This window comes from Lissotriton vulgaris, unplaced genomic scaffold, assembly GCF_964263255.1.
Source record: "Lissotriton vulgaris unplaced genomic scaffold, aLisVul1.2 SCAFFOLD_1316, whole genome shotgun sequence".
Taxonomy (NCBI): Eukaryota; Metazoa; Chordata; class Amphibia; order Caudata; family Salamandridae; genus Lissotriton; species Lissotriton vulgaris.
In genome coordinates, this window is record NW_028253720.1 from 467,638 (window position 1) to 611,816 (window position 144,179).

General features: G+C 48.3%; 1 protein-coding gene across 1 annotated transcript; it reads left to right on the forward strand.

Moving 5' to 3' along the window:
- Positions 1-28,150: 28,150 nt before the first annotated feature.
- Positions 28,151-121,669, forward strand: LOC147660796 (uncharacterized). The gene is made up of 2 exons (XM_086951462.1): positions 28,151-28,512; positions 117,784-121,669. The coding sequence occupies exon 2, from the start codon at positions 118,522-118,524 to the stop codon at positions 119,698-119,700; it is 1,179 nt and encodes a 392-aa protein (XP_086807588.1). The 5' UTR covers positions 28,151-28,512; positions 117,784-118,521; the 3' UTR covers positions 119,701-121,669.
- The last annotated feature ends 22,510 nt before the right edge of the window (positions 121,670-144,179 follow it).

A 144,179-nucleotide genomic window follows, 5' to 3' on the forward strand; every position in this document is an offset into this window, starting at 1 on the left:
ACACAGGGCCTACCAAGGGCTGAAGCATGTATTATGCCACCCCTGGATGGCCATCTAAATCTGACACAACTGGCTGCGCGACAGCTGGGGCAACGTGGTGTACTCGCCCGTTGCTTTAGGTATAGTATCCCTATATCTAACCCTGAAATGGACACCCGAGTTCCTATCAGTCACTCCTATGGCAGGCCTTAACAATCCTGAAGGCAGAGTGCATGGAATCGTGTGAATTGGGCTCTGACCCAATGGCTGTTCCATGATAACGCATACCATATCGCTAACTTCGGTATCGCGTTATCAAGACATGTCGAGTAAAGTGTCATACGAATCGGGATGCTGACCCCTCACCAATGCTGGCGAAGAGGTTAGCATTCCGCCCTTCTAGAGGGACACGACATGTACGTAACTGTGAACCCCGGTTAAAGTTAACTGAAGCCTCAGCTCCACAAAATGGATGCTGCCACCACAGACACGAGTCTGACCCCCTGCTGCTGGGAGTCCTTCCAGCGAGGAGAGCTTGGACAAAGGGTTTCCTGTCCGGGGCGGTGCTCGCACCATCCCAGACAGGGTTTTGTGTATCCTGGGTAGGCAGGACTTTACAAGAAGGTGACTGCGGAGTGACACCCCGGTGCTCACTACGCATCTGCCGGCTAGAACCAGTTCCAGGGGCGCGCAGCCCCTGACCTGGGGAAAGTCCGGCAGGGGAGAGGGGTGTAACTACCCCCTTCCTGGTCCCACCCCTAGGGCAGGACCTAGTCATGTACCCACCCCTTTCTTTAGGATAAAGGCCGGAGCGAGACCCTTCCAAATTAGATCATCTTTGAATCAAGAATACTTTCTACGAAAGGACTTCGAGACTCTTCTTAAGATTTCTCCCTTGTGGCTAAGGAGTAGTCACCCTGCGTCCGCAGGCACCATCTAAGAACTCTGCGGTTTGCTGCAAGTCCTTCCTCAGGAATCCGACTGCCCAGCTCGACGAGAACCGGCTTCCCTGGCACCTCTGACCTCTACCCACATCGTCAGCTCAGCTGAGATCCGTGGGTGCGACGAGACCTCGAGGGACCGGCCATCATCAAAACCTGCACGATTTCTTAACCAGCACGACCACCGAAGGAATCCTCTGGTGAGTGCTCTGGGGTCCGAGAAGCCCCGACCCTGAGCAGCTCCAGCACCGAAGTGCAGCCTCCCAGCATCTCCACGATCTGCGTGGGGCCCTTCTGCTCTTTGCTGTTCAGCACGTTGTCTGGTCACTAGCCGCTGGCTTGTGCCCTTCTTGACGACACCCGACAACCAACGCTGCTGGTCTGATTGCTCCAGACTGGCCTTTGCTCCCTTCTGCGAGAGGAGCACCCCGGACCCTCCTGGTCCACCCAAGACGCCATTTTAGGCCCACCACGTGGCCCTGAAATTTGCCAAGGCTTGTTGCCCCAATCCCGGGCCCAGCGACGCCGACAGCATCAATCTTCGTGGGACAGCTCGCACCTCCATCCTGGTCGCCGACAACGCCTCCTGGTCCGTGAGACTGCAGAGCCTAGCGTCGCCCACTCACCTAGTCGAGGTGACGATCATCCGGTGCCTTCCTGGTACCCTCTGACTACTGGCTAGTAGTACGAACTTGGTCCCCTCTGCTTTCAGGTGTCATCCATCTCTGATCCAGGCTTGGATCTCTACGAACTATCTACACTGGTCGCCGGCCAGCAACTCCTTCCTTCCGGCTCCTGGCTCGTCAGCGAAGACTCCCGACACCTGTAAAGACTTGTGCAGCCGCAGCCCTTGGGGCTAGGTAACTCGGCATTTCGGTGCCCGCATAGCCTCCCTACTTAAGGGTCCCGAGCCCCTATCGCTTCCGACTTGCCTTATCGGGTCCGCCCGAGACCACTAAACTTTCCGTGCCCTCGGGCACTTGTATTGATTGTGCACTTGAAGTATTTTCCTAAGGGTTTTGTTGTGTGCTTAGTACCCTGTCCTCATAAAGAGAACAGGGCTGTTGTGATTCTAATGAATACACTGTTTATTTTCATAACACTTGTGTGGTGTCCTTTCACTGGGTGTTCAAGGGGTATGTGATGGTATAACAGCTGGCTTAACACGCCCTCTAGAGTTTAGCCCGAAGACTGCTCGTATCCACGCTACTAGGATAGCTGGTCTAAGGTTGACTTACAACCAATCACCATAAGGGTTGTTTGGACCGATGCATAGTGATCACTAGAATAGTGAGCACTGCATATCGGGCCAACTTCTCACATTGGTGAGCAGCGGGTGGGATTTGAGCTTGCTGTTGTTCTACCACGCGTATCCTAAGAATATCTTGTGAAAGATCGCATAAGTACTTCAGGTACATATAACTTAGCTTAGAATACTCTGAGTTCTACTGAACCAGCTGTTGTAGCTCCTCAACGCTTAGCACACCTTGGCTATAACTCTTAGCAAGGGATCAGTAGGTAAACATATAGTGTAGGTAGGTGCATCACTTACACCACACTAGAAGCAGCATGTCAGACAAAGGAGGAAACTCTGAGTCTCCCCTTGTGTCAGTCGACCCTCCACAGGTCACGTCCAGATATGCTGCACTTAGCTTCCAAGAGATGCGACAACTCTGTACGTCTCGGAAGCTAAAACAGGGTTCAAACCCTACAACTCCGTTTCTGATCGGTCTCTTGGAGACTTATGATGCTAGGAGGGCCGGTAACACCGACCCTTCTCATCCGGAAGGGAGTATGCCCCCCCCTCGAGGGAACCGCAGGTGACCCTAACCTTATCCATCTCTCCGCAGAAGGTGAAGAGGAGGATGAGGAGCTAGAGACATCTGAGGACGAGGCAGACAAAGTTCCAGTCGTAGTTAGCCAGCTAACTCAGGACAACTTAAGCCGGCACGAGAGTGGTACTAGGAGACCCCTGGGGCCCCTCTCAGGCCAGCTTAACATTGGGAGTGGACGAGTTAGGTCTCTGTCGAGAGGCTCTAACAGATCCGCTCGAACCAATGGCTCTCGAGGCTCTGCTCGAAGAGGGATGACATCCCCTCAGAGGAGAGTGTACGAAGCTAAGGAGCGGGAAGTCAATTTGCGGATCGAAAGGGAAGAACTTGCCCTAGCCAAAGAAAGACTCGCCTTCGCTAGAGAGCAAGAATTGAGTGGGACAATTCCCACTGGTGGCAGCATTACCCCACGGGAAAACAGGAGTTTAGACACTAGGCACCTGAGTAAGATAGTGCCCCCCTTTAAGCAAGGGGACGACATCCACAAATGGATTACTGCTTTGGAGCGGGCCTGCACTGTACAGTGCATCCCCCAGAGTCAGTGGGCAGCTATCTTGTGGCTCTCCTTTGAAGGTAAAGATAGAGATAAGCTCCTCACTACTAGAGTCGAGGATGCTAACAATTACAAGGTCCTGAAGAACACACTGATTGATGGGTTCGGCCTAACCACTGAGCAGTACAGGTTGCTGTTCAGCGATACCCAGAAAACTCAGTCTCAGGACTGGTCTGACTTTGTTGATTGTGCCACTAAGGCTTTTGAAGGCTGGCTACTGGGAAGTAACATTACTGATTTTAAAGGATTATACAATCTAATTATGAGAGAGCAAATCTTAAGTAATTGTCAGAACCAGTTATTACACCAACACCTGGTAGACTCTGATCTGACCTCTCCACAAGAATTGGGTAGGAGGGCAGACAAATGGGTCAGAACCAGGGTCAAGCCTAAGAACCAGGGTGGTGACCAAAAGAAGGAATCAACCAAGCCTCAAGAGAAGGGTGGGAATAAATCTTCTGATCAAACCACAGGGCCCCAAAATTCCTCTGAAAAGGGTGGGTCCCCAACTTCTCCCAAAACCCAAAAGAAACCTTATTGTCACACCTGAAAACAGGTGGGCCATTACAAAACTGACAGCAGTTGTCCCAAGGCCAACAACAATAAGGAGAACATACCCCCAAATAAAGCTTCCCAGCCTCCTGTTACTACTAGTAGTAATCCCCCAGGTGGTGGGAGTGCCCCCAAGAATCTAGGTGCATTTTCTTTGGGAGTGCCTGGGGACGCTGGCCTAACCAGGTCCCCTGACTTAGATACTCTTGTCTGTGAGACTGGCATGGGGTTTGCCAACTTCACAGCCTGTCCCAACACTTTGGGCAGGTACAGACTTGAGCCCCTCATCAATGGTTCAAAAGTTGACGCCTACAGAGACACAGGAGCTAGCATCACCATGGTGGCTGAGAGCCTAGTCCCCTCAAGGCAACTTATGCCTGGTGCCACATACCAGGTAGTGAACATTGATGGAGTGCAGAGAGACCATCCCATAGCAGTGGTAAATCTCAGCTGGGGAGGTGTCACTGGTCACAAGAGAGTGGCAGTGTCACCAAACTTGCCTGTAGATTGCCTACTGGGGAATGATTTGGAGACCTCAGCCTGGGCTGAGGTAGAGCAAGAAACCCATTTTTAAATGGTAAACCTCCATGGTAAGGGTAGTGGGGCAGTGATAGCCACAGCCCCAGTCCAAGATGTCCTCCCTGAACAGGTCAGGAGGGCTGTGCCAGTCACAGCCCTATCCCAGAAAGATGCCTTTCCTGAACAGGTTGGCAAGGCTGTGATGGTCACAGCCCAAACCCAAACTGAGTCCCTTCCTGAAAAGGTTGGTGGAGTTGTGATGGCCACAGCTCAAACTCAGACAGATAACAGTGTTGTGAAGCCTGAAACTATGGATCACTCCACTCAGACAGAGAGCATTGAGGAGGAAGAAAAGTCTTCCCCCTCCCAGACACTAGGTGAGAGCCAGCCTCCTCAGGGAACTGACTCTACACCTGGTGAAGGAACTGCCCCAGAGGTAGTCAGGCCTAGCCTGGCAGAGCCCCTGATGACAGTGGAACCTTCCCAGGTGGGACCCCGTCTGGAGCAGGTAACCTGCCCCTCTCTACCCTGCCTCAGTCAGCCCAGGGCTGTAGAGATCAGGGAGGCCAGTGGTGGACCCCAAGGGGCCCCCTGTCCAAAAGAATTTCCCTATCAGCAGATTAGGATCACTGAAGCTAGTAGTCCTAGCCAAGTGAAAATAAAACAGACTCCTGAGGGATCCCCCTTAAACTTAGTTAGGGAACTCCCACAGATGGACACTGTTGGGCACAGCCAAACCTGGGGCCTAAAAACCCCAAACCTGACCTGTCCCTCCAGTAAGCCAAACAGAGGGACTCAGCCTCCAGCTTTAGGTAGCCAGAGGTTGACCCTGAGAGCTCATAGCAACTCAGTACTGGAAAGAAAGGCACATATGGTGGATAGTGATTGGAGGAAGTTGAGCCCAACAGTAGTGGAGTCTCACTTCAGTACTCCATTCCCACACCAGCCGGTTACTTTACCAAAGCACACCACAGGTAGTGATTCCTATGGTGGAGACCCTCAGATACCCTTAGGGTGAGGGGTTGCTTAGTGGACCATGATACAGGGGGTAACCATGCCAGTGCATGTACCAGCTCATATAGCCACTCAGGCAATATAGGCTTACCTGGACAAGGATAGCCTTATCTCCTTACGTTGGGGGGGGGTTGTGTAGGAAGGTAGATACCTGACTATGGTTACCCCTGACTTTTTGCCTGGTGTTTTGCTGGTTTTCCGACTTAGTTGACCTGGGGCCCTGCCAATCAGGACCCCAGGCCTACTGCTCTCTCTCTAAAATGGATTCGATGTACCTTAGGTACATTTCCAATTGGGACTGGGCCACCTTGTCAGACCCTGTAACTCAGGGCATCGGTGTACCCAGGGCCTACCAAGGGCTGAAGCATGTATTATGCCACCCCTGGATGGCCATCTAAATCTGACACAACTGGCTGCGCGACAGCTGGGGCAACGTGGCGTACTCGCCCGTTGCTTTAGGTATAGTATCCCTATATCTAACCCTGAAATGGACACCCGAGTTCCTATCAGTCACTCCTATGGCAGGCCTTAACAATCCTGAAGGCAGACTGCATGGAATCGTGTGAATTAGGCTCTGGCATGAGCCGAGCCCGGTTGCAGCTTGCGGAACCAAGACCCAATGGCTGTTCCATGATAACGCATACCATATCGCTAACTTCGGTATCGCGTTATCAAGACATGTCGAGTAAGGTGTCATACGAATCGGGATGCTGACCCCTCACCAATGCTGGCGACGAGGTTAGCATTCCGCCCTTCTAGAGGGACACGACATGTACGTAACTGTGAACCCCGGTTAAAGTTAACTGAAGCCTCAGCTCCACAAAATGGATGCTGCCACCACAGACACAAGTCTGACCCCCTGCTGCTGGGAGTCCTTCCAGCGAGGGGAGCTTGGACAAAGGGTTTCCTGTCCGGGGCGGTGCTCGCACCATCCCAGACAGGGTTTTGTGTATCCTGGGTAGGCAGGGCTTTACAAGAAGGTGATTGCGGAGTGGCACCCCGGTGCTCACTACGCATCTGCTGGCTAGAACTAGTTCCAGGGGTGCACAGCCCCTGACCTGGGGAAAGTCCGGCAGGGGAGAGGGGTGTAACTACCCCCTTCCTGGTCCCACCCCTAGGGCAGGACCTAGTCATGTACCCACCCCTTTCTTTAGGATAAAGGCCGGAGCGAGACCCTTCCAAATTAGATCATCTTTGAATCAAGAATACTTTCTACGAAAGGACTTCGAGACTCTTTTTAAGATTTCTCCCTTGTGGCTAAGGAGTAGTCACCCTGCGTCCGCAGGCACCATCTAAGAACTCTGCGGTTTGCTGCAAGTCCTTCCTCAGGAATCCAACTGCCCAGCTCGACGAGAACCGGCTTCCCTGGCACCTCTGACCTCTACCCACATCGTCAGCTCAGCTGAGATCCGTGGTTGCGACGAGACCTCGAGGGACCGGCCATCATCAAAACCTGCACGATTTCTTAACCAGCACGACCACCGAAGGAATCCTCTGGTGAGTGCTCTGGGGTCCGAGAAGCCCCGACCCTGAGCAGCTCCAGCACCGAAGTGCAGCCTCCCAGCATCTCCACGATCTGCGTGGGGCCCTTCTGCTCTTTGCTGTTCAGCACGTTGCCTGGTCACTAGCCGCTGGCTTGTGCCCTTCTTGACGACACCCGACAACCAACGCTGCTGGTCTGGTTGCTCCAGACTGGACTTTGCTCCCTTCTGCGAGAGGAGCACCCCGGACCCTCCTGGTCCACCCAAGACGCCATTTTAGGCCCACCACGTGGACCTGAAATTTGCCAAGGCTTGTTGCCCCAATCCTGGGCCCAGCGACGCCGACAGCATCAATCTTCGTGGGACAGCTCGCACCTCCATCCTGGTCGCCGACAACGCCTCCTGGTCCATGAGACTGCAGAGCCTAGCGTCGCCCACTCACCTAGTCGAGGTGACGATCATCCGGTGCCTTCCTGGTACCCTCTGACTACTGGCTAGTAGTACGAACTTGGTGCCCTCTGCTTTCAGGTGTCATCCATCTCTGATCCAGGCTTGGATCTCTACGAACTATCTCCACTGGTCGCCGGCCAGCAACTCCTTCCTTCGGCTCCTGGCTCGTCAGCGAAGACTCCCGACGCCTGTAAAGACTTGTGCAGCCGCAGCCCTTGGGGCTAGGTAACTCGGCATTTCGGTGCCCGCATAGCCTCCTTACTTAAGGGTCCCGAGCCCCTATCGCTTCCGACTTGCCTTATCGGGTCCGCCCGAGACCACTAAACTTTCCGTGCCCTCGGGCACTTGTATTGATTGTGCACTTGAAGTATTTTCCTAAGAGTTTTGTTGTGTGCTTAGTACCCTGTCCTCATAAAGAGTACAGGGCTATTGTGATTCTAATAAATACACTGTTTATTTTCATAACACTTGTGTGGTGTCCTTTCACTGGGTGTTCAAGGGGTATGTGATGGTATAACAGCTGGCTTAACACGCCCTCTAGAGTTTAGCCCGAAGACTGCTCGTATCCACGCTACTAGGATAGCTGGTCTAAGGTTGACTTACAACCAATCACCATAAGGGTCGTTTGGACCGATGCATAGTGATCACTAGAATAGTGAGCACTGCATATCGGGCCAACTTCTCACAATGGCTACCTCATAGGCTTTGAACCATTGCTGGATATCATCGTTCCGGTAATACTCTCTGACGACATCCTTGGGGATGTGGACTTTAGGGTCTGTAGTGGCAGGAGTGTTCGGGCGCTCGGGAACCCCGAGATCTTTGTTCTGTTTCCGAAGCTCTATTTCTTTTAGGTTGCGCTCATGTTCGTAGGCTAGCTTTTTCTCTTCTAACTCTCTCTGTCTTTGTTTCTCTTCTCGCTCCTCTCGGAGCCGTAGGTGTTCTAACGTTATTTTTTGTTCTGCCAATTTAAGTTCTCCATCTAAACGAAGTCGAGCCAGTTCCAATTCATGGAGCCTGCTTTTTTCCCGTTCTCGGATCTCCTCCGGGGAGAGACCCGATCTTCTTTCTTCCGTCGGAGTGGTGCTCGTTTCCGGTGCCTTGAGGTACCCGTCTCTGCCCAAGATTCCAGGGCCTTTTTGAAGTCTTCTTTCGTGCTCAGTCCTGTGGTAGCAATGCCTAGTTCTATGCAGAATTGTTTTAGTTCTCTGTGGTTGTACTCTTCTAGTTTCTCCATCTGGAATTTTTCTGTGGTTCCGCTCTCTTTTGTTGTCATTGTGGTTGAGTCGTGGGGTGAGTTACTCTCTGTACGATTACGCGTTGGTTCGGATCGCGCCGCTGGCCACCAATGTTAGACGGAGACCCAGAGGGTCGGCCGAGTACAGGGGGAGAGGCCTCCGGTGAAGGCCGTCTCCGGCGATCGTACAGACAAGTAACTTCCCCCCCACAAATGGACACCACACAAGGATGAGATCTGCACACTTTATATAGGGTTCTTGAGGCAAGGTTATCAACGATACAGTGGGGGCAGGACACGAGTATCCTCCAAATTCTAGTCTCTGTAGGGTAAGGGGTAGCGGGACAGTCTTGGTACCGGTCCGGTACAGGGGCGGCCAGAAGGAGCTCACAATCCTCAAGCTCAGGGGTCCGCAAGGTCAGGCCGCGGCAGCGCCAGCAGGCTAGGATGATAGTTCTCGGCAAGAAGGGCCGCGGCAGCGCCAGCAGGCTACGATGATAGTTCTCGGCAAGGAGAGCCGCGGCAGCACCAGCAGGCCAGGATGAAGGCTTTACGACGAGGAGGGCTGCGGCAGCGCCAGCAGGCTAAGACGATGGTTCACGTTGCAGAGGGGCAGCGGCAGCGCCAGCAGGCCAAGGCGAAGGTGCACGTTGCAGAGGGCCACGGCAGCAGGCTTCAGAGATGGTTCACAAGGCAGGGCTGCGGCAGCGCCAGCAGTCCGTCAAGGATGAGTTCTTCAAGGTGTCTCTCGATTCCAGGATACAACTGCCTTCCTGCTCTGGAGCTGCCCCAGTTATAGGTCTGGTCTCCTTTGATGTCCGGACCCTCGCGCTTGGAGGTCGGGAGGTCCGGGATGAGGGAGTCCAGACACCCAGCAGGGGGGTGGAGCCAGCGCCCGGGGAGGCCGGGGGCGATCGACACCTGGTGGGGGAGAGCCATCGACACTCCTTTCTCCCATTGACCTGCCAAGTGGTCTCCTCACCTCCTGGGTGGATGGTGGTGCCTCGATGTCGGGGCCTGGCCAGGCCCAGGGTTGGGGTCGAGCCGAGGCCACGCGGCCTCGTGATGCAGTGTCCAAAGATGGCGGCTGGGCCGGGGCAATGGTGCTGACGGAGGCCCGGGCCAGCCGATACTGGGGTGTTCGGAAGCAGGCGTCCCGTTGGGGATGGGTTGCGGGTTGCCTCGGTGGGTTGCCGGGATGGTTCTTTCTGAAAATACAGGGAGAGCCGGCATCCGGGCTCTATCATGCGGGGAGGGAGCGGGCCTTTCATGAGGCCTGTCCAACACTCGGACTCAAACAGGTAGTCCGACTCCCACTCACTCCGCCAGACACATGCTCAACAGCATCTTCTCTGCCAGCAACTACGTCACCTTCAACCACACCACCAAACTCCACTGGACCGAACACCGCTGCATTTACTTCACCTTTGAGAAACCCACCATGCACCACCGCACACAACGGACTCCCCGCTACAGCTGGAGCAAAGCCACCAAAGACCAGCTAATCACCACCCTTGCCCAAAACCCACCAACTGACACAGCCGACACCGACACTGCGGCCCACAACCTCAGGCAATTGATCGACGACTGTGCCAACACTCTCACCCCAATCAAGAAACCCTCAAACAGACGCATCAACAGAAAATCCATCTGGTTCACCGCTGACCTCCAGGCATCCGAGCAGACCTGTCGAAGGCTCGAGATGAAGTGGCACCACAAACAGACACCACCGGTCAGCAATGCAGCCTTAAGAGCGCCATCCGCAGACATCACCAACTCATCCGAACTGTCAAAACGACTTCCTTCAAGGAACGCTTTACAACAACACACACAACAGCAAAGAGCTCTTCAACATCATGAAGGAACTCTCCAACCCCAGCTCCAACTCCAATGACATCCTGCCATCACAAGACCTCTGCGACTCCCTAGCCACTTTCTTCCACTGTAAGATCACAGACATCCATGACAGCTTCAACAACTAGGCCCCCCCAACAGCCACGACACCTCAGACTCACCACCCCAGCCACACCAACCCCCTGCTCTCCTGTACCCATGTCAACGACGACAATACCATCAAAATCATGAGCACCATCCACTCCGGCATACCATCAGACCCCTGCCGGCACCACATGTTTAACAAAGCAAGCTCCACCATCGCACCCCATTGCCGCAAGATCATAAACAATTCCTTCAAGGCCGCCACTTTCCCAGAGAGCTGGAAGTATGCCGAGATCAACGCCCTACTCAAGAAACCCAAGGCAAAACCCAAGGATGTCAAATACTTCCGGCCCATCTCCCTACTCCCGTACTGGTGAAAGTCATTGTGAAGATTGTCAACAGGCAATTGACCCTCTTCCTCGAGGAGAACAACATCCTGGATCCATCCCAATCCGGATTCCAAAGCAACCACAGCACCAAAACTGTCCTCTTACATGACATCAGGAACCTGCTAGACAATGGAGAAACCACAGCCCTATCCCTCCTCGAACTTTTGGCCGACTTTGACACCGTCTGCCACCACACGCTACGCACACACCTCCACAACTCAGGTATCCGCGACTAAGCCATGGACTGGACCACCTCCTTCCTCACTGGCAGAACACAGAGTGTCCGCCTCCCTCCCTTACGATCTAAAGCCACCAAGATCATCTGCGGCGTTCCCCAAGGATCATCCCTCAGCCCGACACTCTTCAACGCCTACATGGCACCGCTCACCCACATAGCCCGATCGCATGACCTCAACATCATCTCATATGCCAACGACAGCCAGCTGATCCTCTCCCTCACCACGGCCCCCACCACTGCCAAAACCAACCTCCACGAAGGAATGAAGGCCGTCGCCGAATGGATGAAGAACAGCGGCCTGAAACTGTACTCGGACAAGACGGCTGCACCCCGTCCACCTGGGACGACACCTGAATGCCGGTCACACTGGGAGCTGCACCGATGTCCACGGACCACGCACGCAATCTGGGGTCCATTCTGGACTCATTGCTGTTAATGACCACGCAAGTCAACACCGTATCCTCCTACTGCTTCAACACCCTCCGCCTGCTCCGCAAGATCTACTGATGGATTCCGACAGATACAAGAAAGACAGTCACCCAGGCCCTCGTCACCAGCAGGCTGGACCACGCCAAAGCCCTCTACGCAGGAACCTCTGCAAAACTCCAGAAATGACTACAACACATACAGAATGCCTCTGCACGCCTCAGCCTCGACATCCCCCCACAGCCACATCACATCCCACCTTAGAGACCTGCACTGGCACCCTGTCAAGAGGATTTCCTTCAAGCTCCTCACCCATGCGTACAAGGCACTCCACAACACCGGGCCAGCATACCTCAACAGACGACTCAGCTTCTACACCCCAAACCGCCAGCTTCACTCCGCTGACCTCTGTCTCGCCACCGTCCCTGTGTGGGTTAAATACCCCCTCCATCCTCAGACCCCATCCACTGAGTGAGAGACCCCTGTGTGTGTGAAATACCCCCTCCATCCTCAGACCCCATCCACTGAGTGAGAGACCCCTGTGTGGGTGAAATACCCCCTCCATTCTCAGACCCCATCCACTGAGTGAGAGACCCCTGTGTGGGTGAAATATCCTCTCCATCCTCAGACCCCGTTCACTGAGCGAGAGATACCTGTGTGGGTGAAATACCCCCTCCATCCTCAGACCCCATCCACTGAGTGAGAGACCCCTGTGTGGGTGAAATACCCGCTCCGTCCTCAGACCCCATCCACTGAGTGAGAGACCCATGTGTGGGTGAAATACCCCCTCCATCCTCAGACCCTTCCACTGAGTGAGAGACCCCTGTGTGAGTGAAACACACCCTTCATCAAACCCAATCCACTGAGTGAGAGAGCCCTCTGTGGGTGAAATAACCCCTCAATCCTCAGACCCCCTCCACTGAGTAAGAGACCCCTGTGTGGGTGAAACACACCCTCCATCAGACCCCATCCACTGAGGGGGAGACCCATGTGTGGGTGAAATACTCCCTCCATCAGACCCCATCCACTGAAGGAGAGACCCATGTGTGGGTGAAATACCCCCTCCATCCTCAGACCCATCCACTGAGTGAGAGACCCCTGTGTGGGTGAAACACACCCTCCATCAGACCCCATCCACTGAAGGGGAGCCCCATCTGTGGGTGAAATACTCCCTCCATCAGACCCCATCCACTGAGGGAGAGACCCATGTGTGGGTGAAATACCCCCTCCATCCTCAGACCCATCCACTGAGAGAGAGATCCCTGTGTGGGTGAAATACCCCCTCCATCCTCAGACCCCATCCACTGAGTGAGAGACCCCTGTGTGGGTGAAACACACCCTCCATCAGACCCCATCCACTGAGGGAGAGACCACAGTGTGGGTGAAATACTCCCTCCTTCAGACCTCATCCACTGAGTGAGAGACCCCTGTGTGGGTGAAATACCCCCTCCATCCTCAGACCCCATCCACTGAGTGAGAGACCCCTGTGTGGGTGAAATACCCCCTCCATTCTCAGACCCCATCCACTGAGTGAGAGACCCCTGTGTGGGTGAAATATCCTCTCCATCCTCAGACCCCGTTCACTGAGCGAGAGATACCTGTGTGGGTGAAATACCCCCTCCATCCTCAGACCCCATCCACTGAGTGAGAGACCCCTGTGTGGGTGAAATACCCGCTCCGTCCTCAGACCCCATCCACTGAGTGAGAGACCCTTGTGTGGGTGAAATACCCCCTCCGTCCTCAGACCCCATCCACTGAGGGAGAGACCCATGTGTGGGTGAAATACCCCCTCCATCCTCAGACCCTTCCACTGAGTGAGAGACCCCTGTGTGAGTGAAACACACCCTTCATCAGACCCAATCCACTGAGTGAGAGAGCCCTCTGTGGGTGAAATAACCCCTCAATCCTCAGACCCCCTCCACTGAGTGAGAGACCCCTGTGTGGGTGAAACACACCCTCCATCAGACCCCATCCACTGAGGGGGAGACCCATGTGTGGGTGAAATACTCCCTCCATCAGACCCCATCCACTGAGGGAGAGACCCATGTGTGGGTGAAATACCCCCTCCATCCTCAGACCCATCCACTGAGTGAGAGACCCCTGTGTGGGTGAAACACACCCTCCATCAGACCCCATCCACTGAGGGGGAGACCCATCTGTGGGTGAAATACTCCCTCCATCAGACCCCATTCACTGAGGGAGAGACCCATGTGTGGGTGAAATACCCCCTCCATCCTCAGACCCATCCACTGAGAGAGAGATCCCTGTGTGGGTGAAATACCCCCTCCATCCTCAGACCCTATCCACTGAGTGAGAGACCCCTGTGTGGGTGAAACACACCCTCCATCAGACCCCATCCACCGAGGGAGAGACCACAGTGTGGGTGAAATACTCCCTCCTTCAGACCTCATCCACTGAGTCAGAGACCCCTGTGTGGGTCACACCTGATGATTCTGTCTCATGACTTTATTGTGACTACAACTTGTTTCTTTCCTTGTTTTATGAGTGAGCCCCTGAAGGGGGAGGTGGACAGGAAAACAGCAGAGAAATGCAAACCCTGATGTGGTGCAAAGCAGCGGGAGAGTGTTGATTGTCGGAGGTAGTCATTGCGGCGAGGTCCGGCCCTTACAATTGCTGCTCCTCGAGAGGATCAGTTTACTTCAAAGTGTACTTTACATTTTATTAACCCCTTGCATGCTGGTGACGAACCCCAGCCGTCACGCTCCACGGTGCTCGTGTGCTGATGACGGCTGGGGTTCGTCACGGCCCCGCCCTGTTCTTTTGTTTACCGCACAGCGGCGGAAACGGGCCAGCAGCGAAGGGGTTATTAGCGCTAGCGTGCTGCCAGTGCTGCCGTTCCTAATACTTTCAGTGCCAGATTGTGACCTGAGTTGTTTGTTCTAAATAGTAAAAGGTTGTGCTGCTTATTCACAGCGAAACCCTCTTCTACGCAGTCATGGCTATGTTTTTGCTTCCTGGAGTGGCATCGTTCAATAAGAATGGAAAATATCTTCAATTTGTAGCATTCATTAAAAAGTTAAAATGTCTTTAAATGCAAATTGTCCTTGATTTATGTGTGGTACGACGTTCCTGTCGTGCGCTGTTTCATCATGTAACTAGCGTGTGTTTCAGAGGTAGCTATTCAGCTAAGTTGTGCCAATGTAGCTTTGTTTTTAGACTAAATTAATCTATTTAGTAAACAGGTTCTCTTGGTTTCTTCTAGCGAACTTAATTCAGCATAGCTCACGTGCTCAGTATCTCTGTAGTAGCTTGCCGTGACAGAAACTTCTGAAAACAAATGTGTGCAGGGCCCTTCTGTTCACCTGGGCAGTGTGCGGGCTCTGCATTCACATCATAATGTTATGCAATTATTTCATAAACTGTTGCAGAGGCCTGCTTGGGAATTGTTTAGCAGTGATACGAGTGTATTTAATACCGAACCTCTCTTGTTTTGGACCTACTCCGGTTCTTAGCTACATGACTGCGTTTTTGTCAAAACAATTGCATTTTATTTTCCATGGGCTGTTTCTTTAGTACATTGTGGCTTCTCGAGGTCACCTAAAAGCGAGCATGTGAGTTCTGTACTTTGTTTTCATGTTACACCTGACCTAGCGCTGTCATCCGTACTGGAGTGTGCACGTGCCCTGCTCTCCACATGCTGCCTAAGCAGAATATTGCTTGTAAGACCTGAACTCTTCTGTTTTTATAAATGACAAAACAAAAACCTTTTTTGAAAAGCAGTATGAAGACGGAAAAGGGAGAAATGGTCCCTATTACTTTAAATGAAATGCTGAAAATGTCACACATAGCAATCTGAAACCTTGGCAGCTATGGTTTGGGGATTCACGGCCCTGTCAAATATAAATATTCACCCCCAGGACCAGGAACATTAGAAACGCTGCTCAGCCTCATTGCACCAGCTGTGTCTACATTTCACACATTACATTAAATACAAGTCGTCATTTAAATTCACTCCTGAATGTCATGTCTGTTCCTTTGCAGAAGTTTAAAAAATGAACACATTGCTGGTATTTCACTGAGGGAGGGAGCAGAGCTGGCATGAGGGGCTGAATCTGAGGCTCCTCAAGAGCACACCATGCAAGGGTGAGGTCTGTCCTTGGACTGTGAGTGTCTAAACACCCATGTCTGTGTCTTTACAGGCACCAATGCTTGTTTCCCATAACACCCATGTCTATGTCCTTACAGGCGCCAATGCTTGTTTCCCATAACACCCACCTCTTTTTCTTTATAAGAGCCAATGCTTGTTTCCCATACGAGACCCTCTCATGGACTGCAAGTCTCTTAACATGTCTTTGTCTTTACAGGAGCCAATGCTTATTTCCCATAACACCCATGTCTGTGTCTTTACAGGAGCCAATGCTTGTTTCCCATAACACCCATGTCTGTGTGTTTACAGGCGCCAATGCTTGTTTCCTATAACACCTATGTCTGTGTCTTTGCAAGTGCCACTGCTTGTTTCCCATAACACCCATGTCTGTGTGTTTACAGGAGCCAATGCTTGTTTCCCATAACACCCACGTCTGTGTCTTTTCAGGCGCCAATGCTTGTTTCCCATAACACCCACGTCTGTGTGTTTGCAGGCGCCAATGCTTGTTTCCCATAACACCCACGTCTGTGTGTTTGCAGGCGCCAATGCTTGTTTCCCATAACACCCACGTCTGTGTCTTTGCAGGAGCCAGTGCTTGTTTCCCATAACACCCATGTCTGTGTGTTTACAGGCGCCAATGCTTGTTTCCCATAACACCTATGTCTATGTCTTTGCAAGTGCCACTGCTTGTTTCCCATAACACCCATGTCTGTGTCTTTACAGGAGCCAATGCTTGTTTCCCATAACACCCATGTCTATGTCTTTACAGGCGCCAATGCTTGTTTCCCATAACACCCACCTCTTTGTCTTTATAAGAGCCAATGCTTGTTTCCCATACGAGACCCTCTCATGGACTGCAAGTCTCTTAACATGTCTGTGTCTTTACAGGAGCCAATGCTTATTTCCCATAACACCCATGTCTGTGTCTTTACAGGAGCCAATGCTTATTTCCCATAACACCCATGCCTGTGTCTTTACAGGAGCCAATGCTTGTTTCGCATAACACCCATGTCTGTGTGTTTACAGGCCCCAATGCTTGTTTCCCATAACACCTATGTCTGTGTCTTTACAGGAGCCAATGCTTGTTTCCCATAACACCAATGTCTGTGTCTTTACAGGAGCCAATGCTTGTTTCCCATAACACCCATGTCTATGTCTTCACAGGAGCCAGTGCTTGTTTCCATAACACCCATGTCTGTGTCTTTACAGGTGCCAATGCTTGTTTCCCATAACACCCATGTCTGGGTCTTTACTAATGCTTGTATCCCATAACGCCCATGTCTGTGACTTTACATGAGCCAATGCTTGTTTCCCATAACACCCACGTCTGTGTCTTTACAGGAGCCAATGCTTGTTTCCCATAACACCCACGTCTGTGTCTTTACAGGAGCCAATGCTTGTTTCCCATAACACCCACGTCTGTGTATTTACAGGAGCCAATGCTTGTTTCCCATAACACCCACGTCTGTGTCTTTACAGGAGCCAATGCTTGTTTCCCATAACACCCACGTCTGTGTCTTTACAGAAGCCAATGCTTGTTTCCCATAACACCCATGTCTGTGTCTTTACAGGAGCCAATGCTTGTTCCCCATAACACCCACGTCCGTGTCTTTACAGGAGCCACTGTGTGTTTCCCATAACACCCATGTCTGTGTCTTTACAGGCACCAATGCTTGTTTCCCATAACACCCATGTCTGGGTCTTTACAGGCGCCAATGCTTGTTTCCCATAACACCCATGTCTGTGTCATTACAGGAGCCAATGCTTGTTTCCCATAACACCCATGTCTGTGTCTTTACATGAGCCAATGCTTGTTTCCCATAACACCCAATGCTTGTTTCCCATAACACCCACGTCTATGTCTTTACAGGAGCCAATGCTTGTTTCCCATAACACCCACGTCTGTGTCTTTACAGGAGCCAATGCTTGTTTCCCATAACACCCACGTCTGTGTCTTTACAGGAGCCAATGCTTGTTTCCCATAACACCCACGTCTGTGTCTTTACAGAAGCCAATGCTTGTTTCCCATAACACCCACGTCTGTGTCTTTACAGGAGCCAATGCTTGTTCCCCATAACACCCACGTCCGTGTCTTTACAGGAGCCACTGTGTGTTTCCCATAACACCCATGTCTGTGTCTTTACAGGCACCAATGCTTGTTTCCCATAACACCCATGTCTGGGTCTTTACAGGCGCCAATGCTTGTTTGCCATAACACCCGTGTCTGTGTCATTACAGGAGCCAATGCTTGTTTCCCATAACACCCATGTCTGTGTCTTTACAGGAGCCAATGCTTGTTTCCCATAACACCCATGTCTGTGTCTTTACAGGAGCCACTGCTTGTTTCCCATAACACCCATGTCTGTGTCTTTACAGGAGCCAATGCTTATTTCCCATAACACCCATGGCTGTGTCTTTGCAGGAGCCAATGCTTGTTTCCCATAACACCCATATCTGGGTCTTTACAGGAGCCAATGCTTGTTTCCCATAACACCCATGTCTATGTCTTCACAGGAGCCAATGCTTGTTTCCCATAACACCCATTTCTGTGTCTTTACAGGAGCCAATGCTTGTTTCCCATAACACCCATTTCTGTGTCTTTACAGGAGCCAATGCTTGTTTTGGATAACACCCATGTCAGTGTCATTACAGGCGCCAATGCTTGTTTCCCATAACATCCATGTCTGGGTCTTTACATGCGCCAATGCTTGTTTCCCATAACACCCATGTCTGTGTCATTACAGGAGCCAATGCTTGTTTCCCTTAACACCCATTTCTGTGTCTTTACAGGAGCCAATGCTTCTTTCCCATAACACCCATGTCTGTGTCTTTACAGGAGCCAATGCTTGTTTACCATAACACCCATGTCTGTGTCTTTGCAGGTGCCACTGCTTGTTTCCCATAACACCCACGTCTGTGTCTTTGCAAGTGCCACTGCTTGTTTCCCATAACACCCATGTCTGTGTCTTTACAGGCGCTAATGCTTGTTTCCCATAACACCCATGTCCGTGTCTTTTGCAGGCGGCAATGCTTGTTTCCCATAACACCCATGGCTGTGTCATTACAGGAGCTAATGCTTGTTTCCCATAACACCCATATCTGTGTCTTTACAGGAGCCAATGCTTGTTTCCCATAACACCCACGTCTGTGTTTTTACAGGAGCCAATGCTTGTTTCCCATACCACCCATGTCCGTGTCTTTTGCAGGCGGCAATGCTTGTTTCCCATAACACCCATGGCTGTGTCATTACAGGAGCTAATGCTTGTTTCCCATAACACCCATATCTGTGTCTTTACAGGAGCCAATGCTTGATTCCCATAACACCCACGTCTGTGTCTTTACAGGCGCCAATGCTTGATTCCCATAACACCCACGTCTGTGTGTTTGCAGGCGCTAATGCTTGATTCCCATAACACCCATGTCTGTGTCTTTACAGGAGCCAATGCTTGTTTACCATAACACCCATGTCTGTGTCTTTGCAGGTGCCACTGCTTGTTTCCCATAACACCCACGTCTGTGTCTTTGCAAGTGCCACTGCTTGTTTCCCATAACACCCATGTCTGTGTCTTTACAGGCGCTAATGCTTGTTTCCCATAACACCCATGTCCGTGTCTTTTGCAGGCGGCAATGCTTGTTTCCCATAACACCCATGGCTGTGTCATTACAGGAGCTAATGCTTGTTTCCCATAACACCCATATCTGTGTCTTTACAGGAGCCAATGCTTGTTTCCCATAACACCCACGTCTGTGTTTTTACAGGAGCCAATGCTTGTTTCCCATACCACCCATGTCCGTGTCTTTTGCAGGCGGCAATGCTTGTTTCCCATAACACCCATGGCTGTGTCATTACAGGAGCTAATGCTTGTTTCCCATAACACCCATATCTGTGTCTTTACAGGAGCCAATGCTTGATTCCCATAACACCCACGTCTGTGTCTTTACAGGCGCCAATGCTTGATTCCCATAACACCCACGTCTGTGTGTTTGCAGGCGCTAATGCTTGATTCCCATAACACCCACGTCTGTGTGTTTGCAGGCGCCAATGCTTGTTTCCCATAACACCCACGTGTGGGTCTTTTCAGGCGCCAAAGCTTGTTTCCCATAACACCCATGTCTGTGTCTTTACAGGTGCCAATGCTTGTTTCCCATAACACCCATGTCTGTGTCTTTACAGGTGCCAATGCTTGTTTCTCATAGCACCCATGTCTGTGTCTTTACAGGCGCCAATGCTTGTTTCCCATAACACCCATGTCTGTGTCTTTTGCAGGCGGCAATGCTTATTTCCCATAACACCCATGTCTGTGTCATTACAGGAGCCAATGCTTGTTTCCCATAACACCCATGTCTGTGTCTTTACAGGCGCAAATGATTGTTTCCCATAACACCCATGTCCGTGTCTTTTGCAGGCGGCAATGCTTGTTTCCTATAACACCCATGTCTGTCATTACAGAAGCCAATGCTTGTTTCCCATAATACCCATGTCTGTGTCTTTACAGGAGCCAATGCTTGTTTCACATAACACCCACGTCTGTGTGTTTACAGGAGCCAATGCTTGTTTCCCTTAACACCCATGTCTGTGTGTTTACAGGAGCCAATGCTTGTTTATCATAACACCCATGTCTGTGTCTTTACAGGAGCCAATGCTTGTTTCCCATAACACCCACGTCTGTGTCTTTTCAGGCGCCAATGCTTGTTTCCCATAACACCCACGTCTGTGTGTTTGCAGGCGTCAATGCTTGTTTCCCATAACACCCACGTCTGTGTCTTTGCTTGTTTCCCATAACACTCACATCTGTGCCTTTACAGGAGCCAATGCTTGTTTCCCATAACACCCACGTCTGTGTCTTTACAGAAGCCAATGCTTGTTTCCCATAACACCCATGTCTGTGTCTTTACAGGAGCCAATGCTTGTTCCCCTAACACCCACGTCCGTGTCTTTACAGGAGCCACTATGTGTTTCCCATAACACCCATGTCTGTGTCTTTACAGGCACCAATGCTTGTTTCCCATAACACCCATGTCTGGGTCTTTACAGGTGCCAATGCTTGTTTCCCATAACACCCATGTGTGTGTGTTTACAGGAGCCAATGCTTGTTTCCCATAACACCCATGTCTGTGTCTTTACAGGCACCAATGCTTGTTTCCCATAACACCCATGTCTATGTCCTTACAGGCGCCAATGCTTGTTTCCCATAACACCCACCTCTTTTTCTTTATAAGAGCCAATGCTTGTTTCCCATACGAGACCCTCTCATGGACTGCAAGTCTCTTAACATGTCTTTGTCTTTACAGGAGCCAATGCTTGTTTCCCATAACACCCATGTGTGTGTGTTTACAGGAGCCAATGCTTGTTTCCCATAACACCCACGTCTGTGTGTTTGCAGGCGTCAATGCTTGTTTCCCATAACACCCACGTCTGTGTCTTTGCAGGAGTCAGTGCTTGTTTCCCATAACACTCACGTCTGTGCCTTTACAGGAGCCAATGCTTGTTTCCCATAACACCCACGTCTGTGTCTTTACAGAAGCCAATGCTTGTTTCCCATAACACCCATGTCTGTGTCTTTACAGGAGCCAATGCTTGTTCCCCTAACACCCACGTCCGTGTCTTTACAGGAGCCACTATGTGTTTCCCATAACACCCATATCTGTGTCTTTACAGGCACCAATGCTTGTTTCCCATAACACCCATGTCTGGGTCTTTACAGGTGCCAATGCTTGTTTCCCATAACACCCATGTGTGTGTGTTTACAGGAGCCAATGCTTGTTTCCCATAACACCCATGTCTGTGTCTTTACAGGCACCAATGCTTGTTTCCCATAACACCCATGTCTATGTCCTTACAGGCGCCAATGCTTGTTTCCCATAACACCCACCTCTTTTTCTTTATAAGAGCCAATGCTTGTTTCCCATACGAGACCCTCTCATGGACTGCAAGTCTCTTAACATGTCTTTGTCTTTACAGGAGCCAATGCTTGTTTCCCATAACACCCATGTGTGTGTGTTTACAGGAGCCAATGCTTGTTTCCCATAACACCCATGTCTGTGTGTTTACAGGCGCCAATGCTTGTTTCCCATAACACCCATGTCTGTGTCTTTACAGGAGCCAATGCTTGTTTCCCATAACACCCATGTCTGTGTCTTTACAGGAGCCACTGCTTGTTTCCCATAACACCCATGTCTGTGTCTTTACAGGAGCCAATGCTTGTTTCCCATAACACCCATGTCTGGGTCTTTACATGCGCCAATGCTTGTTTCCCATAACACCCATGTCTGTGTCATTACAGGAGCCAATGCTTGTTTCCCATAACACCCATGTCTGTGTCTTTACAGGAGCCACTGCTTGTTTCCCATAACACCCATGTCTGTGTCTTTACAGGAGCCAATGCTTATTTCCCATAACACCCATGGCTGTGTCTTTGCAGGAGCCAATGCTTGTTTCCCATAACACCCATATCTGGGTCTTTACAGGAGCCAATGCTTGTTTCCCATAACACCCATGTCTATGTCTTCACAGGAGCCAATGCTTGTTTCCCATAACACCCATTTCTGTGTCTTTACAGGAGCCAATGCTTGTTTCCCATAACACCCATTTCTGTGTCTTTACAGGAGCCAATGCTTGTTTTGGATAACACCCATGTCAGTGTCATTACAGGCGCCAATGCTTGTTTCCCATAACATCCATGTCTGGGTCTTTACATGCGCCAATGCTTGTTTCCCATAACACCCATGTCTGTGTCATTACAGGAGCCAATGCTTGTTTCCCTTAACACCCATTTCTGTGTCTTTACAGGAGCCAATGCTTCTTTCCCATAACACCCATGTCTGTGTCTTTACAGGAGCCAATGCTTGTTTACCATAACACCCATGTCTGTGTCTTTGCAGGTGCCACTGCTTGTTTCCCATAACACCCACGTCTGTGTCTTTGCAAGTGCCACTGCTTGTTTCCCATAACACCCATGTCTGTGTCTTTACAGGCGCTAATGCTTGTTTCCCATAACACCCATGTCCGTGTCTTTTGCAGGCGGCAATGCTTGTTTCCCATAACACCCATGGCTGTGTCATTACAGGAGCTAATGCTTGTTTCCCATAACACCCATATCTGTGTCTTTACAGGAGCCAATGCTTGTTTCCCATAACACCCACGTCTGTGTTTTTACAGGAGCCAATGCTTGTTTCCCATACCACCCATGTCCGTGTCTTTTGCAGGCGGCAATGCTTGTTTCCCATAACACCCATGGCTGTGTCATTACAGGAGCTAATGCTTGTTTCCCATAACACCCATATCTGTGTCTTTACAGGAGCCAATGCTTGATTCCCATAACACCCACGTCTGTGTCTTTACAGGCGCCAATGCTTGATTCCCATAACACCCACGTCTGTGTGTTTGCAGGCGCTAATGCTTGATTCCCATAACACCCATGTCTGTGTCTTTACAGGAGCCAATGCTTGTTTACCATAACACCCATGTCTGTGTCTTTGCAGGTGCCACTGCTTGTTTCCCATAACACCCACGTCTGTGTCTTTGCAAGTGCCACTGCTTGTTTCCCATAACACCCATGTCTGTGTCTTTACAGGCGCTAATGCTTGTTTCCCATAACACCCATGTCCGTGTCTTTTGCAGGCGGCAATGCTTGTTTCCCATAACACCCATGGCTGTGTCATTACAGGAGCTAATGCTTGTTTCCCATAATACCCATATCTGTGTCTTTACAGGAGCCAATGCTTGTTTCCCATAACACCCACGTCTGTGTTTTTACAGGAGCCAATGCTTGTTTCCCATACCACCCATGTCCGTGTCTTTTGCAGGCGGCAATGCTTGTTTCCCATAACACCCATGGCTGTGTCATTACAGGAGCTAATGCTTGTTTCCCATAACACCCATATCTGTGTCTTTACAGGAGCCAATGCTTGATTCCCATAACACCCACGTCTGTGTCTTTACAGGCGCCAATGCTTGATTCCCATAACACCCACGTCTGTGTGTTTGCAGGCGCTAATGCTTGATTCCCATAACACCCACGTCTGTGTGTTTGCAGGCGCCAATGCTTGTTTCCCATAACACCCACGTGTGGGTCTTTTCAGGCGCCAAAGCTTGTTTCCCATAACACCCATGTCTGTGTCTTTACAGGTGCCAATGCTTGTTTCCCATAACACCCATGTCTGTGTCTTTACAGGTGCCAATGCTTGTTTCTCATAGCACCCATGTCTGTGTCTTTACAGGCGCCAATGCTTGTTTCCCATAACACCCATGTCTGTGTCTTTTGCAGGCGGCAATGCTTATTTCCCATAACACCCATGTCTGTGTCATTACAGGAGCCAATGCTTGTTTCCCATAACACCCATGTCTGTGTCTTTACAGGCGCAAATGATTGTTTCCCATAACACCCATGTCCGTGTCTTTTGCAGGCGGCAATGCTTGTTTCCTATAACACCCATGTCTGTCATTACAGAAGCCAATGCTTGTTTCCCATAATACCCATGTCTGTGTCTTTACAGGAGCCAATGCTTGTTTCACATAACACCCACGTCTGTGTGTTTACAGGAGCCAATGCTTGTTTCCCTTAACACCCATGTCTGTGTGTTTACAGGAGCCAATGCTTGTTTATCATAACACCCATGTCTGTGTCTTTACAGGAGCCAATGCTTGTTTCCCATAACACCCACGTCTGTGTCTTTTCAGGCGCCAATGCTTGTTTCCCATAACACCCACGTCTGTGTGTTTGCAGGCGTCAATGCTTGTTTCCCATAACACCCACGTCTGTGTCTTTGCTTGTTTCCCATAACACTCACATCTGTGCCTTTACAGGAGCCAATGCTTGTTTCCCATAACACCCACGTCTGTGTCTTTACAGAAGCCAATGCTTGTTTCCCATAACACCCATGTCTGTGTCTTTACAGGAGCCAATGCTTGTTCCCCTAACACCCACGTCCGTGTCTTTACAGGAGCCACTATGTGTTTCCCATAACACCCATGTCTGTGTCTTTACAGGCACCAATGCTTGTTTCCCATAACACCCATGTCTGGGTCTTTACAGGTGCCAATGCTTGTTTCCCATAACACCCATGTGTGTGTGTTTACAGGAGCCAATGCTTGTTTCCCATAACACCCATGTCTGTGTCTTTACAGGCACCAATGCTTGTTTCCCATAACACCCATGTCTATGTCCTTACAGGCGCCAATGCTTGTTTCCCATAACACCCACCTCTTTTTCTTTATAAGAGCCAATGCTTGTTTCCCATACGAGACCCTCTCATGGACTGCAAGTCTCTTAACATGTCTTTGTCTTTACAGGAGCCAATGCTTGTTTCCCATAACACCCATGTGTGTGTGTTTACAGGAGCCAATGCTTGTTTCCCATAACACCCACGTCTGTGTGTTTGCAGGCGTCAATGCTTGTTTCCCATAACACCCACGTCTGTGTCTTTGCAGGAGTCAGTGCTTGTTTCCCATAACACTCACGTCTGTGCCTTTACAGGAGCCAATGCTTGTTTCCCATAACACCCACGTCTGTGTCTTTACAGAAGCCAATGCTTGTTTCCCATAACACCCATGTCTGTGTCTTTACAGGAGCCAATGCTTGTTCCCCTAACACCCACGTCCGTGTCTTTACAGGAGCCACTATGTGTTTCCCATAACACCCATATCTGTGTCTTTACAGGCACCAATGCTTGTTTCCCATAACACCCATGTCTGGGTCTTTACAGGTGCCAATGCTTGTTTCCCATAACACCCATGTGTGTGTGTTTACAGGAGCCAATGCTTGTTTCCCATAACACCCATGTCTGTGTCTTTACAGGCACCAATGCTTGTTTCCCATAACACCCATGTCTATGTCCTTACAGGCGCCAATGCTTGTTTCCCATAACACCCACCTCTTTTTCTTTATAAGAGCCAATGCTTGTTTCCCATACGAGACCCTCTCATGGACTGCAAGTCTCTTAACATGTCTTTGTCTTTACAGGAGCCAATGCTTGTTTCCCATAACACCCATGTGTGTGTGTTTACAGGAGCCAATGCTTGTTTCCCATAACACCCATGTCTGTGTGTTTACAGGCGCCAATGCTTGTTTCCCATAACACCCATGTCTGTGTCTTTACAGGAGCCAATGCTTGTTTCCCATAACACCCATGTCTGTGTCTTTACAGGAGCCACTGCTTGTTTCCCATAACACCCATGTCTGTGTCTTTACAGGAGCCAATGCTTGTTTCCCATAACACCCATGTCTGGGTCTTTACATGCGCCAATGCTTGTTTCCCATAACACCCATGTCTGTGTCATTACAGGAGCCAATGCTTGTTTCCCATAACACCCATGTCTGTGTCTTTGCCGGTGCCACTGCTTGTTTCCATTAACACCCACGTCTGTGTCTTTGCAAGTGCCACTGCTTGTTTCCCATAACACCCATGTCTGTGTCTTTACAGGAGCCAATGCTTGTTTCCCATAACACCCATTTCTGTGTCTTTACAGGAGCCACTGCTTGTTTCCCATAACACCCATGTCCGTGTCTTTACAGGCGCCAATGCTTGTTTCCCATAACACCCATGTCTGGGTCTTTACATGCGCCAATGCTTGTTTCCCATAACACCCATGTCTGTGTCATTACAGGAGCCAATGCTTGTTTCCCATAACACCCATGTCTGTGTCTTTGCAGGTGCCACTGCTTGTTTCCCATAACACCCACGTCTGTGTCTTTGCAAGTGCCACTGCTTGTTTCCCATAACACCCATGTCTGTGTCTTTACAGGCGCTAATGCTTGTTTCCCATAACACCCATGTCCGTGTCTTTTGCAGGCGGCAATGCTTGTTTCCCATAACACCCATGGCTGTGTCATTACAGGAGCTAATGCTTGTTTCCCATAACAACCATATCTGTGTCTTTACAGGAGCCAATGCTTGTTTCCCATAACACCCATGTCTGTGTTTTTACAGGAGCCAATGCTTGTTTCCCATAACACCCATGTCTGTGTCTTTACAGGAACCAATGCTTGTTTCCCATAACACCCACGTCTGTGTCTTTACAGGCGCCAATGCTTGATTCCCATAACACCCACGTCTGTGTCTTTACAGGCGGCAATGCTTGATTCCCATAACACCCACGTCTGTGTGTTTGCAGGCGCTAATGCTTGTTTCTCATAACACCCACATCTGTGTCTTTGCAGGAGCCAATGCTTGTTTCCCATAACACCCACGTGTGGGTCTTTTCAGGCGCCAAAGCTTGTTTCCCATAACACCCATGTCTGTGTCTTTACAGGTGCCAATGCTTGTTTCCCATAACACCCATGTCTGTGTCTTTACAGGTGCCAATGCTTGTTTCTCATAGCACCCATGTCTGTGTCTTTACAGGCGCCAATGCTTGTTTCCCATAACACCCATGTCTGTGTCTTTTGCAGGCGGCAATGCTTATTTCCCATAACACTCATGTCTGTGTCATTACAGGAGCCAATGCTTGTTTCCCATAACACCCATGTCTGTGTCTTTACAGGCACCAATGCTTGTTTCCCATAGCACCCATGTCTGTGTCTTTACAGGCGCAAATGATTGTTTCCCATAACACCCATGTCCGTGTCTTTTGCAGGCGGCAATGCTTGTTTCCCATAACACCCATGTCTGTCATTACAGAAGCCAATGCTTGTTTCCCATAATACCCATGTCTGTGTCTTTACAGGAGCCAATGCTTGTTTCACATAACACCCATGTCTGTGTGTTTACAGGAGCCAATGCTTGTTTCCCTTAACACCCATGTCTGTGTGTTTACAGGAGCCAATGCTTGTTTATCATAACACCCATGTCTGTGTCTTTACAGGAGCCAATGCTTGTTTCCCATAACACCCACGTCTGTGTCTTTTCAGGCGCCAATGCTTGTTTCCCATAACACCCACGTCTGTGTGTTTGCAGGCGCCAATGCTTGTTTCCCATAACACCCACGTCTGTGTATTTGCAGGAGCCAGTGCTTGTTTCACATAACACCCACGTGTGGATCTTTTCAGGCGCCAATGCTTGTTTCCCATAACACCCATGTCTGTGTGTTTACAGGAGCCAATGCTTGTTTCCCATAACACCCACGTCTGTGTGTTTACAGGAGGCAGTGCTTGTTTCCCATAACACCCATGTCTGTGTCTTTACAGGTGCCAATGCTTGTTTCCCATAACACCCATGTCTGGGTCTTTACAGGCACCAATGCTTGTTTCCCATAACACCCATGTCTGTGTCTTTGCAGGCACCAATGCTTGTTTCCCATAACACCCTTGTCTGTGTGTTTACAGGAGCCAATGCTTGTTTCCCATAACACCCACGTCTGTGTGTTTACAGGAGCCAGTGCTTGTTTCCCATAACACCCACGTCTGTGTCTTTACAGGCGCCAATGCTTGTTTCCCATAACACCCATGTCTGGGTCTTTACAGGCACCAATGCTTGTTTCCCATAACACCCATGTCTGTGTCTTTACAGGTGCCAAAGCTTGTTTCCCATAACACCCATGTCTGTGTTTTTACAGGCACCATTGCTTGTTTCCCTGCTGGACTTGGAGGCGGCGGTTCCGTCAGCGGCCACCAGAGGGCGCTCCTCGTCTGTTGATGAATCCACTGAGCTGCCCATGGGATGAAAACGAGAAGGGTTTCCTCTTCTGGGTCAGCGGCGGCAGAGGCAGCACCAGCAGCAGTGCAGACACCACTTCCTGTCTCTCCATTTGTGTGTCCAGCCTGCTGCAGAGGAGGAAGGAGCCCTTTCTGTCTGTGCAGCGACCTTCATCTTCAGACCCTCGCAGACCCCCCCTCAGACCCCATCTCTGCCCCCCCCCCCTCTACCCCCACAGGAGGAGGAGAGCGCCTGGACACGTCTGCACAGGTCTCTGCTCAGGTAGGAGACTGTCAGCACCTTCTGCTGTGTTTGTAGAAGTAGACTGAATAATCCTGGATCTGGGCGCTTCATCTTACAGCACCGTGAGAAATCTACACACTGCGCTGGATCTTACTGCACCATGAGGAATCTACACACTGCCCGGCATCTTACTGCACCATGAGAAATCTATACACTGCGCTGCATCTTACTGCACCATGAGGAATCTACACACTGCGCTGCATCTTACTGCACCATGAGGAATTTACACACTGCACTGCATCTTACAGCACTGAGGAATCTACACACTGCGCTGCATCTTACTGCACCATGAGGAATCTACACACTGCACTGCATCTTACTGCACCGTGAGGAATCTACACACTGCGCTGCATCTTACTGCACCATGAGGAATCTACACACTGCGCTGCATCTTACTGCACCATGAGGAATTTACACACTGCACTGCATCTTACAGCACTGAGGAATCTACACTCTGCGCTGCATCTTACTGCACCATGAGGAATCTACACACTGCACTGTATCTTACTGCACTGTGAGGAATCTACACATTGCGCTGCATCTTACTGCACCGTGAGGAATCTACACACTGCGCTGCATCTTACTGCACTACGAGTAATCTACACACTGCACTGCATCTTACTGCACCATGAGTAATCTACACACTGCACTGCATTTTACTGCACCATGAGTAATCTACACACTGCACTGCATTTTACTGCACCATGAGTAATCTACACACTGCACTGCATCTTACTGCACCATGAGGAATCTAGACACTGCGCTGCATCTTACTTCACCATGACTAACCTACACACTGTGCTGCATCCTACTGCACCGTGAGTAATCTACACACTGCGCTGCATCTTACTGCACCATGAGTTGTTGTGGGCGTTGTTGTCTAGTCGATCCTTAAATGCTGACTTCTTGGTGGTGCGGATCAGCTAGTGGTGTTTGCGGGTGGCGTTCTTGAGGGCGGTCATGTTGTCTGTGGTTGGGTTTCTTCGCCAGACTTTCTCGAGGGTGCGGCAGTTCTTTTTGGAGTTCTTGAGGTCTTCATTGAACCAGGAGGCTTTTTTGCTTCCTGGCTTGTTGGGATTGTTTTTCAGGGGTGCTGGGTCATCAGCACAGTGGGTGATCCACTGTGCGAGATTGATGGCTGCTTCATTTGGGTCTGTTGATCTGGCGGGAGCGTTTTGATTCAGTGAAGTGGTGAGCTGGTCGGCAGTAATTTTGTTCCAGTTTCTGAGGGGGACCTGTTGCGGGAAATGGTGAGTTGCGTTCTTTCTGAAGCTGAAGTGGACGCAGATGTGGTCTGTCCAGTGGAGTCCTGTGGAGTGGCTGAAGGAGATGTGCTTGCTGGAGGAGAAGATTGGGTCGAGCGTGTGTCCGGCGTAGTGGGTGGGGGTGTTCACCAGTTGTTTGAGTCCGAGATTGGCGAGGTTGTCCAGCAGGGTGGTGGTGTTGTTGTCGTTGTAATTCTCCAGGTGGAAGTTGAGGTCCCCTATGAGAATGTAGTCAACGGAGGGGAGGGCGTGTGGGCTGACAAAGTCAGTGATGTCTTCGCTGAATTGTGTGCGGGGTCCTGGGTGTCTGTAAATGAGGGTGCCTCTCAGTGTGGTCTTGGGGTCGGTGTGTATCTGGAAGTGAAGGTGTTCGGTGGCTGTGAGGGTGTCGTCGGAATTGGTCGAGATGCGGATGGTGTTCTTGTGGACGATTGCGATGCCTCCTCCTGTTTGGTTGATGCGGTCCCTACGGATGATCTTGTATCCGTCTGGGATGGCTATGGCGATGTCGGGCGCTGACGAGCCGTTCATCCAGGTTTCCGTGAGAAAGGCGACGTCCGGAGTTATGGTGTCGAGTAGGTTCCATAGTTCAATGGGGTGTCTGTGGACCGAACGGCTGTTGAGCAGGATGCACTTCAGGTGGTTGTTGTTGGAGCTCTGTTTGGCGTGTGCGGTTGTAGTGTGGGTCCTGATGCAGCAGAACTTGCAGGCTTGGCAGGTGAAGGGTCCATGGGTGCGTCCTGGGGTGGCTCGGTAGCAATCAGAGAGTCGGCCGGTGTTGATTGCAGTGAGGGTTGCGGCGTCGTATGTTTTGCAGGAGGGATGGCCTCTGCGGGAGCCAGGGGGTCTAGCGGTGGGCGCGGTCCAGGCACGGACGGGCGCAGACGGGCTTACCTTTGGCGCGCATAGGGCACGCCCGCTGCCCGTTTGCCACTCTATCGTAAGTGGAGAGTGGAGGGGGGCGGAGCGAGGCAGGAGCAGCTGGGAGGCGGGAGCGGGGTGGCGAGGTCTGGGGATGCTGGAGGGAACGGGGGTTGGGCCGCGGGGGAGCAGCGGCAGGGAGCGGGGAGGGTTAAGAAGCCCAACAAATGGCACCAAAACAATGCAGGCGAGATCGGGGGCACAATCTGGCATAAATACAGGTTAATAAACAATATCGATACGATACCAGGTACAATTGCAGGCGAGAACGGGGGCACAAGTAAGGCACACCAAGGAGCGAGTGGAGCGAGTGGAGCGAGTGGAGCGACCGGTTCTGACCAGATCAGGACGGTCACAGCTCTTCACCTCGCGGGACTTCCCTTATGTTTACCAGTGGGAGGGAGGAGCAGCTGGGAGGCGGGAGCGGGGTGGCGAGGTCCGGGGATGCTGGAGGGAACGAGGGTGGGGCCGCGGGGGAGCAGCGGCAGGGAGCGGGGAGGGTTAAGAAGCTCAACAAATGGCACCAAAACAATGCAGGCGAGATCGGGGGCACAATCTGGCACAAATACAGGTTAATAAACAATATCGATACGATACCAGGCACAATTGCAGGCGAGATCGGGGGCGCAAGTAAGGCACACCAAGGAGCGAGTGGAGCGACCGGTTCTGAACAGGTCAGGACGGTCACAGCTCTTCACCTCGCTGGACTTCCCTTATGTTTACCAGTGGGAGGAAGGAGCAGCTGGGAGGCAGGAACGGGGTGGCGAGGTCCGGGGATGCTGGAGGGAACGGGGGTGGGGCCGCGAGGGAGCAGCGGCAGGGAGCGGGGAGGGTTAAGAAGCACAACAAATGGCACCAAAACAATGCAGGCGAGATCGGGGGCACAATTTGGCACAAATACAGGTTAATAAACAATATCGATACGATACCAGGCACAATTGCAGGCGAGATCGGGGGCACAAGTAAGGCACACCAATGAGCGAGTGGAGCGACCGGTTCTGACCAGGTCAGGACGGTCACTACGCTGCATCTTACTGCACTGTGAGGAATCTACACACTGCACTGCACCTTACTGCACCATGAGGAATCTACACACTGCACTGCATCTTAATGCACCATGAGGAATCTACACACTGCACTGCATCTTACTGCACCATGAGGAATCTACACACTGCACTGCATCTTACTGCTCTATGAGAAACCTGTCACACTGCACTGCATCTTACTGCACCATGAGAAACCTGTCACACTGCACTGCATCTTACTGCACTATGAGAAACCTGTCACACTGCACTGCATCTTACTGCACCATGAGGAATCTACACACTGCGCTGCATCTTACTGCACCATGAGGAATCTACACACTGCGCTGCATCTTACTGCACTGTGAGGAATCTACACACTGCGCTGAATCTTACTGCACTGTGAGGAATCTACACACTGCATTGCACCTTACTGCATCATGAGGAATCTACACACTGCGCTGCATCTTACTGGACCATGAGGAATCTACACACTGCACTGCATCTCACTGCACCATGAGGAATCTACACACCGCACTGCATCTTACTGCACCATGAGGAATCTACACACTGCACTGCATCTTACTGCACCATGGGGAATCTACACACTGCGCTGCATCTTACTGCACTATGAGAAACCTGTCACACTGCACTGCATCTTACTGCACCATGAGGAATCTACACACTGCACTGCATCTTACTGCACCATGAGGAATCTACACACTGCGCTGCATCTTACTGCACCATGAGGAATCCACACACTGCGCAGCATCTTACTGCACCATGAGGAATCTACACACAGCACTTCATCTTACTGCACTGTGAGGAATCTTTGCACACTCTTTGCTCGGCTGTCCCTGTTAATTTGTTGACACGCACAACCCTATCCCTATGTCTGAAGCATGTCCCGCAGTCAGTTGAGTGTCAGTGCTACCCTGCTACCCCGTGCCACTTCACTCCCTTTGCCAATGTTTCCATCTCTCAGACTTGGCAGGAGCTTCAGTCACTGCAATAGTTTCCTGTGGCATAGGTTGGCTTGTGGCATTATCTGCTGCAGAGATTGTGTGTGTGTGGGCACAGACCTTGGGTCTGGCAGGGTGCAGGCTTGTCAAGCAGTGGAATGTACGTGCCTGTGTTTTTAATGTACCTCTGCAGGAGGAGGTGTGTCTGCAGGGTTGGTGTGTGTACCTGAATCTAGGGTAGGGTTGTCTTTGTAGGCTTTGTATGTAACTTTATGAGGCGTGTCTGCAGTGTGTCTCTTTGCAGGGTATCTGTCTTGGCAGATGTTGGTGGGGCTGTCAGTCACTCTTCTTGGCCTCTCTTCTCTATACACATATCTTTAGGATCACTGGCTGAAAATACGGTCTGCTCAGTGCAGAATAGTCGGGTACTACTGGGCACACAGCAGACGTCTGAGCAACATCACATGTGAAGTTCTACTTCTTCTCCATAGTTTGAAGAATTAGCCGGGTCTGAGTGAGACTTCAGCTCCACCTCCAAATGGGTGAGTGACCGAAGCACCCAGGATCACGTGTGTGACAATGCTACAGAGGGTTGCTGCACTCTCCCATCACGCGTCGATGAGGAGTGTACTATGATACAGGAGTCATCCAGGTGGCTACTTCATCATGTAGGTGGTGCACTTGTTACTTGTGTTGTGGGTTTTGTCCAAGAGGGACAGTAAGCATTGTGTGTTGTCATTGTTGGAGAGGATGTTGATGTAGTGGGCACAGATGACTTTGGCCAGTGGGTTAAATAAACCTTGAGGTGCTCCGCAGATGAGATTTTCGGTTTCCAAAGAGTTTGGCGTCAGGTTGACTGTCAGGTTGATCTGTCGCTGGCAGGTCCTTAAATCCCGATCTTGTGAAGGTGCCCTGCGGCATCAGGATGAACTGTGGGCACCCTCGGATGGAGTACCAGCCCTCTCCCTCTTGCCTCCCTCATGGATTGGACTTTGGTGGCCCCCTGTGCCCTCCTCTGACGACTCTGGAGGGTGGCAACGGCATGCCTCCTGCGTGACTGTGGTGGTGGTGGTGTTGGTGATCGTCCCAATGGGGACTGGGTATGAGGGGATGGCGGCGTTTCCTGGCGCTGTGGTGATGCCTGTGGTTGTGGATTTGGTGGCTGTGATTGCGCCGAGCTTGTGGTCCCTGCAGGCATGCTTTTCTCCTCATGTTGCCTCTCCTCTGGCCTGGCTGTCTTTGCTCTGTACCCTCTGCAGCACTGCGAGATGTCTCGCCTCTAATGACACAAATGTAGATATACTCACTGCTTTGTCTGCATTTGAATTACTTTAAACATCATGCCTACAGATCAAAGTGGTTGTCCTGACATAGCCAATTACTTTAAAAAGCTATTGTGTTTGCTAGCCTGACTGTTCTCTACATAGGTTCACTCTGACTACTTCCCCCATAATGCATAGCAGGTAATGAGTAAGACGTGGAGTGGGAGCCCCTATGCCACTATGGGGATTGGGGTTGGGGAGGGGGTAGCACAGCATGCTGGGCATGCTTCTTACCTTGTTTCCTTGCTGCTCTGGCAGAGCTGTCTGCGTCTCCCACGCCACTCACACTCTCCGGCTGGATGGTGGACTCCACCATCAGTTCCAGTGGTGTTGGTGCTGGTGCTCGGTTCTTTCCTCCACCTGTTTTGGCAGCCTGCCTCTGCCTCTCTGCCATCCTTGCTTTTGCTGTCTTCCTGAGGTCGTACCACCTCTTCCTGACGTCCACAATGGTACGCTGGGTCACACCTATGGCATTTATTTTGTCCCGAATGCCACTCTAGATTTGCCTCTTCTGTGATTCGAATGGGCTGGGTATGCTCAGATGTGAGTCCCAGGCTCTCCACACCACTGGAGTCAAGCTATCCAGGCTGATGAAGGCTGATAGCCAGAAACCTGTCCTTGGATGCTTGATTCCGGTCTGGGAAAGACATGGCTTGGTAGTTCGGACTGGACTGTTCCCATGAGGCACAGGGTCAGAGCTGATTTGCATATAGCCAGTGTCTAACCCAGGGTGGTGTGGAGTGCAAAAAAACGATGGATTTAGGCCCAGGTCTTTGTACTGGGGTGAATGTATGACATTGTTCTACATTCTGTCCATCAACTGTGTTTTTTGCAATTTTCACCCTGAGTGGGCTGGGTATGCTCAGACGTGAGTCCCAGGCTCTCCACACCACTGGAGTCAAGCTATCTAGGCTGAGGAAGGCTGATAGCCAGCAACCGGTCCTTGGTTGCTTGATTCCGGTATGGGAAAGACATGGCTTGGTAGTTCGGACTGGACTGTTCCCATGAGGCACAGGGTCAGAGGTGATTTGCATATAGCCAGTGTCTAACCCAGGGTGGTGTGGAGTGCAAAAAAACAATGGATTTAGGCCCATAATCCTTGTACTGGGGTGAATGTATGACATTGTTCTACATTCTGTCCATCAACTGTGTTTTTTGCAATCTTCTGTGATTCGGGCACCTGGTGGGACTGCGGTCCAAAAAGCCTGTGATGGTCCTGGCTGACATTCTTAGTTTTCTTGTTTGTAGCTGTGATGCTCTGTGGCTTCTGGCTCCTCAGCTCACCTGACTGCCTGCCTCACAGTGAGCTCCAGGTCCTGTGCAGCTGCCTGGGTGTGGCCACTTCCTGTTTGGGAGGTGATTGGGGGTGCCGCTCGCCAGTCGATTTCTACTTGCCAGAAACCAAACAACCCTTGAATTGGTAATTTCAGCCTGGGAGCCCATGAGCTCGGCTGTTTGTCCACTTGGGAGACGCTGAGGGGAGAACCTGTGTGCCGACGCCGGGAGCGGGACTGCGAGGACCAGAGGTGCTTGCGCCTAGAGACCGCGTGCACCTGGTGCTTCTTCCCGCCCCCTCCTTCCTGAGTGCTTATCATGACTCGCGGCCCCCGCTCCGCGGGAGCCGCTCGCCAGTCGATATCTACTTGCCAGAAACCAAACAACCCTTGAATTGGTAATTTCAGCCTGGGAGCTCATGAGCTCGGCTGTTTGTCCACTTGGGAGACCCTGAGGGGAGAACCTGTGTGCCGACGCCGGGAGCGGGACTGCGAGGACCAGAGGTGCTTGCGCCTGGAGACCGCTCGCACCTGGTGCCTCTTCCCGCCCCCTCCTTCCCGAGTGCTTATCACGACTCGCGGCCCCCGCTCCGCGGGAGCCGCTCGCCAGTCGATTTCTACTTGCCAGAAACCAAACAACCCTTGAATTGGTAATTTCAGCCTGGGAGCCCGTGAGCTCTGCTGTTTGTCCACTTGGGAGACCCTGAGGGGAGAACCTGTGTGCCGACGCCGGGAGCGGGACTGCGAGGACCAGAGGTGCTTGCGCCTGGAGACTGCACGCACCTGGTGCCTCTTCCCGCCCCCTCCTTCCCGAGTGCTTATCACGACTCGCGGCCCCCGCTCCGCGGGAGCCGCTCGCAGTCGATTTCTACTTGCCAGAAACCAAACAACCCTTGAATTGGTAATTTCAGCCTGGGAGCCCGTGAGCTCGGCTGTTTGTCCACTTGGGAGACGCTGAGGGGAGAACCTGTGTGCCGACGCCGGGAGTGGGACTGCGAGGACCAGAGGTGCTTGCGCCTGGAGACCGCGCGCACCTGGTGCCTCTTCCCGCCCCCTCCTTCCCGAGTGCTTCTTACGACTCGCGGCCTCCGCTCCGCGGGAGCCGCTCGCCAGTCGATTTCTACTTGCCAGAAACCAAACAACCCTTGAATTGGTAATTTCAGCCTGGGAGCCCGTGAGCTCGGCTGTTTGTCTACTTGGGAGACGCTGAGGGGAGAACCTGTGTGCCGACGCCGGGAGTGGGACTGCGAGGACCAGAGGTGCTTGCGCCTGGAGACCGCGCGCACCTGGGCCTCTTCCCGCCCCCTCCTCCTATTTAGGTCAGCCTCCTGACGCGAACGCGGGACGCGCGCGGACGGAGGTGCGGGCGAAGACCGGGCAAAGAGCGGGCCCTCTGAGGCCATCAGAGACCGAGTGAGGCCGGGCAGGGCCGCCTCCCTTTGCCTTGTGATTAGTGCTCCTTCTGGATTCCCTCATGGCTGAGACTTTGGCGCACCCTTCTGCTGATAAGGTAGCGAGTACTATTAATGGTCCCCTTGATAACTATTTTATTAAACATGTAACTGATATTGATAGGGAAAAAAGTCTAGCAGAGCGTAGGGCAGAGCGTCGCCGTTCTGTTGAAAGCGTGAAGAACAAAGCCTCTGCCGACCTTCTCCTGGAGACTTCCATTCTTACTATCAGTTGTACCCCAACTACTGACAACCCTCCTATTCTGGAAAGCTTTCCACTCCTGCTGAGAGACTATACGCCAACACCTTTGAGTCAGGTATTCGAGTCAGTAAATCCCAGCAATCCTCCTATTCCCTTATCCCCTGATGCAGTGTTATCTACCAGAACTTCAGTTCAGGCCAAACATGTTCAAACTAAATCAAGGAAACATGTGGAGGTAACCATCCATCGTCCACCACCTGCTAAGAGAAGACGGAAGGGGTGGATATGATAAAACCAAAGATCAACCACGCGGACTTTGGAAAAACTTCCAAACGAACCATCAGGTCGGACCCGGCTCCAGTGGCAATTGATGTCGACCCTCCCAAACCGGATACTCCAAATTCTTGGGCACAAGTCCAACTACCAATTATTGCAAATGGCACAAATGACATTCCTCCCGATCCCTCTATAATCCCTGACCTAAAATCTGCCTCCCTGGACAGTATGGAACATCTTATTAGGTCGTTTATTCTACCGATTATAGAGAGGCTGAGGAGGGTTGAGCAAAAGCTCGAGGTGCTTGAAGCCCGGACCATAGGGGGACCGTCAGGAGGTGCTCCTATACCATCACGTGGGGTAACCTCTTGTGAGCCGAGTACTTCTAAAGGTGCCCCCCAAGTTATACAAACTAAGAACCCTATACATCATAAAGCACCCACTACCAACGAGGTTCCTACTCCAGCTCCAAAGGTATCCAGCTTAACTCAGGCTGGTCTCACTAAAGACCCGTTGGAAATCTCCACCAGAACACAAGGGCTCCCTTTAGATCTACAAGACCGCCCCAGAGAGCCCAACAAACAGAATTGCCTCCGGAAGCGGCCCCATACGTGATTGTCTTGACGGGAGTGCCCACCCTACCCAACAACAAGTGGGAGGGGTGCTTCCAGCTCAAAAACAAAATCATGCACTGGCTAGCCCAGCACCGACCCCTTACACACAACATCAATGGGGAGATTGTGTACGTAAGACGACTTTCATGGTTGGGTAGCAGGGTTAAGGACATCGATGGGGATCTTGTTGGTATTAACTTTAGGGACCCCCGTGCAGTTAATTACATTCTAAACTGGTCTCAGGGTGGGGGTAGTAATTCTGTCACTCCTCGCCCCCTGACTTATTTCTATCCAAGATCTCCGATGTTCCCTCACACATACACAGGTGGACAGCTACCTATTCACAGTGTACCCCAACTGCCCTATAACCACGCCTATCTGCCTCAAATTCCACATCTTTACCATGTTGCTGACCCATTGGAGTGGAAAACAATACCGGCTCGCCCAAGGAGTGACCCCAATAGCAGAATGGACTATTTGAGACCATTTACACCCCTAGAGATTACTAACAGGTTTGATGTCTTTTCGGGATTGGACACCTGTGATTGAAGTTTACAGCATGATCAGTACACAGGTGCCCAAATAAAACTACTGTCTACTGATGTGCAAGGTGGGAGAATCAATCCCAAGAATCCACCCTATGATTTGTCACCCACTACTGTGCCTCCTCCTTCTATTCACCCCCCGGTTTTAATTGGGTGTACCCCAAGTCTGTCTATTCTCTCATGGAACGTAGCAGGACTACAAAATAAACTAGATACCCAGGATTGGGTGTCCTTCATTGACACCCAAGAGGTTTGCATGTTCCAGGAGACATGGGCTTGAGAGGATAAATGGAGTCTGGGATACGCGAGCTTTACCATTCCAGCTAAATGGGAGGGGAGAGGACGACCATCTGGGGGGCTCTGCATTTGGGTGGCATCGCATCTGGGCTGCAAGGCTAGAGCCCTCAACACCAATTCATTGGATGTCCAGTGTGTATTACTAGAATGGCCAAACCACTCAAAACTTGCACTCATTAATGTCTATTCTAGACCGGTAGGAGCTACAAAACCATCTCCCACATTTGAGGAACTTTCTGCATTACTCCCACACCTCCCAAAGGGTGTTATCATCGTGGTAGGGGGCGACTTCAACTGCGAGTTTGAGCCGCTTACTCTGACAATGGAGGGAGCCCTCGGGGAAGAGGATGATCAGTGGGGCATTCCCCAACTGGTGGGCCCCCCAGCCAAATCATGGTCGCCCCTAGCGACACAAATTTTGGCATTTACCCTTAGCAATTCCTTGAGGGCCTGTAATGGTAGATGTGGGAAGGACATTCCCTCCAAACCGACCTTTAATAGGGTTGGTCACGAGTCACATCTGGATTACGTCTTGGTCCAGACCATGGACTGGAGCCGGGTCTTGACCTTTGACGTGGTACCTAGAAGTGAGAGTGACCATAATGCTTTGATCCTATCCCTGGCTCTACCATCTGAACTCAAGATTGACCAGTCGGATCAATCGATATTAAAGGATAACTTAATCCTAACAAATGATAGGCGCATAGTCAGATGGTCTAAACTCTTAGATAATCCTGACCATATCCCGGAGCTCTACGAGAGAATACTCCCCACATTAGAATCCGTGGAGACAATTATAAATCATTCCCACTCCGAAGATCTTTTCAGGAAGCTGGGTAAACTCCACAAGGATTTGGTGGGAACCCTTGCGGATCTCTTGAACCCAGTGGTGAGGAAAGGGCCTAACAGGGCACAAAGGCAGTCTTGGTACAATCCAGCTTGTAGGGAGGCAAAGGGCAAACTGATTGAGGCGCTGAAGCACCCAAGGGACCCAGGGATAATTAGGTCAAGGAGGGCCGGCCTAAAGCAAGCCACACAAATTGGGAAAGCATTGGGAAAGCATGTTGTCCTCTCTTAAGACAAAAGACACCCGTAAATTTTGGCAAACTGTGAAAACAGGCTCATCAGTGCCGACCCAAGCAGTTGAGGCCAACGTTGCGGCCGTGGTCTGGGAGGACCACTTTAGTTGCCTCTACGAAGAGGCGGCCTTGGGTGCGCCGGAGCACCATTTTTGCGTACCGATGGAACATTCTTTGCTGTTGGGTTCCCCAAATGTCCGTCACTCAAGTGTGGAAGAAGCTGACCCCTTGCAGTTCTCCTTGGGTGAGATTATTGCGGTAATAGCAAAACAGCCATCCGGGAAAGCCCCGGGATTAGATAAAATTCCGGGTGACTTATTTAAACATCAACCCACGATCTGGGCTCCATATTTGCTAATTATTTTTAATGCAATTCTTGCAGGTATGGCGGTCCCTAGTACTTGGCTGGGAGCAGAGATTGTCCCAATCTTCAAGAAGGGCTCTCCTCTGCTCCCAGCCAACTATAGGCCAATCACCCTGATTGATGTCTCGCAAAAGCTTTTTGCGAGGCTGATTCTTGACCGCCTTCAGGACTGGATGACTGATCATTCAGTGTTGAGTACATTCCAGGCGGGTTTTAGGAGCAAGGTCTCGACCACGGATCAACTTTTTAGGCTGGCCCTTATTTTTTGGAAGACGGTGAGGCTGGAGTGGGGCACGCTATATGCCGTCTTTGTCGACCTTAGAGCGGCATTCGATCTTGTTCCACGGAGCAAACTGTGGACGGTATTGGCCAAACTTGGGCTCCCCCAACCTCTTTTAGATATTATTATCCGTCTACATACTGAAAATTTTGCACAGGTAAGGTGTGGGAGATTGGGACGTCTCTCTAACAGATTCCCCGTTGACAGAGGGGTAAGGCAGGGCTGCGTCCTAGCGCCGACTCTGTTTTGCCTCTTTGTCAATGGGGTAATCAAGTTTTTTAAATACCATTAACAACACAGATGCACCGCGGCTGGGTGGCACTAGGATGCCCGCGATTATGTTCGCGGACGACACCTTACTGCTCTCAAAATCCCCTATGGGGATTCAACGAGTTTTGGCAGGGTTTGAGGTATTTTGTCAAGAACATGGACTTGAAATAAATGCCTCAAAAACTAAGTATATGATCTTTAACCCACCCAAAAAGACACGCCCTAATCCACTTATAGGTGCTAACCAACTAGAAAGAGTCTACACTTTTGAGTATTTGGGTGTGACTATCAATGATAAATTTGATTGGGGTGATCATCAGGCCAAGTCACATCTTAGATTGGCTCAATGATCCGGGGGTATCATTAGGCTGGCAAATTCCAACTTATGAACCATCAGGCCGATAGCCCCTCCGCTGGAGATCTATAGACTCCAGGCTAGAGGAGCGATTCTCCATGGTAGTGAAATGTGGGGGTATGCTTGCAAAAAAGATCTAGTCACCCTAGAAAATAAATTTCTTAGGCAGCTATTAAAACTACCGACAAGCACTCCACTCCTGCCGCTTAGGTTGGATCTGGGCCTAAAACCCCTGGACCAAGTGGTGGGTGTGAAACCTTTAACATTCTGGAGAAGACTATGGACAACCCCGGAGCTAGCCAACTATAGGCAGGAACTCCAGGGAATTCTTGCACTACCGGATGCAGAAAATATCCCATGGTTCAAATACATTAAAACTGAATTTGACCGGTTGGGCCTTTCGTCCCTGTGGAATGATCCTTTAGTCGCCTGCCAGAGCATGCCCCGCAAACATCTTGTGGCTACATTCTATGCATGCAATTTGGCATCCCATATCCAGGGTACACGCCCAGACTCACTGGCAGATAAATTTCTTGCGGTAAAGGGCTCTTACAAGTTCGAGCCAGTTCTGGATGATATCTTCCCAAATCTGGCCCGGAAGCTCTTCCTCCAATGGCGTTATAGTACTCTGCCGTTAAGAGCATTTACGAGTAAATGGAAACAATCGAACCCAGAGAATTGCCCGGGCTGCAATTGTAGGCTGGAAGACGAACTCCATCTAGTCTTCTTTTGTCCCGCTTACTCTGCTGCTAGGAGATTCTGGGTAGTCCCCCTATGTAAGAACCTAGGGTTTCGTAGATGCTCCGAGGCTTTTCGAATCCTTAAAACCGATTTGTCTAAGGTAACTGTGTTTGTAATGGCGAAGTTTTTAGAGGCAGCCTGGCATAAGAGACTACGCCTAATCGCTAGGACACCCTGATTCCTTGCCTGCTTGTGTCCCATTTATCCTGTAAATCATGCAATTGTATGCAAGAGTTCTTTTACCATGTTGTCAACATCTTTTAGCTTAATTTTGGATTGACTGATGGTATATTGTTAACATTTATTATGATCCTAATGTTGTACTGCTTCTTTTATGTAATGGATTTTGTATTTTATGGGTTCTCAGGGGGTTGGAGGTATGATGGTTTTTTGTATCAGTTTTATTGTATCTTTTATGGAAGAATTGCCGAAATAAAGATTATTGAAACGAAACGATTGTGTGACACAGGATTGGCTGATTCATCGAATTACGAATTTTTAAATTACCGAATCGGTATTAACCGATTCGGTAATTAATTCTGTAATTCCGATTCGGTATTGGAATTTCGGTATTTTTGTTTTTTACCGATTCGTTCCGATTCGGTATTTATTACCGAATTTTAACGAATCGGTAATGTTTACCGATTTTTTATCTACATCGCATATACTGATTTCTTAATACCGATTCGGTAAAATTTGGTATTAAGGATTCGGTATTCTTGATTTACCTACATATGGCCCTTTGTCGGGTCCTATTGATGCTTAATCTTTTCGTTTTTGGTAAGGATGATTTTTTTTTAGATGTCTATAACTTGAAACACAGTAGCAGGGACGTACGCTTCCTTTAGGCTGTGCGCGTGTTCATTATCGCATGCGAGAGCGCCTTCTAATACGTGACGTCAGTATGCCTGTTGAGCAAGTCTGGTTTTAGGGTTATGCAGTGTGTTCAGCAATTTTAAGGAAAATGGCTAAATGACTCTGGTGATTAATGTTCCTGCAGGAGAGAGATGGAACTCTGTATAGTGGCAGTTTTGAGTTTTTATAAAGTAGTGTAGAGGGTTAATACGCCTGCTGCAAAGGACGTGTACCATGCAAATCACAGAGCTGAATTTATGTGGATGGCTCAAGTGGTTACTGCTTTTGTCACAGAGATCTTTTTGTTACTTGCAATTCATAGCTCACAATCCTAATATAGCACAGTGACCTATGAATTATCAAAGAGCTGCATGAAACTGCACGGTATAGGTTAGAATGTTCTGCTTTTTTCCCGGGCTTTCATTATCCTAATGTTGCTAAAACGGTTTGCCTAGGCAGAAATAGAGTCTTATTAGTAATGCTAACCCCAACCATTTGAGCCTATGCCAACCACTTGAGCCAATCCCAACCACTGGAGCCAGAGCAATCCCAACCACTGGAGCCAATCCCGCCAATCCCAACCACTTGAGCCAATACCAACCACTGGAGCCAATCCCAACCACTGGAGGTAATCCCAACCACTGGGGCCAATTCCAACCACTGGAGCCAATCCCAACCACTGGAGCCAATCCCGCCAATCCCAACCACTGGAGCCAATCCCAACCACTGGAGCCAATCTCAACCTTTGGAGCCAATCCCAACCACTGGAGCCAATCCCAACCACTGGAGCCAATCCCAACCACTGGGGCCAATCCAAACCACTGGGGCCAATCCCAACCACTGGGGCCAATCCCAACCACTGGAGCCAATCCCAACCACTGGAGCCAATCTCGCCAATCCCAACCACTGGAGCCAATCCCAACCTTTGGAGCCAATCCCAACCACTGTAGCCAATCCCAACCACTGGAGCCAATCCCAACCACTGGAGCCAATCCCATCCACTGGGGTATGGTTTAAATCCTGAGTTTGTGCTTCTCCAGACTAAACACTCTTTTTATAGACTGATATACACACATTTGATTCATTATCTCTATATAATGTTCATGTGCCACATACAGTGCTCTGACACCATACTCTGGTATGAGTAGTGCTTTACAACAAATTCATGGTGTGTGAGAGAGGGGCGCTTGAGAGATGAAGTACACTGTTGGAGGGTGGCAGTGAGTGAATCTATCGCTAAAAAAGATTGACAGGTGCGCCAGCACAGGTGCTATGAAAGCAGTGTGTTGCTCATCATTTACATTAATAAGTCAGTTGGCCTTTTTTTTTCTTCTAACAAAATGTACTTAAACACTTTGACTTTGCATAGGGTTTAATAGTGCCCCCTTAGTTGATAAGTGAATTCTTTGAATATATGATTTTTTTATTTAAAATTGAATAACTGTTTTTATCTTAATGTAAAATTATCACTGTACTTGGCGTCGATACAGATCGGGCCCTGCGCTTCGGTCAGCAGCCGCAGCTAGAGCTGGAAATGCACAGCTTCAATATGTGTTAGGGCTGTGTGTCTCTGTCTGGAAGGGGTCGGGAGGTGTGATCAGTCAATGTTGAAACATTTTGTGTTTCGCCTGGAAACTGAATCATGTTTCCCAAAGCAGTCGCCCAGAGAAACATGTGTTTAGTCCATGTCCGTCAAGAACTCCAGATTCCTGCCCTAGGCCGGCTTTTAGCTGGTATCACTGAAGAGCGAATAAAATGTTAATGTTAATTGGTATTTATAGAGCGCTAAATCACCGTCAGGTCTCTTAGCGCTCGGGGGGAGGGCGTAGCTGCATAGAAGACAGTCGTGTCGGGCGTGGAATAGGGTTAGGCTGTGCTTAGGGCTTCCCTAAACAAGATTGTTTTTAGCTGTTTTCTGAACTGGGGTAGGTTGGGTTCCTTTCGGAGTTGCTCAGTTAGCTGGTTCCAGAGCTGGGGGACAAGGACAGGGAAAGCTCTGCCCCCTTTTGAAGTGAGCTAAAGACAGCTGTTCAGTATTTAAGGCCACAGGGCAATAGTTGAGTAGGTCTGATAAGGCAGGCCAAGCTTGGAGCACCCCTAATATGTCTAATCCACTTCAGAGGCTCCAGTTCCAGCCTCTCTCCTGAGGGTGCCCTCAGCTCAGCCCCTCCTCAATCCGTTACCCCTTTCACCTACTGTCAGCAGCATCTCGCTGCGGCACTGCCTTCCCTCCACTCCTCGTAGTCAGTCATACTCAAGGGCATCGTAGAGGGGGTAAGAGGACGATGCATATGTGTGGTCTTGGGAAGAGTTTCAGCATCTGGTTGCAGCGCCAGACCTGCAGAGGGTAGGTTGGGGAGTAGTGAGCCGGATTAAGGAGAATTTTGGGCTCGGGTTGTTAAGCAAGCCTTTCATCCTCCTGAGGTCGATGTACGCTTTTGTTAGTGTCATGAGAATGAATAGCCAGGCATACCCATGTAAAATAGAGTTCCAAGAATCAGTCTGCTCTCACTAGCGGGCTGGTGTCGGCACTGGAGGTAGAGTTAGGAAGGCTGAGGCTCAGTCAGGGGCATGTCATCCCCAGGGGACGGGGTATGAAGGACTTCTAGATTGGCTTGCAGGGATTGCAGAAAATAAGCCTGTCAGTTCTGTGGAGAACTCAGAGTGAATGGGGGGGTCAGCAGTGGCCTCTGGAGGGCCTAGTGAAGGACCATTAGCACAGTTAGATGGAGTTACAGCTCTGTGAAGAGGGGACATTCAGCACATGGGTCCTGAAGGCTGATTTGCACTCCTACACACTGCCTTTCATGTAGTCCATCTCATGAAATGCAGAGCATTCTTATACCTGTAGTGAGGCTTACTCCGGTAGAGGTACCTTCAGAGGCCTGGCGTATCCTGAGGGTGCTCGCAGACGCAGTGTGGCCAACTGGAGACAGCTTGCAACCAAGGCCCCATATACCTACAATGGGTGTAAGCAGGCATCCTGGGGTCAGGAGGTGCTAGAGTCTGAGCCATGCCACATAAGGGCGGCTACTCAGACTGGGGAGGTCATCAGAAACGTTCACTCACTGGGTTTGTGTAGGAGCTTGTCATGAGGTAGAAAAGAACAGAGGACAAGGAGACAGGGTGGAAGTTGATAGATGAGGTGAAAAGGCAACAGAAATCAAGAAAAACAGAAGTTTGGAAGGCAATAGAGCTGGATAGAAAGAGGTTGAGAGGAGGACTAGTCACTAATGGCGGCATAACGCCTTCAATCTCGAAACACTGCAGCGAGTATGGAACGAACAATCACTCCTACTCAGTAGGCTTAGTGATTTAGTGTGTCATTGATATTTAATCTGTCACGTGGGGGAAACATCCTTTACAACGAAACTTTTACAACGCAGTGCTATTACAACGCAGGTTTTACAACGAAAACCATTACAACGCATTGCGCTGGGGGGCGCTCTAGGATAGGGAATAGATTTAATTTACTATCCAACACCTTCCCTAGTATCCACGGGGACTGGAGTTTGAATAGTAAATTAAACTATTCACTATCCAGCGCCCCAAAGCACTGTGCGTTGTCACAGCATGCGTTGTAAAAACTGAGTTGTAACAGCATGCATGGTAAAAGCATGCGTTGTAGTGTCATACATCCGTCACGTGGTCTTGGCTTATCACATGACACCGCCCTTGAACGCCGTTTCTCTACTTATAGCAGCATCTCTGATTGTTACCCTTCTTGTCACGTTATTATACGGACGTTGCTCTTAACTTGAGGTAATACGCCCATCTGTACGAGGAGTTTATCATTCATTTGCGCTGGTTTTTGCGCTGTATATTGACGCTCTGTTCTTTTTTAGTTCCATGATACTTATCATTTACCATGGGGATGCTGTGAAGACTAATCCTTTAACTACAGGACTGTCCATTGATTTTGTGACCCAGACTTTTGGGCACTTAACGATTTCTTTAGGTATGCACATAGAGTTACCTTTATCTGTTTATGATGCACTACTCTATAGGACTACGCATTAGTTTATATTCAATTTTGTTTCTTTATTTTAGCTAAATTCCCACCAGATTTTTTCATGGTGTTGTTTTCTACATAACGTATTCGGTTCGTGTTGGTGAGTATGCATTGGTTTTGATGTGTATTTGGCTTTTAACTATTTCTGTTGCTACCATCCTACTGATAGTTTGTATTCATTGGATGTTCGTAAGGGTGAGAATATCATGCCTCACCGCAATGCCCTATATATTTACCGTAGCAGTTGGATCTTTGTTGTTTTTTTGCTAATCTTGTGTTTAGATTATTTTCTTCGTGACAGTTAGCGTACTCATGCCCATATGATATTGGGTGTTGACCTTTTAGCTTATTTCATTGTTTTCCATTTAGTAGCAGTCCCTTTTTATCTGATTGTTTTGTTACTTTACTTTTAGAACTTTTATGGAGTCCTTTTTATTACTGGAACACCTACTCTTCTAAACATTGCTTTACGCCCGGTGACTCCTGCTTGTTCTGTGACAACATCTACGATAATTTGCCACCTTGAAACATACGTGCTTTTCAGATTTTTATTGGTGAGCCTTACACATTTTTTTGTTGCACTTATTTAGATTCGTTATTATGTTTCCTTTATATTCTAGCGCATTAGTCCCACTAAATCATCTAGGTTTACTCAATTTCGCAGACTTCTTGAGCTCATAACTATTGGCTCTTTACGTCAATCCGAACTTTTGTGTATCCATCTTGAGTTCCAATTATTGCTTAGTTGACAGAGATTATTATCATTCTTGCAACCGTCTCCATTTGCCCTGTTTATATTGTATGTATTCCGCCACTGTGTTACCACTTGCACAGTCTTCTCTGATATTCTATTTTGCCCTAATCATATACTTCGTCTCGGATTATTTTATCTTCCAGGAACAGGACGCTCATCATTTTTCCCATTTATCATCTCACTACATTCCTGATTTTTTTCCTTTTCAGGTTGGTTCTGCAATATATGCTCTCTTGCTCCTCACTTTGACTTGTGATCTGCTACACTATGCATGAAAATCTTGCTTTTCACTGTGGAGGTGTGATCTTGTCTTTTGCACAACCTGGTTCTCACCGACTTCCATACCCTTTTCTCCTATCTTAAATCTTTGTATTTGACACTAGTGTTCTATATTGTCGTCTTTAGGGGTGTACCGTGGTGCTTCTTTCCTGCTTTCTTCACTCCTTTAGTAGAGTGACTCATTTGAATTACTACGCCTGCTTGTTTATAATGTTCCACAGTCTGGCATTGCCATCATTGTGTAACTATTATATCTTCATTATGTACTGACTTATGTTATTTTATGTTTACAGCCTTGAGGAAGTTTTGGTACTTACTAGTACCAACGAAACACGTGTCGGCTGTTCCCATTGTGATGAAAAAAGACTTTTCTGAATAAACGGAACAACGGTTTCCAAACATAAGAACATTGATTTGATTTTCCTGTCTCAAGCAAGGGATATTGTTTAATTCAAATGTGCTGTACGACGTGTGTTTAGAGATATTGTGATTAATACATCACTGCTGTTACTTAATTTAGGATGGTGCACGCTTGACCAAATTTTGTTGTATATGTATGTGTTAAATCTTTTGACTTAACATATGGTCACCCCCGGTAAGGAGTGACGTGGGTCCCGTTGCACTCCGCCTATACAGTCTAAGTACTGTTGTATTGGTGTCCTACAATTACTAGTTTCTTTTCTATTCTTGTGATCGTGCGATCAGTCCCCCTTGGGGAACACCACTACCGATTTCTTTTTTCATGTATGAAGGTATGACCCCCGAGAAACCTTGCAGCAGTGCAAAGAAGCTGAGAGACTGGTTGACTAACCCTACTGAGCGAGTGGGTGCCACTAGGGCCAAAACCCCCTTTGAGTTCCAATTCCCCAAACTGATCGGGACACGAGGCACCATCTCAACACTAAACAGGCTCCTAATGACACAGGAGACTCTGCAGGCTTGGAGGCATGATGGGGACTTGGAGAAGGGCATAGGGATTAAAATAGAGTCTCAGCGATGGGCTAACTGCAGAAGGATACACACATATCCTCCACCTCATAGTTGGGAAGGGAGATACACTACAAAGTTTTGTACAGTTGGCACTACACTCCCCATTAAGTACATTGTATGTATCTCAACGCCTCCCCACGGTGCTGGAAGGCATGCAGGGCCCTGGGAAACCCATTACACATATGGTGGGAGTGTTTGAAGATACTCCCCTTCTGGGGAGAAGAGGCCAAGCTCTTTCAGAGGGTATGCACTTTCCCAACTCTACAAACGCCAGAGGTGATGCTCCTGGGACTAAACCCCATCCTTCAGCACATATTACCAGGGGCGAATGGTGTCTGTTCCTCCAGTGTCTGGGAGCCATAAAGTTGAGGATAGCACAATACTGGATATCTACTGAAAGCCCAGCTCTCACCCAGCGGTGTCAGACTGGGGGCACTTCTGACCATGGAAAGGCTGGTGAGCCACATGCAGGGGCCCACCTGTCTTTGAGGACAATGGAGAGCGCTGGTCTTGCTGCTAGAGGAGGGGGGTTGCTCACTCTACCCTCCCCCCATGATAGAAGACCTCAGGCCTCTTTCAGGGACTGGGGACGGTGAGACACCGAGGTGAAAACACACTAAAGGAGAGACGAGAAGGGGCTCACAGCTAAAGGCAGGGACCAGGCCACCAAACAACACATTCCTTGCTACTAGTGGACATTGGATGTATGTTTTGAAGGAAATACATGAGTTCAGCGTGTGCTCTGTCCAAAACATCTTATGTTTGGTTTAATAAACAATAATTTGATCCATGTATAATAATAACCCAGGTCACATAGATGGTGCACCTGACTGGCCTCTTGGTTTGTTAATGCTATTGTCTCAGGGTGGGGAAGGCACGAATGTTTTCTAAGTCCATGTTTGAGAACTATCACTTTTAATACATGCTTTTCAATGCAGTGATACAGTCTTATAAACTAAAGTGAAGTTTTGGGCTCTGGAGCAAGAACAGAACTCTAAAGAAGTGTCTTTATCTCAGGTCCCCTCATTTGACAGACTTCTACCCTCAGTAGGCCCTTCTCTGGCAATGCCCTGAATATTAGGTACCCACTTCCAGTTCATGTGTGACCTACACCCTCACTGAAGGTGGTGAAATTAGGGCTCATAGAGGCCTCTAAACAAAGTTCTTCATTTGATCTTTTTCTAAGGCTGCCCCTTGGATGTGCTGGGCTCTTTTCCCTTCTTCCTCCCTTCCGCATTGTCTCTTCTCGCTTATTTCTTTTCTGCCCCCTGATTATGTTCCTAATACACACCTCCCATGACACATCTTGTAGCATGCTCTGAGATTAGATTTTCCGAAGTCTCCACTTTATTTAATACCCAGAGGTGAGCTTTATCATTACTTTCCTTGCTTTGGCTATAGAGAAGTCAGTTAAATGCAGAAACAATAAGACTACAATTCCCAGAACCCACTGGAATGCTTGACTGCTGAAGACTAAACCAGGCTCTCTATATCACATTTAAGTCTCCCAGGCTTGCTGCCAGCAATCTTTTCTGATAATGCACTTTGAAAATAAAATGGGGAACAATCAATAAAGTAAAGAGCTTCTGTGGCTGAAACCATCAGAGTGAAACAAAAGGAAACTCGACTCTGGACAGTACATGACCATAGGAGACAGGAGCTGGGAAAAGAAGCAAAAATAAACTTGGCAAGGGTGGCGTGATGACTGCAAGCCACAGACAACTGGAGTGAGATAATACTGGGTCTTTAATAAAACAGCCTTTCCAGTACAGTGTAGACCCAGGCCTGACATAAGTTTTGGTGTTCTTATCTTAGCTTATCTGATCAGTGTTTTGTAGAGCGCTCGTACACCGATTGGTTTCATGGCGCTGAGAGAACTAGGGGTTGCCTGTCTGGAACAGATTATTGAAAGGCTTGTGTGAATAACCAGGTTTTGAGGGTCTTTCTGAAATTGAGCAGCTTGGTGCTGAGTCTAATTTCCAGGGGCATGGAGTTCCACAGTTGTGGGGCTAGAGTTGCGAACCTGCAACATCCCCGGCGTTTCAGTTTGTAGGTGGGTACCGTCAGAAGATGGAGTTTGGCTGAGCAAGGGTTCCGAGTGTGGGTATAGCGGGAGATAAGATTGTTAATGAATTTTGGTCTGCGTCCATTTAGGGACTTGAACACTAGGCAGCCAATTTGAATGGTGCAGTGTTGGAGGACAGGAAGCCAGTGCTGATTTTTGAGGAGGGGGAGGCGTGTTGCCATCTCAGCTGTTTGTGTATTAGTCGCACCGCTTGGTTCTGTACCAGCTGCAGTCACTTGGTGAGGCCGAGTGGGAGTCCCAGGTAAGTAGCATTCACATAGTCCAGCCAAGACTGGAGAAGGCAGGCGGATACCACTGTGCCTACCTGTGTTTTTAGGGATAAGTTATGTTATGTTATGTTAGTATGTGTTTGTAGAGCGCACGTTCACCCTGGGGTTTCTTGGCGCTGTGTACCGCTGGGCAACCCGTCCTGGCTTTCCCTGTGAGATGGTCCCTATTGGGCATCTCCAAGGGGATGTATGACGTTACAACGCATACTTTTACCACGCATACCTTTACAACGCGGTATTTACAAGGAATACCGTTACAACGCATAGCGCTTAGAGGTGCTGGATAGTGGTAAGTATAATTTTCTATTCCAACTCCAGTCCCCGTGGACACTAGGGAAGGTGTTGGATAGAAAATTAAACTTATTCCCTATCCTAGAGCGCCCCCCAGCGCAATGCGTTGTAATGGTATGCGTGGTAATGCCTGCGTTGTAATGGTAGTGCGTTGTAAAAATTTCGTTGTAAACGTTACATACCCTCCAAGGTGAAGCCAGGCATCCCCGGCAGCGAAGGGGCCGTTGTGGAGATTAAGCAAGCTATTGCCCAGAGTTGCAGCGTGGGACCCATGGTTAGAGAGGCACCGAGGCGAGATTTATCGAGCCCGCCGACATTGCTCCCGTACCCTGCCGCGTCGGGAATTGAACCCTGGTCCCGGGCCGACCTCTGCTTCTGGGTCTGCTGCCTCTAACCGGTGAGCCACACTTCTCCTAAGTTGTTACCTATGATAATCCCTAAGCTTTTAATTGAGGTGGAGGGTGCAGGGGGCGGTCCCATGTTGCTCGGCCAGTATTGTGGGCCCCAATGATTATGGCCTCCGCCTGTCAAGATAAGTTCTGTTTTGCTGGGGATGAGTTTTAGATGATTGAGGTTCATCCATTGCTGGATGAACGTCATAGTGGATTGAAAGTCAGTTATAGATTCGGGGGAGTTATCGATTGAGAACATAAGTTGGAGGTCATCTGCATAATTAAAGGTGGTCACCTTCCTGTCTTTTAGAGATCTTATCAGAGGGCGTAGATAGAGGCTGAAAAGATGTGGCGAGAGCGAGGAGCCCTGTGGGACCCCACAAGAAGTTTTTAACTTGGGAGCAGTGAATTGGCCGAGTGCGGTTTTGTAGGAAGGAGTTTATCCAACTAAGTGCCGGGCCCTGGAACCCTGCCTCGCTGACACTGTCCATTAGTATGTTATGGTCGACCATCTCAAATGCGGCCGAGAGATCAAGCTGTACCAGGGCCTGGTGGTCACCTCTGTCCGCGCTTTTCTCGCAGGGATTCAAGTATTGCTATAGTTACTGTTTCAGTGGAGTGGGCTGGCCGAAAACTAGCTTGGCTAGGGTCAAGAAATTCCGTCTGTTCCAAGAAATTGGACAGGCACATAGCCACATGGGCTTCAAGCAACTTCGCCATGTAGTAGAGCAAAGAAATAGGGCGGTAGTTTGCCAGCATCTGGGGGTCAGCGCTGGGATTCCTCAGAAGGGGAACCACTATAGCCTCTTTGAAGGCATTGGGTACACAGCCCTGAGACAAGGAATGGTTTACTAGGGCAAGGGCTGGGTTTGGGAAGGCCAGAAAGACCTCTTTCAAGCCGTGGGGGGGGGGGGGGGGCAGTGGTCCAAGGGAGAGCCCAATTTTACTTTGGCTAGCAGTTTGTTTAGTATCTCCATGTCGATTAGCGGGAGTCCAGAGAGTTGGTGTTCCTAGGTGTCAGTGGGGTGAAATTTTGCGAGGGTCTGGGGGGAATGCTGGCTTTGATGGCAGTGATCTTGTCGATGAAGAATTTATTCAAGGAGTCGCATAGGGCCGGACATGGCTTGGGTGTACGTAGGACTCTCTCAGGGTTGGACAGTTCATCAACTATTGTGAATAATTCTTTGGTTTGATTGTTAGCAGCGGATATGGCCTTTTTGTAATTGTTCAAGGATCGGGTGTAGGTGGTTTTACTTTCTTGGGAGTAGTACTGCCTCCACTTCCTTTCCATTTGGCGGACGGAGTGTTTTTGGGAGTTTAAGTCGGGGGAGAACCATCTCTGAGCCTCATGCCGCCGAGTGAGAGTGATACGTTTGAGTGGGGCGTGTAAGTTGCTGGCCTCTAGTAGCCAAGCCGAGAAGGATTTTTCGTGCAGGTTGACATCGGTTTTGGGGTGGGGGTTGTGTTAATAAGGGTGCTGGTGAAGTCCTTGTTGTCAATAGAGCACCATTTCCTTGCCATCTTTCCCCCTTGAGCGTATGCTTTAAGGAGAATTTTACCAAGTAGTGATCAGACCAAACACACGGCATGGTAGAAGGGACTGAAGTCACTGGAGAAGTGTGGCTCAATGGTTAGAGCGGCAGACCCTGATGCAGAGGTCTGGCCCGGGACCAGGGTTCAATTCCCCGCCTCGGCGGGTCGTGGGCTCAAAATTCCACGGACCTGATAATTCTCGCCTCGGTGCCTATTCCAATCACCGGTCCCACTCTGCAACTCTGGGCAATAGCTTGCTTAATCTCCACAACGGCCCCCACAATGCTAACGATGCCTGAACTCCACCTTGGGGGTGCCCAGGAGTGGACACCTCACAGGGAAAGCCAGGATGGGTTCCACAGCGGTATTCATACAAGCGCCTTGAGACCCTTGCGGGTGAGTAGTGCGCTATACAAGTATCAGTTTACATTACTAAGTTGGTGATCCAGAGTTGATCTCGAGTAGGGTCTTTCGAGTGGGTGGCTGAGGAGATTTGTTGTGTGAAGTTCATGTTTGTTAATAGTTCTGTCAGCTCGGTAGAGTGTGGTGCTCCTTGAGGGTCGTTTGCCTAGTAATTGAAGTCCCCTTTTGGAGGATTCTGGTGTGGTTGGTCCCTAAAGTTGTGATTTGTCGGCTAACAGGTGGGGGGGCCTGTACAGTAATATACATGTGAGCGGGGATGAGTTGGATTCAAGTTTTAACACTGCGTTGTCAGATTTTTGTGAATAATGGCGGCTACTCCGCCACCTGTTTTGCCATGCTGGCGGTTAGTTTGTAGGATATAGTAATCGCATGGTAGCTAGGATGTCGGGTGAAGATTCTGAAGTGAGCTACGTTTCTGTAAGTAGGAGAATATCTGGTCGAAGGGTAAACATTTCCAAATGGTTCTTGACTAGTGACAAACAACAGAAAAGCTTCAAGGGTATGAGGCAAAAATAACTGCACCTATCTAAGATTTTTTTGGTCTTTAAGTGCTTGTAGGATGTGGGTGCCAAGAAACCGAAACCACACACCCCTAGGCTTCCAAGGGCATTGCCCAAAACTTAACAAAACAGCACAATGGTTCAGCACTCCCCACTTTAAACAATAATAATCAAGTAAGAATGTAAAGGATCCGTTCAGTGTGACTTAAACATTTCTTTTATTCTTTTTTCTTCATACAAAAACGTAGCCAACGCGTTTCGTCCAGAGGACTTCTTCAGGGCAAGAGGTAATGAGATTATGGAGGTAATCAGTTCGATGAGAAGTAAATGTATTTCCAAATAATCTTTCGTGTATCAAAGAGTCCCAAAGTCAGACAAGACAGCCACCTTTCTATTATTTTGTAGGCCAGTCTCTAAGGATTTTCTTCCTATTATCTATTAAGACAGAAGAATGTCTTTGAATGTTATCAAGTTTCACGTCCAACCTCAGTGGCTCATACAATCGCCTTGTTTGGCGTATCGTTCACTTCTATCACGTCGCCGGTTTCAAAGGTAGATGAGTCTACCTTGACTAGTGATCAAGTATGGAGGTACAGTATTGATATGTCTTTTTGCCCGGGTGTATTGGCCTGGGTACGTTTCTTGGGGGGTGGTTGATGGGCGACCTGACCTCAGGGAACAAGTCTCGTGTCTGAGCTATGTTGATGTGACGCAGGCGAGTCAGTGTTTTAGCATCGGGCTTAAAGGAGGCCGAGTGGAGCATTCTGATCTCCGGTGAGGTGTATTTAAAGTGTTTGGGCATGAAGAGCATGGTCGAGCACGGACGGGCACAGATGGGCTTGCCTTTGGCGTGCCACCGGTGCTCCCGCGCCGTGGTTGGCATTTATGTCGGTTGTTTTGGCCAAGCCCCTCCTAGCGGTCACGTAATCAGGACCCTGGGATGAGGCCGGAAGTTGCTGGAGCGCTCTAGCAGTCAGAGGGATCTATGGGTGAGTGAACTTTCCTACCGAAGTTATACAAAGGCAAACAGATTCAATTCCCCAATTAACAGGCAGCAACAGAGTGAAATTACTGGTAAATTCGTTTTTTAAAAAGGTGGTGAACAACAATTTTAAAAGCAGTTTAAACAGGTTAAAAAAATGCTCTGTGTCCGGGTGGTGGCCTCTAATCTAGAGTTCAGGTTACCGCGCCACAAATGTGACAGATATCCCATCCGCCTTATTACAAGTTCATTATATCCTGAGGCAGTTGCAATATTTGTCACGTTTGTGAAGGAGTAAACTGTCCGGCCAACCCTACATCAGCCCTCAGGTCTGCAATCATATATAGGAGAGACCAGCATTACAGGAAGGGTGCCTAGAGGGCAGGTGTAGTACCAGAGGCGCTGTAAAAGGAGTCTGAGTTTAAAAGAGTGGAGTAATAGCTAATGAACCCTGGATCTGTTGTGGGAACTCCCAGAGAAAGAGAGTGTTTCTTAGGATTCTTTTGTCTCCAAAGCTCATACTGTCTGACACATGGGCCCTGGCCTGTATCTTCTCCTCGAGGTAGGCAGCCTCAAGGTGTTGTGTTTTCTGAGGCCTTGTCCCCTCAAGAAAAGGGTAAAGTGGTAACACTCATGCAAGTACCCTTGTGAGGCAGTAGGGGTAGGATACAATATACATGAATACCCCCCCCGTGCAGATAGAACCGCCCCTGGGAGGAACACTCACCTCTTCTGTTTGTTCCTCATAAGCACTTACCTGGATTCCTCCTCTGTCTGTACCTCAGAAGCACCTACCTGTGCTCCTCCTCTATTTGTACCTCATAAGCACCTACCTGCGCACCTCCTCTGTTTATACCTCATAAGCACCTACCTGTACACCTCCTCTGTTTGTACCTCATAAGCACCTACCTGCGCAACTCCTCTGTTGATACCTCATAAGCACCTACCTGTGCACCTCCTCTGTTTGTACCTCATAAGCACCTACCTGTGCACCTCCTCTGTTTATACCTCATAAGCACCTACCTGTGCCCCTCCTCTGTTTGTACCTCATAAGCACCTACCTGTGCACCTCCTCTGTTTGTACCTCATAAGCACCTACCTGTGCACCTCCTCTGTTTATACCTCATAAGCACCTACCTGTGCACCTCCTCTGTTTGTACTTCATAAGCACCTACCTGTGCACCTACTCTGTTTGTACCTCATAAGCACCTACCTGTGCACCTCCTCTGTTTATACCTCATAAGCACCCACCTGTGCACCTCCTCTGTTTATACCTCATAAGCTCGAACCTGTGCACCTCCTCTGTTTATGCCTCATAAGCACCTACCTGTGCACCTGCTCTGTTTGCACCTCATAAGCACCTACCTGAGCTCCTCCTCTGTTTATACCTCATAAGCTCCAACCTGTGCACCTCCTCTGTTTATACCTCATAAGCATCTACCTGTGCACCTCCTCTGTTTATGCCTCATAAGCACCTACCTGTGCACCTCCTCTGTTTATGCCTCATAAGCACCTACCTGTGCACCTCCTCTGTTTGCACCTCATAAGCACCTACCTGAGCTCCTCCTCTGTTTATACCTCATAAGAGCCTACCTTAACATCTCCGGTTTGTACCTCATAAGAGCCTACCTTAACACCTCCTCTGTTTGTACCTCAAAAGCACCTACCTGTGCAACTCCTCTGTTTGCCCCTCCTCTGTTTATACCTCATAAGCACCTACCTGTGCTCCTCCTCTGTTTATACCTCATAAGCACCTACCTGTGCCCCTCCTCTGTTTGTACCTCATAAGCACCTACCTCTGCACCTCCTCTGTTTTTACCTCATGAGCACCTACCTGTGCACCTCCTCTGTTTATACCTCATAAGCACCTACCTGTGCCCCTCCTCTGCTTGTACCTCATAAGAGCCTACCTGTGCACCTCCTGTTTGTACCTCATAAGCACCTACCTGTGCCACTCCTCTGTACCTCATAAGCACCTACCTCTGCACCTCCTCTGTTTGTACCTAATAAGCACCTACCTGTTCACCTCCTCTGTTTATACCTCATAAGCACCTACCTGTGTGTCTCCCCTGTTTATACCTCATAAGCACCTACCTGTGCACCGCCTCTGTTTATACCTCATAAGTACCTACCTGTGCTCCTCCTCTGTTTGTACCTCATAAGCACCTACCTATGTACCTCCTCTGTTTGTACCTCATAAGCACCAACCTGTGCACCTCCTCTGTTTGTACCTCATAAGCACCTACCTGTGCTCCTCCTCTGTTTATACCTCATAAGCACCTACCTGTGCTCCTCCTCGCTTTATACCTCAGAAGCACCTACCTGTGCTCCTCCTCTGTTTGTACCTCATATGCACCTGCCTGTGCACCTCCTGTCTTTACCTCATAAGCACCTACCTGTGCTCCTCCTCTGTTTATATCTCATAAACACCTGCCTGTGCACCTCCTGTCTTTACCTCATAAGCACCTACCTGTGCTCCTCCTCTGTTTGTACCTCATAAGCACCTACCTGTGCTCCTCCTCTGTTTATACCTCATAAGCACCTACCTGTGCACCTCCTCTGTTTATACCTCATAAGCACCTACCTGTGCACCTCCTCTGTTTATACCTCACGAGCACCTACCTCTGCACCTCCTCTGTTTGTACCTCATAAGCACCTACCTGTGCACCTCCTCTGTTTATACCTCACGAGCACCTACCTCTGCACCTCCTCTGTTTGTACCTCATAAGCACCCACCTGTAAACCTCCTCTGTTTATACCTCATAAGCACCTATCTGAGCACCTCCTCTGTTTATACCTCACGAGCACCTACCTCTGCACCTCCTCTGTTTGTACCTCATAAGCACCTACCTGTGCGCCTCCTCTGTTTATACCTCACGAGTACCTACCTGTGCATCTCCTCTGTTTGTACCTCATAAGCACCTACCTGTGCACCTCCTCTGTTTGTACCTCATAAGCTCCTACCTGTGCTCCTCCTCTGTTTATACCTCATAAGCACTTACCTGTGGACCTCCTCTGTTTATACCTCATAAGCACCTACCTGTGCATCTCTTCTGTTTATACTTCGTAAGCTCCTACCTGTGCACCTCCTCTGTTTGTACCTCATCAGCTCCTACCTGTGCACCTCCTCTGTTTATACCTCATAAGCACCTACCTGTGCACCTCCTCTGTTTATACCTCATAAGCACCTACCTGTGCTCCTCCTCTGTTTGTACCTCATAAGCACTTACCTGTGGACCTCCTCTGTTTATACCTCATAAGCACCTAACTGTGCTCCTCCTCTGTTTATACCTCATAAGCACCTACCTGTGCACCTCCTCCTTTTATACCTCATAAGCACCTACCTGTGCTCCTCCTCTGTTTATAACCTCGTAAGCTCCTACCTGTGCTCCTCCTCTGTTTATACCTCATAAGCTCCTACCTGTGCTCCTCCTCTGTTTATACCTCATAAGCTCCTACCTGTGCTCCTCCTCTGTTTATACCTCATAAGCACCTACCTGTGCACCTCTTCTGTTTATACTTCCTAAGCTCCTACCTGTGCACCTCCTCTGTTTGTACCTCACAAGCACCTACCTGTGCACCTCCTCTATTTGTACCTCATAAGCACCTACCTGTGCTCCTCCTCTGTTTAAACCTCATAAGCACCTACCTGTGCTCCTCCTCTGTCTATACCTCATAAGCTCCTACCTGTGCTCCTCCTCTGTTTATACCTCATAAGCACCTACCTGTGCACCTCTTCTGTTTATACTTCGTAAGCTCCTACCTGTGCACCTCCTCTGTTTTACCTCATAAGCTCCTACCTGTGCACCTCCTCTGTTTATACCTCATAAGCACCTACCTGTGCACCTCCTCTGTTTATACCTCATAAGCACCTACCTGTGCTCCTCCTCTGTTTGTACCTCATAAGCACGTACCTGTGCACCTCCTCTGTTTATACCTCATAAGCACATACCTGTGCTCCTCCTCTGTTTATACCTCATAAGCACCTACCTGTGCTCCTCCTCTGTTTATACCTCATAAGCTCCTACCTGTGCTCCTCCTCTGTTTATACCTCATAAGCACCTACCTGTGCACCTCTTCTGTTTATACTTCGTAAGCTCCTACCTGTGCACCTCCTCTGTTTGTACCTCATAAGCTCCTACCTGTGCACCTCCTCTGTTTATACCTCATAAGCACCTACCTGTGCACCTCTTCTGTTTATACTTCGTAAGCTCCTACCTGTGCACCTCCTCTGTTTGTACATCATAAGCTCCTACCTGTGCACCTCCTCTGTTTGTACCTCAGAAGCACCTACCGGTGCTCCTCCTCTGTTTATACCTCATAAGCTCCTACCTGTGCTCCTCCTCTGTTTATACCTCATAAGCACCTACCTGTGCACCTCTTCTGTTTATACTTCGTAAGCTCCTACCTGTGCACCTCCTCTGTTTGTACCTCATAAGCTCCTACCTGTGCACCTCCTCTGTTTGTACCTCATAAGCACCTACCTGTGCTCCTCCTCTGTTTATACCTCATAAGCTCCTACCTGTGCTCCTCCTCTGTTTATACCTCATAAGCTCCTACCTGTGCTCCTCCTCTGTTTATACCTCATAAGCACCTACCTGTACACCTCTTCTGTTTATACTTCGTAAGCTCCTACCTGTGCACCTCCTCTGTTTGTACCTCATAAGCACCTACCTGTGCTCCTCCTCTGTACCTCATAAGCACCTACCTGTGCACCTCCTCTTTTTGTACCTCATAAGCACCTACCTGTGCTCCTCCTCTGTTTGTACCTCATAAGCACCTACCTGTGCACCTCTTCTGTTTATACTTCGTAAGCTCCTACCTGTGCTCCTCCTCTGTTTATACCTCATAAGCACCTACCTGTGCACCTCCTCTGTTTGTACCTCATAAGCACCTACCTGTGCTCCTCCTCTGTTTATACCTCATAAGCTCCTACCTGTGCTCCTCCTCTGTTCATACCTCATAAGCTCCTACCTGTGCTCCTCCTCTGTTTATACCTCATAAGTACCTACCTGTGCATCTCTTCTGTTTATACTTCGTAAGCTCCTACCTGTGCACCTCCTCTGTTTGTATCTCATAAGCTCCTACCTGTGTACCTCCTCTGTTTATACCTCATAAGCACCTACCTGTGCACCTCCTCTGTTTATACCTCATACGCACCTACCTGTGCTCCTCCTCTGTTTGTACCTCATAAGCACTTACCTGTGCACCTCCTCTGTTTATACCTCATAAGCACCTACCCGTGCTCCTTTTCTGTTTATACCTCATAAGCACCTACCTGTGCACCTCCTCTTTTTATACCTCATAAGCACCTACCTGTGCTCCTCCTCTGTTTATACCTCATAAGCTCCTACCTGTGCTCGTCCTCTGCTTATACCTCATAAGCTCCTACCTGTGCTCCTCCTCTGTTTATACCTCATAAGCACCTACCTGTGCTCCTCCTCTGTTTATACCTCATAAGCTCCTACCTGTGCTCCTCCTCTGTTTATACCTCATAAGCTCCTACCCGTGCTCCTCCTCTGTTTATACCTCATAAGCTCCTACCTGTGCTCCTCCTCTGTTTATACCTCATAAGCACCTACCTGTGCTCCTCCTCTGATTATACCTCATAAGCTCCTACCTGTGCTCCTCCTTTGTTTATATCTCATAAGCTCCTACCTGTGCTCCTCCTTTGTTTATATCTCATAAGCTCCTACCTGTGCTCCTCCTCTGTTTATACCTCATAAGCACCTACCTGTGCTCCTCCTCTGTTTGTACCTCATAAGCACGTACCTGTGCACCTCCTCTGTTTATACCTCATAAGCACATACCTGTGCTCCTCCTCTGTTTATACCTCATAAGCACCTACCTGTGCTCCTCCTCTGTTTATACCTCATAAGCTCCTACCTGTGCTCCTCCTCTGTTTATACCTCATAAGCACCTACCTGTGCACCTCTTCTGTTTATACTTCGTAAGCTCCTACCTGTGCACCTCCTCTGTTTGTACCTCATAAGCTCCTACCTGTGCACCTCCTCTGTTTATACCTCATAAGCACCTACCTGTGCACCTCTTCTGTTTATACTTCGTAAGCTCCTACCTGTGCACCTCCTCTGTTTGTTCATCATAAGCTCCTACCTGTGCACCTCCTCTGTTTGTACCTCAGAAGCACCTACCGGTGCTCCTCCTCTGTTTATACCTCATAAGCTCCTACCTGTGCTCCTCCTCTGTTTATACCTCATAAGCACCTACCTGTGCACCTCTTCTGTTTATACATCGTAAGCTCCTACCTGTGCACCTCCTCTGTTTGTACCTCATAAGCTCCTACCTGTGCACCTCCTCTGTTTGTACCTCATAAGCACCTACCTGTGCTCCTCCTCTGTTTATACCTCATAAGCTCCTACCTGTGCTCCTCCTCTGTTTATACCTCATAAGCTCCTACCTGTGCTCCTCCTCTGTTTATACCTCATAAGCACCTACCTGTACACCTCTTCTGTTTATACTTCGTAAGCTCCTACCTGTGCACCTCCTCTGTTTGTACCTCATAAGCACCTACCTGTGCTCCTCCTCTGTACCTCATAAGCACCTACCTGTGCACCTCCTCTTTTTGTACCTCATAAGCACCTACCTGTGCTCCTCCTCTGTTTGTACCTCATAAGCACCTACCTGTGCACCTCTTCTGTTTATACTTCGTAAGCTCCTACCTGTGCTCCTCCTCTGTTTATACCTCATAAGCACCTACCTGTGCACCTCCTCTGTTTGTACCTCATAAGCACCTACCTGTGCTCCTCCTCTGTTTATACCTCATAAGCTCCTACCTGTGCTCCTCCTCTGTTCATACCTCATAAGCTCCTACCTGTGCTCCTCCTCTGTTTATACCTCATAAGCACCTACCTGTGCATCTCTTCTGTTTATACTTCGTAAGCTCCTACCTGTGCACCTCCTCTGTTTGTATCTCATAAGCTCCTACCTGTGTACCTCCTCTGTTTATACCTCATAAGCACCTACCTGTGCACCTCCTCTGTTTATACCTCATACGCACCTACCTGTGCTCCTCCTCTGTTTGTACCTCATAAGCACTTACCTGTGCACCTCCTCTGTTTATACCTCATAAGCACCTACCCGTGCTCCTTTTCTGTTTATACCTCATAAGCACCTACCTGTGCACCTCCTCTTTTTATACCTCATAAGCACCTACCTGTGCTCCTCCTCTGTTTATACCTCATAAGCTCCTACCTGTGCTCGTCCTCTGCTTATACCTCATAAGCTCCTACCTGTGCTCCTCCTCTGTTTATACCTCATAAGCACCTACCTGTGCTCCTCCTCTGTTTATACCTCATAAGCTCCTACCTGTGCTCCTCCTCTGTTTATACCTCATAAGCTCCTACCCGTGCTCCTCCTCTGTTTATACCTCATAAGCTCCTACCTGTGCTCCTCCTCTGTTTATACCTCATAAGCACCTACCTGTGCTCCTCCTCTGATTATACCTCATAAGCTCCTACCTGTGCTCCTCCTTTGTTTATATCTCATAAGCTCCTACCTGTGCTCCTCCTTTGTTTATATCTCATAAGCTCCTACCTGTGCTCCTCCTCTGTTTATACCTCATAAGCACCTACCTGTGCTCCTCCTCTGTTTGTACCTCATAAGCACGTACCTGTGCACCTCCTCTGTTTATACCTCATAAGCACATACCTGTGCTCCTCCTCTGTTTATACCTCATAAGCACCTACCTGTGCTCCTCCTCTGTTTATACCTCATAAGCTCCTACCTGTGCTCCTCCTCTGTTTATACCTCATAAGCACCTACCTGTGCACCTCTTCTGTTTATACTTCGTAAGCTCCTACCTGTGCACCTCCTCTGTTTGTACCTCATAAGCTCCTACCTGTGCACCTCCTCTGTTTATACCTCATAAGCACCTACCTGTGCACCTCTTCTGTTTATACTTCGTAAGCTCCTACCTGTGCACCTCCTCTGTTTGTTCATCATAAGCTCCTACCTGTGCACCTCCTCTGTTTGTACCTCAGAAGCACCTACCGGTGCTCCTCCTCTGTTTATACCTCATAAGCTCCTACCTGTGTTCCTCCTCTGTTTATACCTCATAAGCACCTACCTGTGCACCTCTTCTGTTTATACTTCGTAAGCTCCTACCTGTGCACCTCCTCTGTTTGTACCTCATAAGCTCCTACCTGTGCACCTCCTCTGTTTGTACCTCATAAGCACCTACCTGTGCTCCTCCTCTGTTTATACCTCATAAGCTCCTACCTGTGCTCCTCCTCTGTTTATACCTCATAAGCTCCTACCTGTGCTCCTCCTCTGTTTATACCTCATAAGCACCTACCTGTACACCTCTTCTGTTTATACTTCGTAAGCTCCTACCTGTGCACCTCCTCTGTTTGTACATCATAAGCACCTACCTGTGCTCCTCCTCTGTACCTCATAAGCACCTACCTGTGCACCTCCTCTTTTTGTACCTCATAAGCACCTACCTGTGCTCCTCCTCTGTTTGTACCTCATAAGCACCTACCTGTGCACCTCTTCTGTTTATACTTCGTAAGCTCCTACCTGTGCTCCTCCTCTGTTTATACCTCATAAGCACCTACCTGTGCACCTCCTCTGTTTGTACCTCATAAGCACCTACCTGTGCTCCTCCTCTGTTTATACCTCATAAGCTCCTACCTGTGCTCCTCCTCTGTTCATACCTCATAAGCTCCTACCTGTGCTCCTCCTCTGTTTATACCTCATAAGCACCTACCTGTGCATCTCTTCTGTTTATACTTCGTAAGCTCCTACCTGTGCACCTCCTCTGTTTGTATCTCATAAGCTCCTACCTGTGTACCTCCTCTGTTTATACCTCATAAGCACCTACCTGTGCACCTCCTCTGTTTATACCTCATACGCACCTACCTGTGCTCCTCCTCTGTTTGTACCTCATAAGCACTTACCTGTGCACCTCCTCTGTTTATACCTCATAAGCACCTACCCGTGCTCCTTTTCTGTTTATACCTCATAAGCACCTACCTGTGCACCTCCTCTTTTTATACCTCATAAGCACCTACCTGTGCTCCTCCTCTGTTTATACCTCATAAGCTCCTACCTGTGCTCGTCCTCTGCTTATACCTCATAAGCTCCTACCTGTGCTCCTCCTCTGTTTATACCTCATAAGCACCTACCTGTGCTCCTCCTCTGTTTATACCTCATAAGCTCCTACCTGTGCTCCTCCTCTGTTTATACCTCATAAGCTCCTACCCGTGCTCCTCCTCTGTTTATACCTCATAAGCTCCTACCTGTGCTCCTCCTCTGTTTATACCTCATAAGCACCTACCTGTGCTCCTCCTCTGATTATACCTCATAAGCTCCTACCTGTGCTCCTCCTTTGTTTATATCTCATAAGCTCCTACCTGTGCTCCTCCTTTGTTTATATCTCATAAGCTCCTACCTGTGCTCCTCCTCTGTTTATACCTAATAAACACCTACCTGTACACCTCTTCTGTTTATACTTCGTAAGCTCCTACCTGTGCACCTCCTCTGTTTGTACCTCATAAGCACCTACCTGTGCTCCTCCTCTGTACCTCATAAGCACCTACCTGTGCACCTCCTCTGTTTGTACCTCATAAGCACCTACCTGTGCTCCTCCTCTGTTTGTACCTCATAAGCACCTACCTGTGCTCCCCCTCTGTTTGTACCTCATAAGCACCTACCTGTGCTCCTCCTCTGTTTATACGTCATAAGCTCCTACCTGTGCTCCTCCTCTGTTTATACCTCATAAGCACCTACCTGTGCACCTCTTCTGTTTATACTTCGTAAGCTCCTACCTGTGCACCTCCTCTGTTTGTACCTCATAAGCACCTACCTGTGCACCTCCTCTGTTTGTACCTCATAAGCACCTACCTGTGCTCCTCCTCTGTTTATACCTCATAAGCTCCTACCTGTGCTCCTCCTCTGTTTATACCTCATAAGCTCCTACCTGTGCTCCTCCTCTGTTTATACCTCATATGCTCCTACCTGTGCTCCTCCTCTGTTTATACCTCATATGCACCTACCTGTGCTCCTCCTCTGTTTATACTTTGTAAGCTCCTACCTGTGCACCTCCTCTGTTTGTACCTCATAAGCACCTACCTGTGCACCTCCTCTGTTTGTACCTCATAAGCACCTACCTGTGCTCCTCCTCTGTTTATACCGCATAAGCTCCTACCTGTGCTCCTCCTCTGTTTATACCTCATAAGCTCCTACCTGTGCACCTCTTCTGTTTATACTTCGTAAGCTCCTATCTGTGCATCTCCTGTTTGTACCTCATAAGCTCCTACCTGTGCACCTCCTCTGTTTATACCTCATAAGCACCTACCTGTGCACCTCCTCTGTTTATACCTCATAAGCACCTACCTGTGCACCTCCTCTGTTTATACCTCATAAGCACCTACCTGTGCTCCTCCTCTGTTTGTACCTCATAAGCACTTACCTGTGCACCTCCTCTGTTTATACCTCAGAAGCACCTACCTGTGCCCCTCCTCTATTTGTACCTCATAAGCACCTACCTGCGCACCTCCTCTGTTTATACCTCATAAGCACCTACCTGTACACCTCCTCTGTTTGTACCTCATAAGCACCTACCTGCGCAACTCCTCTGTTGATACCTCATAAGCACCTACCTGTGCACCTCCTCTGTTTGTACCTCATAAGCACCTACCTGTGCACCTCCTCTGTTTATACCTCATAAGCACCTACCTGTGCCCCTCCTCTGTTTGTACCTCATAAGCACCTACCTGTGCACCTCCTCTGTTTGTACCTCATAAGCACCTACCTGTGCACCTCCTCTGTTTATACCTCATAAGCACCTACCTGTGCACCTCCTCTGTTTGTACTTCATAAGCACCTACCTGTGCACCTACTCTGTTTGTACCTCATAAGCACCTACCTGTGCACCTCCTCTGTTTATACCTCATAAGCACCCACCTGTGCACCTCCTCTGTTTATACCTCATAACCTCGAACCTGTGCACCTCCTCTGTTTATGCCTCATAAGCACCTACCTGTGCACCTGCTCTGTTTTCACCTCATAAGCACCTACCTGAGCTCCTCCTCTGTTTATACCTCATAAGCTCCAACCTGTGCACCTCCTCTGTTTATACCTCATAAGCATCTACCTGTGCACCTCCTCTGTTTATGCCTCATAAGCACCTACCTGTGCACCTCCTCTGTTTATGCCTCATAAGCACCTACCTGTGCACCTCCTCTGTTTGCACCTCATAAGCACCTACCTGAGCTCCTCCTCTGTTTATACCTCATAAGAGCCTACCTTAACACCTCCGGTTTGTACCTCATAAGAGCCTACCTTAACACCTCCTCTGTTTGTACCTCAAAAGCACCTACCTGTGCAACTCCTCTGTTTGCCCCTCCTCTGTTTATACCTCATAAGCACCTACCTGTGCTCCTCCTCTGTTTATACCTCATAAGCACCTACCTGTGCCCCTCCTCTGTTTGTACCTCATAAGCACCTACCTCTGCACCTCCTCTTTTTTTACCTCATGAGCACCTACCTGTGCACCTCCTCTGTTTATACCTCATAAGCACCTACCTGTGCCCCTCCTCTGCTTGTACCTCATAAGAGCCTACCTCTGCACCTCCTGTTTGTACCTCATAAGCACCTACCTGTGCCACTCCTCTGTACCTCATAAGCACCTACCTCTGCACGTCCTCTGTTTGTACCTAATAAGCACCTACCTGTTCACCTCCTCTGTTTATACCTCATAAGCACCTACCTGTGTGTCTCCCCTGTTTATACCTCATAAGCACCTACCTGTGCACCGCGTCTCTTTATACCTCATAAGTACCTACCTGTGCTCCTCCTCTGTTTGTACCTCATAAGCACCTACCTATGTACCTCCTCTGTTTGTACCTCATAAGCACCAACCTGTGCACCTCCTCTGTTTGTACCTCATAAGCACCTACCTGTGCTCCTCCTCTGTTTATACCTCATAAGCACCTACCTGTGCTCCTCCTCGCTTTATACCTCAGAAGCACATACCTGTGCTCCTCCTCTGTTTGTACCTCATATGCACCTACCTGTGCCACTCCTCTGTACCTCATAAGCACCTACCTCTGCACGTCCTCTGTTTGTACCTAATAAGCACCTACCTGTTCACCTCCTCTGTTTATACCTCATAAGCACCTACCTGTGTGTCTCCCCTGTTTATACCTCATAAGCACCTACCTGTGCTCCTCCTCTGTTTATATCTCATAAACACCTGCCTGTGCACCTCCTGTCTTTACCTCATGAGCACCTACCTGTGCTCCTCCTCTGTTTGTACCTCATAAGCACCTACCTGTGCTCCTCCTCTGTTTATACCTCATAAGCACCTACCTGTGCACCTCCTCTGTTTATACCTCATAAGCACCTACCTGTGCACCTCCTCTGTTTATACCTCACGAGCACCTACCTCTGCACCTCCTCTGTTTGTACCTCATAAGCACCTACCTGTGCACCTCCTCTGTTTATACCTCACGAGCACCTACCTCTGACCTCCTCTGTTTGTACCTCATAAGCACCCACCTGTAAACCTCCTCTGTTTATACCTCATAAGCACCTATCTGTGCACCTCCTCTGTTTATACCTCACGAGCACCTACCTCTGCACCTCCTCTGTTTGTACCTCATAAGCACCTACCTGTGCGCCTCCTCTGTTTATACCTCACGAGTACCTACCTGTGCATCTCCTCTGTTTGTACCTCATAAGCACCTACCTGTGCACCTCCTCTGTTTGTACCTCATAAGCACCTACCTGTGGTCCTCCTCTGTTTATACCTCATAAGCTCCTACCTGTGCTCCTCCTCTGTTTATACCTCATAAGCACTTACCTGTGGACCTCCTCTGTTTATACCTCATAAGCACCTACCTGTGCATCTCTTCTGTTTATACTTCGTAAGCTCCTACCTGTGCACCTCCTCTGTTTGTACCTCATCAGCTCCTACCTGTGCACCTCCTCTGTTTATACCTCATAAGCACCTACCTGTGCACCTCCTCTGTTTATACCTCATAAGCACCTACCTGTGCTCCTCCTCGGTTTGTACCTCATAAGCACTTACCTGTGGACCTCCTCTGTTTATACCTCATAAGCACCTAACTGTGCTCCTCCTCTGTTTATACCTCATAAGCACCTACCTGTGCACCTCCTCCTTTTATACCTCATAAGCACCTACCTGTGCTCCTCCTCTGTTTATAACCTCGTAAGCTCCTACCCGTGCTCCTCCTCTGTTTATACCTCATAAGCTCCTACCTGTGCTCCTCCTCTGTTTATACCTCATAAGCTCCTACCTGTGCTCCTCCTCTGTTTATACCTCATAAGCACCTACCTGTGCACCTCTTCTGTTTATACTTCCTAAGCTCCTACCTGTGCACCTCCTCTGTTTGTACCTCACAAGCACCTACCTGTGCACCTCCTCTATTTGTACCTCATAAGCACCTACCTGTGCTCCTCCTCTGTTTAAACCTCATAAGCACCTACCTGTGCTCCTCCTCTGTCTATACCTCATAAGCTCCTACCTGTGCTCCTCCTCTGTTTATACCTCATAAGCACCTACCTGTGCACCTCCTCTGTTTTACCTCATAAGCTCCTACCTGTGCACCTCCTCTGTTTATACCTCATAAGCACCTACCTGTGCACCTCCTCTGTTTATACCTCATAAGCACCTACCTGTGCTCCTCCTCTGTTTGTACCTCATAAGCACGTACCTGTTCACCTCCTCTGTTTATACCTCATAAGCACATACCTGTGCTCCTCCTCTGTTTATACCTCATAAGCACCTACCTGTGCTCCTCCTCTGTTTATACCTCATAAGCTCCTTCCTGTGCTCCTCCTCTGTTTATACCTCATAAGCACCTACCTGTGCACCTCTTCTGTTTATACTTCGTAAGCTCCTACCTGTGCACCTCCTCTGTTTGTACCTCATAAGCTCCTACCTGTGCACCTCCTCTGTTTATACCTCATAAGCACCTACCTGTGCACCTCTTCTGTTTATACTTCGTAAGCTCCTACCTGTGCACCTCCTCTGTTTGTACATCATAAGCTCCTACCTGTGCACCTCCTCTGTTTGTACCTCAGAAGCACCTACCGGTGCTCCTCCTCTGTTTATACCTCATAAGCTCCTACCTGTGCGCCTCCTCTGTTTATACCTCATAAGCACCTACCTGTGCACCTCTTCTGTTTATACTTCGTAAGCTCCTACCTGTGCACCTCCTCTGTTTGTACCTCATAAGCTCCTACCTGTGCACCTCCTCTGTTTGTACCTCATAAGCACCTACCTGTGCTCCTTCTCTGTTTATACCTCATAAGCTCCTACCTGTGCTCCTCCTCTGTTTATACCTCATAAGCTCCTACCTGTGCTCCTCCTCTGTTTATACCTCATAAGCACCTACCTGTACACCTCTTCTGTTTATACTTCGTAAGCTCCTACCTGTGCACCTCCTCTGTTTGTACCTCATAAGCACCTACCTGTGCTCCTCCTCTGTACCTCATAAGCACCTACCTGTGCACCTCCTCTTTTTGTACCTCATAAGCGCCTACCTGTGCTCCTCCTCTGTTTGTACCTCATAAGCACCTACCTGTGCACCTCTTCTGTTTATACTTCGTAAGCTCCTACCTGTGCTCCTCCTCTGTTTATACCTCATAAGCACCTACCTGTGCACCTCCTCTGTTTGTACCTCATAAGCACCTACCTGTGCTCCTCCTCTGTTTATACCTCATAAGCTCCTACCTGTGCTCCTCCTCTGTTCATACCTCATAAGCTCCTACCTGTGCTCCTCCTCTGTTTATACCTCATAAGCACCTACCTGTGCATCTCTTCTGTTTATACTTCGTAAGCTCCTACCTGTGCACCTCCTCTGTTTGTATCTCATAAGCTCCAACCTGTGTACCTCCTCTGTTTATACCTCATAAGCACCTACCTGTGCACCTCCTCTGTTTATACCTCATACGCACCTACCTGTGCTCCTCCTCTGTTTGTACCTCATAAGCACTTACCTGTGCACCTCCTCTGTTTATACCTCATAAGCACCTACCTGTGCTCCTCTTCTGTTTATACCTCATAAGCACCTACCTGTGCACCTCCTCTTTTTATACCTCATACGCACCTACCTGTGCTCCTCCTCTGTTTATACCTCATAATCTCCTACCTGTGCTCCTCCTCTGTTTATACCTCATAAGCTCCTACCTGTGCTCCTCCTCTGTTTATACCTCATAAGCACCTACCTGTGCTCCTCCTCTGTTTATACCTCATAAGCTCCTACCTGTGCTCCTCCTCTGTTTATACCTCATAAGCTCCTACCTGTGCTCCTCCTCTGTTTATACCTCATAAGCTCCTACCTGTGCTCCTCCTCTGTTTATACCTCATAAGCACCTACCTGTGCTCCTCCTCTGATTATACCTCATAAGCTCCTACCTGTGCTCCTCCTTTGTTTATATCTCATAAGCTCCTACCTGTGCTCCTCCTCTGTTTATACCTAATAAACACCTACCTGTACACCTCTTCTGTTTATACTTCGTAAGCTCCTACCTGTGCACCTCCTCTGTTTGTACCTCATAAGCACCTACCTGTGCTCCTCCTCTGTACCTCATAAGCACCTACCTGTGCACCTCCTCTGTTTGTACCTCATAAGCATCTACCTGTGCTCCTCCTCTGTTGTACCTCATAAGCACCTACCTGTGCTCCCCCTCTGTTTGTACCTCATAAGCACCTACCTGTGCTCCTCCTCTGTTTATACGTCATAAGCTCCTACCTGTGCTCCTCCTCTGTTTATACCTCATAAGCACCTACCTGTGCACCTCTTCTGTTTATACTTCGTAAGCTCCTACCTGTGCACCTCCTCTGTTTGTACCTCATAAGCACCTACCTGTGCACCTCCTCTGTTTGTACCTCATAAGCACCTACCTGTGCTCCTCCTCTGTTTATACCTCATAAGCTCCTACCTGTGCTCCTCCTCTGTTTATACCTCATATGGTCCTACCTGTGCTCCTCCTCTGTTTATACCTCATATGCACCTACCTGTGCTCCTCCTCTGTTTATACTTTGTAAGCTCCTACCTGTGCACCTCCTCTGTTTGTACCTCATAAGCACCTACCTGTGCACCTCCTCTGTTTGTACCTCATAAGCACCTACCTGTGCTCCTCCTCTGTTTATACCGCATAAGCTCCTACCTGTGGTCCTCCTCTGTTTATACCTCATAAGCTCCTACCTGTGCACCTCTTCTGTTTATACTTCGTAAGCTCCTATCTGTGCATCTCCTGTTTGTACCTCATAAGCTCCTACCTGTGCACCTCCTCTGTTTATACCTCATAAGCACCTACCTGTGCACCTCCTCTGTTTATACCTCATAAGCACCTACCTGTGCACCTCCTCTGTTTATACCTCATAAGCACCTACCTGTGCTCCTCCTCTGTTTGTACCTCATAAGCACTTACCTGTGCACCTCCTCTGTTTATACCTCATAAGCACCTACCTGTGCACCTCCTCTGTTTATACCTCATAAGCACCTACCTGTGCACCTCCTCTGTTTATACCTCATAAGCACCTACCTGTGCTCCTCCTCTGTTTATACCTCATAAGCACCTACCTGTGCACCTCCTCTTTTTATACCTTATAAGCACCTACCTGTGCACATCCTGTTTGTACCTCATAATGAGGTAATAGAAATTTTCCGGTAGCCAAAGTGTCCCCCAACTCGCACCCTATCCATGCACCCATGTTCCTTGTATGTCGTGTAACTTCTGTTCTGTTCATGCTAGAGAGACGCAAATACATTTGCGTCCATCCTTAATATGTCAGCTATCCAGTCATGCATAAATATCCTGTTGATTAGGTTTCTAGACCTACGGTGCCAACGTCTTTACATGGTGCACTTTCACGTTTTCATCCACGTTTTCTGGCCCAGTCGAGTTAGGCCCTTAAACGAGGCCCCGAGTCTCATCTCTCCTGTCTCTGAAAGCTGTGTGCATCCCTGACCCTTGCCTTACTTCCTGCCTCAGACGAGCGGTGCCCGGCTCGGCCTGGTTCGCTTGCCAAGATGATGTTTTACCTACAAGTTATCTGTCCAGCTTCCTCGAAAACACATTCCAGTCTAGTGAAATAGGTAAACATATTCCCGGCTGCAGAGCAAAGGGCCCTGCCTTCCTGTCTCCATGCAAGTAATTTACTGCTCCCGTTACCAAGGTAGGCCCATGGCCCCCGCACTCTACATGAAGATCCCTTTGCACGCACTCGCATTCAGTGTTGAACGGCCCTTGCCCGAGAGACCTTTTACTCCAGACACTACATCCTCCAAACATACGATATCAGATATGCTATAGGTACAGGTCGTTTTGACACTCCAGACACCAGTCTCCTCTACTCGTGCAAAAGTCAAAGCCCCAGTTCTCCTCGGTTACACGTTATGCTCAACTGCGCGCGCATATAGGTTAGAAGTTTCTGCCGACTCTGCAAACTTTCACTAAGCATCCACCCACTTGTGACGTTTCATATTACGTTTCTCTGACATGTCCAGTGCACACCCATGTGTACGCCTTCTTACACGCCTCCTGTTACGCACATGTGTTCTTATCTCTCTCTTTTCACCTGTTACGCCTACTGTATTGGCTCCTATTGTACCGATTTACTATATATAATGTGTACTGTTAATAAAAAGTTAGAAGAATGTCCCTTCCTGAACCTGCGTGGTGATGGAACCTGATATCCCTTGCTTCGAAGCATAATATTAAAGCCTGTATGACTCAGATACCACGGACTCTGCCTCTCATTTTAATGAGCTGTCTTGTATTGATAATTATTCGGTAAAAATGAATAGGTAAAATTTATTTACCACATAATTTGGCACCCGAAAAGGGACCCCCCCTTCCCCACTCGCTGGTGAAGTCACGCGGCCTTTGCCCCTTCTACAGCCCGACGGAAACCGTGCACGTTTGCGGGTTTTCCTGCTATCTTCCCTCGGGCCCACGAGGGAGACGGAGACTGCGGTCCGGCGTCCAGACGAGGCGGTGAGGAATGCGGAGGATCCCGACCAGAGCCCCAGCCGAGAGAGCAAGGTCCGAGGTGTCCAGAGGCCCACCTGTTCCGAAGCGCATGCGTAGGAGAATCGTCACCTGACGCAGTCCAGTCCAGTCCGGTTTCCGAGGCCTTCAGTTTCTTGCTTCCCGGTGAGTACCGTTATTGGGAACGCATCTAGACGGGTTCATTAATTTGTTCCCGGTCAAGACAGGTCTGGGTACACAGGCCTGGTCCGTACGTGTTCACTTAGGTGGATACGGTCCGACGTGTCTCTTTATGGGACCGGTCTGTACTGTTTTAGCAGTGCATCTAGTAATCCAGTGATTCAGTATTCTAGTGTTGCAACTCGAGTTTCAGTCTCGCTTTTATGTGTTCTCTGTGTATCAGGTAACATGTTCTGTAATGTGTTTTAATGTTGTGGTATGAATGATTGTTTTGCTATCCATTACCGTCATTACTCTGTTTTGTTGTGTCCACGTTTAAAGTAATCCGACCATGCCGCTGTTCACAAAATTACGTCAGATAGGTACTAGGAAAGGGATATTAGAAGAAGCAGTTCCCGTCCCGCCTAGGGACACTCCTGGACATTTTATGTATAATAAACATGGCTTAGATGCCATACTGTACCTAGAATTATGGGCAGACTACACCAAGGGTCTGGAAGAACAGTTTAGATGGCCTGTCTCAGGGACATGGGATGCAGAATGCATCATGAGAGTAGAAGAAGCGTTGTGGAAAAAGAAAGCCAGACAATCCCAGAAAGATGCCATAGAACTATGGCGTAAAGAAGCGCATAGACGAAATGAAAAGGAAATCAGAAAAGCAGAAAGAAGTAGAGAAGAATCCGAAAAAGCTAGAGAGAAAGAGTTACTAGAAGAAGGAGAACGAGTCAGAATAGAACAAGACAGACAGAGAAATGCACTTATTACAGGACTGTATCCAGTTCTTGCCGAGGGCCTGCCCAAAGCGACCCCGGAAGTACCATGTAACTTGCCACCACCATTGGTCCCGACTAAACTTCGTCACAAACAGACCGCAGCAGACATTTTCCTTTCTTCCTATTTAGATGATGTAGCTCCAACATATACTGTACCCGTACCACCCGTTAATAATGCACAGCAGCCTGGTCAGGCTGTTCAAGCCACGACCCCTCCACGCCACGCCTCGCTTCCCGCACCTGTTGTCACTTCCCCTTCTGCTGCTGCGGCTGCTACCGGCACCCCTACTATTGGTCCTACCAATCCTTTTTCGACAGATGCAACTCAGAGTCCAACTCCATCACATGTACCTATCCCACCCGCCATGACGTCAGGTTATGCCCACGCTTCTGCTTCAGGAGGTGCCTTAGGAGGCCACCCTCACACTCCGCCACAACTACAACGAATGACATTCAGAGAATTAGCAACACAGCGTACACCGAAAGCGATGCCACATGAAAAGCTTAAACAGTATATTACCGATTGTAGATATGATCCAGTACCCGGCAAGCAAGGAGACATGTTGTTAGCCTCGTTACGTTTACGACGTGTTACAGACTATTTGTTGACATTACCAGAAATGCCAGACCATCTAGACAAAATATATCATTTTATTAGAACTGGGGAGAGACCAGAATGTATTCGTGAGGCCATGGCATATCAGAAAGCTGAGACACAAGGGTTAATATTAAGATTCTTAATAAATGGTTTGATAAGGGAACAAGACCGGCCAGGTGTTGTTCAAGAAGAGATGGATGTACTGACGAAATGGAGTCAAAATATTGCAGATTGTAAACATGATAAACAAACTTGTATAGATGCCATGTCCAGAAAGATCCGTAAAGAAATAGTAGCAATACATAACAGACAGAAGGCTGAACAGGAAGCCGGGTCAGATAAAAATGAATCCTCGGAGGAGGAAGAAATAGAGACTCCAGAGGATGCAGACAGGATAGCGTACGTAGGTAGAGTGAAACTCCCTAAACAGTATTCTTTGAATAGACCTTTTGACAGACCCATTCGTCTAGAAAACAAGAAACGTTTCCTTTCCCCGATACCAGAGCAATGTTCTCTTGAACATTTATTCCAAGCCACTGATAAAGTACTAAAAGATAGAATAGGTTACAACGAACTTAGTACAATGCGTGAACAAGAACTAGCACGGTCTGCAGTACAGTGGGCTGATAATAGCAGCGTATATAAAGATGATTCACTAGCGCAAACATTTTTGAGTCTTACTCCAACTGAACAACGTTTAACTGGTATATACATGATCCAGCATATCATTATGCTATATGAGAGTCAGCATTCTGATCCAGGTCCCCTATACAATATATTGGATGAATTACTCCTGAATAGATGGAGAGGCCTAGGTACCGATTTGATTAATGTGATTCTCGAACAACGTCATAAATACAGAACATTCTTGACTCCACATTTTGTTCCTGTTCCACCTCCAGTAAACCATCCTTTTCACATAGACAGACAGAATCCCTTACGAGAAGTTCATCCCGTACAGACGACTCCAGGGGGTGCGCTTCAACGCGTATTTGTATACACAACCTTAAGTAAAATGGAATTATTGGAAATGAAGAAAATAGTGCCCTGTCATGATAAAGATCCAGCAGGGTTTCACCGTGAATTAAAAGACATGTTACTCATGGGAGATTACACATATCCCGATATTATGAAGATGTTGAAAGTACTGTTGCCGGCAGGTATTTACGAGAAACTCAAAGAAAAAGAATGGGAGGTGGGAGATAAAAAGATTAATTGGGCTGAATTAGAAAACGAAGAAAGAACACGTACCCCAGGTTTAGGTCTTAGGGATAAAACCAAAGAATTACCAGGATTATTAGTACAGGTTTTGCCGAGGTTATTGACCACCAAAAAGGAAGACTGGGATGCAATCTCAGCCTGCAAACAGAAACAAGATGAAGACACTAGTGATTTTTATACCAGATTCGAGAAATGTTTTATTATTAATAGTGGCCTGAAAACAAGTAGCGAGTCATATCCACATCTTTTTGTGACCAAATTAGTTGAGAATTCCTTACCCCAAGTTAAGAATAGAGTCCTGAAAGTCGAGAGTACATGGCAAGCAAATACACCTTCCCAAATGTTGCAAATGTTACAGTACCACCAGAACCGAATTAGAGAGGAACATGAACATGAACAGAGACGTATGAAAGACACGAAAATGAAAGTACTAGTAGCCCAGACTGTTCCAGCAGATGGTCAAAGAAAGGGTACAGCACCTCCAGGTCAGTCTGCAGCTCCAGTTAAAGGGAATTGCAATTACTGCAAACAGCCAGGTCACTATATTAATGAATGTTTGGTTTTGAAACACAATATTGCTACCGGTAAAACGAAAAAGAGACCGCGTCCTCCTAGACAGGAACATGTCCCACAGCATGTCGCACAGAATACACAACAGCCACCACAGCAAGTACAACAGACAGTAGCTGTACCCCAACCCCAACCTCAACCACAGCCTATTGCTGCCACTCAACATGTCACGTCACAAATGGACCAGTATGCACAGTCAGATTATCCCGATTACCAGCAGTACACATGAAACAGCCTAGAGAGGGAGGTTGGCTTGCCTCTTATTGAGGTTCCTGTAGATCAAGATGGTCCCTATGTACATAGTCAGGTATTAGGGAAAGACAGAAAATTTTTGATTGACACAGGGGCAAGCAGAACTACCATTAGTCATGACGAGGTTCCAGGGGCTCCCCTCTCAGGCTCACAGAATGTTTCCCTGGGTTTTTCAGGAAAGCCTATTGTAATGAAGTATCAAAGCCAGTTTCTCTTGAAGTTGGTCCATTGTCCCGAACTACCGACCTGTTGCTTACGAAAGCATGTCCTGAAAATCTGCTTGGTATTAAAACGTTGAAAGCCTTAGGAGCTGTGATATGTTGTTCTCCGGAAGGAGTGAGATTGTTCCTACGTGACTTTAAGGGTCACTATGTATTACGTGATTTCGATCCAAGATTGAGAAATGTACCAGCACATTTATGGGCGAAAGGTCCAACTGATGTAGGATGTATGCATATCACACCTTATCGTGTCACTCTCAAGCAAGGTGTTGTACTGCCCCGAATCCGACAATATAAATTGCCCCCAGAGGCTGTAGTGGCCTTATTGAAAATCATTGACGAATTGATTGCCCAAGAAGTAGTTATAGAAACTGACTCCAATGTATGTAATTCCCCAATAATCCCGATTCTTAAACGAACAGACCCGAATGCACCTCCAGTCTACAGACTGGTGATCGATCTTCGCGAGCTAAATAAATGCATTGTTCCCCAGTACCCAGTAGTGCCAGACATATCCTCTTTGTTGACTGCCATTGATTCCGAAGCTGCGTTCTTTACTGTAATTGATCTTAAGAACGCTTTCTTTAGTGTCCCCATTCATCCGGAAAGCCAATTTTTGTTCGGATTCTCATTAAATGGCCGAAGTTTTAAATTTGCACGTGCACCTCAAGGGTTCACGGAAAGACCCAGTATTTACAGTCAAGCCCTGAAAAGACAACTAGACAGTATTCACATGCCTGCTGACACTGCTCTGCTCCAATATGTAGACGACTTATTGATAACTGCACGGACCGAACGTGATTGCGAGCACGCGTCACTGACTGTCCTATGTTTCTTGGCCGAAAAGGGGCATAAAGTGTCCCCTTCGAAGCTACAATTCTGTGCCCAGCAAGTGGTATACCTTGGGCACTTGCTGTCCAAATGAGGGAGACAACTGACACCAGAACGTATTCAGTTAATTGCACATCTGCCACAACCCAAGACACAAAAGGAGGTACGGGCCTTCATCGGCCTCACCTCGTACTGCAGACAATGGATCCCTCAGTATGCATTTCTAGCTAAACCACTCATACAGTTGACAACACAGGAGGCAGCGTCTTCGACTGTCCTCCCTTGGACTCAGGAACACACACAAGCTTTTGACGAGTTAAAGAAAGCCTTATGTCAAGCACCTGTTTTAGCGACACCATGTTACAGCAAACCTTTTACACTTTTTGTTACTGAACGCGATGGCACAGCATTATCTGTTCTTACACAAGATCAAGCAGGACACCATAAGACTTGTGCTTATTTTTCGAGTACATTGGATCCAGTAGCCCAGGCTCTGCCTGCGTGCCTCAAATCAGTTGCAGCGACAGCTCTAGCAATCAGACAAAGCGATTCAATAGTGTTAGGACATCCCCTGACAGTACAAGTTCCCCATTCCGTGGAGGTTCTTTTGAACCGAACCCAGACTCAACACCTGACCATAGCAAGACTGACTGGATACGAATTGACATTGTTTCAGCCACACATAGAAATCAGACGCTGCAACATACTAAATCCTGCCACATTGTTACCCTCAAGCACGATTGACCCGACACCACATGACTGCGTAGAAGTCATCAATACAGTAACGAAGCCCAGACAAGACTTGACAGACATTGCATTACCCGATCCAGACCTGACACTTTACGTGGATGGTTCATGTATGAGAACAAGTACAGGAGAGTTAGTGGCCGCCTATGCAGTGACCACTGAAACTGAAGTCTTAGATACACGTCGCATTGACACACTGTCTGCCCAGGCAGCAGAGCTCATCGCTCTGACCCAAGCCTGTATACTAGCCAAGAACAAGAAAGTAAACATATACACAGATTCACAGTATGCATTCGGAGTCGTTCACGACTTCGGTGTTCTTTGGGAAGAACAGGGTTTCCTAACTTCTCACGGTACCAAGATCCAACATGGTCCCCTTATCCAAGCTCTGTTAGAAGCAATACACTTACCTGCATCCATTGCTATCATGAAGTGCAAAGCACATACAAAGATTACTGATACTATTTCCCAGGGTAACGACCTGGCAGATCGAATAGTTAAGCTTACAGCTCAGACTCAGACAGACCCGACGAAGACTGTAGTACCAACACAGACACATTGTATGACAGTGAAGGATCCCATTCTAGACGTGCTCGACATACAGACACATGCCACACCAGACGAAATCAAGAAATGGACTGAACAAGGAGGGATCCAAACAGATCAGGGATGGATGACGAAGGGAAGGGCCACATGGTTCCTCCCCGACTCTATGGTTCAAGTAATCATTAACACAGCACATAGTCCAGCACACTTAGGAGAAAAAGCCATGTTAGACAGCATTCAAAACCTCTGGTTCAATAAACATTTACGAGCAGCAGCAAAACAGAAAGTGCGTACTTGCATGATCTGTTGTCAGTTCAATCCAGGCAAAGGTGTTCCCGTGGAACAAGGTGGATTCCACCCTCCTGATCATCCTTTTGAAGTCCTCCAGATGGATTACATCCAGATGGACCGATGTAGAGGATTTAAATATGTCCTTGTAGTTGTATGTGCCCTTTCCCGATGGACAGAAGCATATCCAGTCCCAGATTACACTGCCGCGACCACTGCCAAGCAGTTGGTTCGTGAATTTTTCCCACGATACGGATTGCCCCGTGTCGTGTACTCAGATAATGGACAGCCATTCTCGTCCGAGCTCATGAAACAGGTTTCACTCCTGTTAGGTTACCAATGGAAGTTCCACTGCGTACGGCATCCCGAGGCAGCTGGCTTGGTCGAAAGACACAATCAGACCCTGAAAACCCGATTGGCCAAAATATGTGCAGAGAAAGGTGTTGATTGGATAGTAGCGTTGCCAGTTGCACTCTTCTATATGCGTATGGTAGCCCATTCTAGGACAGGATTGTCTCCTTATGAAATTATTTTCGGGCGGCCTCCCAATATGTGGGGTACGCCTATGCCAAAGAAAATCACAGATGTTGACAGTTCTATGCTGACAGATTACTTGGCCTCCTTGATGTCTGCACTACAATCTTGTCGTTCACAGGTTGCCGCTGCCTTCCCAGACAACACCCAAATGAAACCGCATGAAGTGGTCCCCGGCGAGCACGTCCTTGTGCGAAATTTCGATAGGAAAAGTCCGCTGGAGCCGAGATGGAAACAGCCTAAGTTGGTTTTGATGACGACGAGGACTGCAGTCAAGCTGGAAGGCAGGAAAGGCTGGGTGCACTCCAGCCATATAAAGAAAATTCATGGACTGTGTCCAGACACTGTGATTAAGGACTGCCCCCTTTCGGACATTGACTCTAAACTTCCCCTGCTAGAGAAAACTCCCCAAGAGGAGTATCGCTTAAAGCTGAGGTCTAGTAAGTCAGACAGCGTTTAATTGTTTAAGTCCCCCTCGGGTGAAGCGGTTAGACAGGTTTCTGACATGAACAAGATAGACCCAAGTAGTCAGAGAGATAGGCGTAACGAGAAAAGAAAAAAGCACTGTAAAGTTTTGCACAGCGGATGCATAATCGCCTTATTCTCCATGTTTCTTCTGAGTCTTACGATACTATGCACAGGTTTAATGCTACATGTCTTTTTCCCTCCTGATTCATATATACATGCTTCCTCTAATGATTCCGCAGAGCACACTTTCAGCGACCTGCCTCCTCACGAATTATCCTATGGATTAGCAATGCGCAATAATACATTCATTCGTATGTTACATCACACTCACCAGACCAGCAATGCCACCAATTGCTGGGTATGTGGCCGACTTCCACCTTACCAGAAATACAAGGAAGCTCTGCCTCTCTTTCCTTACCCGTTCACACATAATGGTTCATGTGGTGCATGGTTTGCTTTAATGTCTTCCCTAGATAGTAAGTCCAAAGTTTCCCAAGGCAATTGGATATGGGGGAACCTGAATACAGTCATGAATAAAGCATGTTTAACAGATGCAGACGGTCTCCCACAAAGGACAGGGACCGATCTAGAAAATGAAGTGTATGCATTAGGTAACTTTTCCCTCAACCTCATGATCCTGAACGTCCAGTCCGAGACTAATTCGAACTTGCCGTTCATTACAGTTTTGCCAGTGAAAGGTGAATTATGCGTCAGAAAGAATGGCTCAGTACATTTAGGACACAGTGATTGTAATACTGTGGTCGAATTCAGTGACAAAGGAAAGTCTACTTTCAAAGCCTCTCGCCATTCTTATTTTATTTGTGGACATACAGCTTATGTTCATCTGCCCCCTGATTGGGATGGGACGTGTTATATTGCGTTCCTCCTGCCACCTGTTTTCCTAGCCCCGCCTGATTATCATCGGAATTCATGTCTTGTGAATATCAGACATAGAAGAGAACTACCTCCTGTTATTGATGTTTCTGGTTCTCCATGGGATTATGTCAAAGGATATTTCTGGTTCATAGGTCCTGTCCAGAATAGTAAATTACTACGCAGGTTAACGAGCACACTTGAAAAGGTTGTGAACGAAACTACTTTTGCCTTAGGTAACTTGACCGAAGAGCAATCTGCTATGAGACTCGTAGTTCTTCAAAATCGCCTTGTCCTTGACGTCATCCTGGCCGATAGGGGCGGGGCTTGTAGAGTCATCGGATCCAGTTGTTGTGTTTTCATTCCAAATAATGCGCCTTCCGTGTATAAGGCCATTACTAGGCTTCATGAAATAGCTCACCTGATTCACCAGAATCCAGGCACCTGGACTTGGTCCGGTTGGCTCTGGAGTGTGATATACGCATGGGGATGGAAATTGCTGTCATTCCTAGGTATAATATTGGTCATAGTATTCAGTTGTTGTCTATGTCTGCAATGTGGGCCAGCGATTTGCGGCTTGTGCGCCACAGTCTGTATTCCAAGTCCAAGTTCCCGTTCCCGAATGAAAAAAGATGAACAAATGATGTTATATGAACAGATAGATGGTCTCATGAATATAGATATATCCTAGAGGGTGAAGTAGGGGCCAAGGAGAGAATGAGGTAATAGAAATTTTCAGGTAGCCAAAGTGTCCCCCAACTCGCACCCTCTCCATGCACCCATGTTCCTTGTATGTCGTGTAACTTCTGTTCTGTTCATGCTAGAGAGACGCAAATACATTTGCGTCCATCCTTAATATGTCAGCTATCCAGTCATGCATAAATATCCTGTTGATTAGGTTTCTAGACCTACGGTGCCAACGTCTTTACATGGTGCACTTTCACGTTTTCATCCACGTTTTCTGGCCCAGTCGAGTTAGGCCCTTAAACGAGGCCCCGAGTCTCATCTCTCCTGTCTCTGAAAGCTGTGTGCATCCCTGACCCTTGCCTTACTTCCTGCCTCAGACGAGCGGTGCCCGGCTCGGCCTGGTTCGCTTGCCAAGATGATGTTTTACCTACAAGTTATCTGTCCAGCCTCCTCGAAAACATATTCCAGTCTAGTGAAATAGGTAAACATATTCCCGGCTGCAGAGCAAAGGGCCCTGCCTTCCTGTCTCCATGCAAGTAATTTACTGCTCCCGTTACCAAGGTAGGCCCATGGCCCCCGCACTCTACATGCAGATCCCTTTGCACGCACTCGCATTCAGTGTTGAACGGCCCTTGCCCGAGAGACCTTTTACTCCAGACACTACATCCTCCAAACATACGATATCAGATATGCTATAGGTACAGGTCGTTTTGACACTCCAGACACCAGTCTCCTCTACTCGTGCAAAAGTCAAAGTCCCAGTTCTCCTCGGTTACACGTTATGCTCAACTGCGCGCGCATATAGGTTAGAAGTTTCTGCCGACTCTGCAAACTTTCACTAAGCATCCACCCACTTGTGACGTTTCATATTACGTTTCTCTGACATGTCCAGTGCACGCCCATGTGTACGCCTTCTTACACGCCTCCTGTTACGCACATGTGTTCTTATCTGTCTCTTTTCACCTGTTACGCCTACTGTATTGGCTCCTATTGTACCGATTTACTATATATAATGTGTACTGTTAATAAAAAGTTGGAAGAATGTCCCTTCCTGAACCTGCGTGGTGATGGAACCCGATATCCCTTGCTTCGAAGCATAATATTAAAGCCTGTATGACTCAGATACCACGGACTCTGCCTCTCATTTTAATGAGCTGTCTTTTATTGATAATTATACGGTAAAAATGAATAGGTAAAATGTATTTACCACAATAAGCACCTACCTGTGCTCCTCCTCTGTTTATGCCTCATAAGCTCCTACCTGTGCTCCTCCTCTGTTTATACCTCATAAGCACCTACCTGTGCACCTCTTCTGTTTATACTTCGTAAGCTCCTACCTGTGCACCTCCTCTGTTTGTACCTCATAAGCTCCTACCTGTGCACCTCCTCTGTTTATACCTCATAAGCACCTACCTGTGCTCCTCCTCTGTTTATACCTCATAAGCACCTACCTGTGCACCTCCTTTTTTTATACCTCATAAGCACCTACCTGTGCTCCTCCTCTGTTTATACCTCATAAGCTCCTACCTGTGCTCCTCCTCTGTTTATACCTCATAAGCACCTACCTGTGCACCTCTTCTGTTTATACCTCATAAGCTCCTACCTGGGCTCCTCCTCTGTTTATACCTCATAAGCTCCTACCTGTGCTCCTCCTCTGTTTATACCTCATAAGCACCTACCTGTGCTCCTCCTCTGTTTAGACCTCATAAGCTCCTACCTGTGCTCCTCCTCTGTTTATACCTCATAAGCACCTACCTGTGCTCCTCCTCTGTTTATACCTCATAAGCTCCTACCTGTGCTCCTCCTCTGTTTATACCTCATAAGTACCTACCTGTGCACCTCTTCTGTTTATACTTCGTAAGCTCCTACCTGTGCACCTCCTCTGTTTGTACCTCATAAGCTCCCACCTGTGCTCCTCCTCTATTTATACCTCATAAGCACCTACCCGTGCACCTCTTCTGTTTATACTTCGTAAGCTCCTACCTGTGCACCTCCTCTGTTTGTACCTCATAAGCTCCTACCTGTGCACCTCCTCTGTTTATACCTCATAAGCACCTACCTGTGCTCCTCCTCTGTTTATACCTCATAAGCACCTACCTGTGCACCTCCTCTTTTTATACCTCATAAGCACCTACCTGTGCACCTCCTGTTTGTACCTCATAAGCACCTACCTGTGCTCCTCCTCTGTTTATACCTCATAAGCTCCTACCTGTGCTCCTCCTCTGTTTATACCTCATAAGCACCTACCTGTGCTCCTCCTCTGTTTATACTTCGTAAGCACCTACCTGTGCACCTCCTGTTTGTACCTCATAAGCACCTACCTGTGCTCCTCCTCTGTTTATACCTCATAAGCTCCTACCTGTGCTCCTCCTCTGTTTATACCTCATAAGCACCTACATGTGCACCTCTTCTGTTTATACTTCGTAAGCTCCTACCTGTGCACCTCCTCTGTTTGTACCTCATAAGCTCCTACCTGTGCACCTCCTCTGTTTATACCTCATAAGCACCTACCTGTGCACCGCCTCTGTTTATACCTCATAAGCACCTACCTGTGCTCCTCCTCTGTTTGTACCTCATAAGCCCTTACCTGTGCACCTCCTCTGTTTATACCTCATAAGCACCTACCTGTGCTCCTCCTCTGTTTATACCTCATAAGCACCTACCTGTGCACCTCCTCTTTTTATACCTCATAAGCACCTACCTGTGCACCTCCTGTTTGTACCTCATAAGCACCTACCTGTGCTCCTCCTCTGTTTATACCTCATAAGCTCCTACCTGTGCTCCTCCTCTGTTTATACCTCATAAGCACCTATCTGTGCACCTCTTCTGTTTATACTTCGTAAGCTCCTACCTGTGCACCTCCTCTGTTTGTACCTCAATGCTGCGAAGCTGCTCCAGGACTCACCCATGGTCCATTCGCCTGCCTCTCCTGCAAGTTCGCCTGCACCTGGACCCACACCGAATTCACTACCTCCAAACTCAACCCCAACTCCAACCACCTGAAGTGCATCCTGCTGAACACCCGATCGGTCCACAGACACGCCACCGAACTCTGGGACCTACTCGACACTACATCGCCGGACGTCGCCTTCCTTACAGAAACCTGGATGAACGCTTCATCAGCGCCCGACATCGCCATAGCCATCCTGGACGCTTACAAGATCATCCGGAAAGACCGGACCAACCAAACAGGAGGAGGCATCGCCATCGTCCATAAGAACACCATCCGAATAATGACCAGCTCCGACGATAAACTCGCGACCGCCGAACACCTTCATTTCCAGATCCACACCGACCCCAGGACCACACTTAGAGACACCCTCATCTACAGACCACCACGAACCCGCACACAATTCAACGAAGACTTCACCGACTTCATCAGCCCACATGCCCTCACCTCCGAGATCTATATCTTACTAGGAGACCTCAACTTCCACCTGGAAAAGAAAAACGACAGCAACACCACCACCCTTCTGGCCAACCTGGCCAACCTCGGACTCAAACAAGTTGTTGACACCCCCACCCACCTTGCCGGACACACGCTCGACCCTATCTTCACCTCCAGCAAACACATCTCCTTCGATCACACCACAGCTCTTCACTGGACAGACCACAACTGCGTTCACTTCAGCTACAAAAAGACCACGACCCACAACCCCCCTCAACCTATTCCTCGAAGAAACTGGAACAAAATCACCACCGACCAACTCTTCACATCACTAAACCAAAACCCTCCTGCCACATCATCGGACCCGAACCAAGCTGCCACCGAACTCACACAATGGATCACCCACAGCGCTAACATATTAGCACCCTTGAAAAACCATCAAATCAAGCAAGGTAGCAAAAAAGCCCCCTGGTTCAACGACGACCTTAAGAAATCCTAGAAGCTCTGCCGTACCCTTGAGAAAGCCTGGAGAAAAGACCCAAACCCTGTCACCTTGGCCACCTTCAAGGATGCCACCCGCAAACACCACTAATTGATCAGATCCACCAAGAAATCAGCATTCAAAGATCGACTCGACAACAACGCCTACAACAGCAAGGAACTATTCAACATCGTCAAAGAATTTACCAACCCCACCGCCCGCTCCAACGACATCACTCCCTCCCAAGACCTCTGCGACTCTTTATCCTCCTTCTTCCACAACAACATCGCCGACATACATAACAGCTTTGAGAACATTTCCAATGAACAGTCCACTCCACCCGCCTCCGAACCTAAACCGCCCTCTAACAACCTTAGCGCCTGGAACCCAATCTCCACTGAAGACACCATCCGCCTGATGAACTCCATTCACTCAGGATCGCCAACCGACCCATGTCCCCACCACATCTTCAACAAAGCAGACTCCATCATCGCACCCCATCTCCGCGATGTCCTCAACTGTTCCTTCAACTCCGCTACCTTCCCGGAAAGCTGGAAACATGCCGAACTCAGCGCCCTTCTAAAGAAACCCACAGCTGACCCCTCTGAACTTAACAACTACCGCCCCATCTCACTCCTCCCATTCCCTGCCAAAGTCATTGAGAAAGCCGTTAATGTTCAGCTCACCGCCTTCCTGGAATCCAACAATTCCCTCGACCCTTCACAGTACGGCTTCCGAGCCAAACACAGCACCGAAACCACCCTCATCGCAGCTACAGACGACATCCGAACACTACTGGACAACGGAGAAACAGTTGCCCTCATCCTACTTGACCTCTCCGCCGCCTTCGACACAGTATGTCACAGCACTCTCATACAACTCCTCAACAACGTCGGAATACAAGGAAAAGCTCTGGATTGGATCATCTCGTTCCTCACCGGAAGAACCCAGAGAGTCCGCCTCCCCCCATTCAAATCAGAGGCCACCGAAGTCATCTGTGGTGTACCACAAGGATCTTCACTCAGCCCCACCCTCTTCAACGTATATATGAGTCCCCTCACATCCATCGCGCGACAACACAACCTCAACATCATCTCCTACGCAGACGACACCCAGCTGATCCTCTCCCTCACCAAAGACCCAAACACCGCCAAAACCAACCTACACGAAGGAATGAAAGAAGTTGCCGAATGGATGAAGAACAGCCGTTTAAAACTAAATTCGGACAAAACGGAAGTCCTCATATTAGGATCATCCCCCTCTGCCTGGGACGACTCATCGTGGCCACCGGCCCTGGGTACAGCACCTATACCTACAGATCACGCACGTAACCTGGGCTTCATCCTAGACTCCTCCCTCTCGATGACCAGACAAGTCAACGCAGTCTCATCTTCATGCTTCAACATCCTACGAATGCTCAAAAAAAATCTTCCGCTGGATCCCCACCGAAACAAGAAAGACAGTCACCCACGCACTGGTCACAAGCCGACTGGATTATGGAAATACCCTTTACGCCGGGACCACAGCCAAACTACAGAAAAAACTCCAACGCATCCAAAACGCCTCAGCCAGACTCATACTGGACATTCCCCGTCACGCTCACATTTCCGGTCACCTAAAGGATCTCCACTGGCTCCCCGTCAACAAGAGAATAACGTTCCGTCTCCTCACCCACGCACACAAGGCCCTCTACGACCTTGGACCCGAATGCCTCAACACACGACTGTCCTTCTACACACCCACCCGCCCGCCAATTACGATCGTCCAATCAAGCCCTCGCCGCAATTCCGCGCATCCATAGATCCACCATGGGGGGAAGATCCTTCTCCTACTTAGTGGCCAAAACCTGGAATTCTCTCCCCACTCACCTCCGTCTTACACAGAACCACCTCTCCTTCAGAAAGCAACTAAAAACCTGGCTATTCGATAAATAATGCACCCACCCTCCCTCTAGCGCCTTGAGACCCTCTGGGTGAGTAGTGCGCTATATAAATTCTTGAACTTGAACTTGAACCTCATAAGCTCCTACCTGTGCACCTCCTCTGTTTATACCTCATAAGCACCTACCTGTGCACCTCTTCTGTTTATACTTCGTAAGATTCTACCTGTGCACATCCTCTGTTTGTACCTCATAAGCACCTACCTGTGCTCCTCCTCTGTTTATACCTCATAAGCTCCTACCTGTGCTCCTCCTCTGTTTATACCTCATAAGCACCTACCTGTGCACCTCTTCTGTTTATACTTCGTCAGCTTCTACCTGTGCACCTCCTCTGTTTGTACCTCATAAGCTCCTACCTGTGCACCTCCTCTGTTTGTACCTCATAAGCACCTACCTGTGCTCCTCCTCTGTTAATACCTCATAAGCTCCTACCTGTGCTCCTCCTCTGTTTATACCTCATAAGCACCTACCTGTGTACCTCTTCTGTTTATACTTCGTAAGCTCCTACCTGTGCACCTCCTCTGTTTGTACCTCATAAGCTCCTACCTGTGCACCTCCTCTGTTTGTACCTCATAAGCACCTACCTGTGCTCCTCCTCTGTTTATACCTCATAAGCTCCTACCTGTGCTCCTCCTTTGTTTATACCTCATAAGCTCCTACCTGTGCTCCTCCTCTGTTTATACCTCATAAGCACCTACCTGTGCACCTCATCTGTACCTCATAAGCACCTACCTGTGCACCTCCTCTGTTTGTACCTCATAAGCACCTACCTGTGCTCCTCCTCTGTACCTCATAAGCACCTACCTGTGCACCTCCTCTGTTTGTACCTCATAAGCACCTACCTGTGGTCCTCCTCTGTTTGTACCTCATAAGCACCTACCTGTGCTCCTCCTCTGTTTGTACCTCATAAGCACCTACCTGTGCTCCTCCTCTGTTTATACCTCATAAGCTCTTACCTGTGCTCCTCCTCTGTTTATACCTCATAAGCCCCTACCTGTGCACCTCTTCTGTTTATACTTCGTAAGCTCCTACCTGTGCTCCTCCTCTGTTTATACCTTATAAGCACCTACCTGTGCTCCTCCTCTGTTTATACCTCATAAGCTCCTACCTGTGCTCCTCCTCTGTTTATACCTCATAAGCTCCTACCTGTGCTCCTCCTCTGTTTATACCTCATAAGCACCTACCTGTGCACCTCTTCTGTTTATACTACGTAAGCTCCTACCTATGCACCTCCTCTGTTTGTACCTCATAAGCTCCTACCTGTGCTCCTCCTCTGTACCTCATGAGCACCTACCTGTGCACCTCCTCTGTTTGTACCTCATGAGCACCTACCTGTGCTCCTTCTCTGTTTGTACCTCATAAGCACCTACCTGTGCTCCTCCTCTGTTTGTACCTCGTAAGCACCTACCTGTGCTCCTCCTCTGTTTATACCTCATAAGCTCCTACCGGTGCTCCTCCTCTGTTTATACCTCATAAGCACCTACCTGTGCACCTCTTCTGTTTATACTTTGTAAGCTCCTACCTGTGCACCTCCTCTGTTTGTACCTCATAGGCACCTACCTGTGCTCCTCCTCTGCTTATACCTCATAAGCTCCTACCTGTGCTCATCCTCTGTTTATACCTCATAAGCTCCTACCTGTGCTCCTCCTCTGTTTATACCTCATGAGCTCCTACCTGTGCTCCTCCTCTGTTTATACCTCATAAGCACCTACCTGTGCACCTCCTCTGTTTGTACCTCATAAGCTCCTACCTGTGCTCCTCCTCTGTTTATACCTCATAAGCACCTACCTGTGCTCATCCTCTGGTTATACCTCATAAGCTCCTACCTGTGCTCCTCCTATGTTTATACCTCATAAGCTCCTACCTGTGCTCCTCCTCTGTTTATACCTCACAAGCACCTACCTGTGCACCTCTTCTGTTTATACATCGTAAGCTCCTACCTGTGCACCTCCTCTGTTTGTACCTCATAAGCACCTACCTGTGCACCTCCTCTGTTTGTACCTCATAAGCACCTACCTGTGCACCTCGTCTGTTTATACCTCATAAGCACCTCCCTGTGCACCTCCTCTTTTTATACCTCATAAGCACCTACCTGTGCACCTCCTGTTTGTACCTCATAAGCTCCTACCTGTGCACCTCCTCTGTTTATACCTCATAAGCACCTACCTGTGCTCCTCCTCTGTTTATACCTCATAAGCTCCTACCTGTGCACCTCCTGTTTATACCTCATAATCACCTACCTTTGCTCCTCCTCTGTTTATACCTCACAAGCTCCTACCTGTGCTCCTCCTCTGTTTGTACCTCATAAGCACCTACCTGTGCACCTCGTCTGTTTATACCTCATAAGCACCTCCCTGTGCACCTCCTCTTTTTATACCTCATAAGCACCTACCTGTGCACCTCCTGTTTGTACCTCATAAGCTCCTACCTGTGCACCTCCTCTGTTTATACCTCATAAGCACCTACCTGTGCTCCTCCTCTGTTTATACCTCATAAGCTCCTACCTGTGCACCTCCTGTTTATACCTCATAATCACCTACCTTTGCTCCTCCTCTGTTTATACCTCACGAGCTCCTACCTGTGCTCCTCCTCTGTTTATACCTCATAAGCACCTACCTGTGCACCTCTTCTGTTTATACTTCGTAAGCTCCTACCTGTGCTCCTCCTCTGTTTGTACCTCACAAGCACCTGCCTGTGCACCTCCTCTGTTTGTACCTCATGAGCACCTACCTGTGCACCTCCTCCGTTTATACCTCATAAGCACTTACCTGTGCTCCTCCTCTGTTTATACCTCATAAGCTCCTACCTGTGCTCCTCCTCTGTTTATACCTCATAAGCTCCTATCTGTGCTCCTCCTCTGTTTATACCTCACAAGCACCTACCTGTGCACCTCTTCTGTTTATACATCGTAAGCTCCTACCTGTGCACCTCCTCTGTTGTACCACATAAGCACCTACCTGTGCACTCCTCTGTTTGTACCTCATAAGCACCTACCTGTGCACCTCCTCTGTTTGTACCTCATAAGCTCCTACCTGTGCTCCTCCTCTGTTTATACCTCATAAGCACCTACCTGTGCTCCTCCTCTGTTTATACCTCATAAGCTCCTACCTGTGCACCTCCTGTTTATACCTCATAAGCACCTACCTGTGCCCCTCGTCTGTTTATACCTCATAAGCACCTCCCTGTGCACCTCCTCTTTTTATACCTCATAAGCACCTACCTGTGCACCTCCTGTTTGTACCTCATAAGCTCCTACCTGTGCACCTCCTCTGTTTATACCTCATAAGCTCCTACCTGTGCTCCTCCTCTGTGTATACCTCATAAGCACCTACCTTTGCTCCTCCTCTGTTTATACCTCACGAGCTTCTACCTGTGCTCCTCCTCTGTTTATACCTCATAAGCACCTACCTGTGCACCTCTTCTGTTTATACTTCGTAAGCTCCTACCTGTGCACCTCCTCTGTTTGTACCTCACAAGCACCTGCCTGTGCACCTCCTCTGTTTGTACCTCATAAGCACCTACCTGTGCTCCTCCTCTGCTTATACCTCATAAGCTCCTACCTGTGCTCCTCCTCTGTTTATACCTCATAAGCACCTACCTGTGCACCTCCTCTGTTTGTACCTCATAAGCTCCTACCTCTGCTCCTCCTCTGTTTATACCTCATAAGCACCTACATGTGCTCCTCCTCTGTTTATACCTCATAAGCTCCTACCTGTGCTCCTCCTCTGTTTATACCTCATAAGCTCCTACCTGTGCTCCTCCTCTGTTTATACCTCACAAGCACCTACCTGTGCACCTCTTCTGTTTATACATCGTAAGCTCCTACCTGTGCACCTCCTCTGTTTGTACCTCATAAGCACCTACCTGTTCACTCCTCTGTTTGTACCTCATAAGCACCTACCTGTGCACCTCCTCTGTTTGTACCTCATAAGCTCCTACCTGTGCTCCTCCTCTGTTTATACCTCATAAGCACCTACCTGTGCTCCTCCTCTGTTTATACCTCATAAGCTCCTACCTGTGCACCTCCTGTTTATACCTCATAAGCACCTACCTGTGCCCCTCGTCTGTTTATACCTCATAAGCACCTCCCTGTGCACCTCCTCTTTTTATACCTCATAAGCACCTACCTGTGCACCTCCTGTTTGTACCTCATAAGCTCCTACCTGTGCACCTCCTCTGTTTATACCTCATAAGCACCTACCTGTGCTCCTCCTCTGTTTATACCTCATAAGCTCCTACCTGTGCACCTCCTGTTTATACCTCATAATCACCTACCTTTGCTCCTCCTCTGTTTATACCTCACAAGCTCCTACCTGTGCTCCTCCTCTGTTTATACCTCATAAGCACCTACCTGTGCACCTCTTCTGTTTATACTTCGTAAGCTCCTACCTGTGCACCTCCTCTGTTTGTACCTCACAAGCACCTGCCTGTGCACCTCCTCTGTTTGTACCTCATAAGCACCTACCTGTGCTCCTCCTCTGCTTATACCTAATAAGCACCTACCTGGGCACCTCCTCTGTTTGTACCTCATAAGCTCCTACCTCTGCTCCTACTCCGTTTATACCTCATAAGCACTTACCTGTGCTCCTCCTCTGTTTATACCTCATAAGCTCCTACCTGTGCTCCTCCTCTGTTTATACCTCATAAGCTCCTACCTGTGCTCCTCCTCTGTTTATACCTCACAAGCACCTACCTGTGCACCTCTTCTGTTTATACATCGTAAGCTCCTACCTGTGCACCTCCTCTGTTTGTACCACATAAGCACCTACCTGTGCACTCCTCTGTTTGTACCTCATAAGCACCTACCTGTGCACCTCCTCTGTTTGTACCTCATAAGCTCCTACCTGTGCTCCTCCTCTGTTTATACCTCATAAGCACCTACCTGTGCTCCTCCTCTGTTTATACCTCATAAGCTCCTACCTGTGCACCTCCTGTTTATACCTCATAAGCACCTACCTGTGCCCCTCATCTGTTTATACCTCATAAGCACCTCCCTGTGCACCTCCTCTTTTTATACCTCATAAGCACCTACCTGTGCACCTCCTGTTTGTACCTCATAAGCTCCTACCTGTGCACCTCCTCTGTTTATACCTCATAAGCTCCTACCTGTGCTCCTCCTCTGTTTATACCTCATAAGCACCTACCTGTGCTCCTCCTCTGTTTATACCTCATAAGCTCCTACCTGTGCTCCTCCTCTGTTTATACCTCATAAGCTCCTACCTGTGCTCCTCCTCTGTTTATACACCATAAGCACCTACCTGTGCTCCTCCTTTGTTTATACCTCATAATCTCCTACCTGTGCTCCTCCTCTGTTTATACCTCATAAGCTCCTACCTGTGCACCTCTTGTTTGTACCTCATAAGCTCCTACCTGTGCACCTCCTCTGTTTAGACCTCATAAGCACCTACCTGTGCTCCTCCTCTGTTTATACATCATAAGCTCCTACCTGTGCTCCTCCTCTGTTTATACCTCATAAGCACCTACCTCTGCTCCTCCTCTGTTTATACCTCATAAGCACCTACCTGTGCTCCTCCTCTGTACCTCATAAGCACCTACCTGTGCACCTCCTCTGTTTGTACCTCATAAGCACCTACCTGTGCTCCTCCTCTGTTTATACCTCATAAGCACCTACCTGTGCACCTCCTCTGTTTGTACCTCATAAGCACCTACATGTGCTCCTCCTCTGTTTATACCTCATAAGCACCTACCTGTGCTCCTCCTCTGTTTGTACCTCATAAGCACCTACCTTTGCTCCTCCTCTGTTTATACCTCGCGAGCTCCTACCTGTGCTCCTCCTCTGTTTATACCTCATAAGCACCTACCTGTGCACCTCTTCTGTTTATACTTCGTAAGCTCCTACCTGTGCACCTCCTCTGTTTGTACCTCACAAGCACCTGCCTGTGCACCTCCTCTGTTTGTACCTCATAAGCACCTACCTGTGCTCCTCCTCTGCTTATACCTCATAAGCTCCTACCTGTGCTCCTCCTCTGTTTATACCTCATAAGCTCCTACCTGTGCTCCTCCTCTGTTTATACCTCATGAGCTCCTACCTGTGCTCCTCCTCTGTTTATACCTCATAAGCACCTACCTGTGCACCTCCTCTGTTTGTACCTCATAAGCTCCTACCTGTGCTCCTCCTCTGTTTATACCTCATAAGCACCTACCTGTGCTCCTCCTCTGTTTATACCTCATAAGCTCCTACCTGTGCTCCTCCTCTGTTTATACCTCATAAGCTCCTACCTGTGCTCCTCCTCTGTTTATACCTCACAAGCACCTACCTGTGCACCTCTCCTGTTTATACATCGTAAGCTCCTACCTGTGCACCTCCTCTGTTTGTACCTCATAAGCACCTACCTGTGCACCTCCCTTGTTTGTACCTCATAAGCACCTACCTGTGCACCTCCTCTGTTTGTACCTCATAAGCTCCTACCTGTGCTCCTCCTCTGTTTATACCTCATAAGCTCCTACCTGTGCACCTCCTGTTTATACCTCATAAGCACCTACCTGTGCCCTTCCTCTGTTTATACCTCATAAGCACCTCCCTGTGCACCTCCTCTTTTTATACCTCATAAGCACCTACCTGTGCACCTCCTGTTTGTACCTCATACGCTCCTACCTGTGCACCTCCTCTGTTTATACCTCATAAGCACCTACCTGTGCTCCTCCTCTGTTTATACCTCATAAGCTCCTACCTGTGCTCCTCCTCTGTTTATACCTCATAAGCACCTACCTGTGCTCCTCCTCTGTTTATACCTCATAAGCTCCTACCTGTGCTCCTCCTCTGTTTATACCTCATAAGCTCCTACCTGTGCTCCTCCTCTGTTTATACATCATAAGCACCTACCTGTGCTCCTCCTCTGTTTATACCTCATAAGCTCCTACCTGTGCTCCTCCTCTGTTTATACCTCATAAGCACCTACCTGTGCTCCTCCTCTGTTTATACCTCATAAGCTCCTACATGTGCTCCTCCTCTGTTTATACCTCATAAGCACCTACCTGAGCACCTCCTCTGTTTATACGTCATAAGCATCTACCTGTTTACCTCCTCTGTTTATACCTCATAAGCACCTACCTGTGCACCTCCTCTGTTTGTACATCATAAGTACCTACCTATGCACCTCCTCTGTTTATACCGCTTAAGCACCTACCTGTGCTCCTCCTCTGTTTATACCTCATAAGCTCCTACCTGTGCACCTCTTCTGTTTATACTTCGTAAGCTCCTACCTGTACACCTCCTCTGTTTGTACCTCATAAGCTCCTACCTGTGCTCCTCCTCTGTTTATACCTCATAAGCACCTACCTGTGCACCTCCTCTGTTTGTACCTCATAAGCTCCTACCTGTGCTCCTCCTCTGTTTATACCTCATAAGCACCTACCTGTGCTCCTCCTCTGTTTATACCTCATAAGCTCCTACCTGTGCACCTCCTGTTTATACCTCATAAGCACCTACCTGTGCCCCTCCTCTGTTTATACCTCATAAGCACCTCTCTGTGCACCTCCTCTTTTTATACCTCATAAGCACCTACCTGTGCACCTCCTGTTTGTACCTCATAAGCTCCTACCTGTGCACCTCCTCTGTTTATACCTCATAAGCACCTACCTGTGCTCCTCCTCTGTTTATGCCTCATAAGCTCCTACCTGTGCTCCTCCTCTGTTTATACCTCATAAGCACCTACATGTGCTCCTCCTCTGTTTATACCTCATAAGCTCCTACCTGTGCTCCTCCTCTGTTTATACCTCATAAGCGCCTACCTGTGCTCCTCCTCTGTTTATACATCATAAGCACCTACCTGTGCTCCTACTCTGTTTATACCTCATAAGCTCCTACCTGTGCTCCTCCTCTGTTTATACCTCATAAGCACCTACCTGTGCTCCTCCTCTGTTTATACCTCATAAGCTCCTACCTGTGCTCCTCCTCTGTTTATACCTCATAAGCACCTACCTGAGCACCTCCTCTGTTTATACGTCATAAGCACCTACCTGTTTACCTCCTCTGTTTATACCTCATAAGCACCTACCTGTGCACCTCCTCTGTTTGTACCTCATAAGTACCTACCTCTGCACCTCCACTGTTTATACCGCATAAGCACCTACCTGTGCTCCTCCTCTGTTTATACCTCATAAGCTCCTACCTGTGCACCTCTTCTTTTTATACTTCGTAAGCTCCTACCTGTGCACCTCCTCTGTTTGTACCTCATAAGCTCCTACCTGTGCTCCTCCTCTGTTTATACCTCATAAGCAACTACCTGTGCACCTCTTCTGTTTATACTTCGTAAGCTCCTACCTGTGCACCTCCTCTGTTTGTACCTCATAAGCTCCTACCTGTGCACCTCCTCTGTTTATACCTCATAAGCACCTACCTGTGCTCCTCCTCTGTTTATTCTATGTATACCTCATAAGCACCTACCTGTGCACCTCCTCTTTTTATACCTCATAAGCACCTACCTGTGCACCTCCTGTTTGTACCTCATAAGCAACTACCTGTGCTCCTCCTCTGTTTATACCTCATAAGCACCTACCTGTGCACCTCCTCTGTTTATACTTCGTAAGCTCCTACCTGTGCACCTCCTCTGTTTGTACCTCATAAGCACCCACCTGTGCACCTCCTCTGTTTATACCTCATAAGCACCTACCCTTGCACCTCCTCTGTTTATACCTCATAAGCACCCACCTGTGCACCTCCTCTGCTTATACCTCATAAGCACCTACCTGTGCACCTCCTCTGTTTATACCTCATAAGCACCTACCTGCGCTCCTCCTCTGTTTATACCTCATAAGCTACTACCTGTGCTCCTCCTCTGTTTATACCTCATAAGCACCTACCTGTGCACCTCTTCTGTTTATACTTTGTAAGCACCTACCTGTGCACCTCCTCTGTTTATGCCTCATAAGCACCTACCTGTGCTCCTCCTCTGTACCTCATAAGCACCTACCTGTGCACCTCCTCCGTTTGTACCTCATAAGCACCTACCTGTGCACCTCCTCTGTGTGTACCTCATAAGCACCTACCTGTGCACCTCCTCTGTTTGTACCTCATAAGCACCTACCTGTGCACCTCCTCTGTTTGTACCTCATAAGCACCTACCTGTGCTCCTCCTCTGTTTATACCTCATAAGCACCTACCTGTGCACCTCTTCTGTTTATACCTCATAAGCACCTACCTGTGCTCCTCCTCTGTTTATTCCTCATAAGCACCTACCTGTGCTCCTCCTCTGTTTATACCTCATAAGCACCTACCTGTGCACCTCCTCTGTTTATACCTTAATTATTTGTGATAAGCATTCATCATTTGTATGGAAACGTTCTGATTGTGTTCTTCACAAGAATAAGAACACATGGAATGCAAACTTTCTCTTTATCATTGTCTTTATCCATCCAGGTCGTTCGCCCTCGGTTCCTTATTGTTCACCATCACTAGTCCCCAGTACTTCGTGGATATGAACTCCATAGAAAGTCTATCACTGGTTGAGGTCAAAAGATGGACTCGGAATTTGATTTAGTTACACTGATGGAGGGGAAGAAAATGCTGGATGAATTGGTCGGCCAACAGTTTATCTGGGGTAGAGATGATACTGTGGTCTCTGCGGTGCCACAGGTTCAGGAGAGGGTATACTTCTGTCCGGTGTTGGTGGTGGATGTAGACGCAAGTTAAAAAGTACAAACCTCAACCAGAGTATACCGATTTGTTAATAAGGGTCATTTCAATGTAATCCATTTGAAGCTCCTCAGAGGGCATCTGTGGGGGGCAGAATGTCCTGGTGGAACCTTTGCACCCTTACTTATATTGCACTGAGCGCAGGTCACACAGCATGGGCATAACTGCTCAGCCATTCTCCGTATCTTGGCATTTGCCCAAAATTACGCCATCCTATTGGTCCACCCATCTCGACCCAGATGATTGGGGCGGTGCATCATCAAAGTCATTGAATATAAGAGGGCATCAGGCGGGAGATATCTTTTCTGTCCATAGTCATCCAACAACCCTGAACTTGTTTGCCCATTTTGGCCCATTTGTCCAATTCATCTTCAAACTTGTTCAGCTATTCCTTCAAGGCTAATGTCTTGGGGCCCCTTTGCCATGTCAGGGTCAAAGTGGGCTACATATGTGAGGGTAGTGGGGTTGGCTCTTTTGTCTGCAAAATCAATTTCCCTCCTTATATCATCAGTTATTTTCATATGAGCACTACATTTTATCACCAACACTTTGGCAGGTTAGTACACTGCATTCAGTAATCTCAATAAATACACCCCATGTTGTATTTTAGCACCTTGTAAATTAATAAACAATCTCTCAGTCCATAATCTATCAATATTTTGGGCAATACCAAAGGCAAATTGACTATCCGGATAAATGTTCACCCTTTACCCCAAGGCTAGTTCATAGACTCTGTCTAGTGTTATCAGCTCCGCTGCCTGGGCAGAGTTTTCAAGTATCTTGCATTTATCTACACAATTCACGAGTCAGTCGAGCATTGGTAAAATGTTGCGTCTTTGTCCTATTCAACAATAATTCCACAGAGTGAGGTACATAAACGTGTACAGTATGTCCCATGACCAAATCTTCCACTTGTTGAAGGGAGAGTGCAGCTTCTGCCATTGCCCTTACACACCGGGGAAGGGCCTGAGCTACCATGTCTAGTGCTATAGAAAATATAGGCAAATGGGTGCTTGTGATCACCCTGCTGTTGGGTGAGGATGGACAACACACAACCATTCCTATCGTGTACAAACAGGTTAAAGTAGATTTCGTAGTCTGGCAAACCCAAAGCTGGTGCACTATATAATATGTCCGTCAGAGTCCGGAATCTAGCAGCATGCTCCTGGGCTCCTGAACGTCTATTCTCGTCAGTCTTAAGAAACGTTTTACAATGATTGAGAATTTCGGTATCCAGTGTCGACAATAGCTGGCCATGCCCAAGAAGGTATGCACCTGCTGCTGGGCTGAGGTATCGAAAGGGTGGGGTTCACTCTTTTAGGTTCCAGGCGCCACTCGTCTTGCCACAAAAGATGTCCCAGATACACCACCTCAGTTTGAGAAAACTGTATTTTGTGTGGTGAAGCCTTTATTTATTTATTTATTTAAAGGCTTATATAGCGCTAGACTCGACTCCCGAAGGAGTATCTCTGCGCTTGGTTCACCAACCAGAGTATAGACAGTGCTTTACATGAGTGCTCTGACAAAGAGGTAAGATATTTAAAACAGTAAAATCTTCAGTAGTTTCCTAAAAATTAGATAGTTGAGGCAACATCTCAAGTTAAAAGGAAGTTTATTCCATAGACTGGGGCCCAGGAACGAGAGGGCTCTGCCACCCATTCTCGCCTTTCTAATGGACGGAGTCTGTAGCAGAAATTGGTTGCTAGAACGAAGGGTGCGTAAAGGTTTATAGAGAATAAACTTTTCAGCCAGATAAAAGGGGCCTGAGTCAAAAATGCTTTCTTGGATAACACAACAGATTTTGAAATTAATCCGTTGTCGGATTGGCAACCAGTGGAGTTTTTCCAAAAGAGGACGTGAGGGGGTTCTGGGCGGGGATTGAGAACTAGTCTTGCCGCTGTGTTCTGAGTCACCTGTAGCCTGCTCAGCAAGTTGTCATTCGCTGATATGAGGAGTCCATTACAGTAATCCAGGCGACTGAGTATTAGGGCCTGGACAAGGGTTTTTCTGGAGGTGTCAGGCAAAAAAGGGAACACACGTCTCAAAAGTCCAATTACCTGGAGACATGAACCCGCTGTTTGGTTGACGTGTTCCTTTAAGGACAGTCCTTGGTCCAGCCGGACACCTATGTTTTTCACCGTCTGCTTAGGACTATGGACGGGGCCCAGATCTAGTGGCCACCAGTCTGGCGACCAAAATAGTGGGGCCTCCCCGAATAGCATGACCTCGGTCTTCCCTACATTACATTGCAGGTAATTCGAGGCCATCCATCGGGAGACTGCCCTCATGCCCTCAGAAAATGAGTATTTTACAGCAGGGGTAAGAGACTGAAATGGAAATAATAGCTGAGTGTCGTCAGCATACGACACCGGAATAAATCCATAGGATCTCATAAGGTCAGCTAGGGGGGCCACATATATGTTGAAAGGAGTGGGGCTCAAGCACGATCCTTGTGGCACCCCCTTGGTGAGCACCATAGACGTGGAACGAAAGGAAACCAGTCTGACACTTTGTGATTGATCTGAAAGAAAGCTCTTCAGCCAGGACAGAGCCAATCCTCCAACCCCAACCTCCTGCAGACGGCTGAGCAAGATATCATGCGATATTGTGTCGTAGACTGCGGACAGGTCTAATAGCACAAGTATCATGTAGCTCCCTCTATCCTGTGACATTCTGATGGTATCAGCCACAGAGAGGAGCGCCGATTCTGTGCTATAGTTTGGCCTAAATCTGGATTGGGAGTGATCTAGGCCTCCCGACAGCTCGATGAAATTCGACAGATGTGTATTGATGTGCTTCTCCATGATCTTGCTCAGGGAGGGGAGGAGGGATATGGGGCGGAGGTTGGAAAGGTCTGTCCATGGAAAGGCTGAGTTCTTACAGATAGGATTCACAACAGCTTTCTTCCATTCCTGTGGTACCTGTCCTTTGTCAAGAGAGAGATTCATCAGGGTCCGAATCATAGGGCAAAGTAGATTGCCCAGAGAAATGATAGTTTTGGCAGGCATAAGATCTAGGGATCCTGTTTTAATTTGACCCATCAGAGTGTGAATATCAGTCTGATTGACTTCAGGAAAGGCGGTGAGCATTGGAGTGTCACAAGTCGTGGTGTGTAGGGATGTTATAGGTGAGCTGCCCGAGGAATTTGTGGCCTTGATGATTTGATCATAAATCATCTCAATTTTATTCTTGAAAAAGACAGAGATGTCGTCACACAGTGCCTGTGAGGAAACATCCGTACTTTCACATGCTGCAGGTTTAATAAAGGCTTGTTGTTAGAAGGGGCGATCTCAGAGGGCCAGGTTGTGCTCACCCGACTACCCACCTCTCCTACAGATCTTGCCGAGTCTTATCGTGAGGTCCCCACCGGGGAGGACTTCGAGCCTAGGATCGTACACACTGAGCTCACACCACACTTACGAACGGACACCACACCGTTGGATTTCGGTAACAAGTTCTTTATGAGCAGTAAAAGAAAGAGCACTCTTATGTACACAATGATCGAGGGATCACAAGTCTTTGAGGATTCGGGAAGAGGAAAGCGGGACAATCTTAGCCTCTTGGCCAGTACGAAGCATACCCTGCGCACAGCTCTTAATCCTCGAGCCGGGGGATACAGAAGATGATGGTCGTACTGGGTGCTTTACTCACGTCGAGTCGGCTCGGGTCGTGATGGTGGTCTCGATGGTCCAGCCGGACCAGAGTACTCCTCGAGCCGCAACGAGGTCAGCAGGGCTCGATCCGGAGAAGTTCTGGAGGAGCCGCGACAGCGTCAGCAGGGCTCAGATGGTCTTAGAGATGGCGAGCCACGACAGCGTCAGCAGGGCTCCGATGGTTACGAGTTCGGCGTGAGCCGTGACATCGTCAGCAGGGCTCCGAGATCTTAGAGAGGACGAGCCGCGACAGCGTCAGCAGGGCTCCGATGGTTCCGAGTTCAGCTCGAGCCGCGACAGCGTCAGCAGGGCTCAGGTGGTTCAGTTCCTTGTTGCGAAGAGGGAGCCGCGACAGCGTCGGCAGGGCTCAGCGATGCGAGGTTGAGTTCTTCCCAGGGTCAGCCGCGATCAGATCAGCAGGCTTCAGGTCCAAGATACAACTGCCCGCTAGTTGTCAGGCGGGCCCTGATATAGTCCATTGGCCCTTTGATGTCCGGACTCTCGCAGGCGGAGGTCTCATGCCTTGGGGGCTGGTTGTTGGCGAGGTCCAGCGGTTGGCTCTTTGATCCTTTGAGGATGCGCCCGGGTTTTCCCAGACGCCCAGCAGGGTCTGGAGCCAGCACTCGGGGAGGCCAGAGGTGTGATCGAAACTGGCCCTCAGGGGGAGGCCAAAGGTGTGACAGAAACCCGCCTCTCAGGGGAGGCCGGAGGTGCCATCAAAACTCCTTGGCTTATCTCACTCGGGGAGCCCTTTACCCCCCACCCGGGACTGGCGCGCCTTTGGAGTCTGGGTTTCGCTGGGGCCGAGGTCACGCTAGGCTCAGGGAGACAGGGATCTCGGGAAGGGAAAATGGCTGCCGGGCCTTGTGGGGCATGCAGGTTGTAAGCGCTCGGAGCCAGGAGGGGGACGGGATAAGCGAGGCTGGTCGTCGGTTACAGGGTCTGGGTGTACAGGGAGGAGGACGACCAGGGCTCGGGGTGCAGGCTACGCTAACGGGGTGCTGCGCAGGGAACTCTGGGCGCAGGACTTTGCTAACTGGGTGCGGAGGAGCAGGGGCGAACCACGCCACGAGGCCGGGTTCAACACTTGTAGAATCCGGTATAATGCTTTGGGGGAGTTGCCAGCTTCTGCCAGCTCAGAAGCGAGATGGGTTTTCCGAGCCAACCTTATGTTTTTTATGATAAGTTGACAAAGCATCAAAATGACATTTTTTATTTTCCTCAGAGTGCGTTCTCCTCCAGGCTTTTTCTAATTTCCTACAAACTTGCTTGTCTGACCTTAGTTTGTCAGTGTACCACGCCTCCTGGCGAGAGGCGGGACGTTGTTTGTACAATTTTAAGGGGGCCAGAGAGTCGACTTTGACTAGGATTGCGGAGTTAAACTTGGTAAGGGCTGATTCAATATTGTCTGAGGCTGTAATGAGAGGTTCAATTAGTATCTTCTGGAGTTCCTCTATTGTCACTTTACGCCACTGCCTGCGTAAAAATGAGGGAAGAGGGGGCCATTTATTAGGTTTGTCCAAGCCTAAAAGGGAGAATTCAATTATGAAATGGTCAGTCCAATTCACCTGAGTCGAGGGTCGGCATATTATTTCAGTACAGTTGGAAAAAATCATGTCTAATGTGTGACCTGCTAAATGTGTTGGCCTTACGACTGTGAGTAGCTAAAAAGATTCAACAGCCTGACTGTATCTGTTACGCATGTGTCTTTACCCTCTCCTGCAACAATAAGCCGTCTGCATAAGGGAGCTAGAAAAGGAAGTATTCTTTAAATCGATCACAGAAAAATAGGATTTGTCAGGGGGCAGCGTAGATAGTATATTAACAACATTAGGCAAGACAGGGAATTGAGGAACAACTATCTTGTTAATCTCTCCCAGGTCAACTATGAAACACTACAGAGCTCCTTTCTTAGCTTCCCCCTTTTTCAAGACCGGGAGTATGGGGTTGTCGCAGGGGCTCCCTGATATTTCTTTCACTATGTCCTCTTTTACTAAATCCCCGACTATCTTCTGTAATCCCTTCAAACTGCTGATATTCTGTATTGCAGTATCCTGGGGAAGCATGTGTTTTACTGTAATATATAAATAGTCTGTATTCATTCTTCCTGTGTGGTTGGTGTGCGTGGCCCAAATTCTGTGGTCTATCTCTTTTAGACACTTAGGTGGGATGTGCAATATTCCTCATAACACAGTGGAGATTAAGCAAGCTATTGCCCAGAGTTGCAGCGTGGGACCCATGCTTAGAGTAGGCATCGAGGCGAGAAATCAGGTCAGAGGAATTAAGAGCTCAAGACCCCGCCAAGACCCGTTGAGGCAGGAATTGAACCCTGATCCCAGGCTAGACCTCTGCATCAGGGTCTGCCGCTCTAACCATTGAGCCACACTTCTCCACAAAGTGTTCTACCCCTGCCCCTACTCCTATCACGCCTTCGCAGTATGCGGGGGTATAGACAGTCTCAAACCCAATGGTCAGGACTGCCGTAGTTATGGCATGTACCTGGAGCAAACGTGTGCCCTAGTTGGGAGGGGCTGAACTGGTCCTCATCTGAGCCCCCTCCCTCTCTTCCTCTCCCCTATTGCTCTGTTATATTAGTACTTTATGTTTTAACTTCCTATGTTTCTTCTCCATCATCTTATCCTCCTGCTCTCATTTCTACTAAACATCTGTTCTATATCATCCAATCTCATGGATGTGACCCTCAATGTGCGCTCTGAATGGGAATACCACCCCTCCTTGTTTTCTTGTATATCGGGGTACTAAGTGGCAAAAGTTACTTCATTGCATGACCATGGGACATATACATACATCGTTGGATTTGTCACTTCCAGAGCATGGTCCTTCTAGAAGTGGCAGGGCTTTACTGCGCTTAACGCACAAGGGAGTTGCTGTCTGTGCTACATTAGCTTGGGAGGACCATTGTTTCTTATTGTTTTGCTGTTTCAATGCCCAGGTATGGCTCTGCATTCATCTATGTAGTCCAATATCTTGTCTACCGTTTGGTAAACGTCAATAGATAAGCCGTCTGGGCCGAGAGGAGTAAATGAGTATCTTTAAAATGTTCCTCAATGTCTTTAGCATCTTGGAGAGGGGATAATTGAGGTTAACCCTGACTTGGTGGGGTGGGGAGTAAGTTATAACCAATCCTTACATATATAATAGATTTCGTCAGAGACCATTCGCAGTGGGTGGTACTTCATCCTAAAGTTAAAATTGGCGGGGAACTTGTCACCATAGGCCTTTAAACCCTCTTTCATTATGGTATGATGTATGTGTTCTGGCCTGTCCTGTTCTTCTTTGGCCTCGGAGTGTCTTATCTAATTCTTCTGGTTTAATCATCATCCCCTTCTACCACCAAAAATCGTCGATCAGTGGGTGCAGTTCTAGGGTTGGGATGTATGAGAAGGATGTCGTTCTTGCAGCTGCACTTATTCTGCAGAGGATATTTTGTCAGGGGTCCTCATGACCGCTGGGAACTGAGGGGACAACTGATGTACAATCTATGTGTTTATGAACTAAGGCCTAGATGTATCAAGCATTTTGTGATTCATTAACTTAACGAATCGCAAACGGACATTTTGCATCTTTTGGGATGTATGTGAAATTAGCAAAATAAGGAATCGCAAAAATTTGCGATTCCTTATTTTGCTTAAGCATTTAAGGAATCGCAATTTTGCGATTCCTTAAATGCCATGTATGAAGCTTTTGTAAATTGCGAATTCAGGTTAAGGAATCGCAAATGAACACCAATTTGAGGTTCGTGTTAATTTGCGAAATCCTTTCAAAACCCAAAATATGGCAATTTTGAGGGTGGCATGTGACACACATACATGCCCATAGGGCATGTATGTGCGCCATATGCACACACATGTAAGTTTCAGGGGTGCAGCAGGGTGTCCATGAGACATCATGGCAGAGGACGGACATCTGAAGACTACGACACACTTCAAAGCTACAGCACGGAATTGTCTACTTACATATGATAGCTTCCATCCGAGACGTCTGAAACAGAACCTCCCCTTCGGTCAATTCCTTAGGTTGAGGAGAAATTGGTCAAACAAAGATGACTATAAAGTGCAAGCGGATGATTTGAGTAAAAAATTACACGCACGTAACTATCCAAAGAAAATAGTAAGAAAGGCAAACAAACGGGCATCCAACAATCATAGGGATGCACTTTTAGAACATAAGGTGAAAGACACAACTGAGAATAAAAGACCTATCTGCATTACTACATTCACTAAAGTATCAGACCAAGTGACTAAAATAGTGAAGAAGCACTGGCCTTTCGTCAACAGTGGAGAATTGACTATACCAGTCCCAATGTTCAGCCACCGTCGAGCCAAGAATCTCAGAGATCATTTGGTCCATACTCGTCCGAAATCCAACCGTCCTCCTGTCAGACAGCAAACTCTACCCGCTGGCCACTATGCATGTAATAACTGCAGTGTCTGCCATCTGACAACCAACACAAAGAATGTGATTTTCAATGATGGAACCAACTGGGAATTGAGGCTGATGTCAAATTGCAATACCAGTGGGGTAGTATATATGAATACATGCACTTGCAATTTGCATTATATCGGAATGACCACACGTAAGGTGAGCACAAGGATAGTGGAACACCGTAGCACCATTAGGTGCAAAAGAACCACAACAAGAATGACAAACCATTTCATCGAATCAAATCACACTCCCAATGACATGAGGTGGGTAGTGTTGGAAACTGCAAAGACCAAAGAGAATCAAGAAAGGTTTCTTCATGAACGTGAACAAAGATGGGTGTTCAAACTACGTACAGACACCCTCGGTTTGAACGATGACATCCCCTGGGGTGCATTCATATAATTGGATATTAAGAATTATGAAATTCCTTTACTTATGAGATTGGATATTAAGAATTATGAAATTCCTTTCCTGACAGACTGAATTTGCCCTGTAAGTCTAATACAAATTCCAAACTAAGCCTAATGTGATCCCTGTCCAATATGTGGCACGACCATTGATCAAGAAACTGTATGCCACTATCACCGGTCCTGTATAAAAAGTGAACTAATCATGACCCGACATAAATCTTTTTCGGGGGACACACCTTCTATAAAAAGATATGATCTTTAGATACTTTCCCTTACGTAACATCTTACTACTGGAACTATCAGAGATAATGTCACTGAAAATATTGGGTATTACCTCCCTCGTTTGTTTCTATTCGTAATAAAATTTAATTTAATTAAATAAGCGAACAAGGAAGGGGGCGTGGCTAGCAGCCGATCATGGCGGCAGCATAAGGGACGAGCTCCGCGGCTGAAGCAGCCTCTTTGTCGATCCGACATACAATCCGTCACTTCTACAAGCCCTACAGGCAGGTGCCAGAACCCAGGACCGGGTGGAGCAAGCAGCGACAAGCGGCGACGAGATCCGACGTCCGCTGCCCGAGATACATCGAAGCCTCAGCTCGGCCTACCCCAACCTCCTGAGCCGGGACCTCTCCTGGCTGTCGACCCAGCAGGAAGTGCTTGCTGACCGGGGGATCTAGACCGGAAGTGGGCGTCCGCCATCTTCTTGATCGGAGAAGTTGCTACGCGCCTGGCGATAGTCGACACTTCTCGCCTCCCAGAATACGCCGCTGAGACTTGATCTTTGCCGAACCGGACTGGACAGGGTGTCCACACCGCTCCTCGCATCCTGGAGCGTAGGGGCACGAGGAGTGCGACGTTTAGTGGCATGGCGGGGAAAGGCCCCAAGGGCGGCGTCACACAGACCCGTATTGACCGATTTACCTCCGACAAGCCCACCGTCTCCCCAGCGGGGAAGGAGCAAGGTGGGAAGGCAGCCGACTCCCCAGGAGGAAAGAAAGCGACATTGGAAGACGTCATGCTCGCACTGGCCCAACTACAAACGACCGTTGGCGCAATCTCCACGGATGTCACCCTACTCAGAGCGGACCTCCATAAAATGTCGGAGAAAGTTAAGAACATGGAGGTGGTCACAAAATCCCTTGTAGAAGACGTTTCAGAACTTCAACAGGAAATGGGGAAGATGGCGCAGGACAATAGACTGCTCCGGGAGAAACTGGACGAGCAGGAGGGGCGTTCTAGGCGCAACAACATCCGCATTATAAGGGTGCTGGAATCAGAAGGCGTAAAGGCTATGGATCTATTTGTGGAGAGCCTGATTACGGATGAACTAAAGCCAAAGGGACTGTCCAACTTTTTTTCAGTGGAGAGGGCCCATCGAGTCCCGGGAGGTCAACCAAAACCGGGGGCTGCGCCACGACCCATTGTGGCACGATTGTTTAATTTCCGTGACCGGGACGCCGTCTTCCAGGCAGCCAGAACCTCCCCTCCTCTCAAGATACAAAACGCTACCGTCGCCATCTTCCCCGACTACACGGCGGAAGTCGCCCGTCGGCGACGAACGTTCTTTGAAGTAAAAAAAGAACTGAGGTCCAGAGAACTGCCATATTCAATGCTCTTTCCTGCGAGACTACGGGTGGTGGCTGTTATGGCCGGGTTTTCTGATTAGATGGGATCAGCCCCTAGGGGCCCCTCCAACCCAGCCAGAACGTAACCACATCCCTCCTCAGGACCATCTATCCAGGCACCTGGGTACCTACCTGAGGATGGGGAACTCGCAATATACAAGCTCATATTATCAGAAACACCACTAAATCTATAGGGATACTAAGAATACTCACTGATTACTAAGGATATCCATGCCCTACACCACACTCATACCTTATAGTCTCGCGGCCACTCAGACCCAGACTAATCTACCCTGGGGCAGATATGACACACAATCTGGCGTGTCTACACACGTGGGTCTGCAGCCCCAGTGCTCTCCCTTTTTTCCAAACGGTTTACAATCCGGTAAACCTCCACACTGGTAATCCTCCCCAGCGCTCTCACTTACACAAGCCACAATCCTGTGGGTATCCGCGCTGGTAATCCACCCCAACGCTCTCACTAACGCCGTATATCAACGACGACCACATTCCTATGAACACCTTCAGTTTTCTGTCTCTTCACTAAGGGTCTGCTACTACAATAATATTATGGGATAGCCGAATTACTTAGTGTCAACAATTCCCTAGCTCAAGGGCTCCCTGTTCTCCCTATTTATTCAGACTTACCGGATCAGGGGCAGCATCTGTTCTGGCTGTAACATCTGACTAGGAGAAAAAAAGGTTACCTATGCTTTGGAACAGAAGACGCTGTTTACAGGATTATGGGAGGGTGTACTAACTTGGTCCCTTAGTTGCAGGTCTCCTCTCTCCCTAATTATTCACTATTACTTACCTGATCAGGGGTAGCATCTGTTCAAACAGTAATACCTACTAGGAAAGGGGATTACCTTCACTGTATGGGGACAAAGATATACACACTATGTGATTGAGTTATTCCTTGATTTAAGCGCTCCTACTCCCTTCTGATCCATCAGTGGCTCAACGGCAACTGGCTAGGATATAGGCTAGCTTTATCATAAACACACTCATACACACTAGTTCATTAATTAATGGGGATGTTTATTGTAACAATAATAAAGTATACATATACAAAACTATGGGGTCTCTATAACTAGCAGCAACTTTAACACACCGCTGAAAGAAAAGGATTAGACATACAATTTATCTGCGGGGTAACAGGAACTTTTAACACACCGCTGCAAGGAAAAGGATTAGCAATACAAAAGCCTAGGGAATAAAGATAAGATTAAGATGTAAGTGTGATTAGTTCAGACTACCTCACCTATTAGAAGGAAGATTTCTCTCTCTGCCTCTGGTGGGATTAGGGCTCTCTCTGTCTCTCCCTCCTTCACCACATCATCACGCCTCTGGTTCAATTGCTCCAGCTGACAGCCTTCTTTGATGCTCTCTGCACTGCTCTCTCTCCTCATCTTCAGCACTGCTCTCTCTCCTCATCTTCAGCAATCATCTGCCTTCTTTCTCCATTCCAGAACTGCACTCTATTCTGCAGCTCCAGCAGACATCCTGCTCTCTCTCTCCAAGCTGAACTGAGCTCCAAGCTGAACTGAGCTCCAGGCTGAACTGCACACAAGCTGGAATGAACACTCCTCCTCTCCTGTAGCTCGCTAATATGGAAGCTTGTCCTTTCATGGAAAGTTACGGCCAGTAACCTGCCGCCCACCAAATTCTTGTACCTCCCCGTACCAAGGACACGTTCCCAGCTGGCCAGCCTGAAGTTGTGTCTTCGGAGTGGAGAAAAATACATTCCTTCGATAAGGGCCAGCCTGAGCCGGTTCTCTCCAAGCGAACAACAGCTTTAACTATAAACTTTACCTTTACTCTAAAAAGCCTCTCAGCTTCATCAAGATGGAGTCCCTCTAGTTCTAGGCCTGTAGGCCTGAGAAGGATGAAATACCCCTTAGCTCTGTCAGAGTACCTACATAAACCATACCAATGTGTAATATAAAATCAGGACCACAGGATCCACCCTCTACTATAAGCAAGTATGTCAAAGCCAATAGGCAATAGACAGATTAGAGTCAAAAATAAGGGATCTATCATCATATTAAGCAGCTATCCTCTTCTAGGTCTGGAAAAAGGGCTTAAAAGGGCCAACATAAGCTAGGAATACATATCCTAGATGTGAGCAAGATTAAAGTCTATACCACTGCTAAATAGAGCCAAAAACCATGTCAACACAGTGGCGGAGAACAAAACGTGGTTCTTCGACAACCCTGAAAACGTACAGGAGTGGCTCGAGGGATGGAGACCGGGTCAGAACCACAGACGGACAAATCGTCCCAAGAAAGATCGAACTGGAGGCCAACGCCAGGACTCCCGGGCTTCGGGAGGGGGACCAGACAACAGTGACTCTTTGGGAGCGGAAGGTGGCAGGGAAGAGTTCGAGGATCAATGACCATCTGGAACACTTCTCTGATTTTTCTTTTTTTATACTGTGACTTTAATGCTGCGTAAGCGCTTCCTACCATTGGACACTGGGTGAAGGGCCTCCGAGGGTGTGAATAAGAGACTGCCAGCAGCGGAGAGTCCCTCACCCCAACGCGCAAGTACTCTGTTTGGGGGATGGGGTATGCACTCTGCTCAGTTGGGGGGGCGGGCAGTTTTGAGTCCGTGCAGCAGGGGGGCAGGGAGGGGGGGGAACAGGAGTTGGGTACGTTTGCACTACGGGACTTCTTGGTCCTGAAGGTTCTTGTTCTAAGCACACGTATGTTTCTAGGCATGTTTCATGTAACTGAGAGCATCTGGTCTAATCGGGGTACTGTTAGAAAAGAATGTGAGATACAATCACGCCTGCCCTACGCCTGCCTCCGCTTGCCACCTCGCCAGCGGCGGAGGGGCCTCATGGCGGATCATAGTCTTCCCTATGGCTGGAACAGATAGTCGCACCTCACCGAACCCATTGCTTGTCATGTCCTGGAACGTTAGAGGTCTAGGGGATAAGATTAAGCGGGGGCTGGTACTTCAGGGGATTAGGAGACGGGGGCCTGCTCTCATTCTCCTACAGGAGACTCACTTGACGGGGGCAGCCACGAAGGCCTTAGATAGGAGAGGCTACCACATGGTAGTACACGCTGAATTCACCTCGGGGTCCCGTGGGACGGGTATCCTGCAGAAGAAATTGTCCCATTTCATTGTAAAGTCTACAGCAACCAATGCTCAGGGCCGCTTCGCGGCAGTTCATGGCCAGTGGGAGGGGAAACTTTTAAATGTAGTTTCTGTTTACATACCACCAGCACTACACTCTGAGGCTTTGCCGGATCTTGGTAAATTTTTGCTGACCCTCCCTGATGGGGACTTACTCATAGGTGGGGATTTTAACATGGCACTCACGAACACCTTAGACCGGTTCCCCCCACGCACACATATAGAAGGACCCAACAGGCTCCAGACATTTCTGGATGCGCAGGGGTTGGTGGACATATGGCGCACTCTACACCTTAACCAGCAGCAATACACGTATTATTCGGCCACACACAACTGCCTCTCTAGGATAGATTATTTCTTCGCTTTGATCAACGGGCATCTCACTGTGGCCGAGACAACCATACAACCACGGGGAATCTCAGATCACTCACCGCTCACCCTGACGATCACCACCACAGACACGAAACGTCAAAGGCTGTTCCCGATCTTCCCTGGTTATCTAAAAGTTCCCCACATTAACAAAGACCTGAAGAAGACCACGCGGCTCTACTTCGAGGAAAACCGGTCCTCGGTAGAATCCCCCTCTACGTTATGGGAAGCGTACAAGACAGTGTTTAGGGGTCAGGCCATTGCCGTAATTGCAAATCATAAAAAGGCACACAGACGAGAGGCCCTGGACCTAGAATTGGGCCTCGAGAGGGCCAACACCGCCCATATGGCGAATCCCTCGGACGACACACTCCATGATCTCCAAGTCCATCAGCGTCGTCTCACCGACCACTTGCGGAGGATCCCGGTGTCGGACATTGCGGCAACGCAACATAGGGTCTATGACAACGGGGACAAGACCAGTAAACTGTTGGCATGGTTGGACAGGAGGCAGGGGGGAGGGAGGAACATCCTACAACTTACTGATCCACATGGCAACGACCACACCCGCCCCGGCGAGATAGTGGAAGTCCTCGCGGATTATTTTACTGAAGTGTATACCCCAGAGACAGTGGTGGGAGAGGGTGAGGTCCGGGTCGCCCTTGAGCCCGTTCCCCTGCCGGAATTGACGGCAGAGGCGTCAAAAGACGTAGACGCACCCCTGACGGTGGAGGAGATTCAGCTGGCTATCGGCGCCCTTCATCCGGGTAGGGCTATGGGCCCCAATGGGATTCCCATAGAATGGTTTAAAATTATGACAGAGTCCCTGAGCACACCCCTACTTAATATGTACGAAGAATCTAGAGTGAAGGGTACGCTGCCGCCGGATCAACGGATGGCAACTATCGTAGCAATACCGAAACCAGGTAAACCCCCCGGCGACTGCTCGTCATATAGACCCATTTCCCTGTTGAACCCAGAGGCCAAAATTATCGCTAAGGTGTTGGCGAACAGGCTCCTGCCGTGTTTACCTCAACTGATCCACCCGGACCAATCAGGCTTCATGCCACATCGCAGTACTGCTTTAAATCTCCGCAGGGTACATGGAGTAGTGGCGCGAGTCCCGCTGCTACGGGAACCGGCCGCGATCCTTTCGCTGGACGCCAAGATGGCGTTCGACATGGTGGAGTGGAACTATCTCTTCGCAGTGCTCGCACGTATGGGTTTTGGCCCGGTGTTTATCTCCTGGATACGCATGCTATACAGAGACCCCATAGCCAAAGTGGTGGCCAACGGCCACATTTCCAGAACTATATCCTTAGGCCGAGGCACGCGACAGGGGTGCCCGCTTTCACCCCTCCTCTTCGCTTTGGTTTTGGAACCGCTGGCAGTTACGATTCGCACCACGCAACTCCTGAAAGGGATTCAATGGACCCCGCATTGGGAGGATAGAGTGTCCCTTTATGCGGACGATAAGCTGATTTACCTTACTGACCTGGAAGAGAGCCTCCCTAACCTCCTGGCTCTCTGTACTGCACATGGGCGAGTCTCGGGTTACACCATTAACTGGGCGAAGTCTATAATTTTTGAGCTACGGGGACCACTTCCGCCACTCCCGGACTCTTGTCCGCTGGAAATAGCGCACACGTCCTTCAAATATCTGGGGATCCATATCACCCGAGACGAGGCAGAGTTCGCACGCCTGAACTTGCAACCCCCCTTAGTCCGTCTCCGTAGTGATGTACAACATTGGAAAGAACTCCCCCTAACGCTACTAGGACGGGCCGCGCTCTTTAAAATGATGGCTCTGCCACGCTTCCTGTACGTCCTCGAGAACGCTCCATATTTGGTGCCGGATAGCTTCCTTCAGAAAATAACGGCACAGATCTCAGGCCTGCTCTGGGGCGACCAACCTGCCTGAATCTCACACGCAAAATTGAACAGGGGGTGGTACGACGGGGGCATTGCGCTACCCAACGTACAGCTGTACTACTGGGCGGCCCAGCTCAAAATCCTTAATCAGTGGTTACACGCCCCGCAAGAGGACCCAGCGTTCAAGGCAGATAGGGTGCAACTGGGGACGAATAGTTTGCTGGCCCCGCTGTACCACCGTGGCGTGGCGGCAAAACTCATTGGACCGACGAAACACACAGTTCGACTATGGTACAAGGCACAGGCAAAGTTGAAATGGGATGGGACCATCACAAAACTCACACCTCTATGGGACACAAAGGCGTTGGGCCACCTGCGGCGCTCCAAGGGCTTCACGCAGTGGGACAACATTGGAATCTCCACTGTTGGGGACATGTGGACACGGGACGGAGTAATTTCCTTTGCAACTCTGCAAGAGCAGTATGATCTGGGGGACACAGAGCTTTACAGATACATTCAGGTCAGACATGCACTACAAGCGGCGATCCCGCCTGACACATCCCCACCCGAATCCTCCCCTCTGGAGGACCGTTTACTCACTGACTACTTACAGGAAGGGGCGACATCGATGACGTACCGCAAATTGGTTAATAATATGCCTGATCCACTGGGGAAACTGAAAGACAAATGGATGTTGGAGGTGGGTGATCTAGACGAAACTGAGTGGAACGCAGCTATGGCGTCCCCGCGCGAAGCAGGCATATCTTCCAAATTCCGCCTGGTGCAATTAAAAATTCTACACAGGATCTACTACACCCGCACGACCTTACACAAACTACACAGGGCTGATCATCCTTACTGTCTTAGAGGTTGCAGGGCAGAAGGCTCATTCATACACACGATTTGGGAATGTCCACTGATCGTTAGTTACTGGCAACGGGTAATGCGCACCATGGCCCAAGCACTAAATACCACACTCACTTTGGACTCGCGACTGTGCCTGCTGAATATCTGGGGGCCGACCGACCTCACCTTTTATGCAAGAACCTGGATTACAGTGGGGCTGGTGACAGCGAAACGAGATATAGCACAGAAGTGGGGTTTGGCTGATCTCCCCACACTGGCCCAATGGATCCGCAACATGGACATGCTCATGCTGACTGAGAGGGCGGTGTATTAACTGAGGGATAACCCACGTAAATGGAATGGGGTCTGGCAGCAATGGAATTCATACAGGGGGGACATATGTGAACCATTGGAAGAGGACGATCTCGAGGGATCAGAGAGTGACGAGGACCACTGATTTTGTGTAAGGATGACTGTTGGGTGATATACACGAATGCGGCTGGACACGCATTGAGAGGGTGGTATGGGGGGGATGGCATGGGGCGGGGGGCATAGGAACATCTGATTGGTCCCTCTGTAGATAGGCTGTGATGCTAGATACTGATGACACTACCTCACGTACATGCCGAACTATGTGTGCACCTTTTTTCTGTTTAAGTTTCTTAAAGGCAAAACACGAACAAAAAATCAAAAAATGCAAACTGTATTTTTACGATACATGTATATTCCTTTTCATCATGTCACCAGGATGGCCGGATATACAACAGGACATCAAGGGGCTGTCACACCTTACATCATTTTACGTTTATTTTGTACTCACCAGCGCCCCTACGAATGTATATGAATATATGGCTGATGATGATGACGATGTTATTTCTGTTTTGGTCCAAAAAAAAAATAAAAAAATAAAAATAAGCGAACAAGGTTCGGATTCGAAATTATTTCCCCGCCTTTTTTGAGTAGATGGTAATAATAAATTCACACTACGCAGAAATAGATATGCGGATATGGTTCTAAGTGGGAATATTTTCTTTCTGTCTATCCTGAACCAGTAATGCCAGCGTTACTCGGCAACTCCGAATAAACCAGCCGTTTTCCCTTTCTAAAGCTTCGCGGACAAAGACATACTTCCAATATGGCCGCCACGTCTAAACCGGTCTAGTTTTTGAGGGTGTCTCCGTCCCTGCTCCAAGACCGGAACACACAAAACCAATACGCCGGTGGGGACCAGGTAAGATGCGGTCCCGGGGAGGTGCTGAGTAGGTAGAGAAGCGCGATTTTACAACACAGAATGTAAGTACCATATCTCTGTGTAAATGGACAAAGCTAGTCCAAGAAACAAAGTGATCATTTACGAACACAATGGTCACGGTGATTCCAACCTAACGAGCATTGTATATATTCACCGTTTTTACAGCAGTGTATCTCATAAGTGAAATTGACCCCCCAGCGAGACCATGAAGTGTCATTTTTCGCTTCAATAAGTAACTATTGGAGATCTTTATCTTTTCTGTGTACCTATTATATGTTGTGTATGTCTAATGTTTGGTCACAAAAAAGTCCTGTCTTGTTTATTTGTGTGAATTCACGAACAAATTTCACGACGTTTTGGACTAATGTTTTGGTAAGCCTGCACGCGCCAGTATGGCGCAAATCATCCTTCTATACACAGAATGCGAGTGGCATGCAAATGTACTATGTGTACCTTCCCACAGGGAAGGTTTGTTATTAACATTATGCTTTATTTTACAGCACCTACTAGTTGAGAGGAACGTATGTATTTTAATATAAATGCATGCATAAAACCACTTTATTATTGTTATAAATTCACTGTCCCCACGATTGGGATTTAGGAGTGGCATATGCAGGGCTGGTCCCTGCATGGTCCCGAAGAAATGCTAGGGGTAGCATGAAACATGTCGACCATATTGATCACTGAGTCAACCACATTATAGGTTGCCCTACAGTGACATTAACCCCACTTTTAATATACCTGCATAGGAGCTCAATAAAACAGTTAGGCCCACTAAGTATGGTATTTTTAATACTCACACACCCACACCCACTCCACTTATTCTTTTTGCACCACACATAGTCATTCGCACTAAAAGTGCTCCTGCGTAGTTTGTGAGTCGCAGCACGCCCCTTTTCGTAGAGAACTGGGATGGCCCCAATGATGAAGCATGTCACCGTGGGGAAACCCCGGTGAGTGAGGGGACACTAGAAAGACATTTTTCTTTCTCTAAGGCATAGTGATTTAAAGCAATCATAGACCTGAGCTAGGTCCTAGGGTCCCACGACTGGGATCCACACTGTTATTTGTACTGTCCATGAGACACCCCTGCACCCTTGAAATAATTCTCAAATTGCGATTAGCAAATTGCGAATTCGCAATTTGAGAATTACTTCACAATCATTCCTATGGGTCTCTTGGCCCATAGGAATGCATGGGAAATTATTCCTTATTTGCGAATTCGCAAAATGCGAATTCGCAAATAAAGAATAATAAGGAATCGCTAAAAAAAAAAGCAATTTTTTACATACATTCCATTTAGCGAATTCTAAATAGCGATTCGCTAAAAATCGCTATTTAAGATTCGCAAAATGGAATCTTGATACATCTAGGCCATAAGCTTTACAAGCCAACATTTCTGCTTCTTATCCTATCGATACCAGTTTTCTGCGTTCTCTTTCTTTTGTAGGCTTGTGCTTGTCTCCTTACTGTTCTCTCCCAGTGGACCCCATAGTTTCTGACCCATGCTTGTTCATCCCAACATTATAAGGCCTCATATAGTAATAATCAAATCTTTCCCTGTCTTTCCCTAGCCATTAAATATTGTCGCACTTAACCCAACTTCACTTTTTCAAAGAATCTTATTCCTGGCTGTTGCAAATCTGGATTGGATTTAGTTTATTCGTGCCATTGTTTCAGAAATAGGCCTGTCTGGAGACTCTTTTTGTAATTACATACTACACTGGACTACTGGGTGGAGGTGTGGACTGTGCCACTTCTAAATACTTGTCGCTACAAAAAGTTCCTACACAGTCACAATTTTTACTAACACAGCAACCAGTGGTAAGGAGGAACAAAATCGAAACTGATATAACAAGAAATGGTGACTCAAACCGAATCAACGTTCATTAAAGCAAACTACTCATTCTAAATAAAGCATGGACAAGCACAGTTGTAAGCAGTCAGGAAGCAACGTTTATTTGCTGTTGCTCGAGTGAGAACAGCCAGCTATCAACTGCACTGTCCTGCCTTGGGTTACAATCAGCAGCCTAGCACACATTTTGAGCCACGTAGGAGAACATTACACTGAAGACAGTTGACAAAAAATAAATCATTATGATCAGGCAATAATCAGGAGGCGCGCACAGGGTGCACCGAAACTGCCTGCAAGCATATTCCAAGAAAGCCCACAAGATCAAAACATCCTGCACACCATCAACAGAACATACACAGTTTCAGTCTCTTCAGAGACAAGAGCACAAGACCAATGTAATAACAGGAACTGCAAAATGAAATTCAACCTATACATGGGTTAACAGTAATTTACGTAGTATATCTTCTTCCACACAATGCGCCTTGCATTACCCTTGTTATGTACTTACTGAAGAGTTTACCTTTGTTATGCACTTCCTGAAGAGTTACCTTTGTTATGCACTTCCTGAAACTGAAGAACAGCAGCTCATCCTGAGTCCTCTTTTTCTACAATCTGTTCTTGTTTAAATGAACTCTTAACCGTATGCATCTACCTAAACCTGTACCTGTCGCATGTGGGCGCTCCGTGAGCGCACTTTCTTTATTAAGTTACTTTGTAAACTCTGGCAAATCACCTCCTTTTCTGAAGTAAATAAGATGTGACTTCTTCGATATTGCATTTAGTTAAATATCCGTGTATGATGAAAAATCCTACTGTAACGTTCAAAGATGGTAAAGAAGAAATGTCTTGTACCACAATTTAAACATAATGTATTTAATTCTTTCATGTTTACATTTAGTAATTTAACATCATTTTACATCCAACAGGAAACATGCCTTGAATACATGAAATGATAATGGATTTAGAAGACACTACTGTAAATCAGCAAAAACAATGAAGACTTGAGCTCCAGTATTCAAGGCGGCATCAGCAACGTCATATTGACGAACATGAACGTTAACTGACGGATCCTGGAAGAAGCTGTCAAGGGCAATTCAGTGAATGTAAGAGTCTGAGCCGAGCACCTCCACTCCACAAAACTAAGAAATTACCGCTGGAAAATTAAAGCAACAACACTGACAAAGTACCTCTATTGTAAACAGGTGCCCAACACCAGCTTTGATCCTGGGATTGAAATGATGTGTTTACAGCAGTGCTCCGCTTTCTTGAAATGATAACAGACCACCATTCAGTGCGCTGGGTGTATGGTAAACTCTTTCTAGCCAAACCACAGGAACCAGAGTAAAGAACAATGGTGTGGAGCCAGACAATTGACATGTAAAAGAAAGACGAGTTCTGCTATCTAAAATACAAGTTTATGTCCCAGTTTGTGCCGACCAGAAGGAAGATGGATCATTATCCCTAACTGTGCAAAACATTTAACCATTCCAAAGACACTATCGCCCACAAAGAAGCCTTGCACTCTTTATGAGTGCGACGGTTTTTTGGTGACCTTGAGTGTGGCAGCTGTTTCGTGACATTTGCACTTTATTAAATCAGAAAGCAAATGTGCAAAATATCATACATACAGGGAATGTGAGACTAACACAAATGCTTTATCAGCCATGTTTGCCCTTCAGGAAACACATTCATGGGATGCAGGCAAATATATACCAGACTCGGAGACATTAACCGAGAAAGAAGAACCTTACACATGCAACAAGAACTTTAGTTTATCATCAGAACTAAATCACCATCAGCAAACACACACAGGTGACAAACCATTCGAGTGCACTGAATGTGGGAGTAGTTTTAGTTACTCTTCAGCATTAAGGAATCATCAGCGTGCACACACAGGGGAAAAACCATTCAGGTGCAGTGAATGTGACAAGTGCTTTAGTGATGTATCAGTCCTACAAAGACATCAGCGAACACACACTGGGGAAAAACCATACCATTGCAATGATTGTGGAGAAAGCTTTAGACATTCCTTAACATTAAGGAATCATCAGCGAATACACACGGGGGAAAAACCATTCAAGTGCAGTGAGTGTGTGAAGAGCTTTAGTCGGTTACCATATCTACAAACACATCAGCGAACACACACAGGAGAAAAACCATATGATTGCAATGAATGTGGAAGGTGTTTTAGTGATTCCTCAACTCTCAGAATTCATCGGCGAACACACACAGGGGAAAAACCATTCAAATGCACAGAATGTGCGAAGAGCTTTAGTCAGTTAGGAAACTTACAAAGACACCAACAAACACACACAGGGGAAAAGCCATTTAAGTGCGGTGAATGTGTGAAGAGCTTTAGTCAATCATCAGTCTTACACAGGCATCAGCGAACACACACAGGGGAAAAACCATACCATTGCAGTGAATGTGTGAAGAGCTTTAGTCAATTATCATACTTACAAAGCCATCAGCGAACACACACTGGGGAAAAACCCTACCATTGCAGCGAATGCGGAAGTAGTTTTATTGACTCTTCAGCATTAAGGATTCATCTGCGGATTCACACCGGGGAAAAGCCATTCAAGTGCAGTCAATGTGTGAAGAGTTTTAGTCAGTTATCAATCCTGAAAAGTCATCAGAGAACACACACTGGGGAAAAACCATACCATTGCAGTGAATGCGGAAGTAGTTTTAGTAACTCCTCAAATCTAAGGATGCATCAGAGAACGCACACAGGGGAAAAGCCATACAAGTGCACTGAATGCGCGAAGGCCTTTAGTCGATTATCAATACTACACCGCCATAAGCAAAAACACACCGTCATTGATCACACGTTGAAATAATCCTCGAGGTACAGGGAATTCGTCAAGATTTTAAGTACATTAACAATAATACTGACGCATCTGTCGAAATACAAAGGAGCAAACAAGTGCAGTTGTTGGGAGATTAAGGAATTACAGAAAACTATAACATTATAATTATTTGGAACATTCAAATACCAGATGATAAAAAGTAGATGATAGAAGACCCGGCTAGCAGGAAAGAAGTAAAACATAGATATTTGTTGAATTATGAAAGTGTTTAATGTCAGGAATTGTTCATTTCTCTACAGGTAGGAAGAAACATGAAGCACCAGGAAACACTTTGGGAGACGAGCATAATGTGGACTAATTGAAAAGAAAGGTTTGTTTTTATTGAGTGAAACAGAGTTATAAAGAACAACATCCAAGCACACCGGATCACACTACTGGTAAAAGTAACAGAATGCTTGGACTGACAAGAGTATTTTCAGCAAGATTTAGGGATTAGTGATAAAACCCATAAATCCATAACTCTAAAACACATGCACTCCCAAGGAGTGTTCAACCAAAAAACAAACGCAGTTCCTAAGAGTGAGCAGTGCAACTATACAAGTCGCCCAATCAGAAGGATGGCAAAGAGGCTTTACTCCGGGGGAGTGACAAACATTAGAAGAGCCAAGACAAGCTGACACGCAACATGTAAAATAAGCAAGCTACCAACAACATTTGTCCAAAAATATCCTAGAATAAAAGCTAGATTTGACCATAGTGGTTGTTCTCTACACTAAATAATACAAACAACAACTTATTTAGTACATGCCGTTCACTCATTTGTCTCTTCAATTACGAGTTCTGTTATCACCGAATTTATTGATGCTCATTTTATCAAACATGAAATGCAAGAAAGGCGGTGTCAGTCATACCGAGCTGTCTCTGGTGTTCTGCTTGTTCATATTTCTATAAACTCTACCTTGACGAAGGAAGGAATAACACTATTACTCTATAAACGCTAAACTCACAAATCACTTTTAGGGGGAAGCTGCAACTTGGGTTACTTGCAGGTGATAGGATGCTCTGGGACATATATCTGCAGCTTTCGTTTAATCATTGGTGTGAAAGACTATGGAATCCTTGTAGTTAGTCTGTGTATCTTTGAATGTTTAACTAACATATAATGATTTTTAGATGTGGGATCACATTGTGCTTTTGATGCAGCTGCTCCTTGTTTCCTACCAGTGTTTATGAATTGATTAGTTTTATAAATTGGGTAGGCCTGAATTATATTCCGCCCCGAATACCATTAAGAGAGGTGATGTGCAATGGATTAAGAATAATTTTCTGGAACGTAGGGTGATGGAACGGGAGGAAGTAGAGCTCCAAAACCGGGAGTAAGAGCCAATTATATACTGCAGACTACCCTGAAATTGGAACCCTACTTGTCCATTGTGTCTCGGCCCTTCCATCGCAATCTCCTTGTAAGATTTAGACTGAATATTATACAATATTCCTCGGGGAATTACCCAGTATGGGGTAAATTATATCCTTCTATCCCCTGTAGCTGCGACAATTTTTCTGAACAAACCCTGATGCACTTTATTATGTTTTGTAGCTACTACGAGGAATGTAGGAAACAGTTTTTATTACCTATTCTGAGAGAAGCAGGGTTTATACAAGTTCGTCCCGCTCTCCGCTACCTACAGCTCCTAAGTAGCACTAAAGTAATATTCGGGGTCGCAAGCTTTTTAGTTGCAGCTACACGCATTAAGTCTAAACAATTGAAGTCAATCATTCCATGATATGCATTTAAATCAACTGACCATTAGCCGTTCTGATGATTTGCATTATTGCACTATCCATGTAATTATATGAAATTGTTCTCTTTTATGCTTCTTCTTTTTTAACTAAATTATTTACATGAAATGTTTTTATCATATGAAATTGTTATTTGTATATTTGTGCTGGAAATGCTTTTATGATTTTAATTAATCGAATAAAGCTTGTATTGACTTGACTCGACTTGAATTGATTAGTTTAATGTTAAAATACATTTTGTACATTGATGTATTCTTCTGTACTATAGATGTGTTGGTTTCATGGAATATACATTGATTCTAAAATAAATCTTAAGTGAATAGTCTCTCGCATTTTCATCGAGAGGTCTGAGGGGCCTGATGTAACACTGTTGGTCAATCAAAACTTTAATTGCAAACTACAGACACTCACAGCCAGAGGATTTCCATCTGTTGACCACCACTTACTCATCCTCGCTGATCGAAATAAATGTAGTAGATCAAGTCCCCTCCTCCCATGTCCAGATAGACGGCTAGCGCGTTGAGTTCATCACAATTTGAAAATCAAGATTTCACGGTGTAAACTGTAATTGCAAGACAATCATGTAAGTATTAAAACTAAGGTGGGGGAAAGGCCCAGTCCTGTGTGAATATGGCAATTGTGCACCTCAAACAGGAGTGCAAACATTTATCACTTTAACAACACTGCACACACCCTCTCACCGGTGCTTCCACTTTACGATGCAAACCAGGCCATCAAAAATCATGCTATATCCTACATTTAGTGGCTGACACTCCTAGATGACATGAGGGGACAGTTTCCAAACTTCTTTGTTTAAAGCAATCAGGAGGAGTCAACTTCTCTCCTCCTATCAACAAAGTATTCTCTATAGATAACTCATTTGCCACATTACAATAAGGTTGCAACATATTTTCAACTGACTTCTATTTCACCCAACCTGTGGTCGCCAATTTCACAACAAATCAATAAAACGTCTCCTCTGAGAGCATCACACCATGCATCCATGCCAGAAAAAATGAAACTATCTTCCACACTAGCAATGATACATTCCTCAACCTCATCCTAAATATCCTTCTCGCTTGACTCAATGAAATGGTATCCTGACAAAAAATCTGCTCTTACGTTTTTTCCTCCTGCAATATGAATAACCGTGAGATGAAATTCTTGAATTTTTGTTGCCAGTCAGGCCAGTCTTGTGGCTATTAGGTCTCGCCTAGCGAACACAGCGCATGCGCTGCATCGCCTTGGCGAGACTATTGTTGTGGGTTTGGTACGCGAAGAGAGACAAACCATGTGAGCGCCCAGACAGACGATGTGCACGTGAATGGTGTCTCCTCCCTGCCTCACAGGCTCCCACGCTCCCACCGCACGCTCACACTAGAAGGCAGACACGTGCTTGTTTACCTGCTTGTCGACAACGCTGTAGCTTTAAGGAGCTGCGCAGCAGGTGGTCTATCTCAGCCGTAAACAAAAACAATCCAGAGTTCCCGAGAGGCGCTCACATTGTTACAAGTGATGGCACCTTGACTGTTGTTACCGCTGCCAACTGAGCAAGTGGTGAGTCTGGTTGGCCTGAGGCGGCGGACGACAGGTTTTGTTTTTTCCTTGCGGCAACACTCAGCACAGACCATCAATACTGCACCGAGGCCCATGAATCTGTCTTGAAAGAGGATCAGAGCCTGCCTGCGGGTGTGGCGCCAATACCAATGCATCAGCATTGAAGCAAACATTTGAGTCTGATTAAATAACAAGGCAATAAAAGGAAATACTCAAATTGTTCTTGTTTGGTTTCTTCAAACACGCAGTTACAGAGTTGTTCACAGACTCTTAAAATCGCAAATTCATCATAATGTGTCATAATGACGTTCCTACGGATGTCCTTCTTTTGTTTTTATGGGTAAGTGACATGACTTAGTGGTCATTATGGATTGGGAAAACTTTTAGTAGTGCGGTCAATAAAAGAAACTCTTGAAGAGTATGGCTGCATAGAAGGATTGTTTGATGTTTCAAGAAACGTGACGTTGTTACCTTATAATTAGCCAGTTCGAAGATGGCCGCTGCATTTCACCACTTTCTGAGTCTGTAGGTCACATTGGGCTTAGTTAAATACTTTGAGAAAGCACAGAAGCAAGTTTTTTTCCTTTCCTAAAAGGAGGATTTAAGTAGTAAATGCAATTATATAGCGCTTACTACCGGTGACGAGGCATCATGAGATCCCTTGTTAAGCACTAAACAAGATTGGCCTTTGCGCAGGTATCCAGATCTGTCACTCGCCTACACCTTTTAGATCAGTATGTTTCATTCCCCCTATAAATCTCCACACCCCACCTGCACCAACATCTACACGACCCTTCATGCAGCATGACCGATCCAGCTGTATGTGGCTTCTTCAGTGTTTAATACGTTTTATACAAATCAAATTAAAAGTACAATATGGTGCTTCAGAAAGACGACTGCATTTAGGTTTGTAACAAAGGGAGGTAGTACTTAAGGGGAGTTCAAAAACCGTCCTTACTGTTGTTACACAGTATGTCTTCTTTTTTCTGTAAGCACTATTTTCTTTAATGAGTTTGTCCAACCGTGCAGGCATTATGTTTTCTTGCAAGATTCAGAGCACCGTGTTCGCTTTCACTTTGCAAGTAGCCCAGGACAATGGCGGCCGCTTCTTTGAAATTAAATAAGTCTAGCATTTTCAAACATTTCAACTGCTGCTATTGTAAATGACAATGTCTTTGATTTATGTGTTAATTATCAAAACTAAGAAGTGAAAGGCACTGTCATTTACAATGCCAAAAGCTTGCAGATGCGCAACCTATTGCATTGCAAATGCTTGTTTTTTATGTTATTTCCCTAAATACCTTTTTGACATTGATGTATTCTTCTGTACTATAGATGTGTTGGTTTAATGGAATATACCTTCATTCTGAAATGAATCTTAAGTGAATAATCACTCGCATTTTGTAATCTCTTTGTGATTTTCTTATTTCCCTAAATAATATCTCCCAGGGGCCCGCGGTCAGTTCTTAAGTAAAACCTCCTTCCTCTTAAGAATGGTTTGAACTATTATATGCCCCACACACAACCCGACATGTCTTTCTTTATTACTGAATATCTTGCCTCCATAGCTCTCATTCTTCTTAAAGCAAAACCAGTGGTGATTTATTTTCCTCCATCTGCTTGTGACAACACAGCACTGTACCATAGGCACTGGCATCACTTGTTAGTAACGTTTCACACCCTTCAACGTATGCATGAAGTGCTGGGGCTGCCACTAGACATCTCTTATTTAGTTCAAAATTCTCCTGACATGTTGTTCATACAAAACTTGAAAAAGTGGAGCCGTCTTCGCGTTCCTTGCACGGGCGCACAGCATGTTATTTATTTAATTCTTCATGATCAGATGTCAAAAAATTACTCCATGGATTCCAGAATGTTGTATTGTAGAGATTTAATTTATTAACAGTTGGTAAATTGCACGTGATCCAAGCCACAAAACACAGAAACACATCTTCATAAGTGAATAACAATACCCAATGCATTTGGAGCTCAAAACCCTCACGCTACATACCCGTGAGGGTCTCAAGGCGCTGGGGGGAAGGTAGAGGGGGCGCTACTGATCGAAGAGACAGGTCTTGAGAAGTCTTCTGAAGGCCAGCAGGTCCTGAGTCTGTCGTAGGCTGGTAGGGAAGGAGAAGGATCTGCCGCCGGCGGTGGTTTTCCAGATACGAGGAACTGTGGCGAGGGCGAGGTTGGCTGAGCGGAGGCCATCAACAGAACTGGGTTTGGGTTCCACACCTTCACCTGACAGCACAAGACCCAAATATGTGATCCTATTCACACAAAATGTAAATTTGTCCTCTTTAAGTGGCCCTTTTGGTTTGCAAAACAGATAAAGCACGTTCCCCAGCTCTGTCACATGTCTCAACTGTATCTGTATAAATTAGAAGATCATCCTAAAAAACATTAACATTATTTATTTCAACAAACATCCGAGACATAACCTTTCGGAAAACAGAGACTAGTCCAAATGGCATGCAGCAGAACTGAAACATCCCGTAAGGTTTGACGAATGAAGTGAGATGACATGATTGTTCATCCAAGACCCCTTGATGGTAACCTGCGCTAAGATATAATTTTGTAAACCATTTGGACTGACCTACAGCCATTATAAGTTCTTCAATACATGGTGAAGGATAATTTTCAATCCAGATGGAATTTCTTTTTTTTTATAATACATTTTAATGGTTTTGTAAGCAACAACATAGAACAGTGCCTCGCTGTGACATACGATACAATTATTCATATTGTCACAATTTCCCCCGCAAGGCATATACGGATTGAACCCATATTACACCTCAGGACCTCCAACCCTCGCAGGTGTATCGTCAGTTCAATAAGCCCACCCATTTGCCTCATATAATAATAATAATAATCCACATTTGTAAAGCGCACAATCACCCGTAAGGGTCTCTAGGCGCTGGGGGCCGTCGGGAAGATTAAGCAAGCTATTGCCCAGAGTCACATGGTGCTGGGCTAACCTGCCGCCGGAGCCGGGGATCGAACCCTGATCCCCAGATTCCAGCGTCAGTCGCCCTGGCCGCGGCGCCACACCTCTCCCAGCTTGTTTTTGTTCGGGCAGCCCCTTGCCTCGTACACTGATTTTTCTTGGATGGCGCTCCAGTCTACTCCTTTACGCCAATTCACAATGGATGGAGATGAAGAGTCCTTCCAGGCAGCTGCAATGTCTCTTTTGGCCACCGTGATGGCCCTCCCTAGGAACAGTTTATCTGCTCGGGAGCCGTCCATCCGCTCCATCACCCCTAGGAGAAGGGAAGAGGACTAAGGGGGATCGTCCAGCCCAGCGCCTCACTCAGTTCGGCCACTATCGAAACCCAGTACTTGGAGAGGGAGGCACAGGACCAGACCAGTAGTCTACGGGTTCCGCCTCACAACGCGGACAACGTCGGGAGGAAGCCCGCTCGGTGCAATCGAACAAGGGTGAGGTATGCACAGTGGAGATAGTATATTTGAATTAGACGAAGCCTGGCCGTTATGGTTAGTACCCATCCCTTCATCATATGGGCCCCTCTGGCAATGCATACGAGTCAGCTGCGACCTCGAACCACCCCAGAGGAAGGTTGTGATCATACCATCCAGCCCGATGAACCAACTACAGGGAGATGGAGTGGGAGGCTTTGGATCACATATAAGAGGTGGGGAGCACCATCATTTTGAACAGAGCGATCCTACCGAAGGGGTGAGGGGAAGAGATTGCCATTGACGGAGGTCGTCCTTAGTACATTTGAGCAATGGGTTGACTTTAAGGGACCAGGTCAAGTCCGGGTGAAGCACCACCCAGATACTGAGATATTTGAAGGAGAGTCGCTGTAGATTTGCCAAGGTGCAGTGAGCTAAAAAACGGTGATGGATCAAGCCCTGATCTTTTGACTGGGTAGGAGTGTTCTGCTTAATTCAGATGCTCTGTCCATCACCACCCCCTTTTATGATTTGCCAATCTACACATTGTCATGAAACGTGAAGGGGCACCAAGGTTGACTCGATCGGGTTAATGCGTACGCCCGCCGCTCCTTCGAAGGATTGAAAGATCCGGAGTCATCTAGGGCCGGAGTGCGCTGGGTCGGCAAGGAAGAGCAGGACAACATCCGCATACAAAGCAATTTGGTCTTCATGCAGGTCCTGCCAGTGCCAACACTGTTTCTGCTCGTCCGCCCGAATGAGACAGGCAAAGGGCTCAATTGATAGAGCGAAGAAGAGGGGAAAGAGTGGGCACCCCTGCGGGTTCCTTTCCTGATAGGAAATATTTCTGAGAGTGACCCGTTAATGAGAGCCCTGGCTGATGGGTTTGAGTAGAGGACCCTTACCAGCTTCCTATATTGGGGGCCAAACCCGGTCTCTCTAGCACATTTCCTAGGTATAGCCAGTCGGCCGTGTCAAAGGCTTTTTTCAAAGTTGAGTAGTAGTAGGGCCAAATATAGGTAGAGGAGGTGGCGGTGAACAAGGGCCACATGGAGGCATCTAAGACAGTGTCTTGTGCTGCAATGCAGCATGAAGCCACATTGATCAGGATGTATGAGAGTATGGAATAACCGCTTAAGACGGGTAGCGAGAATGGTTGCATACATTTTAATCTCAGTATTTATAAGCGAGATCGGGCGATAAATAGAGCATGAGGTCGAGGGTGGTCTGTTTTAGATATAACCACGACCGTGGCCATGTCAGTTTTGCGAGGAAAAGCGCCTCACTCCAGAACCTCCTCAAATAGGGCGTGGAATCGCGGATCAGGGTTTCTTGGAATGTTGCATAGTACTCCGCTTGAAGGATTTGAAGGAGCCCTTTAGCGTACCCTCAGATTGTAGCCTTATCCGCCTCCCACAACTTAACCTGAGATTGCACTGTGTCCTCATTGGTGTGAAGGTATTGTTTAAGTTTACTCTCAATCATCCTCCTGAACTCCTGGTCTTGAAGGAACCAGGCATGCAGCCTCCATATAGAACGTGGAGCACCTGTGGGGCCCCTAAGCTTGAGGAGGAGTGGGGAGTGATCTGATATGCCTCGTGCTAGGATTTGAACATCAGTGACTGTCCTGCAGTCAGGGGCAAGCATGAAGATGAGGTCAATTTGGAAATGGGTATGATGTGCAGCAGATGAATGTGTATACTGGAGTGTTCTAAGGTTCCAAGTACGCCAGACGTTGCAGCGGCCCAGTTTGGATGCCTAACTGACAAGTTGTTTAGTGCCCAGCTTTCTATGGGAAGATGGTGTCCCTGTGGCATATTCAACAGGTTCTAAGACAGCATTAAAGCCCCCCTCAATCACTGTTAGACCCTGGGGAGGGAGTATATTACATCTAGGATGACTCGGGAGCGGGGGGGTTCCAGGTTTGCCGGAGGGATTTAGAGCGACATCAGATTAACAGTGGCTTTCCCTAGGGTAACTGTAAGGGTTACAAATTGGCGCTGAGGATCACTGGTTGTTTGAACCGGTGTAAGGAGAGGGAGGTTTGCAGAGAGATCGCCGTTCCTCGGGCCCCCTTAAAGAATCCAGAGTGCCAGATCCTGTCAAATCCATGACACGCTAAAAAGGGTTGATTCCCCATCAGCTGCATCTCCTGTAATAGAAGGACATCTGGGGTAACCCTCCATGCATACTTTAGGATTGCTGCTCGTTTGACTTTATGTAGGAGTCCATTTTCGTTCCAATGAGAGGGTTCACCCTCTCTGTAAGGCTGTGGCATTATGGCTAGGTGGCAATGTGTGGGGCAAAGGGTCTGAGTAAACTTTCGATTTTTTAAACTTTATTTAGCATTTTCCTAAAGGGTCTGAGTAACCTTATGGCTCTGAGTGACTAGACCCTGGGAGCAGCTGGGTGAATTCAGTCATACTATGTGGGCTGCCTGGGAAAGCATCACGACCATTATTCACAATATTTCAGATAAACTAAGCAATACAAACAAGAGCTGGGATAACAGCCTCTACCCAACCAACCCCCCTATACTTCCCCAATTGAAGCATCTGTCGCCCGATGAACTAACACCTAGAATGTAAAAAGAACTAGCTTATATGCGTGGTGTGGGGACATCGTGTTGGACTCCTCTGCACTTCAAGATTTTCGGACCTCTAGTTCAAAGTTGTTGACAGTAGTGCTTTGAAATTAGATTTGGGGGCTTCGTGAAAGGTCTGTACCATCAGATCGTGGCTTTGAAGAGTCGAGAGAGCTCTCTGTGAGTGCCCCTTCCTGCTTGTCAAGGATCTCTAGGAATTTTGGCGGATCCTGGGATACAGGTGATCCCCTCGCCTTGACTCTATGAGTGTTGCACTCCTTCCGGGACTGAGTGCGCCACCTGCAGGAGCCAGCTTGCAACGTTGTCTGAGGACCAGGCGAAGGGTGGCCCATCCCTGGGCAGATCAGGCACTCCTCAGCTACCCAGGTCCATGCTGCCTTCGAAGTATCGAAGAAATGAGTCTTATTTTGAAAGATCACCTTGAGGCGAGTTGGAAAGAGTAGTCTATAGGGCAGGTTAAGGGCTCATAGCTTCTGCTTTATATTGCAGACCGCTTCGTATAGTCCGGGAAGATCCTTATTTTAGCACCTTCATAGAACAGAGCAGGTCAGGTCTCTCTTGAGCCTCTTGCAGGATGGCTTCGCAATCCCTGAAATTTAGGATCTTAGAAATGATCGGCTGGTGCGGGGCTCCCGGGGGGGGCCTGGGTGCGAGCGCACGATGGGCGTGCTCCACCACAAACCAAGTTGACAGTGCGCTTGGAGGCATCCATGATTTGATCCAGTCCTCAATGAAAGTGGTCATTTGTAAAGGTTCCGCCCCCTCAGGAATGCCCACCAGGCGAAGATTATTCTGACGTGATCGGTTTTCAGCGTCTTCAGCCGCCTATGGAGGTCAGTTGAGTGGGATAGAAGCTGATTGACTTGCACTTTTAAAGTTGAGACATCATCTTCAACTTCTGGCAATCGGGACTCTGCCCAAACTTCCCCAATCCTAGTCTTCACTGACAACTGGGATGTTTTTTATGGGTTGCAGGATGGTAGCTAGGTCTTCCACCGGGTGGTTGCCCGCAATTGATGCAGTATCTCCATGGCTGGGACCAATGATAGCAGACTGCTGCATACGGGTCTGATTTGGCACAGGCTTTGCCCCTCTGTCTTTTCCCATGGCTGCACGGTTTCAGGGAGGGAGTTTTCAACCGAGAGAGTTTATCCTTGTCCAAACTCCCTGATCCTTGAATGCCCTTGTTAGTGTAGATGGCCTTGCCGCTCGTGTCAATACTGTGACCCCCGGGTGACCTCTATCAGAAGCTTCAACAAGGTCGGGCTCAGAGGGACCACGTCTGTACACTGGAGACGTCTCAATGGGGCGGTTGAGTCTTTTGGTTCATGCTCAAAGGTTGTTTTGGACTTGCGAGAATGTCTTGTACCTCTGTTCGACCCTGATTGTGCCGATCCGGCTCGAGTAGTGATGCTACCAGAACTAAGGCAAGGTGGGCCCGACCCTCAAAACGGTATCCTCTTGGACCAAACAGGGGCCCCTCTCCGGAGGGCGTGCGGAGCTTCCCCACAATTCTCCAGGGCCCCAGACGCGGATAGGAATTGCCGCTCAGCCCGCTACAGATACCGGGCTATCCATCCTCCGTCTGGTGTCCAGCGACTGCGCCGCGGCGGTATACACCCAGTGGTGGGACTGCAGAAGGCCACTCTCCACCCCTCTCTAATAGAACAAGAACAGAGCCTCTCCTAGGTAACACATTTAGTACATGGGTAATATATCCATTAATTTGTATATATCAGCATTATCCCACATGAAATTATTTGAAAAACATATTTCTTATTTATTATTTGGCATGAAAAATAATATATATACAGTTCCACATTTACATCTTGTATACATATAACAGAGCCCAAAGAACCAACCATGCACCTGAAAAAAACACACATCCTTACATTCATCCAATCTATCATACACAGCTACACCACAATAATTGATAAAAAACATAACAATAAAAAAGAGTACAAAAGGGGAGGAGCTTGGTGGGCATCCGTGATGGCCGCGTGAGCACAGCGCTCTCCGGACCCCCGCCACTCCCGGCATGATATCCTGAACGTATCCTGATTAATTACAAGGACTCTTGTAGAGGAACCTGGGCTGATCTTAATACTGCTTTTGGATTTCGAATCGGACCAGGGGCACCAAAGCTACGTCGACTCAAACTTTCGGGGCCCGCCCTGGTGGTGCGCCCGGGACTTGGTGAGGCACTGTTGCCGTGTCTGAGTTGAACAACAGCGGCAGGGGGACTCGACTGGTGGGTCCCCCTCTTAACTTTCGGTTTCGATTTTGACTCAGACTACGTCTTCCAGCGGAGGTGTCTGGCTGGTGTTTTGATCAGCGGCGCGAAGTTGCAGTCGCACCTCTTGCTTGCTTTGTGCCCTTCCAGGCTGGTTCACCCCCTTGATGTGCCTTCGCGGCTGACTTTTGGCTCCGGCACCCTGTCTTCCTGCGGTCATTTTTACCAGGTCGCGTGGGTCCCTCGGGGACGCTGTCTCCACTATGACTGGCAGAGGGGACCAAGAGAGGCGAAAGACCAAGACGCCCCTTCGCGGGGGCCCAGTCCAGTCGAATATCATGGACCGGTACACACAATCGAAGGGGTCCCCGGGAGCCGTCTTGCCTGGCCCAAGTGCAGTGGGGCACCCTTTGGAGGCTTCGGCGGAACCGTCCCTGCAAGACATCATGGGCGCCATCTCTGGCATGAAGGAAACCATCGGCCAACAGTATGAAGCCCTGGCCCACAAAATCGATACTGTGGCTATTGACGTGAACTTGATTAGGGCCGACTTATCTAAAACCAATGAGAAGGTGAAATCATTGGACCTCAAGTCATCTAGCCTCACGGCCAACGTCTCGGAAATACAGACGGAGATTGGCAACCTCAGAAAGGCGAATGATTTCATGACTCAGCGCTTGGAGGATTTTGAAAACAGAGCACGGCGTTGCAACGTGCGTGCGGTTGGTGTTCCTGAAAATCCTGATCCACATTCTGTTGATCTCCTGGTTGAGGACTTGATTCAAAACTATCTTTCTCCATCTGGATTGAGCAAATTCTTTGTGGTGGAGCGTGCCCATCGTGTTCCGGGTGGCCAGGGCAAGCCGGGCGCCCCGCCGAGGCCCATTGTCGCAAAACTTTTTCACTATAGGGACCGAGACGCTATCCTGCAGGCCTCACGAGTTAAGGGCCCGGTGGCCTTCGAAAATGCCACGGTGAACTTTTATCCTGATTTCTCACAGCTTGTACAGAGACAGCGTATGGGTTTCCGTGGAGTCAAGAAGCGTCTTCGGGACTTGGGTCTGAGATACGCCATGCTTTTTCCTACCAGGCTGCGAGTTAAGTACAATGAACGGACCCTTTTCTTTGATCGGCCTGATTCGGTGAATGACTGGCTGGACTCTCTGCCGGACCGGCCTAATTTGACTGAGCCCACCGAGCACCCGGGTGGTGCCGAGGGTGGTGTAGAGAGCTGAATTTACTGTCTGAGCCCCTGTTTCCGTGTAATGTGATTCTTCCTGGGTTCTGTTACTTGAGTGCCTCCATTTTCTGTGTCTTCTTTCTCTCATTATCACTGTCGGGGTGGCGGGTGGGACAGGGCCTTTTCCTCCTCCGGGGTCTTTTTGTAGAACGGGGGTTTCTGGGCGACAGGCACACTGCATGTTGGGGTGGCTTTTTTGCTTATTGCAGGGGTGCAGGGTGGGGGGTGTTTTCTTGGATGTTGGGGGGTGGATTGGTGGGGTGTTTGAGGTTCGTGTTTTGTTTTTTCAAGGCGATTCTATCTTGATAATGGAATTTTCAGTGTCATGCTCATTGGGGGATGGTTCCTGCATCACTTTGTGGGATGGGGGGTAGCAGGTTGAAGTTTATTTCATGGAATGTCAATGGTCTAGGGGATCGTATAAAGCGGGGGGTGGTGTTGCGATGCCTGCGACGCTTGTCTCCCGATGTTGTCTTTCTGCAGGAGACACACCTGGTGGGTAATTCTTGTCGTGCAATGAATAGGTGGGGCTATCGTCTTGTTGCGCATTCAGGGTTTACTACGGGTTCGAGGGGGGTGGGCATCCTTGTCCGGGCTTCCCTTCCCCTTGCGATAGATGATGTAATCCTCGATGATCGGGGGCGTTATGCTGTCCTCGTGGGACGATATGAGGGCCAAACCCTTTCTCTGTTCACAGTCTTTGTGCCCCCCGGCTTACAGACCTCTACCTTCTCCGATTTGGGCCGAGTGCTGTTGGGACTCCCTGATGGTGCTCTTTTCATGGCTGGTGATTTTAACTCTGTTCTCTCCGGTCTGAGTGATCGTTCCTCCCTAGGGATACTCCTTCGGCCCAATTGTGGTTGGGTGGCTTTTTGGATACTTTTGGTTTGGTGGACTGTTGGAGACTTATGCACCCCACTCAGCTTCAATACACCTTTCATTCTGGGGCCCATGGGAGTTTGTCTAGACTGGATTACTTCCTCATGCCAGCTGCACAGTCATCGGCTGTCCGGGAGTTTAGACACCTTCCCCGGGGCATCTCGGACCATTCTCCGCTCTGGCTTTGTTTTGATGTGGGGGTGGAGGCGGCGGGCCGGGTGGCTCCTATCAACCCTTGGTACCTGACCTCCCCTGAGACCCGTGGTCTATTGATTAAGTCCCTGGACAACTACTTCCTGGACAACGAGGGCTCTGTCTCCTCTGCGGTGTCCCTTTGGGAGGCTTTTAAAACAGTGATTCGTGGGCAGGCCCTGTCTCTCATTGCTGAAACCAAAAAGGCGAGGAATCAGGAGGTGGTGGATCTTGAAATGGAAATACTTGAGCTGGAGGCTGACTTGGAATCGAATGTTACTCATGACAAACTCCATGCCCTGGGTCTGAAGCAATTTGCCTATAAGTCTCTGGTCACGGATGCAGCTAAAATGATGTTTCGAGAGCAACAGGGTCGTCTGTATGATGTCGGGGACAAAGCAGGTAAATTGCTTGCCTGGTTGGATAAGAAGGAGAGGGCGAATCGTGTAGTGCCTGTAATTCAGACTTTGAATGGTGTGAATGTGACTGACCCAGTTGAAATAGTGGACTGTTTTGCTGACTATTTTCGTGCGGTTTACTCCCCAGTGTCGGAACGGGATGCAGACGATTCTCGCCTCTTGTTGCGCGATATAGCTTTGCCCTGCCTCTCTGACCTGGAGCGGGTCTCTATGGAGGCCCCGCTCTCTACGGACGAAATAGCGACTGCAATTCGCTCTCTCCGTTCGGGCAAGGCTTTGGGCCCGAACGGTTTGCCAATCGAGTTGTACAAACTGTGTCCTGATAAGATTGAGCCCTATCTTCGGACAATGTTCTCGGAGTCCCGTGAGCGGGGTACTCTCCCTTATGACCAACGCCTGGCTACGATTGTTGTAATTCCTAAAGATGGTAAGCCCCGGGATCTTTGTTCGTCATATAGACCCATCTCCCTGTTAAATGTTGAGCCCAAGGTTCTTGCCAAGATTTTGGCTACTGGTCTCCTAACGGTCATTAGTGACTTGATTCATCCGGACCAATCCGGATTTATCCCGCACCGTAACACAGCTCTTAATCTGCGTCGCCTCCACGGAGCCATCGCGATGGCGGGGCTTCTGACGGAGCCGGCCATTTTGGCTTCGTTGGACGCCTCGATGGCCTTTGATACGATAGAGTGGCCTTACCTTTGGGCGGCTCTTGAGAAGTTTGGTTTTGGCCCGGGGTTTATTGGATGGGTGAAGCTGCTGTACACCGACCCCCTGGCGCAGGTTGTGGTCAACGGTCGAGCTTCTGTTCCCTTTTCCCTTGGTAGGGGGACCAGACAGGGCTGCCCCTTGTCTCCACTACTCTTTGCTCTCGCGTTAGAACCGCTGGCTGCGTGGCTTCGCTGGGAGCCTTCTCTCAAGGGTATACGTTGGTCCGCAGATTTTGAGGACCGTGTTTCGCTTTACGCAGACGACATTCTTCTTTACCTCACTTCCCCGCGTAAATCTTTAAATGTCTTATTTGATGTTCTCACCTCGTTTGGCAAAAATTCTGGTTTGGTTATTAACTGGGCTAAATCCTGTGTCTATGTTATTTCGGGTGATCTGCCCCCATTGCCGAGTAGAATTCCTATCCAGGTTGTTCAGTCCGGGTTCAAATATCTGGGGATTTTTATTACACTGGATTCGTCGCTCCGGTTTGCACGTAATCTCCTTCCCCCGCTTCTTAGACTGAGGCTGGACGTGGCCCGCTGGCATAAATTACCCTTGTCACCACTGGGCAGGGCCGCCCTTTTCAAGATGATGTCCCTACCGCGATTCCTTTACGCACTCCAGAATTCCTATGACGATATCCCCGCTACTTATTTTCGAGAGGTTGAGAGTCTACAAAGGCAACTGATTTGGGACGGGCGTCCACGTATCGCCCTTGCGAAGCTCACCATTCCTTGCTATGACGGGGGCATAGCACTTCCTGATATTAGGAGATATTGCTGGGCTACCCAGCTGTCTGCCATTAACCACTCAATGTATTCCCCGGGTCGAGACCCGGCCTTTGAAATGGATAAACTCCAACTGCCGGGTGGGGACTTTAATAGAGCGCTTTACTCTAGGTCGGCTGGGCGCCATCTTACGGGACCTACCAGAATCGCGGTTAGTGTATGGCGCGTTGCGAATGTAAGCCTGGGGTGGGATGAACGAGTTACGCTTGCTACTCCACTCTATGGATCTGAAAGTCTGGGATGTCTCTGGACGACGAAGGGGTTTGACCGCAGGGACATGATTGGAATTTGTAGAGTGGGTGATGTATGTATGAATGGAGCAGTGAAGTCCTTCGAGGCCCTTCGGAATGAATATGCACTGAGTGATAGGGAATTTTTTAGATATTTGCAGGTACGTCATGCCCTTGCTTCTGTTCTGACTTCTGGTGCCGCTATCCCCGAATCCTCCCCCCTCGAAGATCGTATCCTGGATGGCCATCTCCCCGATAGCACTATATCCTTGATTTATAAGAAGCTGATTCACAATCGCGCCGAGTTGCTTGTTCGACTTAGGGAGGCTTGGGTCGGCGACGGGCTGGAATTGGATGACGAGTATTGGCAGTCGGCGCTATCTTCTCCAAAAGAGGTCGCCATTCCTGCCCGCCTCCGTCTGGTTCAGCTTAAGATCCTCCACCGGGTGTACGTTACTGGTCCTCGTTTGGTTGTGATGGGTTTTTCCCCGGATGGCCTATGCAAGCGTGGATGTGGGATGAGTGCTACATTTCTTCATATTATTTGGGAGTGTCCGAGGGTGGCTGCCTACTGGACGGAGGTGCTTGCGGTGATGACTGATGTGACTGGAATTGCTCTAGTGCCAGAGGCCCGGAGATGCCTGTTGAATGTGTGGGAACCTACCGACTATTCGGTGGCCCAGACCAGATGGGCGACCCTGGGATATATGATTGCGAAGCGGGACATAGCGCAACTCTGGGGCTCGCACAGGCCCCCCAGTGTCTCTGTGTGGGAAGACAACATGGACTGGTCTATGTTCCGCGAGAAGACTGTTTACACAGCCAGTGGCAGACCTAGGGCATGGACGAAGATCTGGAGTCAGTGGAATGCCTATCGCGGCGATATTTGTGCTCCTCCGTTGATTGAAACCCCTGATGTTGCCCTATCTCCCTAGGCCGGCGTTCCTGAATTTTCGTATACTGTCCTATGATTTGATTGACTTCCCCGCGGTCCCCCCCGCCTTGCCGTATCCTACTGATTATGACTTCGGATTCCTGATTAGTGGGGTTCCCCTCCCCCTCCTGGGCTGACTCCGTTTATTATGCATTCGCCTTTTTGATGTTTGTTGTTTATGTGTGTATAAAAAAGAAAATTGTCTTATTTTGTTTCATAGTGTGGACGACGTCCTGTATCCGGTCTATGCCTGCCCACCGGAGTGGCTATTATTGTTTTTCTCACATTGTGCCTTGCTTTTAGCGGCCAGCCCATGCGGTTGTAGGCCCATCTCTGTAAATTTGAATTTGTTGCTCAATAAAAGTTTTTAATCAAAAAAAAAAAAAAAAAAAAGAGTACAAAAAAGTATACACAACGGTTACACAAAAGGAGCGCCGACGTGCGGTTCGGAAAGGACCCGTGTCCACAGATCCTTTGTCAGGGTGCAGTGAATACAATTCTTGTTAGGCATTGCTTTCTTCAATATTTAATAATCAAGCAACAAACTATATTTGACAAGAGGGGGCTTAATCTTGGAATTTTCCAATAAACATAAGTATAATATCTGTGGGGGACTATGAGACAAAATATAATTACATATTCATTAAATGCACTGTACAAATGTAGCCAGAAGCTGCTGGAAGAACCAACACCAAAGTACAAGAGAATATTGAAGTCCAAAGTGCCAGAAAAAAGATCTAGTGACAGAGTATCCAAAGAGAAGCAAGGAGCAGAAGTCAAGGCCGCTGTCACCAAACTGTGAAAAAGTGAAAGGTACAAGTAACTACTCTGTGTGCAATAAAGGATGAATCTATACACAAAAACCTACCAAAACTTCCATTAACGGATGAAGATGCCAGGGCGGTTGTCTTATCACTACGATATGGTACAAGTAAAGCTCCTGAGACTCTGGAGCCTGTTCTGGAAAAAAGATGAAATTAGACCTCTGAACTACATAGTAGAACAACATATCCGGAACCGACCTTGCTGAACAATACTTAACTCTGTACTGAAGGTATTCAGGCGAAAACCACAATTGAGGATTATAAATCTCACTAAATGAGCCAAATACGGAATCTATAGCTAGATTCATCAAAAGACCCGTTTTGCGAGTCTTTAATAGCGATTCATAAGGAATCGCTATTAAGGAATTGCAAAACGGGATTCATGTAGGAATTGCAAAAAATATTGCTATTCCTACATCTTCCTTATTTGCGATTAGCAAATTGCTAATCGCAAATAAGAAATAACTTCCCATTCATTCCTATGGGCCTACAGGCAAATACGGATGCGATTTCAAGGGTGCCAGGGGTGTCCAAAGGACACCCTGTAGCACCCCTGAAAAGCAAATGTAGCCAGAAGTTGCGCACATACATGTCCAAAGGACATGTGTGTGTGTAACATACCACTCAGAAAAAGGCACTAAAGTGCATTTTTCTGAGTTTTCGCTATTTACCACGAAGTTACAATTCGTGGTAAATATCGGCCAAATATTGCGAATTGGCAAATTAAAAATGGTTGATGAATTGCATTTAAGGAATCTCAAATAGAGATTCCTTAAATGCAATTCCTCGCAAATATGCGATTTCGCAATTAGCGATTTTTGCATTTGGGATGATGAATCCCAAATGCAAAAATTTCGCTCGCAAAGGGCCAGATTCTCAGAATCAGGCCCTTTGCGAGCACAATTTCCTTTCATGAATCTAGCTGCTAATCTGCACACTATATAGAAGAAAAAGTAGAATGATGCTGTGGACACACTAACTACCTAATATAAAGAGCCACAAAGGTTAAACTTACCCTAGTTATGAGTAAAGCGACAACAAATAATCACCATAGGGTCCTGGATATGTGATGAGGCGTGTAACAAGCCCCTATGGCATAATGGTCAGCCAATAACCTCGTTCACTAAACACAAATATAAGGGAGGGAAGAAAAGGGAAGAAAAGTTACACGGTATCCATACTCAAATGTAATCCTAGGTATCGCAGAAGGGATAAAGAAGTCCACATACCTAGAAACTATATTCAAACAAAGGCACAGGGGTGTTGTGTCCAAATAAGCCACTCGAGCAGAAACCAAAATAATATTGGTTCTTCGTACTTCACAGGGACTGCGAGGGCAAAAAGGACAGAAACCAAATTAGCCGAGGGGTATCCAGCCCATCCCATCAATAGGGAAACCTATCAAGGCAGGCTAATGGGATGAGATATATCTGTCTAAGCAGAACAAAATATCCTAAATTCCCAGAGTGGAAATGGGGGCTGCTAATCATCACGTAAGTCACGAGTCCTCTGCTGGCAGGGAATCTACAAGTAGCACTGAACATGAAAATACTTGCGCATTCGGCCTCAATATATATCCGCAAGATGTAGTGTCCAGCAAGACACGGTCTAGTCGTTTTCTGTATGCCCTACACTAAACACCCACCCACCACTGATGTCACTGGTCAGGTGACACAGCTTGAATAAAAGAGGCCGAGCCCACGTGCTCTGGGCCAGTTGCACCATGTAGCTCACTGTGTCTGCGTCAGTGAGTGCGAGCATGAGGGCCCAGGGCCCCCAACATTACACAAACTAATAGTAATTCCGCGCACCTGCACTGCGTGGAGGGAAAACCCAAGCAAGGAAAGAGGACTATAGCGGGCAACGATCGAATCTAATAGCGCCAAACCCAAACCGAATTACTCACGAACCACTTTTGCAGTGAGTCAAATGCAGAATGTAGTCCGCTATAGGTAAGTGCACAAGTGCACCCAATGTGAACGGGGCCACAGCGAACTAAGACGGTACATAAAGGACCGTAGACCAAAATAATAATAAATGTAAAAAAAAGCAATATCACTCGCGAAGCCCAAATATCGGCTGCAGAGCAAATAAACACTTCTCCCAACCAATAAAGATATATAAACAAGCAAAAAATACAAACAAGAGAAAATAAAATATCATTGATGGTGAATACAAAATAGGACAATCGTATCTCAGACAGAAAAAAAATGCAGATAATAGATATATCAACATGCCACTAAGGGGCAGTGAATAGAAAGTATAGATGTATACAATATAACGCACCTGGGGCAAAACACTCAGGCAGCAAGAGTATCAGAACAAGATTATAATGAAAGATGGCCTGGACCGACAACATGACAGTAGCGCATTATGCCAGGGGGTTCCACCCCCCTCTAAGTCACAGGCTCCTGGATCTTTAGGCCAGCTGCTTCTGTCCGCACCCCTCTGGTAGAACCCCCACTGAGGTGTCAGACCCGGCCTCCAGGCCCAGAGAGCGAAGATGGGCCCGGACACCTCCCCGCGCAGTGGCCATCTTGTCAGATTACCAGTCACACGTGTTGACCTCCATGAGCCTGGGGAGTGGAATGCCTGGGAGAAGTGACTCCAATCCAGAGGGTGTCAGACAGACATCGCACTTCATGTGCTCAGAGGATGGGGAAGGGACCCCGGCTCATTGCTGCAATCATCACCCAGTCTCATGATCCCTCAAGCTCAGGCCGCCCATCCACTCAGTGGTTCTTAGCTTGGCTAAGCCCAAGGTCCTGAAGAATTTGCTCCTTCAACCTAGGACACCACTCCCCTGATACTATCTGTGCCCTGCCGGGTCTGTGAAGGATGAGGGGGAGGGCACACTCCTGGGTCGAGCTTCAGTCAATGAGAAGTTTAAGACCTCTAAGATCCTTTGTTGTGGAATCAGTTTTGACACCCAAGGGTCTCAGGCTTGGACCCGGGGCCCTTGTCTTTGGTGTCGGCCTCTCTGCCTCTCAAAGCTAACTCGGGCACCCTGACCCACCGATCGAAGGCTGAATGGCGTTATCGCCATCCTACACATGATCGAGAGGCAGCTGGATCCGCCAGACGACGGCGCTTAACAAGACTCCTCTACCCTTTGTGCATGGGGCGTCTGGCCAGTCTCAGCCTTGGATAGGGGCCCCCACAAGCCGCCCATATTGGTCCATCCCCCAGGGACTTCTCCTCAGAAGAGTGGGGGAACCAAGCGCAGATGCATCCTCCCACACAGCATTATCGCAACCATTCCCCAGACCACGAGTAAGCCGGGTCCACTTGGAGGCAGAACTCAGCAGGCACCCAGGCTCCTACGAGCAATGCTCTCAGTCAGGTCCCTCGCCTCTCCTCTGCTGGCCGCCCTTCAGAGACTTCCTGCCGACTGCAGGCTGAGTGTCTCCACCGCATCCTCCAACAACAAGGGACAGATGGAAGGGCTGCCACCACACCACTGTGCTGTCTGGTGGTCCCCAACTGGCATCACAACCCACGTCGGGGATATCTTTAGCTAGACCTATACCCCTCACTTACCAGTCGCCATCTTGTCCGACCAGAGCGCAGGCTCGCTGCACTTTGTGTCGTCCACAGTACCCATGGGGCTACAGGCACCGTCAGCAATGGAGACTGGACCATAGGGCCTCCACGACTCCTGCCAGTCACCTTGAGCGGAGGCCTGCTATGCCTCACTATCCGCAATCATCAAGCCCCTCAGACTCGGGCTATGCCGTCGCCATTTTGGTGAAGTTTAGTTCTCAGTGTGGATCGGCACTGGCAGCATCTGCAGTCTCGCCCGGGGTATCTTTCGGGACCAGGCACACGGTAGACCTCGGCGTCCCCTCATCTGGGGTGTTGTGGCGAGGTGGACTTCACTGGAGGAGTAGTAGGATGTGAGCGGATGATAGAATGGTCCAGAACACTATTAAGAGCATATTCTCAGCCAAAGTTGCGATACATTTATTGCCCCATTCACAAGCTGGTGCAACCAGCTCATATCACCAGTTTACCTGCGATAGCTGCAGCACAAAACATCACCACAGACGACTCCCGCAACTATCGCTAATGATATACAGAGTAGTCTGTCCTGTGCAAAAAGCCACAACGACACTACTCCGCAACATTCTCAACCACCAGCCAGATCGGCGATAAGATCCCAAAACAGGCAATAAGGCGTTAACAGCCGGAAATCAACACCAGCTGAGACCTGATGTAAAGTCGGACGACAGGCTGCACCACAAAAGAGAGAGCCACACCTGAAGCGTAACAGATGCCATGAAGCCACTGATCATGCAGCTCGGAGCCCCAACAGGGCCCCTACACCCACCGCCACAACCCTCAGGAGACACCCCCACCCCCCCGGGCACTCCCCCCAGGCAAAGAAATGTTGCATCAACTTCACAAAATTATGTACAAAAAAATCCGATTGATGTCGCACAATCACATGTAACATGCATGTGTCATCACAAAAAGGAGCATCACACATTCACCTTCGAAGTACCAGAAATTTTTTATTCAAAATAACACAAAAGAACATCAATAATGACTCATGGCGGCTCTCCTCGGGACAATCTGTAGGACACAACCTGCAAGGCAAATATCCAGATGAGAAGGTGTGTCATGCGGCCATCAAAGGACAGAGAGAGAGTGAGAGAAAGAGAGGGAGAGAGAGGAAGCCGGAAAGAGAGGGAGGGAGAGAGAGAAAGAGGGAAAGAGAGGGAGAGAGAAAGAGAGGGAGAGAGAGAGGAAGACGGAAAGAGAGGGAGGAAGAAAGGAAGACGGAAAGAGAGGAAGACTGAAAGAGAGAGAGGGAGACACAGAGAAAGGAAGAGAGGGACAGGGAGAGAGAGTGCCGACACTGCGCACCCAGGCCTCACTGCTCACCTGCTGCCACCGGTGTGTCTCCAACCACGTGCCGGTATGTAGTGCAATTCACCAGGTCCCTCATCTGAAACAGAGTCCAGATACAAGAATGGCTAAGTACAAACAATAGCACAAGACATCATCACTTGTCTGCCACTGCGCACCCAGGCAACTGCACATCAGTTCCTCCCATCACCCAGCGGTGCATGCCCGCCTCTGCGCACCCAGGCCTTCGGACATGGCACGCTCCACATCATGCAGCCCTGCTCCGTGGGCCACAAGGTCTCACATTTGATTCTGAGTCTTGATTTTGCCATGGCAGAGGACATAGCAGTGCTCCCGGCATCATCGCAGACTGCACACTCGCTCAGCCCTTGAGGTACCACTAACTCTGTGATCTGGGAGGCAATTCCACATGGCGGTAGGCCCGCTGGCCGCTTGCTCTGCCCTACACTGTGGTCCATTGCAAAAAATACAGTTGATGGACAGAATGTAGAACAATGTCATACATTCACCCCAGTACAAGTATCTGGGCCTAAATCCATCGTTTTTTTGCACTCCACACCACCCTGGGTTAGACACTGACTATATGCAAATCAGCTCTGACCCTGTGCCTCATGGGAAAAGTCCAGTCCGAACTACCAAGCCATGTCTTTCCCAGACCGGAATCAAGCATCCAAGGACTGGTTTCTGGCTATCAGCCTTCATTCAGCCTGGATAGCTTGACTCCAGTGGTGTGGAGAGCCTGGGACTCACGTCAGAGCATACCCAGCCCACTCGGGGTGAAAATTGCAAAAAACACAGTTGATGGACAGGATGTAGAACAATGTCAGACATTCACCCCAGAACAAGGATCTGGGCCTAAATCCATCGTTTTTTTTGCACTCCACACCACCCTGGGTTAGACACTGGCTATATGCAAATCAGCTCTGACCCTGTGCCTCATGGGAAAAGTCCAGTCCGAACTACCAAGCCATGTCTTTCCCAGACCGGAATCCAGCATCCAAGGACCGGTTTCTGGCTATCAGCCTTCATTCAGCCTGGATAGCTTGACTCCAGTGGTGTGGAGAGCCTGGGACTCACGTCTGAGCATACCCAGCCCACTCGGGGTGAAAATTGCAAAAAACACAGTTGATGGACAGAATGTAGAACAATGTCATACATTCACCTCAGTACAGAGATCTGGGCCTAAATCCATCGTTTTTTTGCACTCCACACCACCCTGGGTTAGACACTGGCTATATGCAAATCAGCTCTGACCCTGTGCCTCATGGGAACAGTCCAGTCCGAACTACCAAGCCATGTCTTTCCCAGACCGGAATCAAGCATCCAAGGACCGGTTTCTGGCTATCAGCCTTCATCAGCCTGGATAGCTTGACTCCAGTGGTGTGGAGAGCCTGGGACTCACGTCAGAGCATACCCATCCCACTCGGGGTGAAAATTGCAAAAAACACAGTTGATGGGCAGAATGTAGAACAATGTCATACATTCACCCCAGTACAAGGATCTGGGCCTAAATCCATCGTTTTTTTGCACTCCACACCACCCTAGGTTAGACACTGGCTATATGCAAATCAGCTCTGACCCTGTGCCTCATGGGAACAGTCCAGTCCGAACTACCAAGCCATGTCTTTCCCAGACCGGAATCAAGCATCCAAGGACTGGTTTCTGGCTATCAGCCTTCATTCAGCCTGGATAGTTTGACTCCAGTGGTGTGGAGAGCCTGGGACTCACGTCAGAGCATATACCCAGCCCACTCGGGGTGAAAATTGCAAAAAACAGAGTTGATGGACAGAATGTAGAACAATGTC

Excerpts from the sequence above, each read along its gene's own strand:
- LOC147660796 (XM_086951462.1), top strand. The coding sequence starts at position 118,522 with ATGTTTGCCCTTCAGGAAACACATTCATGGGATGCAGGCAAATATATA.